At 47.1% G+C, this 144,179-nt stretch overlaps 1 pseudogene; it reads left to right on the top strand.

The window, feature by feature from the left end:
* Positions 1 to 36,274: 36,274 nt before the first annotated feature.
* LOC119043325 (6-phosphogluconate dehydrogenase, decarboxylating-like) lies at positions 36,275 to 69,793 on the top strand (annotated as a pseudogene).
* Positions 69,794 to 144,179: the final 74,386 nt, after the last annotated feature.

Genomic DNA, 144,179 nt, shown 5'->3' with positions numbered 1-144,179 from the left:
AAAGCCAGAGCTGGGATTTAAACTGGGGTCTGTCAGAGTCCAGAGCCCAAGCTCCTAAGTCCAGTCTCTTTGTTATTTGACAGAAACAGTTCTGTTTCTGGGAGTTACAGACCAAGATGGCCACTCTGAAACAGGCTTCTGAGAAAAGGGAAGAGCTTAAAAATGAAGGTCTTGACCCATCGCCATGAAATGTCTTATGCTCAGTCACTACCAAGTCAATTTGTAGCAGTCTGGTCAGTGCTGGGCAGAGGTTGCCGGGAGCCCTCTCAAGATGGCAAGAAGCTACTGAATTAATAAAACACATTAGGATGATTGCAGGGGGAACAGTGTACTAAGGACAAGACACTGTCTACAGGCATTTTCAATGCACCTTTTTCTACACCAGTAACTGATAGCCTAACCTCAACTTGTCCTTCTTTGTTCATTAATGTAAGTCCCCTGAGGGCTCACTGTGCAACACTTTGTTAGCCCGGTCTGAGTAATACATATTTAAAGTGATAAGACAGCATTATTTTTGAATTACATTTTAATGTGGACTTCCCAGCCACTGACTGCCCTCTTTGATAGGTCTGAGTCAGTGAGTTTTAATTGCGTGTAAAGAAGCAATAAAATAATCATTACCGAGGTGATGGGTGCTTCGTTTATGGCAGACACTGGGCTGGGCACACGCGTGGTCCCGCTCAGCCTCACACAAATCCCGAGCCGAGGGCACTGCAAGCCCCTACTTCATAAATCCGAAATGCTCTAAGGTTCCCAGGTGCATGAGTGGTGGAGCCGGGAGTCAAGGCCAGGCTTGTCAGTTCTTTCTGCAGTACCCCCCTGAACGTGGTCCAGGCACCAGCTTTGGTGGTGCTGATGCGGCCGAGTCTTCAGGCCCAGGAGCCTGTGTTAATACAAATGGCAAGGGGAGAAATAGAAAAGAAGAGAGAAATCAAAGCGTGGAATACGTGGGGCTCCGAGTCGTTTATCTGCTCAGGACTGACCACCCCTGAGTTCCAAGCAGACACAGCAGGGTGAGAGCCAGGAGGTGTGACCGTAATCTATGCGTCAACCTGATTAGGCTGTGGTGACCAGTTGCTCAGTCAAACACCAGTCTAGATGTTGCTGTGGAGGTATTTATTAGGTGTCATTAACAGTTAAATTGGCAGCTTTCAAATAAAGCAGATTACCATTCATAATGTGGGTAGGGTCTCACCCAACAGCTGAAGACTTAAAAGCAAAGACTGAGTTTCCCAAAGAAGGGGAAATTCTCCTTGAGACTGCAACACAGCCTGATTTTTCAGCTCCTGCTCTGTGGAATTTGGACTCAAGATCGCGACATTAACTCTTACCTGAAATTTCAGCCTCCGACCTGCCTTGGAGGTTTTGGACTTGCCAGCTCCACCATTGCGTGAACTAATTCCTTACAATCAATCCCTCTCTCCGTCCCTCCCATTCACTCTCTGTCTCTCTGTCTCTGCATGTACACACAGACACACATACATATACACACGCATATATGTATGTATATGTACAGACATATATACACATCTGTATGTATGTGTACATGTATCTATAAATACATACAGATGTATATATATATATGTCTATACATGTAAATGGGTGTATATATGTGTACATATGTATTGTCTGCCTATCCATCTCATCACACCAACTAGTTTTGTTTCTCTAAAGAACTCCATGCATGTGGAGACTCGACCCCTTTTTTCAGGAAGCTCACAGCCTGACACGGTGCGGAAGGACGGCCAGCACGGAAGCAGACAACTGTAGGACGGGGCCCAGCCTTCTCAAGTGGCAGGTCATTTTCTCATAAGCAGTGGCAACATCGGGCTGTACATCAGGGACTTCCAGAGGGAAGTCAGGAGTGAGAGAAATAGGGGGCGGGCGGTGCAGCCGGGCCCACTAGCTACCCTGCCAAACATGGAGTCTCTTTCCCCTTGAGTCTTGAAGGGTCTGATGTTTGTTTTATTATCCCAAGCAAGTCTTAGCTCTCCAGGGACCTCATGACAATGAAGAGCAACTCTTTCATTTTGCAGATGAGGAGACCATGTCTCCGAGAGCTTTTTGTCAAAGTGGCAAAGGGGCCAGCTCACAATGACCAGGAATGTTTATCCACGGAGAGTAGCAGTCACTCATACACATTCGATTGCAGTGCACCTTTCTATGGCTGTGACAAGATGAACTGCAGCCCCCACATAACTGGGACTTTTATAGATTTGACTCCCCTTGAGGATGAACGAAAGAAACTAAAAAAATAAATAAACGACTCTCAGGGATTTATCAGAAATGTCACCCTGAGCCCCCCTGGGGTCCAGGTCCACCTACCGTCACCTCCTGCAGTTGCCCGCCCAGCCCCAGGCAGTGCAGCTCGTGGGGGGCCCTGAGGCGCCAGCGGCCTGGCAGACACACGCCCGCAACATCGTCTCAGGCATGGTCCCTGCAGGAGGAGCAGAAGGGGCTGTAGCTACGAGAGTGGAAATCAAAGGGGCCTCTCATTTCCTAGAAAATTCCGTTCTCCAGGCCGTGCCAGAGAATTAGTTTCTTCCCTGCTGTCCTTCACCAGGTAGCACCGAGGCCACTCCTGCTTTTAGCTTTCATTCAGATATCACCTCTGTAAAGAGACCAAAGTCCTGTAAGAAACACCAGCCTATGCCTCCTCTTTTCCCCCACTGCTCTGACAGGAGAGAGACGATAGGAAAATGCAGGTCATTTCCATTTCACAGAGAGAGAAACGGAGGTGAGGAGAAGAGTGCCACCGACATCCGATCCCGGTGGCACCTGTGGCGAACCAGGACAGGAGGAGGGTGCTGCGGGCGTCGGCCCCAGGGAGTCCGGTCTGTCACTGTGGGAGAGCAGAGCACTGATTAGCAGGCCTTGCAGGTCAGACCTGGCCCAGCTGCTCTGAAGAGATGCAGGCCAGTGGTAGGCGAGCGTGTGGGTAGCTTGAAGATCATTATTTTTTTCTTCCTTTCCTGCAGATCGCTAGGATCCCACTTTGTGCTGAGGCTCCGTGGGCCTCTGTGCCCTTTCCCAGGGCAGTGAGGGATGGCTGTACCCTGTGTCTAGCCTTGCGGACTCTGGCGTGTGCCGGGTGCCCTCCCTGGGGCAGAAGGCTTTCAGCCATCAGCCAGAGCGTACAGCAGAGACATCAGCTGATAAGGTAGAAGATGCACTAGGTCTGGCTACCTGGATTTTAATTCCATTTTTTCCCACTAGCTGTATGATCTTAGACATACAGCTCAACCTCTCTGAGCCCCTGTAAAATAATTACCCCAGGAGTTATCGGCAGTTTTATGTGAAATAATAAACATGACCATGTTGTATAGACTGTAAAGCACTATGTCAACACCACCTATCATTGTTTTCTTTCTTTTAAAAAATTGTGTCTTAGTGTTTAGAGAGAGAGCAAAGAAGAGAGAGAGGGAGAGAAACATCAATTTGTTGCTCCACTTATTGAGGCATTCATTGGTTGCTTCTTGTATGTGCCCTGACCAGGGATTGAACCTGCAACCTTGGTGTATTGGGATGATGTTCTAACCATCTGAGCTACCCGGCCAGGGCCTCATTGTTTTCAATACATCTTATAGAGGATGACAGGAAGGAGGGACCTAGAATTGGGGAATTTTGCCTTCTCTAGTCTTCCCATATTACAGTGAGGTCACAGTCCAGAGACTGGAAGCAATCTGCCTCACATCACAGAGGGAGACTATCTTCTTAGGGCCCAGGGACTGGACCATGAGGAGGTTCGCGAGGATGGTGCTCCGGGCGGTGGCAGCTGGGGTGGGGGAGGCAGGGTGGGGAGCGGCCCAGTGCCCCGCTGAGGAGTCAGTGCTGTCACTTGGGGGAAATGCCAGCTCTGCTTTCCACACCCTGTGTAGGGCCCTCTGAGTGCAAGGACACAGGGCTGGGTGCAAGTCTCACCTGAGAAGTGACTTCTGTTCCAGAAACAGGGGGAAGTGAACACACAAGCCAGGTCTGCTGACCACCATAGAGCAGGGCCTAAACAGGTGGGACCGGGGTGGCAGAGGCTGAGTTCCGAGGGGGAAAAACCCAGCACTCATTCCCTGAGGTGGAGATGCCTGGCCCATGATGGTTTTGCCATCCTCAAAAGTGTGCCTGAGTCACTTTGGGGTAGAATTTAGAAAATATGGGGCGGGGAGCCGAGGTGCACCCCTGCACAGGTGCTGAACCCACATGGCTCTCAGAAGCCAGTTTGCCACAAAAACCACCGGAGGATTCATTCGAGGTTGGCCCTGACTCTTTTCTCCCATAAAGGAGGAACCGAAGTCAGCCATTGAGGGAAGGATCCATATGTAGGTGGATCTTGATCTGTCTCTCCTGCCTCCTAGCTATCAAAATATCTCCCCTTTTGGCCTCTCTTACTGCCTTACCTTTCACTGTTAGAGATTTATTCCTTTGGTCTCCAAGAGTTCTCTACACAAATATACAAGTTCCTGGGGTAGGCAGTGGGTAAGCTTGGAGGGTGAACTGCCTCAGACAGTCAGGCCCCAGGACTGGTTTCGCAGGGGTGCTGAGGGGTTCAGGGGGTGAGTGAAGGAGAGTGGTAAGGACAGAGATCACCGTCTCGGTTTTACAGAGGAGGAGACCGAAAGTTAGACGCGTATTGAAAGCAATCAGCAGTCTGAAGTGGGGGAAGGCCAGCCCTTACTTTCTCACCCCAAATTGTATGTCTTCTTCAGAGTTATGCCAAGGCAACCCCAGTTTGTTTCAGAGAAAGCAGTCGTTCGTGGCCTCCCCACTCTCACCTCCAGTGGGATGCAGGCCATGGAGGCAGGACGTAGTCCCTCCTCGAGTGGCCCATTCGTAAGCTGGATGGTAACTCGGACCTGTGTGCCTGGTCTTAAGTATTAGTACGGCACTAGTCAGGTGAGTCTCTCTTTCCCTCTGGAATTTGAACTGAGACATTGCAATGGGTGTCCAGTAGGCTCAGGGTTGGGTGGCCATTATAGGGCTTCAAACTCCCTCAGGTTCGGAGTACGGGAGACTCAGAGTCAGCTGCGGGGAAGAGAGCAGAGGCACACACCACCAGGACAGCGGGTGGGACTGCACAGCCAGGCCCCTTGTGTTAGGCTGGCGCCAGGAGGCCTAATCTGGCCAATGACTTATGAGTGGAAGTGTCAGTGGTCTCCCTACGGCCCTTTGGTCTCTTGCCCTCTCCCAGTAGCTGACAATGTTCAAGATGGTGGCTGCTCCCTTCTCCTGGGTCCTGAAGACAAGAACCATGGAGTGTTGCCTTTGTGTTAGAAGCCATTTTGCTTTGGCGTTGCTATTTGCCGCGACCCCTACCCCCACGCTGGCGTCGCTAGTTGCCAGTGTGCTCTGACTGCTCTCCTTAGGGCTTACGCACAGCAGGGCTGCTCCTGGGTGCTCCTGGAGAGTAGGCGGAGGGGCAGCCCCGGGCACTGGTGACATTCCTTGGTTCTCCCCGGCCAGCTTCAGCACCATCCCTCAGACTGTGGGACAGCAGTGCTGGACAGCAGAGGGCACCAGAGGCCTGTCTCCACTTTCCCCTTTGTGGTACCATCATGACGTTGGTAGAGCTGGCACTGCAGGAGGGTGGCGCTCATGTATTAAAGCAGGAGACATCTCAAGGCCTGCTCCCCCACGTGTTGCTGTGGTCATGGGCAAGTGTTTGAAACATGCAGGCTCCCCCACCCCCAGTAAGCTTCAGAGAAGATTGGGGTCCGGAGCTGATAGCCCCACTGTGGCCTCTAAAGAGCAGGCCCTACTCTCACTTCCTCTTATGGCCTGGCTCTGCCTTCACGGTCATCGTCAAACCCAGAATGAGGCTGGTGGGGAAGCCAGGACAGAGCGTCACCAGCACTGCCTACGTACAGCTGCCCACTCTGGCCCAGGGCCGTGTGACCTCAGGCCTGGCCCAGCTTCTGCTCAGGATGCCTGGAATTCCACCACCATACTTGTGTCCGTTTAGCACACAGCTTTCATCTGTGCTGAAATGCATCCCAGCCCCATTTTTCTTTTGGGGGTGGAGGGTGGGGATGTGGGGAGTGGAAGTTGGAGGGGCAGGCCTACTAGCAGCTGTTTTGTGGATTGACACTGCAGTGTGCCTGGAGTATCGGGGAGCTGGGTCAGCACGGTAGGCTTTGTCCTGGGAGTCAGGCAGCCGTGTGCCTGCCTCTTAGGGTCTCTCCCCTCCTGGGCCTCAGTGTCCCCTTCTGTAAAAAGGGTTGGGGGCCCGCCAAGCTCTGGGCCCCTTCCAGCTTTAGCAACCTATGCTTCTGGGGGCATGGGTGGGAGGAAGGAGGGAGGAGACTACTGGGAGGGAATAGGGTGCAAGGTAGGGGAAACTTGGGCCACTGAGAGTCACTAGCTGGGTGTGACATTTTTTTTTCAGGAATGGCTGGATTACCTGCATCTGCTTGCTTCTCTTTAGAGTTGGCATATGTCTCAGTATTTACACTCTCCCAGATCATATAAAGACCAGGGTCAGATCAAAACCACTACACTTAACCCTGGTTGGCCCAAAGTCAAACAGAAGAGGTTGCCAAAAGCACTTGAGTCTCCTGCGCTCCCTCCCTGCCTTCTCTGGGTGCTGTTCCAGCCTGTTGGCACTGGTCCCCTCCCACTCAGACAGGGGTCTGGCCTGGTGTCTGGAGCCCTGGTCAGGGCTGTTTTCCAGAAAGTCAGGCAGACGGACACTCCAGCTCATCACCCTAGGGGGTGGGGTGGGAAACATCTGCTTTCTCCTTAGAATGCCTTTGCTGCCCACTCCACCCTCACCAGCTAGCTAGGTTTCCTGGTGAAAAGGAGGAACCAGGGTTTCCCCAGTGAGAGCCCAGGAGCCCTGGAGGGCATCTTCTGGGTGGGATCTTGCTGGAGAAGCAGCGTGTCCTTCAGTCCTCCAACCCTGTTCTGCTCAGGGCCTGGGAGGCTGGGGCTGTAGCACCGAGGCAGGCTACTCCCTGACACTTCTCAGCTCTCTCTCCAGTGTCCCATCCCTCGGAGCTCTAGAGGGGATCTGGGTGCTGCACAGCTCACTGTGAGCCATTCCCATTTGCTAGGTATTTTGTGAGTCTTGTCTTTCTCAAGCTGGTTGCAAATTTCTCACGGCCTGGCAGATGGGTTTCTGGTGTTTTTCCTCCTCCTGACCAGTGGGTACTGCCATGTTTCGTCCCTGGTGAGTATCTCTTTATTCCGTCATGTCCACCCACCTGCACTGTTTTTTCATTCAGTCATTCATTGAGGCCCGTGATGGCAGAATGTCCTATGGGCTGGGCATACAAGATAAAGGAGCAGAACATGGCCCTCAAAGGGGCTGAGTTTAGTGACGTGAGAGACTTGTAAATAAGGTCTTGAAATTCAGCATGGTGAGTGCTGTGATAATGGCCTTTGCACAGCCTCATGGGTACCTTGTGGGACAACCTGGCACTGCCTGGGGAGATGAGGGGAATGTGGCTCTCAGAGAAGGTGAGATCTGAGTTAGGTGTAGAAAAAAAAGCTGTAAGAGTTTCCTAGGTGGGGGTGGAGGGGTGAGAGAGAATTTTCCAGGAGAGGGGAAACACCTACGCAAAAGGTCTCATGGGGAGAGAGCAGGTTCCCCTCCGGGGATGCAAGTGTTTAGTGTTTTTGAAGCAAATGCACGTGAACTGAGATGAGGCTGAGAAGAAGGTGGGACTTGGGATCCTGCAGGCCCGAGCAGTCTAGCTGCAGCTTGGAGGCCGTGTGGAGACCAACGAGGAGGTTATTGTCCTAGTTCGGGGAAAGAGGAAGAGGAGGTCCGCTAAGGAGGGCAGGGAGGAAGGAGGAGAGGAGTAGCTCTGAGAGATCCTGGGTGTGTAGAAGCCATCCCACTCGATGACCATTTGGATGTGGTGATGAGGCAGAGGGAGGGGCCAGGCTGACACACAGGTTCCTGGCTCAGGTGGCTCAGAGCTTGGGCGTGAGTGAAGGGGAGCAGGTTGGATGTGGGCAGGAGGGTGGATTCAGGGGTGGATGCGCTGGCTTTTGGATGCCCACAGACACCTCAGGAGAGGACATCCAATAAGCATTTGGAGTAGAGTTTGAAGAATTGACTTGGTCATCAGCATTTGGACAGTATTTGAATCCCCATCGTGCCGATGAGATGGTTAAGTGAACAGAGGGAGACCAAGAGGAAAAAAAGGTCCAAGAGCGAGCTCTGGGGAATACTTATATTAAATAAGTAGGTGTAGGATGCAGAGAAAGAAGAGGGCAATGGAGTAGGAGAATGGTGTGGTGGAGGTCAAGGAAAGTCTGCGAAGAGCGAGTGGTTAGCATTTCTAATGGCAGCACAGACTAAGGCAGACAAGCCTGGGATTGACCATGGGCAGCAAGGTCATTGGCACGCCTGGCCTGAGCGATGACAGTGGAACATCAGGAGAGGATGTTGCTTGTGGCGCTGACCCATGAGTGGCGGGCTGCCCTCACCGGCTCCAGCCTCCCAGCTCTGAGCGTACCACTTGGTGCTCAGCAGAGTGCATGGTCAGGAAACATTTAATGGCTGAGTGACAGTGGGGTTGAATAAGACACTTTTGCTTTGGGGAGTGATATTTGAGACTCTCATCTCTCCCACCTCCCTGCCCCCAGGGTGAGTCACAATCAGAAAGGTAATGACAGGGGATTCCCTGTCTGTATTCTGGTCTGGAAATTATAAGCTAACCTGAGAGAAATGTGGAGGCCTGTTTGGAAAGTTATGAGTGCTCCTGAATGAGGTGTGAGAGCTCCTTTTCTCTGGGGGCTTTCCCACAGCTCCAGACCCATCGGTTTCCTCATTGGTGATCTGGGTGGTCAGGGGTCTCTAACTTGCTGGGCTCGTTGGAGGACTGGCCGTCTGGAGCCCCAAACCTGGGTCAGCAGCCCTCACAGGGAAGGGGCACCGAAGCAGGAGCCCTGGCTTGGATTCTAGTCCAGGCTCTGCCATCATCTCTGGTGAGACAGTCATCTTGCTGGGCCTCAGTTCCCCACCTGTAAAGCAGTTATTCCAATCCTGCATTCACAGGGGGATCCTAAGGTCAAGATAGAATAATGGGCGCCAAGGTGATGTGAAATGTAGAAAGAGCTGAACACATGTTTGATTTTTCCTCATTCAATCACTCACTCGTGCATTACTTCAACGAAAATGATACAAGGTGCTATGATTATAAAATACAAAGTGTTAGGGGCAGAACACGTGGGCAGACTTTGTGCTAAGAGCCTGCCTTTGACTACATTTGTCTCTGCCCCCTACTGTCTGCAGAGGAAAGAGACGGTGGAGCTGGTGGGTGAGTGGACATCAGTGTCCAGGCTGTGGGGTGCTCACCGGACCTGACATTGCACTAGAGTCTGTGGGCTCTGCTGCTTGGCATTCCGTGATGCTGGGAGTCCCTGTCTCCGTCCTGGTGGGGCAGAGTTTACACTGAGTAGAAACAAAGGTTGTTTTCTGCTTTATCATCTTGACCCCAGAGCTGCCTCCCCTGTTATTTGGGAGTAATGGCACATCAGCCACTGATGTAGGCAAAGCCACTGAGGGGTACATGTGAGGGGGTCATTGAGGGGTGCACGTGAGGGGTGCATGTGAGGGGGTCCCTGGGTTCTCTCACAGCAGGCGATCGTCAGAGACCAATGGCCACAGCTGGCTCCTGGATATGAAAGACCCGGGTTCAAACCGAATGGGTGAACTTGCGTGAGATACTTAACCCTGCTGAGATTCAACTTTCCCTCCACAATTCAGGACTCTTTATGCCTGTCCTATGTGCCTTGTGAAGATAAAGTGAGAGAATTTTGAGCTATTGTAAAGATGCCTCCTCCTCTTCCACTGACACCAACTCACCTTCATTGACATTGCGGCCCACCCACCTCCGGGGCTCCATCCTCCTCTCCCCCTCTCCTGATGGGCTCCTCTGTGACCAGTCTCCTCAGTAGCACAGCCATCAAAGTGTGTCCCTGACTTACCCTTTTGTGGATCTAAATGACCCCTGAGTGTCTGGCCTGCTGGTCAGGATTTACTGATTTCTTGTCATGATTATTCTATTACCGCTTATGAAGGTTGTAACCCAGCAGTCCCTAAGCCTTTTGGCACCAGGGACCAGTTTTGTGGAAGAAAATTTTTCCAAAGACCGGGGAGGAGGAGGATGGCTTCGGGATTACGTTCAAGCTCCTGCTCTGCATCCGGGTTCCTAACAGGCCCGACCCGGTACTGGTCCATAGCCTGGGGCTGGGGGTCCCTGCTGTACCACGAAGGGCTCTGGGCCTCAGAACCACAGGACAGGAGAGTAAGAAGAAGCCTGAGAGGGCACGTGCTCTGGCTGAAAAGAACAGGTGGATAAAAAAATTGGTTGAATAGTGCACCTTAAGTATAAGTGGCTTTTTAAAAAAAGATTTTATTTATTTTTAGAGAGAGGGGAAGAGGGACAGAGAAAGAGAGGGAGAGAAACATCAATGTGAAGTTGCCTCTTATACATCCCCAACTGGGGATCTGGCCCACAACCCAGGCATGTGCCCCGACTGGGAATCAAACTGGAAACCCTTTGGTTTGCAGGCCGGAGCTCGATCCACTGAGCCACACCAGCCAGGGTATACCTTAAGTACAAGTGGCTTTTTTATGATCCTGCCAGCCACCTGCCCTGCAGTGAATCTGGAGGGACAAGGTGAGTATGGTTCAAGTTCAGGGCCCCACGCGGTGCTCCCCGTTCATCACCGGGCATCCACGCAGATGTTTGGATTTGGGCAGCCTGGGTAAGGGTGTGCAGGGATCGTTGAGTTCCACAGATTAAGCTTTGAGGTTTAACTATCCATAAATGACTTCAAGGCCCATTACATGCCCCCATTTGTAAATTAGCTGAGGCAGAGTGTGAACTGTTGGCACTCAAGGCTCATGGGAGAGAAAGAGATTTGGCCTGGGGACGGTTCTGTTCATTGTCCAGCATCTCATCTCGGCGTGGACTGGCTGTGCTCTACCTGTCGTCAAACTCTCAGACTTAGGAGGTGATAACAAAGAGGGCCACCTGCTGTGCTGAGGGCGGCTGCGGGAGGCGGCCGTGGGGCACGCGTAAGTGAAGCTTTTCAGCCAGAAAACAGAAATGTAAAGTAACTTAAAACTTTAAGTTATATTTTATCATAGGGGAAAAGTTATGTGTTGTCCTCATGCTAACAAATTGAGGGATTCACAAAGCCCTGGGTATATTCTTTGGAAATGTTATACAGAGCCGAAGGCAATAGCAAGATCTAGAAACAAGTGTGACGCCCCTCCGTAGGAGACCAGGGCTCTTTTCCTACAGGATGTAGTGCCAAAGGAAAAAAATGGGACTGACGTTTTAATAAGCGAAAAAAGGAAGGTGTAAAGAAGAATGTGTAAGTATGCGTCCATTTATTTCAGTTTTTAGAAAGCTCATACATATACGAGTAGATCTCAAGAGAGACCTTGTTTTTTAAAAGTTTTTTCCTTTGGAAGGATACATAGGCATTTGTTACTGAGGGTTACCTTATAGAATCCTCACGTTTGCTCTCCGAGCCTCAGTTTCCTCCTCTTGACAGGAGCCTTGGAATCCCATATCCTAGGATGTGTGAAGCCGCAGCGAGCACCCCTGAGAGGCTAGCCCTTTGTCTGCTAGAGGGTCTTAAAGAAACAGGAGTATTGATGTTTGCTGGAGGCAGCCTGATGTGGGGGAAGTAAGGAGACCTCTGGAGTCAGGCAGGTCTTGGCTGCTACTCTCTACTTGTGGGATCGGAGGTGAGTTGTCCCTCTCTTCTGAGCCTGTTTTCCCCATCAGTTCTTCAATGTAAAGACCCCACCACAGCCCTGGGAACAGAGCCTGTGTTTTTCCCCCTCTCCAGAGTGGCTGAAGTCCCCCTCTCCAGAGTGGCTGAAGTCCCCCTCTCCAGAGTGGCTGAAGTCCCCCTCTCCAGAGTGGCTGAAGACCCTGCAGGTCTTCATGTGGGCAGGACGGGGGCTTCCCATGGACTCAGGCAAAAGGCTGCCTTTAGGAATGCATCCCTGACCTTGTGTCTCCTGCTGGGCCATTGCTTTGCCCGAGGTTTCTCCCCTGGAGGGGGAAGGGGAGGCCTGCTCCTGGGGAGGGAGCTGTGTTCTCATCCACCAGGCTCCTTATACTCTACTGGCTGGTGGACAGCCTTCCCGGAGCAGGGAGCAGGCTGGACTTCTCCAGATCCATTTGCTAAAAGCCAGTTTGCCAAATGATCAATTGGCTAAATGACTAATTTGCCATAGGACTGAGGATTTGTTCTTAAATTTCAGTTTCCCTGTGGTTTTGAGCAGCAGCTCTGGCAGCGGGGTTTTTGCACGAGTGGCAAGTTTTGGATGCCGAGCATGACTCCAGCACTCAATATTTTACACAGGAGGGCCAGGCTTGCTCTCAGCCAGCCCCCGAACCTGCCTCCGTCCTGCTTTCCCGATGGGCTTTCTCTTCAACTGCATTTCTGTCTTCTCTCTCTTTGCAAGTTTACCCTGTGTCTGCCCTTGAACGTGAGCAGTGAGAGTGGGTCCCCGCTGAAAGGGAGGCTCAGACCCTTCCCCTGAAGGGGCTTGAGACCTTGCACTGGGGTAACTAAAGGAATGGATTTGCATACCTGAGTGTGATATAACATTCACGCCCTTGTTATTAGTCAGCATTTTAATTGAAGTTGCAATTGACATTGATATAGTGACTATTTCAAAGTGAAGAGATCTAACATTCAATTAATTAATTAATTAGTTTATTAAATTTTAAAACCTGAAATTGAGTTTAGAGTCATCTCGTTGCCAGCGCATAGGACCGTAAGATTTGCTAATTACCCCAAATAAGCAATTTAAGATCTCAAGTTGTGGGGAAAAAATTAGTTATTCCAACTCTTGATTTTCTATCTCTATTATCTCTCTGTAATTATATCTGTATCTGTATCTATGTTTGTATTCACATTAGTGCCTGTACCTACCAGTAGGCAATTAACAAAAGTAGACTGATTCCAAATCTCATATGCGTTGGAATGCGTGATACTTTTTATTGTTAGGTTTTCATTCTAAGCAGACTTCGCTTATATTTGCATCTATCTGCATACATGTACCAAACGAATGCGACTTTTTCTTCTTTTTACCTTTTCATCTGGGGAGGTGACCTCTGGGAAAGCTAACTAATTTCTCTGAGTCCCAGTATCTTCATGTGCAGAGTGGAGCCGCAGTGGTCACCTGACGGGCTTTCTGGGAGTATGGAAAGAGGCAGGCGGTGTGCTGTGATCTCGCACGGAGTTATGCAGATGCAGGAAGTTAACATGCTTGCATTCTGCATGGGAAGAGCAAGTCCTCATGTTTGTTGTCCTTCAGAAGAAAAAAATTGCTAAGGCCAAGTTGAAAGCAGAGAGCTCTGTCTTGGTTGAAATTCTTCATGGGCTTCCATCTGCCCATGCTGGGTTCTTTGCTGGCCTGAAAAGTCCTGCGGCTCCAGCCTCATCGGAGCACCTTCTACCCCTGAATGGCTCTGAGCTCCAACCACACTGACTGTGGATTTCTGGGATGTTCCGTGCTCCTTATTGCCTCAGGACCTGTGTACTGGCTGTCCCCACTTTCTCACCTCCCCTCTAAAGGTCCTCTTTTGGTCCTATGTAAATGATCATTTCTGTGAAATTCCTGTGACCTGCCAACAGGCGACCTCCCCCTGACACGTGTTCTCTCCTAAACTTGCACTTACTTCTTCATAGCATCGGTTATAACAGTAGTTATTGAATTCATTGTGTAATTATTTGTTTAACGGCCTGGTCTATAAACATTATGAAGGCAGAGACCACGTCTTGTTCACTGCGGCATCACGGTGGTATTTCATGCTGTGCCTGGTGTGTAGTGGGTGCCGGGTAAACACTTTCTGAGGGAATGAATGAAGCTGGGGCAGCAGGCAAGGGGAGAGTGAGTGTCTGCTGGACACTGTCTGTGACATTCTGGCACTCCCCAGCAGAGCCTCGTTCGCTCTCCCTCTGCGGCCCGTCCCAGGCTCAGGTCTTTGCCTCTGCTCTGGGGGCTGGAGTCTGTCAGCCAGCAAACATTCCATGGGTGGAACGGCAGTCAGCCTGGGTGACACAGGATACAAGGTCTGTTGGGGCAACACCAGGAGAACTCAGCCAGCAGCACCATCAGCTGTCAGGGCTATGGCTTGTTCGGACAGGCAGCCTGGGTGAGCCAGCCCCTAGTCCTGCAGAGTCCAGAGAGCCCTCAGGCAGAAGGGTTGCTTGAACCTGGTTGAGCGCCTATCAGTACCTTCTTTTACCTGCTCACCTACGTGTGGATTCGGGTAGACTGGGCCCATGTGGGTCTCCAGCTCCAGGGCCTCATGCAGGCTGGGGATGAACAAGCCCTGGACCCTCTGGTTTCTCTCTGGGGCCCCACCCCTTCTGTCCATTTCTTAGAGGACAGCAAACTGGTTCTGCACTGGCCCCCTACCCTCTGCCCCAATGTCACTGGATATAACAATATTAAAAAAATAATAAATGGACAACATGTGGAATTAGTTGCATTCTCCTCCCCTTTCCCTTATTGAACATATTTTATGGAATGTTGGAGCTAAAGGAAGCTGGTTTAACCTGCATCTTTCAGAAGGAGGCCAAGACGCCAGGAGGTAAACTGAGGCTCCCTGACCTCTTATCATGCATTTGTGGCACGTGTCTTTGCTTTGAAATGCTGGACACTAATGCCTTATGCTATTGTTAGGTGTCATATTGCGGGGGTGGAGTTGCTGGTGGGCAAACACCTGAGAGCAGGCCCCTGGGAGTGGGGCATGGGACACAGCACCCAAAGCTGGGAGACGGCTGATGCAGGACCGAGAGGAAGAGCTCCTGCTCTTCCTCTCCTGCTACACCCCGGCCCACCCCGGCCCACCCTGGCCGGAGCCTCTGAGGAGCTGCCAACCATTTCAGAGTCTCAGATTCCACCTCTGTTGAATGGGATACTAATCTTGTCTGCTACTCGTCACGGAGGTTGTTAGGGTTTCATGCTGAGATAAAGGTTGGATTTCTTGATTCCTGAAGTCACCCCATAATTTTAGGAGTGTCTGTTTTGGAGCCTGGGCCTGAAATAGTGGGAGAGGCTCTTAAAGAGTTAAAGTTGAAAAGCGAATTGTGTGGGAGGGGTTGCTTTCCAAGCAAAGGGGAAAGACTTCGGTTTCTCGTGTCCCTCTCTGATGGGCCGCATGCGCCCAGCCTCCCTGGGCCAGGCTGACTGTGGACCCATCTCACACGGAACGACAGGGCCTCCAGCCCCTGCATGCCCAACTTCGTCATGTGACTCCTGTTAAAACAGCCGATTGGGTGGAAATACACTGAGTTGTGCTTTCTTAAGAAAAAACTTAACCTTTCCTCTAGCATTTGGCAAGGTTCCTACTGAATGTTTCTCAGCACCTTGGGGCCTTCTTGTCTCTGCCTCTGATCTCCTAGAAGTCCTGGCTTTGCAGAACCGGTCGAGGGTCTTCTATGCGAAAGCTCTTAGGTCGGCATCACTGAGAGAGAACAGGGCACATCTCCACCCTCTTCTCCCCAGTCCTCAGGAGGAGAGTGTTACTCCTGCAGAGACCCTTTCCATACCTGGCAGGAAGGATTTGGTCACGTGGCTCCATCACCCTTTCCCTCCCCCTTATCCTGGCTCCTTTTTCCCTAAAGCAGAAAAATGTGGTACCAAGGCCTGTGTTGTGGCCTGTCTTTCTCCCTTCTGTTCCACAGTTTACTTTTCCTTCCTTTTCTCTTCCCAGCCTGCCTACTGAGAGATTTGTGAGCCAGTCGCTGGGAGAAGCAATGGGAGTTGGAGAGGTGACAGAGACTGATGGTGCTGCAGTACTCAGGGTGGCCTTCCTGGAAGAGGTGACCCCAAACTGGGCTTTAAAGGATGACTAGTGAGTGGAGAAGCAAGAGGAGGAAGGATGGCTATAGAAGAGCTCAGGAACGGGTATGGGGAGGTCAGTTCAAGACAGCAGTGTGGCACGGGGGCAGTGGGTGGGGTAGGGTGGATGGGAGGGAGACCAGCTATGAGAAGGTTGGGAAGCCAAAGCTGGGACATTTCCTTTGATGGAGAATCCAGTGGTCCCTGGCTGTGGTTGCTTTAGCTAAATAAAGCAGCCACTGTGATTTTGAAACCACAGTGGGCTTGTTCCACTGTGATGGCAACTAAAATTATGGATTATAATTGTTTAAACACAGGGAGGTGTTTTGACTTGAATAGTAATAAGGTGACAGGCCTCTTTTGGTGTTTTCCCGAAGCCGTACCACGAGGCACCGCCCGTCTACATGTGCTGCCCCTCAGAGAGGGCAGAGGTAATGTCTGGGGCAGCGTCCACCTGGGCCAAGGTCATGGCATTCTCTGGGTCTTTGTGAGGCAGGCGTCGGCGGTGGGGAGGACTGAAAGGGATTTGGGCAAAGTCCTTGTGTGTAGCCTGGGGCGAGTGCACAGTACCTGGCAGGGCTTTGGGGAGGAGGGGACAGGCGCCACAGGGAGGGCAGACGCTGGATGCCTGAGAGCCCTCGCTGCTCTGGGTAGCAAAGCTAAGTGACCTCACTTTATGGATGAGGAACCTGAGCCCCCAGGGGAGGCTTGACTTGGGGTTTTTAAAGGGTCATCAGCATCATCTCACCAGTGTTTACAATCAATCTGAATCATCATGTGGACAAATGACCTCTCCGAACCTCAGCCTTCTCATTTGTGAAAGTGGGGTAACATAGATCAGTCTGGTGCAGCAATTACGAGGATCACAAGAGACGATAAAGGCAAAGCTGTGCAGTGACTGGCATGCAGAACGTGCTCTGTAAGTGGTGGTTCTCCCGGTCCCACCCCCACTGACCAGCCTCATTCTGTGGCTTCATCAAGAATCACGTCCAGGTAGAGGCGTCAGTGATGCTCGCACCCCCGCCCACCCCTGGAGGGAGAAGCACTGGCTCTGCGGGTACCTCCAGGGTCCATGCGAGGCTGTCAGTGCACAGATGTGAACTCCTCTGAACCCTCCTGGGGTGGGGAGCCTGGTTCCTTTGCCTGATCCTGGTCTCCCCTTACAGCTTTCAAACGGGATGAGTTTCCTCTGTCCGTCTTGTCTGAAAGCCCTGAGAGAAGGGCAATGGCATAAAGTGCTGTGTCCTCTCCCTGCCCAGCATAACCTTGCAGAGGCCCTAATAAATATTTCATCCGGTCTGAGCATGGAGTGCTCACTTTACAGCTGGGGCGGCTCGGAAGGGGCCGCAGCGTTCCCGCAGAGCCAGTCGGCGTCAGCCAGGCCTCCTGACCCCATGTCCGTGCTCTCCCTGCAGCCTGGCTGCGTTGGCAGCAGAGCTGGCCTCCTGCTTGAGCTTTTGGTTTCCTCTGCCTGGAGTTCTTCCCCTGCCTCTTTGCTTATCCGACTCCTACGTACCCTTTGGGCCTCATCTTAGATGTTATGGCTTTGAATCCCCACCTTGACCTAGTTGAATCCTCACCTTGATCTTGTTGAAACCCCCTGTGTTTTGCTCTCACAGTATCCTCTGGGACAGAGACTGCTGGTTTCTTCCTGATGTACATGATTACCTTCTTCTTTTTTCAAATCCCAGTTTAATTTGATAGGGAAAGCAACACATACAGTTAAAAGACTACTTCTCACAGCTTTCCTGACAGCTAGGAAGTCACAGGCTAATGTTTCTGAGACATGGAGAAAAAGCTGACTACCCTTTCGCTTTACATTTTGCTCTTTGACCCTTTTCTTCATTTTGCCTGAGACACAAATATGATGGCTGGAGCTCTAGCCACTGTATTGGGTCTTTATGTTCAGGATATTAAGGATGCTTTTGAAGCGTACCAAGAATTTGAATGCTTGAGGGCTTTGTGGGAGTCATCACTCCAGCCATGGGCTGTCCACTTCCAGACTTGTTTTCCGTCAGAGATAAAACCCTCCTTTGTTCGTATCCTTGTTTGTTGGATTTCTATTCCTGGCAGCCACACTCAATCTCAGTTGATAGAACCTTCTTTGTAGCTCTTATCACAGTTTATGCTAGTTCTGTGCAGTTACCTTTAATGCTCAGTTAGGGCAGGGACTCCGTCTGCCTCGTTTACTCACGTGGCCTCAGCCACGGGCACAGTGCCGGGCACTCTTAGTGCCAGCGGGTATACATTTCATGAATGAATGAGTTAAAAACTAAAAGAATAAATGGATCCCAATGAGTACCTGGTGTCTACCAGGAGTCCTTCAGGATCATTTGAGAAAAGGGTGACTCTGACGGTGGCCTTCGTAATAATTTTGAGAAACAACTTCAGCTGATCTGGCCGCTAGGAATTACTTTTCTTTTTCCAGTAAATTGCCCCCCCCATTTAAATTTTGTCTCTAATCTTAAAGTCTCTTTGAGGGGAACCTCCTACAATCCCACTACCTATAATAGTTATTGAAAAATATACAAGAAACAAAACAAACCACACAAGGAAACCAAGTTTTCCTTTTCTGTCTTGGTTTTATGCGGTTGCTTTTCTCACATAGGTTAGGCTCATATAAAAGTGTGTATCTTTTCCCTCCCCCCAAATGGTAGCAGAATCTTCCCATTTATGAAATTCTTAACTGCACTATAATTTTCAGTGGATATATAGCAACCCGTGTTCCACCAAGGGGAATGGCTTCGCCTGCCCCCTCTCCTGGCACCTTCAGCTGGAACAATGCAGAGACGAACTCCTCTGTGCCTGCAGCTTTTCCTGAGTTAAGGATTATTTCCTTAGAGGAGATTCTCAGAAATGGAGTTATTTGATCAAGGGAGATAAATAGGTCCCAATGTCATTCGAAAAACAGGAGTCAATGCAAAATTAAAGGGAAAGAGAGATGTGGTCCCTCCACATTTCTCTGGGCTGGGTTTCTCCAGCTGTAAATGGAGCAGGTGGGATTAGAGGGCTCCAGGTTCCCTTACAGACAGGGAGTTCTGTTGCTGGTTGGGGAGTAAGGCCTCTTATATCCTTCAGGGCAAGATGTCATGAGGCGAGGGAAGGAGGCAGAGAGTGAGCTGGGTATGTCAACCAGTGCCTCGGTTTCCCTGTCCCCCTCTATTTCCCTACCTCAGCCCCAAGCTGGTGGTACCTGTGGAAATGGGTCACTGGAGCCCCCAGGTCTCCTTTCTATGTCTTCCTCACCTTAACACTTCTTCCCCTACTCCAGCAACCTTGTACCTTATTGCAATCCTAACCTCTCTGGAGAGAGGAGAGGTGGGGGCCTAAAGCTTTAGGTCCCCACTGAGGTGGGGAGTCACCTTGGAAGGCAGATGTAGGAAGAGAGCAACACTTAGCCTGAAGGGACACTTCTGGACCAGAACATCAGACCCCAGTGCAGGCCCCTGAGGGACTTGAGGAAGTGCCACTTAGGCTCTGTAATGAGAGTCCCCGGCCTTCTGCTCTAGGAGGTTGGTATCATTGTATTTATTTTTGTTCTGTGCCCCGCCCCCCATGAGCTCATCAAGGGCAGGGATTCTCCTCAGTTTATCTCTGCATATGGAACAGCAGGTGCTCATTCCCATTTGAAGTCGATGAGGGAAGGAGAACACCCAAATGTAAGGAGAAAGAGAACTGGGATAGGAATGAGTGAGAGGCAACTGACAAGGGTGGGAAAAGCCTTGGGTGACTCCTTTCTGCCATGGCTCCATGAATGAACCAGCCCCAAATCCCTGCAGCCCGGCTCTTCTTGAATGCTCAGATTGCAGATCCCTGGTGTGGGTATCGAGGGAATGAGCCCCCCAAACACATACATTGACAAGGACGGCAGAGAGCACAGTGGGTGGAGGGGAAGCAGATGCAGAGAGAGGAAGCCAGGGCTCTGATAGCTCACTTGTTCACCACAAAACATTAGTTCATTGATTCACTCATTCTTTCACCAGTGTTTTCGGACATCTGCTAGGGGTTATATTTATGTTAGGGGCTGGGTGTTGAAGGATGGACAACAGAGATAGGGCCCCTGCAAAGGCCTAGAGCGCTCTGGGGGAAAATGCTGGTACCTAGGAAGGCAGTGGATGGTGCCTGGCAGAGTGGGCAATGGGCACGCAGGCAGGAGTGGTGCCGTGAAGCCGGGGTTGTCGTGCAGGTGAAAGGGTGTCCCTGGCAGGTCGCTGGGCCCTGTGAGCAGCAGCGAGACTCCACCCTGCAGCTCTGCAAGCTGCAGAGGTACCAGCAAGAGGCTGGAGAGATGGAGGTGGAGAAATGGGGACTCCATGTGGTAATAATTGAGTAGAGCTTGGAGCGGGGTTGGAGGTTATACGTGGGTTGACATGAGCCTGGGAAACACGGCTTACCCATTGAAAAGCAGCAAATAAGATCAAACGGCACATTAGAATACTAGCTGTGGAAGGTTATATGAAAAAACAAACAAACAAAAAGAGTTGATTTTATTAAGGGCAAGGCTGAATGATCTGTTCCATGGTTTTTGAAGGTTTAATCTTGCTCTATTAGCAGCTAAAATCTCCTTGTTATAATAGTAATAATATAATTGAGAAGTAGAATGATATTGAAGCTTGTGGGCATGGGCGATGTTTCTTCAAGGTTCCTTGTCACATGGTAGAATCGTACCTGATACAAAACAGGCTGGGATGATGCCCTCCAGGGCTTCTCCTATGGTGGGTCAGCTTTGGGCCCCTGGGGGAGGACCTGGCACTACAGGTGGTCCAGCTATGTAGCCACTTCTCTTGGGGAGTGATTGGGGCTGATGGGTTTCTCTCCATGAGCAACAACTAGCAAATACTCCTCCACAATTGGCAAAGCAAAACCTGTGGCTGGGTTGATACTTCTCTTTCAGAATTGGTGTCACTGGTGACATCTAGCCACATTAGGGCTGGTAGCACATCAAAATTATTCCTCTATTGTGACAGGAAAATGGTAAAATGTGTCCCCTGCGGTCTTCAAAGTTTTTTAAAAGGTTTTTGTTTGTTTCTTTCAAAATATCTTTGCTGGGGTTGGGACGTAGCATGATGGATGTTTGTTGAATGACTAATTATTGACTGGTAGGCTAATGGTCTCCATTGAAGTAGACTGAGCGCAGAAAGCCCTGCGGGGTTTCTAGGTTATGCACGTTACTCATCTCCTGATCAGCAGGCCACACTGCTGAAACACTAAATGGAAGCACCAAATACGGAAGACGTGAAAATACCAGGAGGAGGAGGAGTCAAGTTAGTCAAGTTACAGGTGGGGAAGAAGGGGTGAGATCCTCAGTGTTGGACAAATGCGGTCCAGAAAACAGATGATTTCTTAGCTGGTGTCTTGGTCAGTAATTGCTTGGTGCAAGAAACAGAATTATTATAAACTTAACTTTTCATAATAACCATAATTATAATACATTTTCTAGGAGGCTATGAGGAATGTCTTTAAGCCCAAGGGCAGGGATGGAAACCAGTCCCTGTGAGAGGCTCAAGGCAGAACTACTAGGAAGTTATCGGAGGCCCAGACAGCTGCTTGCCCGTGCTCTGGGGCCCTCCCTCTCTGGGTCACTGTGGTCTTTAATCTCAGCCACTCTCAGTAGGTCTGTTTCATTCTTTTCTCTGCAGACTGGCCTTCTCTAGGTCCAAAAATGTTCACACTAATCAGGACATGATCTCTCAGATCATGGACTCAACATGAAGAGTCTAAATCCAAATTCCCAGAAGAAGGAGTCTGATTGGCCAATGGCCAGCCTCCTCTCAGTCCTGCGTCCACCTCTGTTCCCACAGGGTTTGTTCAGGTGTAGGAATAGGGCCGCGGGGACCATTCCTGTGGGTGGGAGGGTGTTCTTCAGAGAGGGGCACACAGAACAGCGGGTACGTTGGCTAACATGTCTGCTGTTGGGGAAAACTTGAATGACTCGGCTGTCGAATAAAAATATTCAACAAAGACTAGAAAATGCCCACCATGTACTTTTAAAAATGAATAGCTTCTGAGTCCAGGCCGTCATAAGGGCCTACATAATAGCTGATTTCTGAGGAGTTTCCCTCTCGTTTTCCAAGTCTTTGGAGAGAGCAGTTAGTAGAAAATGTTAATGGCCAATTTTAGCAAATGACCGTTTTGGTGCTCCGAGGCCACTAGGACCGTCCAGAGCTAATTTTTTAGAACGTCCCCTTGATGATTCTCTAGCAACTTGTTTAATGTTGGCCTAGAGACACAGCATGGGCTCTGATCCAAGTGCACAGCTCAGCCTAGATTTGCTTTACTGCGGGCAAGGAAAAGCCACCCCAATTACTGCACGAGGCTCTCTCATCTCCGGACAGTCTCTGGCTTGTCTAGGCTCCCTGCGCAGCTGCTAGCCGTGGCTGGGCAGGGAGTGCACGACCTTCTGAGGTGGCTACGCTCCTGAATCTCATTAGAATCACTGAGGAGCCTTAATTCCCCCCTGGTTTCACAGTTGTGTTTCTGTGCCTCTGGGCTCCCTCTCTGGAAGGCAGGAGGTAGGCCTCCCTCTGATACCACCCATGCAGCCTGGGCAGGTGGGGTCTCCCCACTCCCTCTGCTCCTCCGGGGTGGCTCTCAGGAAGAACCTGAAGTCTATCCCTGCACCCAGATGCGAATAGAAGTCACTGCAGTCCCTCTCCTGGACTGCACTCTGAGGCCTTGCACTGTGACATATTCAGTGTTGGCTCCTGAGAATGGGCTGTGAGCCCAGCGGGCAGGAGAGTGCTTTTCTGAGGTGGAGGCTGTCTTAGTTCTGAACTCGCACCCAGTGGCTGTTTGCCCCCTTATAGCAAAAACCAGCCCCAAGAGAGAAGCTGTTTTTCTAGGTCTTCATCATTAAAACATAGTAGCTTCATTAGCTGATCCATAAGGATGCTCCACTCCAAGCTTCTGGTCCTAATTGGCAGGGTTGGCACCTAGTAGGCCCTCACCTAGTAGGTGCTTGGTGAATGGATGGGTTTGCTGTCTCACCGCTTAGTTCCTGTGGGCCTCTCCCTGCAGATCCCAGCCACAGGGCTGGGCTTACAGCCTGGGGCTGCCGCACAACCATTTCACTGCCTCCTTCCCCTCAAAGGACAGCTTCCCCATGTAACCTTTTTTGGTCACTCTGGCTTCCCTGGAGTGTTGACTTAGCCAGAGAGCACGCTCCCCCCTAACCTGCGTGTGTTTGCTCACTGGAGGAGCGGGCAGTAGGTCCGCTTGACTCTGGGAGCACACAGGTTCCTCTGTCTTTACAGGAGCGTCCCACGGAGGGGTGCGCCGGGGGTGAGGGTTTGCTCAGGGGGGAGGCACCGCTTCCTGCTTCGCTGCCGGTTATCACAGGCTGTTCTAATGCTGCTCAAACAATATTGAGAATAACCCTGGCTCAATAGCACCAGTGTTAGGCTGCAGAGTCAATATTGGCTGAGCAAACATGGCAAATAAGGAGTTGCTATTTGCGTAGCTATGAGTACTTGTGTGCTCCGGCTGCCTGCCGACAGGGCCCTGGAAAGGAACCGGCAGGGAGGCGGTGTCTGGAGGTGGAGGGGCCCTGGAGGGGGGCTGGGCCAGGATTTCTCACCTCACCGCTTTGACAACGGGGCTGGATAATGCTTTGTTGGGCCTCCACCCACTAGATGCCAGTAGCACCCCCTCCCCAGGCTGACAAACTGAAATGTCTCCAGGGGCCCACCTCTCCTGGCTGAGGCCCAATGACTCTGCCCTGGGCCAGGCCAAGGAGCAGGAGAGTATGGGAGTGAGAAGAGCCTCCTTGACCCTCTTGCTCACCAGTTTGGCTGGCCCGTCTTCTGTGAGTGCTGAGAAAAGGCAGGCTCTTCAAGAAAGAAATGCAGTGTAAAAGTGCCTCTCCAGTGGAAGGGCCTGTTCAGAGGCTGGCTGGGTGTCTCTGGCCACCTCTTCACCCTCGTCCTGTCTTGGAATCCACTCTCATTCCCCACCCTGAGAGAGAGCTTACGAGACACTCTGATCATTTACATTTGTCTCTTGTAGAATTCCTGGCATGGTTTGCTCTGGCCCGTGACATCTCAGTCACACATGCCTATTTGTAACAATCTGTCCCCTGGCTTTGCATCCTTTTCTTTGCTACCTGGGGTTGGCCTGTGAGCTCTTGAATCCTGCAAGTAGCCGTGGCTGGGCCTGTGGGAAGGCACGTGGAAGGGAGCACAGCAGGACACATCGCCAGCCACAAGGACCTTCCTGGGGACAAGCTGCACACCCCAAGCTCTGCAGGGTCACATCCAGGCTCCCCTTTGGCCCTCCCTCAGGAGGGGGTGAGAGAGTGTGTTTACAGCCTGGGCAGGAAGGTGACCGAGAGCCCCGCTGAACAGTTCTGGCCTAGTTCTGATGTCAGAGCCTCCCTCTCAAGGCTGGGCTCGCAAGAAGCCCCCAGCTGGGGTAGATTGGTGATGAAAATAAGGACGTGGTAGCAAATGAGCATTCAGTACAGCTACATTCCTGCATGTTGATCCCTTTTCCCATGACGGGAACAGGAGGGCCCGTCTCTGAGGAGCCACGACAGTTGGCTTGGGCTGCAGGAGTAGCAGGAGGAGGAAAGGCTTTTGTGCGCTCGGACGTTAGTAAGGAAATGTGTTTATTTTCAGAAAGGAAGGCCATGCCCAGTTGGAGCAGAGCGGGGCAGCATTAGTGTGCTCAGGCAGCTGCAGAAAGTTTTTTTCCCAAACAACACGTATTTCTCTATGCACCACCCCACTTGGCCTCTCTCCCACCCCTTTCTCTCCTCCTCACACCTCTGTCCCCTAGACAGGCTTAGGAGAAGGTACGCAGGGAACCTGCTACAGGTGCCCGGAGGTGCCTGCCACGGGTTGCCCACAGGTGGCTCCCAGGCAGCAGATGGGCTTCAGCACTTTTCAGCTCACTGCCTGGTTTCTTTAGAGACTTGGCTGGGGGCTGCTTAGCAGGCCTGGACCCACAGCTCAAAGGCCAAAAGCAGGAAAGAAACACTTCTTACAATGCCATTGTTTGTGGAGCCACGTGGGGAAATGCGACCTGTATCTGGAGCACCTGGGTAGAGAGCCCTGGGGCATAGCCCACCCCAGCAGAGCCCCCTGCTGTGGCCTTTTCCTGGCTCCCCTGCCCCCAGCCTCCTGCTCCCCACTCGCTGATGGTGTGTTTCTCTTCCTGCCGGAAGGTGGTGTGGAGAGGGGCCGTGGCTGTCCGAGAAGCCTCAGTGGAAGCAATGGGGGTGCTGCGTCCTTCGTGTGGGTTGCAGCCATAGGTCACTGCTCTCTCTTGCATCCTGAGATTCTGTGTCGGCTTTCATTTGAATAGAGGCCTGTGCTGTTTAAAAAAGGAAACTCACAGTCATAGTAGAAAATGATTTGACCCTCAAGCCGGAGTAACTGAATTACATCCGTGTCTGCCACTTACTGGCCACATTCCTTTGAAGGTGATTTAATTGTTCTGAGTTTGAGCTGTCCCACCTGCCATGTGGGAATAGTAACATTTAGCTGGCAGGCAATTACAAGGATTAACCGAGACAACATGTGGGTGTGGTAACAGTGCTGGGCACAATGTCACAGACACTCAGGGAATATTCATTCTCGGTGTCCTTCACCTTTCACCTACCTGATGCCGCCCAAGTGCATGGCCCAGCCTAAGTTCTGCCCCCACCAGATAGTCTCTGATGACCTCACTTCTCCATCCCTCTTTGAGAGATGGAGAGCAATAGGACATCGGCAGTAGGATCAAGACCTGGCTTTGGATTCCTGCTCAGCAGCTTAGTGACTGAAGACTCCAGGCCAGTGGCTTAACCTCTCTGTGCTTTTCTTTCCTTATCTGTGTAATGGTACCGATAATACTTTTCTCCGAGGTAACAGGAGGTCAGGGTAAGGCACTGTATCAGAAATGTTGGTACATTATGCAGTTTCCTTAGAAATTTGTTTAAAATGCAGATTTTTTTTTGCCTTACTGCCCAGACTTCTGATATAGTTGGTCCAGGCTGGGGCCCAGGAATCTGCATTTTAGATAAGTAGGCAGGTGATTGTGATGTAGACAACCCACTGAGAAGGGGTCCAGTGCGTGTGTGCGCCTGGTGTCCGGGGCCCCGGCAGACCGTGTGCAGCTGAGGCCACCACAGCGCACAGACACACACTTCTCTCCAGCTGCTCATGCGGGGATCCCTGTGAAGTCATCTCAGGTACTTCTGAGACTCCCCCCAAAGTGCCACATCACATTGCAGTCACCACCCAGTTCTTTCTGTCCTGCCTGGTCTCCCACCTGTCCTTTGCCCTGAGGCTGCTGAGTGGCCCTCCCTGCTGCAGCTGTTGTCTGTGACGAGGGCACTGAGTCCCATGTGTCCAAAAGCGCCAGGATGCAGCCTCAGTTGGGGGCAAGGCCCAAGGCAGAATACGGGACTTCAGCTCTGTGCAACTCGGAATCACAGTTGCCACTGGACCCTAAAACTTTACAGAATGGTACAAAGTGTCTCGTGCTAAAAGCTCTGCAAGGCCCCTGGCCAACACTCTTAACCTTATTGGAGCTGAAAACAGTCCAGGGCTGGGCATGGGCCAGACGCCATCCCTTCCCCACAGGATGTTGAACTCCGGATGCGGCAGACACGTTTCTCCCTTCCTCCAAGTCCTTTGGCAACTCACGAAAAGCTGGGAGCAGAGTACAAACCTGGTAAGTGCTTTTGGAACTGGCTGGTCACTGAGAGAATGGCAGGGGGTGGCGGCAGCTCTGTAGGATGGTCTTTGCCCATTTCCCTCTCACACGCGTGCTGCTGCCCTATGACAGCCGGAGGCTCAGGCCTCCACTGCGCTTCTCATTGCCTTCATCCCTGTGAGAATTCACCCCTACATTCATTTAAGGCCTTCACACCTAATCACAGTCTTCCTCCTCCCAAAGGACTGCCATCATCCCAGGGGTCTTCATCGGCCTTGTGAATGACACCTCTGTCATCCACACCTCATGTGCCTCCTAAACCTTTGCAGATCTGATGGCCATCACCACCACTCCACGGCACCTCCCCTGCTCTCAGTTCTACCCCACGGGCTAGGGATTCCCAAAGCTGGGTGATGATCAGTGCCATGTGGGGAGCAGTAAAAATATAGACCCCCAGGTCCCGGAAGTTCCAGAAATGGGACCCAGAAACAGGACGTGACGTGCCCCTGACCAGCCGGTGGAGGGCCGTCTGCATCTTGTCCTCTCCTGTTGTGGTTCTCTCTGGAGCACAGCCTGACAGTGGCCTACGTCCCGCCACAACCAGTCACCTCCGGGCCCTTCACTCGCTGTCCCTGGGTCTCCTCATCAAGGTACCTACGCTTCTGACCCTTCTCTTTCCTTCCTGTCCATCAGCTTCCTCCTGTCTTAGTTTGTGTCCTTCTTGTCAGCCCAGACTGCAGGAGCCACACTTCACACTGGTGACACACCCTTGTCCCTTGTCCCTGCCTGCTTCCCACTAAACCTGTCTGATAAAACAGAGGTCACTGTTCTCCACTCCTGCCACCAGGTTGTCCCTGATAGCCCTGGGATCACTGCCACATGCCAATGCAAGGAGTCTACACTCCCTTGAGTTCACCGGGACACCCGGGTCCTCTCATGAGTCATCAGCCCCATCTCCCAGTCCCCTCCACAGTCGTTTCAATCTTCCACTGCTTTCTCCTCAACTCCCCGCCCTAGCACCCCACCTTGTGCACCTGCTCTCTTCTCAGCAAGTTGGACAGGGCCCCTCACCTTCTGGCTCTCACAGCCTCAAGTGGGAAACAGACAAGGAATCATCATCAATGTTCTTTTTTTAAATATATTTTATTGACTATGCCATTACAGTTGTTCTATTCCCCCCTTCATTCCCCTCCACCCTGCACACCCCTCCCCCACCATTCCCCCCTTCTGACCACGTGTCTCAAGTTCTTTAGATTCTATATTTCCCATTCTATTCTTGCCCTCCCCCCATCTATTTTCTACCTACCATCTATGCTACTTATTCTCTGTACCTTTTCCCCCCTTCTCCTTCTCCCACTCCCCTGTTGCTAACCCTCCATGTGATCTTCATTTCTATGGTTCTGCTCCTGATCTAGCTGTCCTCTTAGTTTGCTTTTGTTTTAGGTGTGGTTGTTAATAACTGTGAGTTTGCTGCCCTTTCACTGTTCATCTTTTTATTTTCTTTTTCTTAGGTAAGTCCCTTTAACATTTCATATAATAAGGGCTTGGTGATGATGAACTCCTTAAATTTGATCTTATCTGAGAAGTACTTTATCAGTCCTTCCATTCTAAATGAAAGCTTTGCTGGATAGATCAATCTTGGTTGTAGGTCTTTGGACTTGGAATAGTTCTTTCCAATCCCTTCTTGCCTGTAAGGTCTCTTTTGAGAAATCCACTGACAGTCTGATGGGAACTCCTTTGTAGGTGACTGTCCCCTTAGCTCTTGCTGCTTCTAGGATTCTCTCCTTCATTTTAATTTTGGCTAATGTAATTATGATGTGCCTTGGTGTGTTCTTCCTTGGGTCCAACTTCTTTGGGACTCTCTGAGCTTCCTGGATTTCCTGGAAGTCTATTTCCTTTGCCAGATTGGGGAAGTTCTCCTTTATTATTTGTTCAAATAAGTTTTCCACTTGTGGCTGTTCCTCTTCCCCTCTGGTACCCCTATAAATCGGATGTTGGAACATTTGAAGATGTCCTGAAGGTTCCTAAGTCTCTCCTCATTTTTTTGAATTCTTGTTTCTTCATCTTTTTCTGTTTGGTCATTTTTTTCTTTCTTCTGGTCCACTCCTTTTATTTGAGTCCCAGTTTCCTTCCCATTACTATTGGTTTCCTGTGCATTTCCCTTCATTTCAATTAGTTTAGCCTTCATATGCTCCTCTAATTTGTGACTATAATCAACCAGTTCTGTGAGCATCCTGATCACCAGTGTTTTGAACTGTGCATCTGAAAGTTTGGGTATTTCTTCATTGCTTAGATTTATCGGCTCTGGGGCTCTGAATTGTTCTTGAGCCATGTTTTGATCTGTTCGTGCCTGTTACATATGAGGAGTGGAGCCTTAGTTGTTCACCAGAGCGGGTCCACCTAAGTCGCTGGTTTGTAATGCTGTATGTGGGGGCGTGGTCAGAGAGAGGCCACCCACGTCGCTGGTTTGTGACGCTGTAGGTGGGGGTGGGATCAGAGAGAGACAATGGCGGTCCCCTCTGCTGCTTCCCGCCACTGGGGCCTGTGCGGTCCGTCTCACTGCTAGCTCCTTCACTGGTTTATCTGCGCACGAATGTGTGACCATGGTCAGCGCTCAGTGAGTCCACCACCTTGCCCCCTGTGGGTCCGCCCATTACTACTCCACACCTGGGATCCAGCCAATGGCTGCCAGAGTGCCTGGATCGAGCACCCGGGTTGGTCCAGTGGATCTTTCCTGCCTGACCCCAGTCTGCTGCTGGCTCTGCCCCTCTTACCGGTTTGGCTGAAGGGTTCGTCATTGTCAGACTTACAAGTAGTTCAATTTTCTGTGGTTTGGCTGTGTTTTTGTTGCTAAAACTTTGTTGTTTTTAAACTTGGTTGTGCGAGAAGGTGAAGTGCTTCCACCTATGCCTCCATCTTGGCGGAAGTCATTATCAATGTTCTTGATTGTGAAAAAGGACAGATGCCATGCCGGGCCACCTGCCTCTCAGGGAAGATGAAGCCATTAGGTGGAAACTGCCTTCAACAAGGAGTCCTGCAGTGTCCTCACACCTCTGACACCCACAGCCCAGGTCTCCTCCCCTCATCCCCTGGAAGAGGTGTCCTTTCTGCTTCACACACCCCTCCTCCTCTGTGCTCTGGCTCCCCCTGCCCAGGGACATGAGGGATGGGCTCCCCTCTTAAATATTTTGATTTCTTCTTCTCTAGCACTTTGTAGCTCAGTCCCTTCTATTTTATTTTATTATTTTTAGTTTATTTTTTTATTGATTATGCCATTACTGTTGTTCTATTCCCCCCTTCATTCCCTTCCACCCTACCCACCCCGTCCCCAACATTCCCCCCCCCCCTTTAGTTTATGACCATGTGTCTCAAGTTCTTTAGATTCTATATTTCCCATACTATTCTGGCCCTCCCCCTATCTATTTTATACCTCCCGTCTATGCTACTTATTTTCTGTACCTTTTCCCCCCTTCTCCTTCTCCCACTCCCCTGTTGCTAACCCTGCATGTGATCTTCATTTCTATGGTTCACTCCTGATCTAGCTGTCCTCTTAGTTTGCTTTTGTTTTAGATGTGGTTGTTGATAACTGTGACTTTGCTGTTCTTTCACTGTTCATCTTTTCTATGTTCTTTTTCTTAGGTAAGTACCTTTAACATTTCATATAATAAGGGCTTGGTGATGATGAACTCCTTGAATTTGATCTTATCTGAGAAGCACTTTATCTGTCCTTCCATTCTAAATGAAAGTTTTGCTGGATAAAGCAATCTTGGTTGTAGGCCTTTGGATTTCATGGCTTGGAATACCTCTTTCCAGCCCCTTCTTGCCTGTAAGTTCTCTTTTGAGAAATCAGCTGACAGTCTGATGGGAACTCCTTTGTAGGTGACTGTCCCCTTATCTCTTGCTGCTTCTAGGATTCTCTCTTTCATTTTAATAGTGGCTCATGTAATTATGATGTGCCTTGGTGTTTATTCTTAGATCCATCTTCTTTGGGACTCTCTGAGCTTCCTGGATTTCCTGGAAGTCTATTTCCTTTGCCAGATTGGGGAAGTTCTCCTTTATTATTTGTTCAAATAAGTTTTCCACTTGTTGCTCTTCCTCTTTCCCTTCTGGTACCCTTATAATTCGGATGTTGGAGCGTTTAAAGATGTCCTGAAGGTTCCTAAGTCTCTCCTCATTTTTTTGAATTCTTGCTTCTTGACTCTTTTCTGTTTGGCCATTATTTGCTTTCTTCTGGTCCACTCCATTGATTTGAGTCCCAGTTTCCTTTTCATTGCTATTGGTGTCCTGTGCAATTCCATTCATTTCAATTAGTTTCGCCTTCATATGTTTCTCTAATTTGTGACTAAAATCAACCAGTTCTGTGAGGATCCTGATCACCTGTGTTTTATACTGTGCATCTGAGAGTTTTGCTATTTCTTCATTGCTTAGATTTATAGGCTCTGGGGCTTTGAGATCTTCTTGAGCCATATTTGGTCTATTTGCGCCCGTTAAGTATGAGGAGCGGAGCCTTGGACTCCCAGGTCGCTGGGTTGTGATGCTGTATGTGGGGGTGTGGTCAGAGCGAGGAAATGGCAGTGCCCTGCGCTGCCGCTCACCGCTGGGGCTGCTGGCTCTCGTCCAATCGCCCACTCCCTCGCTTGTCTATCCACACACGAATGTGCAACCACAGTCAACCTGCAGCCCTGCTCCCTCGCTATTTCCCCACGGTCGCTTGCTGAGTTGCCCACCAGGTCCAGCCCTGTGCCTGGATTCCGCGCACCTGAGTCTGTCTGATCGAGTTTTCCTGTGCAACCCTGCTCCGCCAGCTGCTGGTTTCGCCCCTCTTACCAGTGAGACTGAAGAATTTGTTGTTATCAGACTTCCGAAAAGTTCAATTTTCTGTTTTCTGGCTGTGTTTTGGGTTGCTAATATTTAGTTGTCTCTAAACTTGGTTGTGTGAGGAAGCATGGCATCTCCACCTATGCCTCCATCTTGGCAGAAACCCTTCTATTTTATTATTGATAATAACATTAACTGTTTGCTGAACTATGTGCAGGAAAGTTTCATTGATAAGATTCCTCACAAAGAACCATCCATGAAATATTGGGTTGGCCAAAAATTCTCCTTATTTTTTTTCTGTAAAATAAAGGACATCTTTTTCTTTCTTTCAAAAAACTATATGTTGACTTTTTTTTTGAGGGAGAAGAAAGGAGAAAAAGAGAGAGAAGTATTGATTTGTTGACCACTTTTTTATGCATTAATTGGTTGTTTCTTGTATGTGCCCTGGCTGGGGATCAAACCCACAGCCCTGGTACATCAGGACAGTGCTCTAGGCAGCTGAGCTACCCAACCAGGGCAAAGATACATTTTTCATTTTTACCAATAATTTTATTGATTTGTATATTTTGAGAATGTCATCTGTCTCCCATGTGGTATAACGTTGATTGTTCTCACTTAGTGTCTGGATTTGATCACTCTCAACTTCAACTGGTCTACCCAACTGTGAAGCAACAACCAAGGAGAAATCTGCAGCACGAAACTTCACAAACCACTTTTGACACATTCAATCAGTCACAGCACCTTCTCTACTGCACAAATATTTTTTGATGTTTCAGTTGTGTTTTTACCTTTTTTGAAATAATAAAGCATAGTATATCCAAAATGTTGCTTATTTTCTTCCATATTTGATATTTAAATGGCTACACAAAAATTTATCAATTTTGATAATTTTTTTAAAATGCTCACTGATATGACAGCTGTCACAATACAGTCTAACAAAATTGTTTTGAATAAAGTTAAAGGCAACTGAGCACTATTAGAGCCATCTTGTGGAAAAAAACCAAATGAACTTTTTGGCCAACCCAATAAAACAGCCATTTAGGGTGGGGTGAGCATGTAGAAAAGCAGAGAAACTTGAGGCCTAGTAGGGGCGAAGGGGTTGGGCTGGCACTCCCCCCGAGTTCTTTATTTATCACAACTGCTCCACACGACGCGCATTACCCCATTTTGCCTTTGAGAAGTAAGGTGACTTGGGTAAGGTTGCTGAGCTGCTGTGTCCTTCAGTCAGTAGGAAAACTGAACCCATTCTGGGTATTCCCACACAGAGAATGTATATTCAAGGAATTAGAGACCGAGTCAGATGTACAGCGTGGGTGGTATGAAGGTCAGGAAGCCATTGCTGAAGGTCAGCCTGCAGCTTCCGCAGCGATGGTTCTCCAGAGCTCATCGGGAAGCTGTGTGCCACCTCCAGGAATCTCAGGCCCACAGCCTGCAGCTGTGAGCAGGTGAAGCAGGTGCTGGCCTGCACTGCCGCAAACCCTGCATCTGCCTGTGGGTCTGCCTCCAACCATCTCTGGAGAAGAATGGCCTTTCCTTTCCTTTGCCTTTCGAATTGCAATGGAATGTCTCATTGGCAGAATCTAGGCTGGGACCCTGTGCAGAAGGGAAACCTGGGAACCCCAATTCTCAGATTTGACCATGGAAGAGGGTGGCAAGGATTCAGAGTTGACAACAGACAGCCCAGCACAGCTGCTGCCAGGCAAAGCTAGGGACAGAACTCAGGTCTGCGAGCCTGTCACCCTTTGCTACCTTTCCCAAACCATGCTGACCCCTGTCAAACTTACTTATAAGGAACTCTTGTCTTCCCTCCTCCCGCTGCTCTCTAGAATGGTCTGAAATCTTCTCAGCCATCAAGTGGGCATGGAAGGTGTGAGCTGAACCATCATGCACATTCCTTCTTCTGAAATAGCTCTTCTTGCTTTAGAATCAAACCCAAACACTCAAGGAATCAGTTTCCAGTCTGTGGTTCTGAAGTTCTTTTAGAAGCAGAATCCTTCATTGAGATGGCATGCAGAACTCCACTCTCCACAGTGGACACTGTGGGACTGCTGGGTGCCATACTGACCATCTCCTTTGACTTTCCCTGGAGCAGAACTGGTAACAACTAGGTTCTGGAGAACATCAACCAGAAGGAGGCCAAGGAGCTTCCTCTTAGCCCAGAAAATCTTGGCCAGTGGTAGAGGATTCTGGGAGTGGAGTGCTAACATAAAGACCTTTATCTCTTCCCTCCCACTCTTGCAGGGGGCTTTTATAGGTCGACAACCAGACTTCTTTGGAAAGGAATGGGGCCTCAAGGTTTAATATCTAGGAACAGAGCAATAGAGAAAGTTGTGTCCCTTCAACTACAGTTTTCCATGGGCTTTACTGTCTTTTCCTGGAATAGCTTTGGTCGGGAGGACTAGGGACTTCTTATTAACAAGCAGAGTTCTGGTCTGGGTGGGGCATTCTTTAAGGATCCTTAGAGTCCTTAGTTTGGCTCTGTCTTTCTTTCCGAGTTCCCGTGGACTCCCAGCCAGCATGTGCATCTGTGTGTATGTTCCTTTAAGTGAGAGAGACACTGGATCCTAAATTCTTCTTGGTAAATTGCAAATATTATGAAATGTATCAACACGCTGGGCCAAGACAAATATAATTTTGGATTATTAGGTCCACATGACAAGAGTACTTATTAATTTTTATTTATCTTGAGTGAATTAACAGGAACTAGCAGTGGGAAAAAATAATTGTCTTTCTTCTCTTTTGTAAGAAACAGATGATTTGGAGAAAACCCTAAGAAACAGTAGCATAAAATCACAGAATGTTGGTTCCCTAGCTTGTGTGGCTTAGTTGTTTGGGTGTTGTCCCACAGACTGAAAAGTCACCAGTTCGATTCTTGGTCAGGGCATGTGCCTTGGGTTGTGGGTTTGGTCCCCCGTTGGGGAGTATGGAGGCAACCAATCAATATTTCTCTCTCACACTGATATTTCTCTCTCTCCCCTTCTCCTTTCTTTTCCTTCTCTCTAGAACTAATAAAGAAAACAAATGAAAAAATCATAGAATGTTGGAACTGAGAGAAACCTTTATTTGTTCTAATTCAACAAACATGTATGGGGTATCTTCTAGGTCCCAGGGATTCAAAAGCAGACAAGAAATGGTTCCAGTTCTCAAGGAGCTCGGAGTCTAGTAGGGGAGATATCTAGTGAGGAAATGACAACAATAGAAATATAGTCGACGAATAAGGGTTGCATGAAGTTAGGGTGGGCTCTCACTAACTCTTTGGTGGGGTAAAAGAGAGTCAGCGAAGGCCTCCTTGAGGAAGTTATATCTGAGTTGGGTTTTGTTGTATGAATAGGAGTTCAGCACAAAAAAAGTTGGGGAAAGACATTCTTGTCAGAAAGAATTAGAACAAGGGCTTATTAAACCATAAGCTGAGTTCAGAAATCCATCAGCCTGAAGACATAAAGTGGAGGGAGATGAGGAGAGAGACATGGAAGAGCCCGACCCTGAGAGCTGAGCTGAGGGCTGGTCTGGACTTTCCTCAGTGCTGAGGGGTAGGGACTGTCTGAGGGCACACAGCAGGGGAAAGGGGAAGAGCACTGTGGTGGTGCTACAGAGGCTGCACAGCTGGAAGCAGGAGGTACCCCTGAGGAGATGGCCGTGATGGGAGACGGAGGCCAGGTTGGGCGATGCGAATGGAGAAAAGTAATTGGACTGTGTTAGTTTCCATTTGCCAAATGGAATGGGTTAACAGAATGCAACTTAATTTAGTGGGTTAACAGAATGCAACTTAAGTTCCTTACAAATTTAGTGGGTTAACAGAATGCAACTTAAGTTCCTTACAGTTCTGGAGATGAGGAGTCCAAAATCAGCATCACTGGGCTAAAGTCAAGGTTGGCTCTTCCTGGAGATTCCAGGGGAAATCAATTCCCAGGTTGCCATTTCCAGCATCTAGACTCTGCCTGCACTCCTTGGCTCATGGTCCTTCCCTTCATCTTAAATACATACTGCTTCAGTCTCTGCTTCCAACATCACATCACCTTTGTCTGACTGAGTCTCTTGCAACCCTCAGCCATGAATATCCAGGGCCCACCTGGGTGACCCAGGATAACCTCCCCATCTCAAGGTCCTTAACCTAATCACACTTGCAAATTCCCCATTATATTAACATGCACAGGTTCCAGGGAAGGCTATTACTATTCAGCCTACCACCTGGATGCACGGGACTTAGGGAGATGTAGGCAGTACAATTCAGTTATGGATTAGGGGGGCAGTGGAGGTGAGAAAGGGGTGTCTGAAATATCTTCTCTGGTCACTGGGTTGGGCCATAAGGGGATGGCGGGGCCACCAACTGAGGTAGAGAAAGAGATCTGAGCAGATTTGGGGAGTAGTTTTGGGGGAAGATAGAGAAAAATGAGCTCTATTTATCAAATTTCAGATGTCCAGTGAACCATCGGATCTATAGAATTGAAGGGAGAAGTCTGGGTGAGAAAAAAAATCTGAGGTCACTAACATGTAGTGTGTAGTTGAAATAGGGGGTGTGGATAAGGATACTCAGGGAGATACACAGGAAAATTCTTAAATGTTATGGTACAACAAGATCACCTTGGGATTAGGTTGGCAGATTTAGCGAATGAAAACATAGGATGTGCAGTTAAATTTCAGTTTCGTAAAATCAAGTAACTTTTTACTGTAAGTACATTGCAAATATAGCCTGCACCTCTGGGTATCCTGAATTTTATCTGGCAGTCCTCCTTAGGGAGCTTGTTGAAAATGCACATTTGTGGGCTCCCTTTCCAGAGATGTCAACTCAGTAGGTCTGCAGAGCAAGGCCTGGATACCTGCATTCCCACCTGTTCCCCAGGAGGGTCTCATGCAGTTAGACCTGTGGTACACACTGAAGGGGAATGATGTCAGGAGAGGCCTCAGGAGTGGCCCTGGGGACCTCAGCACTTAGGGGAGAGAAGAAAGAAGCCAGTACATGAGCCCAGGGAAGAGCAGCTGGAGCGGAGGATGAGGACTGGCCTGGGTGCCATCCCTGGGTACCGGTCACGGGCAGTGAGCAAGCAGCTGCAGTGCAGTGAGAAGCTGTAAGGGGTGCACTGAGAGGAGGCCACTGACTGCCAGCATGGGGTCAGTGATGAGTGCAGCAAGTTTATGGACTCCCTACAGCATCCCTCCTGGGTTCACCGGAGCTGTCCCACAGCCATGACTGTTCCTGGAACACAGTGATAGTACCTGCATGTCTCAGCTCCTCTGTCCAGGGCTTTCCCTGTGCAGCTTGGTGGCAGGCAGGTACCACTCAGACAACCCTCACCAGCTGGGAATGCTGGCTGGGGGGTCAGTAACCTAGCTTCCCAGCCTCTGGGAGCTCAGTCCTCTCCATTCCTCAGAGGGGCCCAGAGGGATGGATCTCCATTGCCCACAGCGGTGACCTGCTTATTAATTGTACTTGGTCAGCTTTTCTCCCTTCCCTATCTTACTCCGTACTCCCACCCACTTACGCTATATGTACCAATGTCTTTCTTCAAGTCTGCCCCTGGAAGGGCCCAAACCAAGACCTTGGAGATGGCTGTTTCCATGGAGTCATGGGGAGCAGCTGAAGGCAATGAGGGGAGGCTTGTCTTCAGTAAACTCCAGAGGACCCCTGGTGCGCCCCCTCCTCATTTTCAGCATCCAGCCCTCAGTACTTACATCATGACCCCGAGCTCCCCGCATCCCTCTGCAGAACACCCTTCTGGGGCCCTCGAATCCTGGGGGGCCATTTTGCTGAGCTAATGAGGCTCATGCCTACCCTCTTCCCTGCTCCCACAGGTAATGCTCTTACATTTCCAAGAGACCTCCAATGTCTTAGAGAAGGAAGGAACATCGGCTTTACTGTTACATGTTCAGCTCTGCTGTCTTATTTCATTTTCACAACAACTCCATTATTCCCATCTTTCAAATGAGAAGACTGAGGCTGAGGATAATTAGATAACCCAAGGTCCTCCACTCAGCAAGTGGTGGAGCTGGCAGGGGGGACGTGGGTCTGTTGCCTCTCTAGACTGACTCAGACACGTGGCAGGCATTTGGAGACGAAGCCCACACTCAACCATGCCTCTGGTTTCCCTGCTTAGGCCTGAAATGGAATTTTCTTCAGACAGTTCTGCAAGGGGCAGAGCTCTCTGATCTCTCACCTCTTGGGTGACAATCTTACCTGCACTCCCAGTGAAATGTGACACCCAGGGCTTGTACCTTTCGAAACTAAGTCTGAGCCCTGTGCCCTTACCCCGGTTGGCCTGAACTTGACATCTCTGTCTCTGGGCACAGGATCACATTTGCTTTGGAAGCAGCCCCAGCTCTATGTGGGCTCACATGAAGCTTTGGGGCCACCTAAGTCCCTGGGTCTTTTGCATGGACTGTTGCCAAGTCCGGGAGCTCCTGGGGCAGTTCATCATTTCAAACCCAGATGCAGGCCTTGGTGTTTGTGTTAAGATTGCGGTTTTCATGTCACCAACCAAATGAAATGCAATAGGTGTTGATATTGCTTCAGGGGTAAGCAAAAGTAGGCTTACAGTCTACTTTTGATTATTCAAATGTCGTAATAGAAATGAATATTACAATAATTAATACATAATAATGCAAGAATAAACTCTGTATCGTGTACTCACAACTGTAAATCTGCTTCTGTCCAGCCCAGTATATGGCCATTTGTTAGCAATAAATAGATGCACATTTTGCGTTTCTCATATTCCCAAGTAGACTGAGAGTTTTCTGAAAGCAGGGGACATGCTTTCATGCCCACAGGTCGTGGCACAAAGATATGCAAAGAGCGGGTGCTCCACACGCGTTCCTCTGGCCTGGCCGAGGGTCAGAGACTTCCCTCTCAGGCCCCACTCCTGCTCCTCCCAGCGCGGCCCCTCCCGGAGCGCTGGCCGCCGACTCTGGCACCTTGTGAACCGCGCCTGCAGACTGGCTTCTGAGTAGCACTGCAGGCAGTAGGGTGGATGAAAGAAAGTCCCGGCCGAACCAAGAGATCTGTGTCTGAATCCAGCCCCAGAGCTTGATCAGGTGCTATTCCCTCACCTGTAAATGGGACAATAAAAATAGGTAGTATGTACTAAACCAGCACTGAAACCATGATCAGTGCTTTATGTGCATCAGAGATCATTAATATCACCATTTTTAGTTGGAAACATTTGAGATTTAGAGTAGCTAAGTAATTTGCTTGGGATAATAAAGGTGGAGAGTGGCAGAACTGGCATTAGAACACATACAGCCTGCTCCTGCTTTAGCCTTGACCATAATAAATCTATTACCTCATAGAATATTGTAAGAGTAAATAAAAACACATAGTGCCTCTTACCATGCCTGGCACATAGTAAGTGCTCAATAAATGCTGATTCTCTACCTGGGTTGCCTCTCACTCTTCTGGCAGAGCCAGGACCAATGAATGAAAGTAGCAGGAGATTTACTTTCAACCTAGTGAAAGGAGAAATTTCTGACAATTGAGTCCTCTGGGCAGAGATAGTTGATCTTGCAAGAGGAAGACAAAACCTGAATGCGTGGTTGTTGGGGGTTGAACTCTTGTTTCTGTTTGGGGAGGTAGGATGGGAGGGTTGGCTGGGAACCTTGGGACCCTTGAGCAAAGAATTCACTCATTCAGGGGGTCATTCAGGGGGTCTCTCTCTCTTATGCCCCTACCCCACCACTCAATGTATCACCAAATTGTTTTGACTCCACTTCCAAATACCTGAGCATCCATCTGCTTCTCTCTACCCTCATTGCCACCACCTGCTCCTGCCCCTTCCCCATGGACCTTGGCATTGACCATCTGTGAGTGTGACAGCTCTTGACCCTCTTGTGCACCCATGAAGCACCCCACAGGGTCTTTCTACAACATAGTATGATCATACCTTATCTCCACTGAGGACCCCCAGGGCCTTTCCGTCTGTGTAGGGGAAGGCTCATAACCTCTCAGAGGCTATCAAAGCCTCCTCTGGGCCTTTGCACATGCTTCTCTGCCTGCCTGGGACCTCTTCCCATCATGTCTCTTGGCTAATGCTTGTCCTCCTTCCTCTCCCACCTGTCCACAACACCTTCTTTCCTCCATCCTCCCCCAGTTGATGAGGTGAGTCCACTTGTCTTATGTTGTCAGAGTCTCAGCTTAGGGCCTAGCCCTGAGTCATGCACCACAAGCCTTTCTTCAGTCCTCCAAGTGCCAAGTCCTTGGCCAGACCCCAAAGACCCAGAGAAAAATGCACCATGTTCCTGGTCTGGAGGAACTCACAATGAGAGTGGGAGGTCCAGGCCAGGCGGGACGATGATGTGTTGGCCAAGTTAGCCTCAGGTACTCTGGGAAGGAGCACAGGGAAAGCGCCCCCTGAGAGAATGAGGGAGGGATTTCTGGAGGAAGAAGTGCTTAACTGGAGTTTTAAGGCCTTGGTAAAATAAATGAGATTAACAAGGTCAGGAGGACTAGAGTCCAGAGTGAGCAAGGTGAGCAGGGAACTGTAAGAGGCTTAGTGAAGGCTGGTGAGCAGGAAGGGGATCTGTGGAGAACTCCCAGAATCGGAGTTCTACTGGGAGGGTCCTACTGGGATGGAAGGACCTTCACAGAAATGCACAGAAGGACCAGGTTTGGGGGGGACAGTGGGGAGTAAAGTTGGTGAAGACACTGTTTGATTGGGGTCCTTGTGGGACCCCTGAGTGGAAATTGCTTGTGGGAAGGAACCTGGAGGTGGAGAGAACAGCACAGAGTAAGGCCAAGCAACCAGAGTGGATGGGGCTTGGGTAGGTGGAACTGCAAGGACACCTGGACAGGGGAGGGGGCCTGGGGAGAGAGCAGGGAAGAACTGGATGAAGCCACAAGGTCAGCCACAGGAGGCTCTTGAAGTCACCATACTGATATGTCAGTCATGAGCCAGATCCTGTGCTAAAGTGCCTTTTGAACACGACTTTGTATTCCAACAATCTTGCACCAGTTTGCTTTGTAGGAGAGAACATGGAGGATCTGTGGGGATAGAGGACTTGTTCACAATTACAAAGTACTGGCCAGAGCCTGGTGCACAGTAGGTGACCAGTATATCTGTGGGAAAAAGGATGACTGAGGGACCACATGAATGAATGGATGGATGGATGAATAGATAGATGAATTGATAAATGATAGCATTCAAGCCAAAGCATGTTGGCTCTCAGCGCAAGCTCTGGCTAGTCCTGGACCATGTGGCCAGACTTCCCTCCACCTCAGTAAAAATAATGATGACCCTAATGGTGGAGGAGGATGAATAACACTGATCCCCCTGCTCCTGATGTGCTGGGGGATTGGAGAAAAGCTCCCATGTCCCTCAGCCCATCCCTCCAAGCCAGAAGCTCAGAGGCCACTGGCTTCCCTCTCCCTTTCCAGGATCTTTCTAACTGCTCAAGGGACAGCTCCATGCTGTCTCCACGGCTGCCCTTCTGGAAATGCTGTTTGCTTTTCCTGCTTCAAGTTTTATCATTTTCTTCAGGAAAATATTTGTCTTCCCATTACTTTAATCATGCCTCTCGGGCCCTGGTGGGGAGGCCTTGGAGGGGAATTAGTTCTGGGTTTTGTTTGCTGTGCCAGGAGAACAAACAGGCTTGTTTGACTTACCTGTGTTTTCCCAGTAGGTGGACCCCTTGGAGCAAACACTGAGCAGACCTGCCTTCTGCCCCTTGGACCTTCAGAGTATTTAATCCGAGAGGGCTTCCCTTCAGCACTGCCGGGATGGGCCAGGTTGTTCTCTCTGGTTTACCACAAAGCACGTGCTCCCTTTGTAAGAGGAGGTACCTGCACTGGCCCCAAGGGTCTCCAGAGTCCAGGAAACATTCAGCCTTCCTCAAATAGCAGCCTGGCCCTGTAATAGTCTAATGCACCAATTTTCAACCTTTATCATCTCATAGCATACAGGAACTATTTCATCTCTGCGGCACACCAAAAATACATTATATTTTTGCCAATCTGACAAAATAGGTATAATTTTGATTAATTAATAAAAAATAATGATAGCAATTACCTACCCATTTTGCCCCAAAGTGACTTTTAGAAAAAATCAGGTGCCTATACTTGTATGTAAGGGTTTCTGGTACCAAGAATGAACCAATTAGATGCAACCTTCTTAGGTGATGTGACCAATAAGATGCAACTTTATTAGATGACCTATATATTTATGGCTCAAGACAGGGCATCACACTAGATAGCTATCGTTGTGTTGGCCATTGTCATTTTTTCTTTATTGACAATCTAAGGGAAAAGAGGTCAGTGCCTTGACTAAATAGTCAGGTATTCCGTATTTTAAAATTCTTGCAGTGCTCTGGTCAAAAATTGCTGCTTTAATAAATTCATCTAAGAGGGAGACTTCGAAATGAAAGGGTTCTAGAGCTGATGGGTGGGATTGGGTGAGGGGCTGTGACTGGGAAGAAACCTGAATTTGTTTGTAGGAAAAGGGACCTGCTTCTTTGGAGCCAGACAGATCTGGTTGACCTTCAGTTACTGGTAAGCTGCCTGCTATGTGAGTGTGGCTAAGCGTTCACCCGGAATTCCAGTCACTCTACAAATGTTCGGTGAGCAGTGCCCAGGTGCCAGCACTGTTTCAGGGGTTGGGATGGGTCAGTGGACAGCACAGAGAATGACCTCTGTCCTTTGGAACCACATTCCAGTAGAAGAAGACAGACAAACATAATACATAAGAAAACCATGTAGCATGGTAGAAAGAGAATGTAAAGAATAGGGCAGGATAAGGGTGATAGGGAAGGTCTTATGGGGGGATTCAGTATATATGAGGTGGTCAGGGTGGGCCTCATGAAGAAGATGCTACTTGAGTAAAGACTCAAAGAAGGAGCCACAGAATTACAGGCACATCTGATTCTAAAGCTCAGACCCATAAGCCTGTGCTCCCTTTCTTCCAGATCAATGAGACAAGAAAGCTGGACACAAACTAGTGTCTGTAAGGGTTCAGTTCCTTCCCATTCCTCTCCCTTTTAGATATTCTAAGGCAGGGGTGTCAAACTCATTTTTACCAGGGGCCACATCAGTCTCTCAGTTACCTTCAAAGGGCTGAATGTCATGTTAGGACAGTATGAATGTAGCTACTCTTTAACTGTTCATTGAGAGCTTGGCGCTGCCACTGGGTAGAAACAAGGTGCCAGGTGGGATAAAACAAGGTGGAGGGCCTTGTGTTTGCCACCTGTGCTTTAATGCATTCACCCACCCGGGGGATGGACAGGAGGACAGTACTGGCAAAGCACAGTGTGGGCATAAAGTGGCAAGTGGAGGCAGCCATCGAAATGACCAAGATTGATCTTCAAGTTAAAGTTAGCTCTGGCTGGGGGTAGGGTTAGACCGGCGAGACAGCTAGCAAAACTAAGGCTCATTCAGTGATGTCCATTGCATTCCCTAAATTGGCCATAGAGACTAATAAATTAAAACATATATTCAGGGCCCTACCAGCAGCCAGGTTTTTCAAGGTGCTCCCAGGTATTTTCCCACCATGTCATTCTCACAATAGTCCTTTGAGGCAGGGAATATTATCTCATCTCCGAGGACATCTTTTAGCTGAGGACACCAAGGCTCAAAGGTTGAACAACTTATGTGTTGCTGACTGGCTGGAATATAGATACGGATCATCTGATTCCACAGATCTGTCAATTTTTACATCACCATCATTATCAACTTGTTCATCTGAACAACCATGGATATCTGTCACCATCACCACCGCCATTGACATTACCAATAGTGTCAACGTCAACATCGACGCTGACATCACTGTCAACGTCAGAGTCACCATCAGTCTCATCGGCAATGGTCCCCTGATCACCACAGCATGGTAAGAGTCTAACAGGTAACTAGGTAACAGGCAACCTTAGGATTTGGGTAAGTCCGACTATGTCTTTCAGTTTCAGCTTCCTTATCTACAAAATGAGGATAAACATATTTAACTCCGAAGATTGGTGACATGCTGAAGTCAGTCTACTGTTTCCTTCACCCCACCGAAACGGCTCTTATCAAGATAATCTATGACCTCCCTATATGTCGTCACGAAGCTTGCTCCCTCAGGAGTATTTGAGGTGTCTGACCACTTCCTCCTTCTTGGCTCCTCCTGGGTTTTGTGATGCTCACATTCTGGCTTTTCTTCTAACTCACTGGTCCCTCCTCCGTTGCAGGCTTGGTCTTTTCTACTGGACCCCTAAACAGTTGAATGTTCTGGAGCTTGGATTCAGTCCCCTCTAGTCTTCATTTAAGCTCTTTAACTTCTTCCCTAGTCCACGCAACCATCCGTCTACCCACCCCTGAACTCTACAATAACTCTCACGTCACAGAGGATGGTCAGGGATGTAGACCTTAGAGTGGGCTCAGGGGACCCCATAAGGAAGGACAGCCACTAAAAACAATCTTTTGAGGAGAAGGTGTAGGGCCATCTGGAGCAGAAGTTCTGCCAGGTAATTTGAGGAATCTCTGTCTAGAATCTGCATCCCTTTAGCCTTTCACTGTGTCATCATTGTCTCAAGTGATCAGAGCCCTTGGCCTCCTTCCACCTAAACAAGTCCATACTGAAATGTCAGTGACAGAGAACCTCTTGGAGGGTGGCCCCCACAACCTGGGGGGTTTCTATTTAGCAAAGAACTAAGCAGAGGGATCTCCAGTTAGTGGCTGGGATAGTCACGGGGTGCTTTCCTGGAAACTCTGAAATAGCTCTCCGGGGGCTACTGTTTTTGTCTCCACCCTGGGCCTACCCTGAGACAGATGGTCCGCCATTGGACTGTTCTCAGGCACTTGAGCAGAGGTATTCTTTTAGGTCTTCTTGGCCTTGGGAGCATTTTGAATCAGATGCCAGGAAGAACAGATGGCTTACTCTTATTCTGGGGGCTGTGGGTGGACGGCTTTGGGAGGCAATCTCTTCTAAGACTGTACTTTCTCTTACAGCCTCAGGATGTGACACACTTCACTCTCCACTCTTTTGAGCTTGGTTTAAACTGTGAGATTGCTTTGGGGGTGACACCTGGACCACCTCTGCGCCTACTGCTAGGAGAACAGGGGGTGGGTGAGCCACTTTGGGGATCATCCTTTGTGCCCTTTCTGGGTTATCCCATTAGTCACACTACAGTTTGCTCCCCACTGCTAGATTAATATTTCTAAAGTAGTGCAGTTATATAGCAATTAATATTTCTAAAATTGGGCCATTGTTTCCCTGCTCAAGAACGATCGAAATCTCCTGCTTTTCCTGGAATACAGTCCTAGGCTTCAGTATCATCTTCAAGGTCGCTACGATATTTATTGGCTTTTCCAACTCTGACCCCCATCCCTTCTCTTATGAGCTCTTTTTTTCTAGCATGACTGCCTCCAGACCAGTCTCTTGGTTAAAATGACCTCTTCCACCCCCTTTTTGCCTATATAAACTTCTTGTTCTCCTAGAAGGGCTTGAGTCCAACCCCTTTGCAGAGGCCTGCCTCTTCCCTCGGTGGTCTGTCTGGGTCCCTGTGTTCATTTACCCCCTCCCCCAACCCCACAGGACCACTCATCTGGTCATTTTCCCATGAACGACCACCTATGGCTCCCCCTTTTAAGGAAGGTTCATTTACAAATGATCATTTACTACGGTGTTGTCCGGGAGTGGGGGAATCACAAGGGTTAATACAGTCGCTTGGGCCAGTCATACGAGTGCTATTACCACCTCCGGGCTTGGACTAACAAGGGGAAGAAACCTGGTGGGAGAGAGTCCTGCAGAGGGGACTCATCTCCGAACCTGCCTTACTGTGTGGTTTCAACGTAAGTGTGAGTCCCACAGTTCATTAGCAGATTGGGTCTTTGCAATAGGCTACCTAATAAACTACGTAATAGGAATGGGAATGTAAGTCTTACTGGCCATGGTGGCATGCCTGGTAACTGGTGAGATACCCTAACAGGGGCCAATTTATAAAGGGTGGTGGGCCCTCCTCCAGGAAAGGGATTCAAACAAAAGTGAGAGGCCACTAGCACACATTCTGCCCCATCGTAAGTGAACTGGAGTCAGGAACACAGCAGTAATGTTTTCTCAAGCCTGTTCCTCACCTGGAGCCCTGGACACGTATTTGAATCTCACGAAGAGCAGTATACGTGTGTGTGTGTGTGTGTGTGTGTGTGTGTGTGTGTGTGCTGTGTATTTCTTTTGGGGTCACTCTGTAGTGGCATCTGAAAGAGCTTTTTACTGAACCCTGAAACACATCAGATGCCAGGCAGCACTCCTGCGGGACCCCTAGTAATAGACCATCGCACACAAAACAGAGAGAACTGCCCCTCACCCTCACTGACCTCACTGTTTATGCTCTCACTCAGTTCCCTCTGCTCTTTTTTAAACAATTAAGGCAATTGTATAGAGTTCTACAATTTTAAGGCATTCATATTTCTTACTCTTTATGTCTCACATTGAGCCTGTGATGGAGCCATGGTAGGGACTACTGTACCCAATTGTCTGATGAGGGAGTGAATTCAGGGAGGTAAAAAAAAGTGGGTCCAGTTCCCACAGGTGGAAGGCGATGAAACCAAACAGTGAGCTTGACTCTGAAGAGCAGGCCTTTCTGATTGGATCCTGTTTGGTCCCCTCCCCCACCGAACTTCCCCTATTCTCTGACTCTTCCCCTATCCTTTGTCTCTCTTTTTCCTTCAGCTTGTCCTTTTCCTCATTTCCATCTTCCATATTTTCTCTGCTCTGTCTCTCCCTCTCTCCTTTTCCCCCTCCCCTCTTTTTTCCTGAAAAGCCAAAGATGCTCTCATCTGATACCCCCAAAGCACAGTTTCGGGAACTCGCTTGCTGGCTTCTTCATATCCACGGCGGCCGCACACAGATGCATCTGTTGGGAGAGGCTCCACCTCCACGGGGAGAGACGCTGACTGGGGGACTTTCTGATTCTTGTGTGAACCCAAGTGTTGTTTGCAGACAGGACATTAAAATCACAAGCACCATAAGTCATTGGGCAATCTTTCCTTGAACCAGTTAGGTTCTGACATCTGCTTACTGTTTATCTTCTGACTGAGGAAATGGAAAAGTTGACAAATAGTTTAACCGAACAAGAGTCAGGTTCTTTATTTTCCCCCCCTTTGTGAGCATGTTTATAGAACACCAGTCTGCCAACACCTCCTAGTCTCTCTGGGGTACTGGCAAAAAAATATAGACAAATATTTATATTCCATGAACTCAAGATGGTTTTCATGTTTAACTGATTTCAAATGAATGACAGTGGCCCTTAATGTGGTTACAAGAATTTGCCATTAATTTTCACTTAAAATTGGATCCAGCCTGTGTGTATGCCTACACTGTATTCTAGTTCTTAATGATTTGCCTTCTAAAAACATGCGCTGCTTCCCACTGGTTGACTGGCACAGCAGCTTTGTGGGGGCATCAGTCTCCTATTACATGTGAACAAAAATTAAGTTCAGAAAATCACTCCTCCTTTGGGGCTCTTTGCATATGGCATTCAAGGCAGGCATCTGGGGTGAAGCCCAGAGGAGGGGGCTGGCTCCGCACGACATCCTCTCTTGGTGGCCGAGATGCTGGCTCCAGCTCTAGCAGGCGACAGGGGTGGGTGGCCCGGGCACACAGGAGTGTGGTTTAAGGTCTCGGAATATTTACAAAACCTTCTGGTGTCTGTGCATGGTGCCTTTGGAGTGCATTGGGGTAATGTCCTAAGTTCTCTGTGAAGTTTCAAGTCTTCCATCCCTTGGTCTAAAACGTTGATGTGGATGGTGGAACACAGAGGGACTGTGACACAAAAAAAAGCAGAGTGAGCCAGAGGAACAGGATTCTCCACTTTGGGGACAGTCACTCTTGATATCAAGAAGCATTTAACCTTAGTTTCTGTTTAGTTAATGTAACCATATAATTTATTGAATACTTTTGTAGGGGATAAATGTGAAATTGGATGGAGAGTTGGGAAAACAGGCTTAAAATGGAGATAAGGCCCAGCTATGAATAAAGCCTGCCAGGGGCAGAAAGGTTTCATCCCCCATATGAACCTCACAAGAAAGACTGTGTTCCTGGAGGGCATTGTGAAGGATGCAGCTGCTTCCGAGCTCCCTGAAGAAGAATCTCCTGATCGATTAGCAATGTCTGCCCTGGTCACTGGGAAGAGAATGGTGTGCTGATGTCATGTATTCACTGCTCTTGTACTGGATGATCTTCCAAGGTCTTTTTGTTTCTATTTTTGTGATAAGAAATAATTGAGAAGTGAATCATGAAGGAGGTTGAAACCTAGACAGCCGGACCTGGAGGCCTATGGCAGTGCACCTCAAACTTGAATGTGCACACTTGAATCTTGTTAAAAATGCAGATTCTGAATCAGTGGGTCTGGGATACAGCTCAATATTCTGCATTTCTAACAACCTCCCAGGGGATGCCAGCATTGCTGGTCTATGGGCCACACTTTGAAGAACAAGGATCAAAGGCAGCACTCTGAACCTGGGGCAGCGCCCCTTCCCTTCAGGTTTTATATTAATAGCTTTTCCATACAACTGACATTTGCTAAGCACCTTGTGTGTATGCTCCTTTCCAGGGAGTTTTCACAGATCATTTAATTTATTCCCCTAGACAGCCTTTTGATGTTGAATAGATTATTTCCCACCCCTGCCACCCATTGAAACCATTAAAAAAAAAACCTTGATGCAGGTGCAGTAGGTTTTAGTGCCATGGCCAAAGTCTATATGTGGCAGAACTGGGATTAATACCCTAGTCTTTCCCCTGCTCTGGGCTGGCCCTGTTGCAAGTGCTCTCAACTCCAACGGGGCAGCTCTTGGAGCTGCGCCAAGGTATTGGATGGATGCCAAATGTGCCCTCGGATCATATCAGAAGGCCAAGTTCTGCCTGGGTGACCCCAGGCCCCACCATTTGAGAGGGTCATTAGGCAGGGAGAAAACATCCCGTGATCCTGGGTTCATGGGAAAGAGCCCTCTCCAACTGCATGAGGGTTTTGGAGCCAGACAGAGCCAGGTTGACATCTAGCCACATTATTATACCTTGAGCAAGTCACTTAACTTCCCAGAGTGGAGGTCCTTTCACTTGTAGAAAGAAGATGATAAACATTCTTGCTTTTCAGAGTTGTTGGAAGATGAGAATTCATAATGTAGTAGAATGCATGGTACGCTGCATAGCACAGAGGGATCACTCGGTTTCCCCCTTTTGCCCTTCTGAAGAGCTGTGATGGCTTAGTGTTTGCTATTCACTGTGAGAATATTACCATTTTAGATTCTCCTTCAGTGCAGTGGCATAAACGTAAAAACTGGTTCAAAGTTTAACATGGCCCCTCCTCTCTGTGCAATAAAAATAAGGAACTATTAATTACTAAATATTGTCAACCTTAAAAATGAAACAGCTGGTTACTTTTACCAGCAAAACTAGGTTTATTTGGGAATGGCAGAAAATTGCAATTGAAGATTGGCAAGCTGTAGCAAAAACTATAGGCAAATCCAGCAAACAAGGGGAGGAGTGTCACTTTATAGAATAAAAGGGGGAAGTGGGAGGAGGAGCTTTAAATGAAGGTCCATCAGAGGAAAAGGAAAGCAGAGTGGTGACGACTGCTCACTGGCTGACTTGCAAAGGTTCCCATTGGTTGGGCTTGGTGTCGGGCAGGGAGAAAATCATCCCTCCTCTTCCTCGGGTAGTAAGGTAGACGCTGGTTGTGGGAAATGCAAGGTACTCTGTATCTGTAGAGGCCTGTGTTTCCTTTATTCATTTTCACACTATCATTCTTTCCTGATATTACAAAAAAATAAAAATAACCAAGCAAACTTACAAACCTGAGCTGTAAAGTAAAACATGTCAGCACCAAGAGATACTCGGTCCACACGGACACATTCGAAAACTAGAGGCAAACTTCAGCAAACCTCAATGCCCGTGTTGTTAGTTGGCATTGGCAAAATTAACTCATCGGTAAGTGTTGCAACTTCTGTTGCCTTGTTTCAGCGATGAATGGTGTTAATGTTGCTAAATGTTGTTGTCACAGAGTGTTCCTTAAATAGTTTTTAATTGGTTTGAATTAGAATAAAGAATGTTCTGCTTAAGATACAGAGGCAGGAATTGTCAAAAAGAAAATGAACATACGGCATTCTACTGATAAACACGGAGGTGTGCTGCGTCATTCTATCTTCCCTTGGCAAATTTACAGACACTTTAAGTTTTGTCAGTTTTGCTCGTTGATGAGTTCCATAAGGCAGTAGTTTTAATGGGCAATGCTCCTATTGGGCTACTGGGACATTTCTGTTTCATCTGCTGTGTGTTCTTCACTGAGGACTTTTCATCTGCATGAATTATCTAAGATGGTGAGAAAAAAATGCAAACAAGTTAGCAATGGCACATAACCCTACATTTTTAGGTCTATTCAGGTAATCGATATGATCGATTACCTGTGGAAAAGAATAAGCAATATAAATTTTTTTCTTTAAAAAATACTGTTGAAGATCAAATTACTGTCATCCTGGCACTTGGCAAATTAAAAAAAAAAACTTTTTGTTACCATGGTATCTTGGCAAAATTCTAGCCAAAGCAATCTTTCCTTCTTCCTTCTTTTCCTCCTTCTTTTCTTCCTTTCTCCTCCCTTCCTTCCTTCCTTCCTTCCTTCCTTCCTTCCTTCCTTCCTTCCTTCCTTCCTTCCTTCCTTCCTTTCGTCCTTCCTTCTTTTCTTTTCTTCTTTTTTAAAAGCTGTATAATATAGCCAGAACTTTCTCACCTGTCCTTTAAGGCATCACATAGTTCTGTGTGTATGCATGTGGGGTTTCATTAAAGAATTTCTGTGCCTTCAGCAAGGGAGCAGCAGTTGCTCTGACAGCTTTGCCTGCAAATAGCAGCCAAGGCCCCACAATCTCGTGGCTCTAAAGACAGAAGTGGTCTATATATTATACAGCATTTAGGCATATCCTACTCTGTTCAAGTGGCATCTGGAATAAAATAGGTATTAGATACACCACCTGCCCCCCACCCACCGACTAAAGCAGATTTGAATCACCAGAGGAAACTGACAAGTACAGTGATTACTATGATATATGTACACTTCTGTACTGTGTAATGTGACCTTGGATTTGTTTAGCCAATAAGATACCATAAGGAAGGATTTGAGTGTTTGTGTCTAACAAACAGAAGTATGTATTTATGACTCCATGAGTCATTGGACATAGGTTACATAAACTTGAAAACGAATGGAAATTCACTCACTTGATCGTCAGGGAAGCCAGTGCAGCTTTCACCAGTGGCCACCTGGCTAGCTCACGAGACTCTTAAAAGCCAATTGCCTATGTGGTAGCCGTAGCTGGTGCCATAGGAACTTTTGATGCATGAGGGCCCCTGCCACCTTGCATCATCCTAGCGTGACACGGACCCTTAGTTGCCTACTCTCACAGCCCCAACTCCTGGTGGTGAAGGCCTCCAAAACCTGGCCCCAGCTTCAGGTCCAGCTCCCCTCCCCAGAGGGCCCTCTCCAGCCTGCAGGCCTCACCCTCCTGAGCAGGACCCTGGCTCTTCTGCTTGTCCTCTTCTGCTCTGTGTTCTTCTGCTTTGCTGAGTTTTTCATCTTCTCTGTCTGCCTCATTTCTACTCATGTTTTGAGACCCAGCAAAGACTCTGTATTAGTCAAGGTCCTGGCAAAAAAAAGATGATAATGCATCAAAAAGAGTGATTGAATAGTGAGTGTTAAGGAAGAGACTGCTTGAGGGAGTGGCGTGGGCACAGGGAAGCGACAAGAGATGTCGCAGCCTACATCTCTGTCCCTGCCACTGTCCCTGCCTGGAGGAGCGAGAGAACCATGCCTACAAGTGGGGATGGCCTGGTATGGTAGGAGCTGTGGCCTTCACTAGAAGAGCCGGTCACTGCCGACCCTCTGCCTGGTAGAGAGGGATCCAGAGGAGCATGGGATCCAGCTCTTTCCTTCCACCATCACCCCCCCACCCCACACTTGGAGGACAGGATATTGCTCATGCAGGTGGAAGAGGCTGAAGCCTGCATAGGGGGCAGCCCTCCTGCTGCTCCTGGGAGCTCCCTGGGGAATCCAGCAGTGGGAGGCCTGCCTCTTCTCTGAGCCCCGGGAGCACGTTTGGCCTCAGGGAGCTGTAACCCTTCTCCGTGTTGTGCCTGCTGCGAGGGTGTCATTCCCCCTCCTGTCTCTTCAGCGTATGGTCTCCCCACTTACTAAGTGCTCAGAAGCAGAAATGTAAACTTATTTTCTTTGTGTTTCTCATATGGAAACAACTAAATATCCTAGGATTTCTTGGTTGGGTCAGTTTTGAATGTTCTGTTCCCCAGAGCATCTGGATCTGGGGCGTTGGTAGATTCTGGGGTGGTGGATGTAAAATAAGGGTGAAGATTCTGAGGGTCCTGGGCCTGGTTTGGAGCATTTTTGCCAGATGCAATAGGACACGAGAGCACTGGAGTTAGCAGAGGAAAGCTGAAGGCCACAGCTGGAGAAGGAGGGGGGTGAGGGGGACAGAAATTGTCACCAACACTAAGGGGCCAGAGACAGGGACTGATAGGGGATGTGAGTTGGGAGTGCAGGGCCCAGAGGCCTGAGCAAGTGAGTCACCATCAGGGAGACATTGGAACAGGTGGGGGGTGTCTAGGGTGCAAGGTAAAATAGGGTGACAGAGCTATAGTCTAGACCTTTGTCATCTGATATGGCAGCCGCAGGCCGTGTGTGCCTATTTAAATTTCAATGAACTAAAAGAAATACAAAATTCAGTCCCTTGGCCACACTAGCTACGGTCCAAGTGACATGCTGTCGTGCGCTGGCCGGCACAAATGAGAACACTTCCACATGCACGAGGTGTTCTGTTGTACAGCCGGTCCAGGACATCCTAGAGATTTTTAGGGTCCCGACAATGCTTAAAAAATATTTGTTTGATTTGATCTGCACCTATCTGCCCTAATATTAAACATATTTGGCTCCACTTTGCTAGTGAATAATTGTGTGGTGAGCCCCCAAACCTCAGTTTTCTCATCTAGAAAATGAAAATGATAATAGAGAATCAACTAGTTTGAGGATTGGAATGGTCTTGAATGGTCATGGATGCATAGGAGCTGTATAATAACCATCAGTTCCCACGGTTGCTTGCAACCGCAAGGATGTTAACTAGCATTTTGGAGTTTGTTCTGCCGCCACCGAGCTGCACAGGTGACTGTGGTTGCCTCGGTAATCCTCGCAATGTCTCAGTTAAAAGAGAGCATCATTGTTCCCATTTTGCAGATGAGGAGACGAAGCCTCACAGAGATGAAGGTACTTGCCTGATGTCAGGCCTGGTGGAGCCAAACTTCTGTACAATTGATTAAAGACAACCACACATTGTTCTTTGTTGTGTCCTATGTCTTGTCTAACTCCCCCGACTGAGAAGAACATCCTCCTGGACTTTCTTGTACTCCTGTAGCATGACCGGCATGGGTCCTGAATAATGGTTGGTTGCTCACTGGCACATCAATTTTGATAAACGTTAATAAAAAACACAGAAAATTTCTTCAGCTTGGATTATTGACTTTAACATTTGCTTCTCTACAGGGATCTTGAAAACAAATCCAGCAGTGTCCCAGACTTGTCTCTAATTAAGTGCATTGCTGGCCAAGGACTTTAGATCCAGGAGATTTCAGGAGCACCATGAACTTGGGCAGGGAGGGGAGAGATTGGTTCTTGTTTAGGGAGGCTTTACAGACCCGGACAGAAAGTAGTGGGACCAGGGCTTTAAATTTAAGCAGCCTTAAGTGGGAGCCTCGTGTGTCCTTGGGTAAGTCATTTGTACTCTTGGAGTTTCAGGTTTTTTGCCTGGAAGAGAGAGTCCCGCCTCTCCTGTGGGTGGTCTTGAGGATTAAATGCACCTGAGGACCCAGGCCTGGGACATGCTGCTCTCAGCCAGCATACTCTCATCCCTCACCCCAGGAAGCTTCCAGGTCACTCTGGCCTCTTCGTTTATTGAAGGAAAAGAAGCCCATATTGTCTGGACCACACATTTTATTTCAGTGTCTTTGTTTTTATTTTGCTTGCTTGCTTTTTTGTTGTTGTTGTTTAGCTTCCTGTTAAAGGTGAGATCATATGGTATTTGTCTTTCAACACCTGACTTATTTCACTCAGCATAATACTTTCCAGTTCCATCCATGCTGTTGCAAAGTGTAGAAGCTCATTTCTTTCTGCTGCATAGAATTCCATTATGTATATGGACCACACATTTTAAAAGAAACTAAAGTTGCTGTGTCCTGAGAATTGTACAAACTATGTTAATTTTGACCTTGATTGGAAAGTACCTCATTTCCTTGTGCATATATTAAGATAAACTAGCACTGCAGAGGGATGGACTCCAAAATATGACCATATTCCCAGCCTCCCCAAGAGCTGGACACTGGGGTCCCTGACTCGCTGCCTAACACAGGTGGCCGCGCAGGTGGCCTTGAGTGACCATAGGGCCTGCTAATCAGCTCCCAGCTGATGATGTGAAGGAAGCTGGAGAAATGTCTGCACTGGCACTGAGGCGGCTTAAAGGAAAAAAACAAAACAAAACATGTGAGAACCCATACAGTGCTGGGGGTGTGGGGCGGCAGTGAAGACTGGGAGGCTCCCCAGTAGTGAGTCAAAATAGCTCTGCAGCCTGAGGTTTTTATACGGCATCAGCCTGACGAGAAACCTGGGGCTCACTGGTTCCTCGGCACCTCCTCCGTCAATCTCTCAAGAGGTTATTTCCTCTGGTGAGTTTCCGCATGAGCTGGTCTTTCCCTGGGATATGATTTGGGGTCTGTGGGGAATTCTGAGCACCTCTGGGTGGAAGTCACTGCGTTGTCTGAAAAGGCCATGTGACTAAGTGTTAGACTAAGTGAAAAGAGGGTTGGGGTGCAGCAGTTTGGTGCGGAAAGTACTGATTTTAGAGTCCGACTTCCCTGGGCTCCAATTTTGACTGTCTATTGTGAGCGTGAGCTGGGCTGTTCCTTCACCTCTTCGATGTGTTGGAGGACGAGCTTTGTATTGAGGTTTCCGAGGAAACTATGCCTTCTGATAATCACGGCAGACCCAGTGAAGCTGGCAGTGTTCCCATTTCACAGACGATACGACGGAGCCTTCAGGAAGGGCAGACTCCCTTTCCTGAGGCTGCTCCCTTTCTTGATCACTCTCACTCTTTTCCAAATGTGCTTTGGTGCCTGTTAGTTTCACCTACATTATTAGCTTTAAAAGTACCTTTGAGTTCAAAGATACCTACCCGGGCTACTTTCCAGTGGACACCTGGGACGCGCTCCCTTGGGCTGCAGGTCAGTGATGTTCTCCCAGGGAGGGTAAAGGGGTAGGAGTTTCCTCCGTCCTCCCCAGAATCTGGCGTTCTATCCTCACTGTTGACTTGCCTCCCACCCAACTTGGACCCCCCAGGGTAGAGACCCGGGGATAAGTCTCTTGCAGAGGAGTGGCCCCCTGGCTTGACAGTTGGTCAACACCAGGCTTGGCCATCACCCAGACCCCCTTGGACCGGAGATCAAGGCTTTGGGTTCTGGCAAGGACATAAAACAAGGCAATGGAGGGAAACAATGGGGAAAGTTTTCAAAAGCAAGCATTCTTGACCTTTGTCCAGCCTCTGGGGATGTTTTGTTTTGAGAAAAATCTAATTCATGGAGTGGGTTTGGGGCTGAGGCCTGAGGAGGCAGGTCAAGGGGCTCGTAAAGTGTCAGTGAGCCTTGAATGCGGGGCAAGGGCAGGCCGCCCTGTGGGGAAGCCTCTGTTCCAGGGGCTCTGAGAGGGCCGTGGGAACCCCCACAGGGGTCGTTTTTTTAAAAAAACTATTTACTAGCAAAGGGGTGAAGGCCAAATCCTGGGATCTCTCTTCCCTCTCCCTGAATTAGGGAAAAGCTGGACATGCTGGTCCTGCTCTGATTTTCATTCCTGCAGTGTCTCCCAGGGCATGTGGGAGGTTCTCCAAGTGAGGCTGGCAACTACAGAGGACTGTACTTCAGCCCTGGGCTGTGTTGGTGGGAGCTAGAAACCCAAGCCCTACACCAAACCCAGTGAAATGCTCACCCCAGCCCACACAGTTTGTTTCTGGAGGAACCACTCTTGGAGCTCGCTCCTGCCACGGCCCCATTTCTTGATAGCCCCCAGCATGTTGTCCAACCATCATGCTCCAAGCTTCCTGCTTCCGGAAGCTCCTGCTTTGCCTGCAGCCCTGGCTCTTGCTCATCTCCCTGGACCTCTACTTCTTTAGAAGTAACCATCTCTTATTCTTATAGTGATGGACCTTGCCTCAGCATGGAGAGGAAGGTGGCCAACTGAGGAGTGGGCCCAGAGAGGGGCACGGGCTTGCCCAGGGTCACACAGCTTGTTGGAGCAGAGCTGGGGCCACAGTTCCTCTGGCTCCACAGTTCCTTACCCCTCCAGTAAGTGGTTCGTCTTCTCTGGCTGGTGACTACAGGCTGCCTTCTTGGCTTAAACATCACCCCTTAGAACCACCTTGACTTTTCAGACCTCACCGGGAGCAAAAACAGCAAAACAAAAAAACAAAACAGAAAGTAGTGAAACCTGCACAGTTCCCCAGCCTGATCTGAGAAGCCTTCACTGCACAAGTCTGAGAAAAGTGTTTCCCCTTGGCCTGCTGTGACGGGGGTCGTTCTGCATGGGAAAGCAATGTGTTTGGGGTTACACCCCACCCTGCTCTGTGGGTGCTTTATGCTGGTACATTTAGGTTAGAATGACTTCAAGAGCACCAGGCTTGCTATTTGTTTTCCTTGAGCTGTTTTCATTAAGACTCTTGCCTCCCCCAAGCAGCCAGGGACTTAACTGCAGTATAGGGAGCTTATCTGCCCAAAATAAATTTCTTGTCAGGCAGCTGGAGCCCTTTCTGCCAGCAGCTATCTGTGGTTCTGCAGTAGCAGACCCGTCCTCTTGCTGGGAGGTGAGGCTGCTGAACCTGCTGTGTATCTCACGCTGAATGTCCGCACTACTTTGTGAGAGGAGGTGTCTGCCACCCGTGTGACTCCCTTGCTCTTTCTAGAATGATAATATCGGCTTTAGTGATTGAGGGTAGAGATCGCCTTATTCACATTTATGCCCCAGTATTTAGCCCAGGCCCACCTCACAGTACAGAAAAGCTCTGCTGAGTTGAAATGTATTTCCATGTACTTGTATGTCATTCAGGTTGGTCAACCCATTAGCTCTTAAGCCTGTCATTTCCTTCCACACTTTTGCTCAAGCTGCTGCCCTGTCCTGAATGCCCTTCCACCAACTTTCAGCTTCTCAGAATCTCGTCAACCTTCAAGGACCAATTCCACCACCTACTAGATGATGCACTCCTTAAAAAAAAAGGCTGAGCTCACTTAGGCTTGTATTCCTGTGCAGAAGGGTCTCAGCATGTGTCTGTCCCATGAATGAATGAATGAATGAAACTCAGATTTTTTCTCCCCCCCCCATTGTGATTCCTTTTTAAGTCCCTCTTAGAAACCCTCTAGTCCATAGAGCTCTCTCCCTCCCATCGGATTGACTTCCTGGGTGTACTTCTTGGTAGTTTCTTCTGGTCTGGCTCTAGAACCACAGGCTGTGCTTGGCTCTGTTGGAGAAATCTTTCTCTCTGTTTTACAACACTCAGTTAAACTGTGTCCAAGGAAGTGCTAGGAGAAGGATAAGGCAAGTTGGCCCAGGTTATTCCAGACTGGCCAGCTGAGGCAGAGAAGGACAAGTGGAATCATCAGTCTAGGCAGAGAGGAATCAGGTCCTGGAGACAGGCTTAGACCTTGGAGATGCGAGAATAAGTATGTACCATGGGCATTAGAGGTCAAGTCAAGGAGTTTTTCCATTTAGAGGGCACAGCATTCTAATTGCCAACTGAGGTGCCATGCCAATGACACTAGTGTTGAATGTGTGGAGCTCAGATCCCAAGGCTCTTTGCTGATATTGGTTACTCAGAGCTGGCCCTGGGGGCTCTTGACAATTAGGAAGTGGCAGTGGCCAGAGGAGGCCAGGAGCCTGCAGATGAACCCTATTACTAAAGTAGTGTGTGGCATTATAAGCTGCTTGAGGGCTGGGATCATGTCACTATCTCATCTCAGTGTTTGTCAAAGTCCCATTTCTTCAGAATCTATGGAGCAGGGTCTAGGTACCTTTACTTTAACAATCTCCAAAGTTGTCCCTGTGTAATGATCACTGCCTCATACTTTTCTGAGTTCCCATAGACCAGAGGTCATGGTTAGACACATAGTAGGTACAACATAAACACTTGATATGATTGAAATCAGCTTACATGTTACATGGGATCTTCTCTGCCTCTTGAGATACAGATAAAAGTGGCTTAGACCCCCTAAATTTCTCTCCTGTAGAGATCTAGGGACCCCAAGATTTCTGAGACTCTGTAGGAGATACACATTTTGTTGACTCTTATTGCTTCAGGCTCTTTTTTTCACACCTACTATCTGCATCTCACAGCTCATGGACCCAGACGGGAAGCTCAGCCTTTTCTCATTTTCTACAGAATGACATGCTGGCACAAAGCATTTGTGGGTGAAAAAGATGTATTTGAAGATACGGGTTGGGGAGGCGGTAAAAATGAAGGACGAATTTGCATCATAGCAATGCAAACACCTTCAAGTTTAATCTTAGGTGTTTCCATTCTTAAAATGCCCTTCTGCTCCCCCCCCCCCCCCCAGATGCTTCTCTCTTGCCTTCTATTTCAGGTAGCTACAGCATTGCACCATTTTCTGCTCTCCAATTTTCCCCTTTTCTGATTCTCCCTATCCCTTCTCCATTTCCCCATTTTAAGCAATCCTCAGTTCCTTTCCTCTTTTCCTGTAGAGCAGGTTGGCTTTTGCCCCCATGGCCTTGGGTCTGGCATATACCTAGGCCTTTAGACCTCATGTTCTGCTCCTTGGGGTACCCCCCAAATAGTGACCTTTGGCTACTTAGAGGGAATTTGATACCAGCTGTAGTTAATAAAGCTTCACCTCATTACTTGTATGTGGAGTCCTAAAGCTGGATGGGATCCCAGAGATCATGATTTCAGCTCAAGTCAGACAGTCACTGGCTCAAGGTTTCTGGCAGGAAAGAGAGCAGAAGCTTGAAACTTGGCCCCTGGCTGTCATGCTCCCATTGGTTAATTGATGCCATGATTAACCCAGGATTCCAACACACTCTTTTTTTTCCACTTTACTTTTTTACATATGTTTTATTGACTATGCCATTACAGTTGTCCCATTTCCCCCCTTCAGTCCCCTCCACCCTGCACACCCACTCCCCTCATTTCCCCCCTTTAGTTCATGTCCATGTGTCACAAGTTCTTTAGATTCTATATTTCCCATACTATTCTTGCCCTCCCCCTGTTTATTTTCTCCCCACTGTCTATGCTACTTAGTCTCTGTACCTTCTTTCCCCTTCTCCTCCTCCCACTCCCCTGTTGCTAACCCTCAATGTGATCTCCATTTCCATGGTTCTGCTCCTGATCTAGCTGTCCTCTTAGTTTTCTTTTGTTTTAGGTATAGTTGTTAATAACTGTGAGTTTGCTGTCTTCTCACTGTTCATATTCTTTACCTTCTTTTTCTTAGGTAAGTCCCTTTAACATTTCATATAATAAGGGCTTGGTGATGATGAACTCCTTGAACTTGTCATTATCTGAGAAGTACTTTATCTGCCCTTCCATTCTAAATGAAAGCTTTGCTGGATAGAGCAATCTTGGATGTAGGTCTTTGGATATCATGACTTGGAATACCTCTTTCCAGCCCCTTCTTGCCTATAAGGTCTCTTTTGAGAAATCAGTTGAGTCTGATGGGAGCTCCTTTGTAGGTAACTGTCCCCTTATGTTTTGCTGCTTCTAGGATTCTCTCCTTCATTTTAATCTTGGCTAATGTAATTATGATGTGCCTTGGTGTGTTCCTCCTTGGGTCCAACTTCTTTGGGACTCTTGGGGCTTCCTGGACTTCCTGGAAGTCTATTTCCTTTGCCAGGTTGGGGAAGTTCTCTTTTATTATTTGTTCAGATAAGTTTTCCACTTGTTGCTCTTCCTCTCCCCCTTCTGGTACCCCTATAATTCAGATGTTGGAATGTTTAAAGATATCCTGGAGGTTCCTAAGTCTCTCCTCATTTTTTAAAATTCTTGTTTCTCCATTCCTTTCTGTTTGGTTGTTTCTTTCTTCCTTCTGGACCACTCCATTGATTTGAGTCCCAGTTTCCTTCCTATCACTATTGTTTCTCTGTGCATTTTGCTTCATTTCACCTAGTGAAGCCTTAATTTTTTCATCTAATTTGTGACTAAAATCAACCAGTTCTGTGAGCATCCTGATCACCAGTGTTTTGAACTGGGCATCTGATAGGTTGGCTATCTCTTGGATGCTTAGAAGTGTTGGCATCCTAGCTCTGGGATAGCTCTGGGGCTTTGAGCTATTCTTCTTCTTGAGCCATAATGTTTTGGTCTGTTTGTGCTTGTTACATATGAGGTGCAGAGCCTTAGGTGTTCACTAGGGTAGGGCAACCTGGGTCACTGGGTTGTGATGCAGTCTGGATGAATGGTTCATTGTTGTCGGACTTTGGTACAGTTTAATTTTCTCTTTGTTTTGGTTGCTTTCTGGTTTTTAAATATTTGTTGTTCATTAACTTGGTTGTCCGAGGAGGTGCAGTGTTTCCACCTATGCCTCCATCTTGGCTTGAGGTCCAACACACTTTTATAAGAGTTGAATATCTCTGGATAAACATAGATGCTGAGATCCTCAACAAAATATTGGCAGTCATGTGATAATGTATTGATCCAGCAATACATTAGAAAGATCATACACCATGATCAAGTGGCATTCATCCCAGGGATGCAAGAATGGTAAAATATTCATAAATCAATAAATGTGATACATCACATAAACAAAATGTAAGATAAAAATCACATGATCATATCAATAGATGTTATAAAACAATTTGATAAAATTCAGCACCCATTTATTACAAAAGTAGGAATAGAAGGAATATTCCTTAACAGAATAAAGGCCATATATGACAAACCTACAGCCAACATCATATGCAATAGGCAAAAACTAAAAGATTTCCCCTTAAGATCAGGAGTAAGACAAAGGTGTCTGCTTTCACCATTCTTATTCAACATAGTACTAGAAGTTCTACCCACAATGATCAGACAAGAACAAGAAATAGAAGATATACAAACTGGAAAGGAGGAAGCAAAACTGTCATTACTTGCAGAAGACATGATAGTGTACATAGAAAACTCTATAGTCTCTATGAAAAAACTATTTGATCTAATAAGTCAACTTGACAACATAGCAGGATACTAAGTCAATATTCAGAAATCCAGCCCTGGCAGGTGTAGCTCAGTGGATTGAGTGCAGGCCTGCGCACCAGAGGATCATGGTTTGATTCCCAGTCAGGGCACATGCCTGGGTTGTAGGCCAGTTCCCAGCAGCGGCCAGTTCCTAGCAGGGGATGTACTAGAGGCAACCATACATTGATATTTCTCTCCCTCTCTCCTTCCCTTCCCCTCTAAAGATAAATAAATAAAATCTTTAAAAAAAAGAAATCCAGGGCATTTTCGTACACCAACAATGAAATATCAGAAAGAGAAACTAGAAAAAGTCCTTTTTACTATAGCAACAAGAAAAATAAAGTACTTAGGAATAAGTTTAAACAAGGAGGTAAAAGATCTATACTTGGGGAACTATAGAACACTGAAGAAAGAAATTAAGAAAGATATAAATAAATGGAATTATATACTATGGTCATGGATTAAAGGAATTAACATCATTAAAATGTCCATACCCAAATGTCCTACCCAAAGCAATCTATAGATTCAATGCAATTCCTATTAAAATAGCAATGGCATATTTTACAGATCTTGAACAAATATTCTAGCAATTTATATGGAAATCAAAAGGACTCTGAATAGCATCATCAATCTTGAGAAAGATGAAGAAAGTAGGAGGGGGTCACAATACTTGATATCAAACTACACTACAAGGTCATTGTAATCAAAACAGTCTGGTATTGGCATAAGAATGGATACACAGATTGATGGGACACAATAGAGAGCCCAGAAATAAACCCATGACTCTGTGGTCAAATGGGGCAGGAGTATACAATGGAGTAAAAATAACCTCTTCAATGAATGGTGTTGATAGAATTGGACTGGTACATGCACAAAAATGAAACTAGTTGGCCAACTTACATCATACACCAGAATAAACTCAACATGGATAAAAGACTTAAAGTCATGACACAACATAAAAGTCATAGAGGAAAATACAGACAGTAAAATTTCAGATATCCACATAGCAATATTTTTGCTTATATATCTCCCAGGGCAAGAGAAATAAAGGAAAAATAAACAAATGGAACTACATCAAATTAAAAAGCTTCTGCATGGCTAAAGAAACCATCAACAAAATGAAAAGGGAATAAACTATATGGGGAAACATATTTGCCAATGATACAAATGATCGGACAAGGGGTTGATCTCCAAAATATACAAAGAACTTTTCAGCACTAGGAAGACAAACGATCTAATTAAAAAACGAGTAAAGGACCTGAATAGACATGTCTCCAAGGAGGACATACAGAGGAACCATAGATATATGAAAAGATGCTCAACATCTCTAGCCATCAGGGAGATGCAAATTACAACCACAATAAGATATCATCTTACAGCAGTCAAAATGGCCATTTCTAATAAACCAACAAACAACAAGTGCTGGTGAGGATGTAGAGAAAAGGGAACCTTAGTACAATGTTGGGGGAAATACAGACTGGTGCAGCCACTTTGGAAAACAGTATGGAATTTCCTCAGAAAACTAAAAATCAAACTGCCTTTTGACCCAGTGATTCCACTGCTGGGATTATATACCCTAAGAATCCTGAAATACCAATTCAAGAGAAGCTGTGCATCCTAATGTTCATAGCAACACAAATTACAACAGCCAAGTGCTAGAAACAGCCTAAGTTTCCATCAATAAATGAGTGGATCAAAAAACTATGGTACATTTACACAATGAAATACTACGTAGCAGAAAGAGAGAAGGAACTCCTACCTTTTGTGACAGCATGGATGGAACTGGAGAGTATTATGCTAAGTGAAATGAGCCAGTCAGTAAAAGACATATACCATATGATCTCACCTATAAAAGGAATGTAATGATCAAAATAAACTAACAAGCAAAATAGAACCAGAGGCATGGAAACATGGAATAGATTGACAGTGACCAGAGGGGATAATAGAAAGAAGGGGAAGGGACTAGTCAAAGAACGTGATGAATGATCCATGGACATGAACAACAGTGTGGGAATTGACTGTGGGACCAGGGTGGTGCGCTGGACAGAGCAGGGCAAAAGGGAAAAGTTGGAACAACTCTAACAGAATAACAATAAAGCAATTTTTTAAAAAGTTGAGATTAGGAGCAAGCTATGGGTTAAGAGCACATTTTGAAGCAGACTGCATGACAATGCCTGTTGGTGCTTCTTTACCACCCTTCACTGACTCAGAAGGTAGTTCTTATGGGCACAGCCCTTCTGCATCTGCACAGGTCTTGGGTTGGCAGACTGAGCTAGGATTTTGGCTCTACTTTTACCATTATGTTGCTTGATCTTGGCCCAGATATTTCTTCCCTTTGGGTTCCAGCGTTTCCCTTTGGGTCACAGTGTACCCAACCTTAAGAAGAAGTCAGTGTTTGGCACTGTCCTAACAATTTGTAGAAATGTCTCAGGTGCCTTCAAGTGGTGGCACACTGGAATCCAAGTATGTGGTGGGTGGGGTGTGGAGGCAGGTGGGATTCAGGGATTTTTACCCTTAATCTCTGGGAGGCAGCTCTGCTTATATCCAGTCTAATGACTGAGGCTTCACAAGGGCTTTTAATCAAAGAAAGATTTTTGGTGTGGCTCAGTGGTTGGAGCATCAGCTCTGTAACTGAAAGGTTGAGAATTCAACTCCCAGTCAGGTCAGGGCACATACCTAGGCTGCAGTTTCATCCCCGGTCCAGGTGGGGGCGTATGCAACCCCTGGTCTGGATAGGTGCAATCCCTGGTCTCAGCGTGGATTCTCTCTCTCTCTCTCTCTGTAAATAAAAATGTCCTCAGGTGAGGATTTTTAAAAAGTCCTTGAAAATCTCAGGTGTAACTGACATCCGGGATCCAAGACATCTGGGGTTCAAGGCTCTGGTTAAATACCAGCCTTCATGGCTACAGTGATGGGGGCTGTTCCCCATGGCTCCAGTGGCTGTGCCTTCCACATGGCCACCATTAGCAAATCGAGACATCTGTCACAAGGTACCTGTGGCAGCTGGATGGGTGGGTGAGGCCCCAGTGTGAAGGTTGTTTTGGGGAATTTCTGAATATTGGTAAGTGTGAATCAAGCCCCAAGTTTTCCATTTCCTCTGCCTAGTGCCCTCCTTCAGACGTGTGTTTCAGCAAAATGCAGATGCTGAAAGTTCCACAGTCCAAAGGGAAGGCTGGGCCCAGGTGTGTACCCACCATTTCCACTGTGGGCAGTATGTGGGGGCGAAAAGCCCTTCCCACCTGCGGCCCTTCCCAGGAGCAAGTCTCTGGTCAGCCTATGTGCTCCACGGCTCCTGAATGTCTCTGCTTGTCCCGAGTGTCTGCAGTTTGGAGAGCAGCCAAACTGTGACACAGGCAGCACCAGTGTGAACTTGGGCTTCCCCGGTCACACTGTGGCCCTGGCCCCTGCTCAGACTGACAACCTGGACCTCCATCGATTTCCTTTGACCTCATATTATGATTAAAAGATAATGAGTTATATATGCCATACATGAGAGTTTGCCAAACACTGTCCTATCCCTGATCTCATTTGATCTCATGCAACGCTGAGAGCAGGTCAGGTAGGGACCACCATAATGTCATGTGGGAGGCATGCATGGCACCTAACTCAGGTGTTTGGGTTCTCAATCCAGTGTTTTTGCTGTTCACTCCAACACTGCCCAACCTCAGGCTGTCCTCAGCCTTGCTTTTGATTTCTCCATCATTATAGGAGGACTCATTACTAAAGACATTTCCTTGGCACTTCTTACCCTGCCTGAGTTATTAAAACAACAGCTTAATGATTTGTTACGACCACCATTCATTTATTCCTTCAGTCTCTGAGTCACTCTTTGTTTACACGCTTGTCCCATTTATTCAGTTGCTCACCCCATTCATTTAGCCATCATTCATTCATTTATTTATTCATTCAAGTCCTTGTTGAGTGTTTACTATGTGTTCAGCTGATGTTGGCCACTTTAGGGAATAAAAAAATGCTTAGTTGTAATTCCTGACTTTGAGAAGCTTATACTTTAACTGAGAAATGATGGGAAAGGGTGTAATACATGATTTCCCAATCACAAAGGATATGTTTTTATTTGTTTTTACCACTAAACATTAACAGATATTACTTGCTTATGTAAGTCATTTATCTTCCTAAAGTCACAAGAAAGTTCTGGTTGGGTAGATGCAGGGCTAGTGAGTTTCCTATAGTGCTGAAATTCTGTTTTTATAGTTTAGAGATAGAAACTTTCTGATAGCTGGGGTGGTCAAGGAAGTCTTCTTGAAAGCAGTGGGGTTTGGACTCAGCTTGGGTGGTTTGGGGAGTATTCGTGAAGGTAAAGATGAGATCATAGGCCAAGGATGGGAGGAGAAGGACAAGTGAAGGCTTCTGCATTTACATGGGGATCTGAAAAGGTAGCCAGGTTATGTCGGTGGAGGGGCAGGGAGGGTATGGGGGAGAGGGGGAGAGGCAAGGACTTGGGCAGGGCATGGGGGAGGGACTGGGAAGGGTGTCGAGGGAGAGCTTCCTGTGCAGGACACTGTGTCTGAGCCTGCCTGTGGTCCTTTTGCCCTTGACTGTCTGGCTTTGTGTCGGGTAAACCTGAAGTGTGAGGGGCATCAACTCTTAGCAACTTTCCCTTCAGCTTTGATGAGAAATGTGGGCTCTTTTTCGGGTGGGTATAAAATGACCTTTGCCTCTTTCAGCTTTGGGCAATCTAAACATTATCCAATAATTTTTTTCTCTCTGCCCTTTTAATTGGTTTTTTGAGAGAGAGAGAGCATTAATGTGAGTAGAAAAAAGAGAGGGATAGAGAAAAGGGAGAGTAAGGAGCAGGGAGGAAAGAAGAGAGAATGTTAAGAAAGATGAGAAATTGAAAAAGCAGGAAGACAAGAAACTGGGTAGAGAAGTAATGAAGTTAAAGGGAGCCTGGAAGAGGGAGAACATGAGAGGAAGGGGCAGGGGAAGGAGAGAGGAGATAGGGGAGCAAACAAAGGTGGGGGAGAGGGGAGGACAAGGAAGACAGAGGAGGAAAAAAAGGGCAGAAAAAGGAGCAGAAGCAGAGGAATAAGGAGAATGAAAACGCCAATGACACCTGCTTAATCTTCCCTAGAGCTTTGGTGATTTCTTGCCAGAAATACTTGGGATAACTATCTGGATTCCTCAGAACCAAAATGCTGTGGGAGGGCCAACTGCCCTTCTGGATGGCTGTTTCTGCTTCTGCAGAGACAAAGGAGCCGCAGCTGGGGGCCTCTTGTTCTTTGGCTCCCAGGCCACTGTGTGGCCATGAGCATGGTCTCCAGTTAAATGACCATGAAGATATCATTCTTGAGGGAAAAATACCCAGCACACACACAGAACTCAAAAAACTAGGGGGAGAAGATATTTTCCTAACCTGGTAATGAAAACCTATCATAAAATAGAAGTAAGACAAAGATGTCCTCTATCAACAATATCCTTTAAAACATTTTTCTGGAGCTTCTAGCCAGGGAAAATTTTATAAACTAGTGGGGAAAGGCACCTTAACTACTGAAAATAAGGGGAAAATTATTATTGATTTTTGTCATGCAATCAATGGAGAAATTCTGAGGATGTATAATAGAGCTTGCTGTAGTGGCTGAAAGGGATGGTTGCCCTGATAATCTCAGAGTCCCGGGTGGCTCAGTCTCAGCACAGAGTTGTACTGAATGGAAATTTAACTTTGACTCTAGAAACCTTGAAGTATCATGTGGATTTGTACGATAGGCATTCTTAAGAGGGCTTATCATACCCAGAGGTTTTACACTTGAAAGTGGTTTATCTGTAGACATTCGTCCCTTTCCCCAAAGCTACACACTCATGGTAGCAGACACAACTTCATTCAGATGGTTCTTCCATCACCACCATATCCTCTTCCCCCTACACTCAGTCCTTCACCTGCGGACCCCACTGCCTGGGTCTGACACCTGAGGATGGCTGGAAGACCAGGCATCCTCGTACCTTCTGTTGGTCCCCTGCAGCCTGGATCATAGCCTTTCCTCTGTGCTCGATTATTTTCTTGTGAATAACTAAGGACATCAGTAGTGAGTATATGCTCCTTCCTAGTACACAGATAAGTATACAAAAATCAATCAAAATCTTTTATACACAAATAACCAGTTTGAAGATAAAAGCAAAAAAGGTCATGAACTACCTCTGAATGATTCTCAGTGAGAATTGTGTAGGAATTTCATGAAAAAAGCCACAAATTTTTATTAGTTCTGTGTGAAGGAAGATTTGAATAAGTGGAGAAATAGAATATGTTTTTGGGAAAAAGGAACGATGAAAAAAACATTAGTTTTTCCTCATTTAATATGTAGAGCAAGCAAAAATATAATAAAATTCTCAATGGAAAATTTTAGTAGTTTGACAAAACAATTCTAAAATGAAACTGAAAAAGTAACAAGATAATAATAGCTAGGAAATATGTGAAAAAATCCAGAAGATATGATTTGTTTTAATTGTATTAAAATGTCTTCTAAAGCTACAGCGCTGGTCAGCATAGTACTGGCTCAAAGACCCACCAGTAAAAATAGCACATAGCTGATCATGGTGAAACCGACCTTACTGTGGGGCAAGAGTCAAGGTGATAAAAAAAAAGCATCTCAAATCAATTGAAAATGAGTTGGATTAACGATGTTGAAAAAATTGACTACTTGGCAGAATCATTTTAGGTTTTTGCATTTTTCTTAAGTAAGTTTCATATAAACCATAGCATTAAACATAAGAAACCTCATAGCAATACAAGAAAGCATAAGTGAATATTTAAGTTACATTAGAGTGGGTGACACCTATTTAAGCTGTAAAGCAACTGAAGAAATCATGAAGGAAACTGCTTACATCAAACTTTCAAATCTATGTTTAAGAAGAACTATAAAAATAAAAACAGCAAATGACAAACTGAGAAAAACATTTTCGATAGACATGGCGAAATGTTAGTAACTTCTGCCTCTCTTCACTCCTGCTGGGTACACCACGACCTCCGCTGCCACTGCTGCTGTGGCCCAACCTCATATTGCGCTGATCGGGCTGGCTGTCAGGCCAGAGCTTCATTTTGAACATGAATGAACATGGCTCTTGGGTCTGTGCTTTTCAAAGGACGGTTTCCAAATTTGATTATTTCCTGGCCAGTGAGGCAAAGGGAACCAAAGTGGCTGGTGCTCACTCCTTGGAGGATATGGTCTCCAAGCTGAAGAAACCTCAGCGGATATTAATGCTTGTGTAGGCTGGTCCAGCTATTGATAATTTCATTGAAAAATTGGTACCATTGTTGGACACTGGTGATGTCCTCATTGATGGAGGAAGTTGTGAATACAGGGATATAATATCAAGACCTCAAAGCCAAGGGAATTTTGTTTGCGGGGAGTGCCATTGGAGGTGGAAAGGAAGGGGCCAGTACAGCCTTCACTTATGCCTGGAGGGAAAAAAGAAGCCTGGCCCCATATCAGCATGATCTTCCATGGCATTGCTGCAGAAGTAGAAACCAGAGAGCCCTGCTGTGACTGGGTGGGACAGGAGGGAGCAGGACGTTTTGTGAAGATGGTGCAGAGTGGGATTGAGTATGGGGACATGCAGCTGGTCTGTAAGGCTTACCACCCGATGAAGGGCTCTCTGGGCATGGAGCACGAGATGGTACAGGCTTTTGATGACTGGACTAAGAGCCAGGCTCATTCCTGATTGAAATCACAGCCAATATCCTCAAGTTCCAAGACAGCGATGGCACTCCTTTGCTGCCATGAATCAGGGACAGTGTGGGGCAGAAGGGCACAGGGAAGTGGACTGACATCTCAGCCCTGAAGTACCGCATGCCTGTCACCCTCATTGGAGGAGCTTGTCATCTCTGAAGGATGCTTGTCATCTCTGAAGGATGCTTGTCATCTCTGAAGGATGAGAGGGTTCGAGCTAGCAAAAAGCTGAGGGGGCCTCAAAAGATCCAGTTTAAAGGCAATAAGAAACCATTCCTGGAGGACATTCGAAAGGCCCTCTATGCATCCAAGATCATCTCTTATGCTCAAGATTTTATGCTCCTAACACGGACTGCCACTGAATTTGGCTGGCCCACCACTACGGTGGCATTGCCTTGATGTGAAAGGGCTGGGCTGCATCATCAGAAGTGTATTCCTAGGAAAGATAAAAGATGCACTTGATGGAAACCCAGAGCTTCAGAACCTACTGCTAGATGACTTTTTAAAATCAGTTGTCTATTTCCTTTGCCAGACTGGGGAAATTCTCCTTTATTATTTGTTCAAATAAGTTTTCCACTGGTGGCTGTGCCTTTTCCCCTTCTGGTACCCCTATAATTCGGATGTTGGAGCGTTTAAAGATGTCCTGAGAAGGAACACACCAAGGCACATCATAATTACATTAGCCAAAATTAAAATGAAGGAGAGAATCCTAGAAGCAGCAAGAGCTAAGGGGACAGTCACCTACAAAGGAGTCCCCATCAGACTGTCAGCAGATTTCTCAAAAGAGACCTTACAAGCAAGAAGGGGCTGGAAAGAGGTATTCCAAGTCATGATATCCAAAGACCTATATCCAAGATTGCTCTATCCAGCAAAGCTTTCATTTAGAATGGAAGGACAGATAAAGTGCTTCTCAGATAAGATCAAATTCAAGGAGTTCATCATCACCAAGCCCTTATTATATGAAATGTTAAAGGGACTTACCTAAGAAAAAGAAGTTAAAGAAACATGAACAGTGAAAGGACAACAAACTCACAGTTATTAACAACCACACCTAAAACAAAAGCAAACTAAGAGGACAGCTAGATCAGGAGTGGAAACATAGAAATGAAGATCTCAAGGAGGGTTAGCAACAGGGGAGTGGGAGGAGGAGAAGGGGGGAGAAGGTACAGAGAAATAAGTAGCATAGACAGTAGATAGAAAATAGAAGGGGGGGGCAAGAATAGCATGGGAAATATAGAATCTAAAGAACTTGAGACACATGGACATAAACTAAAGGGGGGTAATGGTGGGGACGGGGGGGTAGGGTGGAGGGGAATGAAGGGGGGGAATAGAACAACTGTAACAGCATAAGCAATAAAAAAAATTTAAAAAAAAAGAAAAAAATCAGTTGTCAAAGACTGCCAGGACTCCTGGCAGTGGGCAGTCAGCATGGGGGTCCAGATGGGCATTACCATGCTTTTCTTTACCACCGCTCTTTCCTTCTATGATGGCTACAGACACAACATGCTGCCAGCCAACCAGGATCAGCGAGATTACTTTGGGGCTCACACCTGTGAACTCTTAGCCAAACCAAGAAAGGTTATCCACACCAACTGGACAGGCCAAGGAGTTAGTGTGTCATCATCTTCATACAATGCCTAATTAGGCTTGGGTGGCCCACTGTGATTGCATAGACAGGGACACTGCATTCGCCACACAGCACTGCTGACATGTCTTTTTGCCCCACTTTCTGCTCAGATCTTTTAAAATAGTGTCATAGAGACTTCTGAAAAGTCACCGCAAGCTCACTTGGGGAGCAGTTCTGTGAGACAGTTGTACCCCCTGCCCTTTGCCTCCTGGGGCTGATGAGGGACTGTCACATGCTCCATATGAAAAACAGCTCCTTGAAGCAGTCACTGTCCACATGTCCCGTGGATCAGGGAGATCCCTTGAGTTTGCCTTGATAGATCACAGAGAAGGGAAGGAATCTTGTGGAATCTGCTCAGGCTGAGTCCTTTGTATCATGCAGCTGGATTTCCTTTCTTCCACTTAATAAAAGCTACATTATATATATTTAAAAGTCTAAAAAAATAACACCACAGTAGAAAAATTGGCAAAGAACATTCACAAAATAAGGCATACAAATGACTAACACATGACAAAAATGTTTAATTTTTAAAATATATTTTATTGATTATGCCATTACAATTGTTCTATTTCTCCCCTTCATTCCCCTACACCCTGCACACCCTCCCTCACCATTTCCCCCTTTAGTTTATGACCACATGTCTGAGGAATCCAGATACTTATCCCAAGTATCTTGCCCTTCCCCCTATCTATTTTCTACCTCCCGTCTATGCTACTTATTTTCTGTACCTTCTCCCCCCTTCTCCTTCTCCCACTCCCCTGTGGCTAACCCTCCATGTGATCTTCATTTCTATGGTTCCGCTCCTGATCTAGCTGTCCTCTTAGTTTGTTTTTGTTTTAGGTGTGGTTCTTAATAACTGTGAGTTTGCTGTCCTTTCACTGTTCATCTTTTTTATCTTCTTTTTCTTAGGTAAGTCCCTTTAACATTTCATATAATAAGGGCTTGGTGATGATGAACTCCTTGAATTTGATCTTATCTGAGAAGCACTTTATCTGTCCTTCCATTCTAAATGAAAGTTTTGCTGGATAGAGCAATCTTGGATGTAGGTCTTTGGATTTCATGACTTGGAATACCTCTTTCCAGCCCCTTCTTGCTTGTAAGGTCTCTTTTGAGAAATCTGCTGACAGTCTGATGGGGACTCCTTTGTAGGTGACTGTCCCCTTAGCTCTTGCTGTTTCTAGGATTCTCTCTTTCATTTTAATCTTGGCTAATGTAATTATGATGTGCCTTGGTGTGTTCCTTCTTGGGTCCAAATTTTTTGGGACTCTCTGAGCTTCCTGGATTTCCTGGAAGTCTATTTCCTTTGCCAGATTGGGGAAGTTCTCCTTTATTATTTGTTCAAATAAGTTTTCCACTCGTGGCTGTTCTTCTTCCCCTTCTGGTACCCCTATAATTTGGATGTTGGAATGTTTTAAAGATGTCCTGAAGGTTCTTAAGCCTCTCCTCATTTTTTTGAATTCTTGTTTCTTCATCCTTTTCTGTTTGGTTATTTTTTTCCCTCTTTCTGGTCCACTCCATTGATTTGAGTCCCAGTTTTCTTTCCAGTAGTATTGGTTTCCTGTGTATTTCCTTTCATTTCAATTAGTTTAGCCTTCATATGTTCCTCTAATTTGTGACTAAAATCAGCCAGTTCTGTGAGCATCCTGATCACCAGTGTTTTGAACTGTGCATGTGAAAGTTTTGGTATTTCTTTATCGCTTAGATTTATTGGCTCTGGGGCTCTGAGTTGTTCTTGAGCCATGTTTTGATCTGATCGTGTGTGTTATGTATGAGGAGCGGAGCCTTAGATGTTTACCAGGGTGGGGCCACCCAGGTCTCTGGTTTGTGATGCTGTATGTGGGGGCGAGGTCACAGAGGGACAATGGAGGTCCCCTCTGCCGCTTTCCACCACTGGGGCCTGCACAGTCTGTCTCACCACTCGCTTTTTCACCGGTTTATCTGCACGCAAATGTGTGACCGTGGTCAGCCCTCAGTGAGTCCACTGCCTTGCACCCTCAGTGGGTCCGCCCGCTATTCCACACCTGGGATCCTCCTATGGCTGCCGGCGTGCCTGGGTCGTGTGCCTGGGTTGGTCTGGTGGATCTTTCCTGCCCGACCCTGGTCTGCTGCGGGCTCTGCCCTTCTTACTGGTTTGGCTGAAGGGTTCATTGTTGTCAGACTTCCATATAGTTCAATTTTCTGTGGTTTGGCTGTGTTTTTGTTGCTAAAACTTTGTTGTTTTTAAACTTGGTTGTGCAAGGAGGCACAGTGCTTCCACCTACGCCTCCATCTTGGTGGAAGTCTAAAATGTTTAATTTTACTGTTAGCCAAAGTAATGCAAAATGGAACAAGAGCCCGTTTTTACCTGTTTGATTGTTAAGGTCAATGATGATGATGATGATGATGATGATGATGATGATGTGAAATTCACGTTAGTGACCAGGGGATGACATTGGGACATGTATTGGCACAATATGTCTAGAAGAATTTCAATTTTTAATATTTTTTGACTCAAAAGTTCTAGGAACAGAATGTTCACCTCAGCATTATTTATCAGGCCTAAATATTGAAAATAATTGAGATATGAAATAACAAAGTATTGATAAAAAAGAGTATATTTATAGAATGTATTGGAGAATACATTTTAAAAAGCATACATCAAAGAATAGTAACATGGGAATATGCTTATAATGAAATGTTAAACATTAAAAAATAATCAAAGCCCTGTGTGTGTGTATAATGAATCTCAATTATCTAATCTTCGGTAGATATTATGAAGAGGCAGAATTTACACAGTCCATTACTTAACTTCATGCCCTCCATCCTCCCACCTATAAAAGGGGATCATAATGCTTGACTCTTGGCGCTGTGTGAGGATGAATGAGATATCCTATGTGAACATGATGTAAGTTGTCATTTTTAATCCACCTGTACTTTCTCTCTCCCAGGAGGCAGGGTTTTCCAAGGATAGGAAACAAGTGGCTCCTTTAACTGTCATAGGAGGAATTGACTGTTGTTCATTAAGATCTAAAGGCATGCTGTTTATTTCCAGCCCTGACTTAACCTCACACTCCTGCAGGCCCTTAGACAAGTCACCCTCCACCCCTGGGTTTCATCCTCTCAGGATAAGATAGGATAAGCTGTGGTACCTTTGAGAACTGTCATGATGAGACTCCCTTTGAAATGTACAGTTCAGTCATCTCATGGTCCATCTGGGTCATACCTGGGCTCACAGGGGCCTCGGGCAGGGCTACTGGCTAGACAGATGGACTGAGTGATCGAAAGACTCAATAATTATGTTCGTATATGATGGCAGGGTTTTTTTTTTATCTGTTTCATTCACTTCTACCTCCTCAGTGCCTAGAACAGAGACTGGCACCTGCTGGGTACTCAACACCTATTGATGGAATAAAGAATGGGTAGTGGGATGGATTGATGGGAATCCCGAAAGACAGGCTGGTGTCTGACTTAGATGAGTGTCTTCAGGACCATCCCCATGGGCATTGGAGCCACCAGAGAGGGAAGAGGAGAGGTGAAGGTAAAGGTGGTACAGGAAGCTGTAGTCTCCTGGGCCTCTGCCGAGAACCTGGTGGAGGCTGGGGCTTGCAGCTCCTGCTGTGTGCACACTGAACAGGTTAGGTTTTGGTCTTAGGACCTAGAGCCTGGCACTGTTTACTTGTATATATTATTTGAGCCTCACTTTAATCCTGGGAAGCTAGTAGTAATATTCTCACTTTACACACAAGACTAATGGTCTCAAGGAGAGAAAAATTTGTCCCAAGGTCATATAACTTTTAAGTGGAGGAATCAGGATTTGAGCCCACATGTGTGTGATTCCCAAGCCCTTGACCTTGAAGCTATCCCCTACAAGTGTTTCTCTCCCTAAACTTCTCCTTTTTCAGTAGCAAGGAAAGAGGCCACATTTGCTGTGTGTGCATCTTGGGAGGGGTCCTGGCTCTGGCCCTAAATCATCTCCTAGATATGAGTTTTGTGCTGGGAATGGGCCATCAGCTGGTGATGGATCTCCTCTGTCCATCACGTCTTATGGCACTCTGACATGCGTTGCTGGAGTGTAATCAGAATGATGGCATCCTGATCTATGGGACATTCATCTTCCAGGGCTGGTACCTTGACATAGTACCTTAGCTTGCTGTCAGTAGGACGGCCCCTTAATGTATTTCTGTAATATATCACCCCCTGAAGGTGGCCAAAAAGGCCCACTGATGCCAGTTAGCTAGAGCCTTTCCAATGAGTCCCCCTGAGTTTTTAGTCTCATAAATTCATATGTGCTGGGTGGGAGTTTGTGTGAGTACAGAGACAGAGAGCATAACAGAGGGAGGTAGAACAGAGAGACAAAGAAATGGAGAGAGGGTGAGAAAAGAAAAGTGGGAAGAGAGACAAAAGGGAAATGAAAGAGATGGGAAGAGAGAAAGAGAGGAAAGGAACTAATGAGATAAGAGGAGGGAAAAGAAATGAGGATAAGGGGAGAAGATAAAGGCAGCAGAGAGGAGAGAGTGGAACAGAGGAGAGAGTTCGGGGGAGGTGGAAAGAGGCAGGGTAGTGGCTGAGGTAGGGATAGAAAGGCACAGAGAAGCAGGAGCGAGTCAGGAAGCAATGTAGGCATATCAGCTTTGGAACTGAGCACAGATGTGTGAGGAACCTTTTTATTTGGCTTCAGTGGGGATTTTGTTCTCCTGGAGGCTGGAGGGGTTGTGGGAGGAGGTATGCTTGCTAGAAGAACCTAGGTTCCAGAATGGAAACTTCCCTTTCTCCCTCCACAGGCAGCAAGGGTGGCTTCCAGGTCTGCCAGGACCTTTCTTATTCTTCCCATTGCCCCAGAAGTCACCTTGGCAGGAAGGATCCCCAAAGCTGCCTCTTAGCCCCCAGCACGCCAGGTCCACCTACTTTCTGGACAGCTTTACTCAGGTAGTCCAACAGCACCACATGCTCAGAGAAACCCAAACTGTGGTTATCTGTGTACCCCTGGTTCTTCTTCTGGCTCTCTTGTTGCAACAAAAGGTATTGCCAGTCTCTAGTGCCTCAGATTTCATGGTCATCTTATATTATCATTGTCTCCAAGGACCCCACATGCAGTTATGTCCATTTTTCTCTTCTTTCTGTTGCCTTGATTCTAGCCCATATGTTGGACTCTTGCGACAGCCATCAATTAAATAGTTCCTGAGAATATACTCTGTTCCAGACACTGTGCTAAGGTGACAACTTCTACCAGATGCCAGGTCTCTCCCCTCATCAATCTAGACTGAACACAGCTATCCAAATGACTTTTCTACAGCATATTTTTGTCATGCTACTTTTCAATCCCCCAAATTTTAAGGACAGGCTCCTCACTGCTCATTGGATGTCTATGTGCCACCCTTAGGAACTGTGAAGAGCTGAATGGGAGCATGATCCAAGTCCAGCCTGGGGGTGTGTGGCCCGTGTTGTCCAGAGCTCCTTGGCTTAGCGATAGTGCAGAGCTGTAGGGAGCAGGAAGCATGAAGAGTGAAATTCTAATATAAGGTGGGGCCCCACATAGTCCAGTCTCCCCATGACATTGCATGCAAGGAAATAGTCCAGAAAACAAAAATAAAAGCAACTCCAATTTATATTACATCTTTTACAAGGCATTAAAGGAGCTCTAATTTATTACCCTTCTTAAAAATCCCATAGCCTCTCCCCATCTAAAAGTACGATTCTCCATGTCCCACCAACACTTTTTCCAACACCAAGATTTTCTGTGTCTCTCTCTTTCCAGTCTCTTTAATTTTGTAGAGCAATTTATACATTTGGGCTTCTCTTCATGCTCTGTTTGCTTCACACATTATCTAGAGTCTCTAAAAACACAGGAGAGCATGGAAGCTGACTCAGCACATCTATGGATGTCCAGTTGCTTCAGCACCATTTGTTGAAGAGGATATCTTTATTGCATTGAATTGCTTTTACACCTTTGTCAAAATCAGTTGGGCAAACTTGTGTGGGTTTCTATTTCTGTATCTGCTTTCTGGATTCTCTGTTCTGTTCTATTGATCTATGCGTTTATCCCTCTGCCATTACATGATCTTGATTACAGTGGCTATATAAGTCTTCAATCTGGTAGACTTGTTCTTCCCATTTTATTCTCCTTTTTAAAAATTGTTTTAGCTATTTTAGTTCTGTGTCTTTCCTTACAAATTTTAGAATAATCTTGTCTACAAAATATCTTTCTGGGATTTGGATAGAAATTGTGTTAAAACTATATATCAGTTTGGAAGAATTGACACTTTTACTATGTTGAGTCTTGCTATTCACAAATAAAGTTAAGTTTTGCCATTTATATAGGTCTTTGATTTCTTTCATCAGCATTGTGTAGCTTTAATTGTATAACTACTGTTTAGGTTTTATTAGATTTATATCCTAAGTATCCTTTTTTTTTTGAGCAATTGTATTGTATTTTTAATTTTGTTGTGCATGTGTTCATTGCTAGGATATAGATTTTTGTATGTTTATCTCATATCCTGTGATACAAAGTCACCAATTAGTTCTAGTTCTATTGTTTGTTGGTTTTGTAGACTTCTTGAGATTTTCTATGTAGAGAATCATGTTACAGAGGGGGTTTGTAAATACACAAAGGGGATTTTTAAAATTTGGTCTTTTTATTTTCTTTTTCTTATCTTATTGCCCTAGTTAGAACTTCCAAAACTATGTTGAATAAGTGTGGTGAGTACAGATAACCTTCTTGTCTGTTCCCAGTCTTAGAGGAAAAAAATTTGAGCTTTCATCATTAAGTATAATGTTAGCTAAATGTATGTTTTAAAATTATTTTGAATTATATTTCATTGATTGTGCTATTAGAGTTGTCCTGATTTTTACCTCTTTGCCCTGCTTCACCCAGCACCAACTACTCCCCCAAGCAATCCCCCACCATTGTTCATGTCAATAGGTAATACATATAAGTTCTTTGGGTACTCCATTTCCTATACTGTATTGTACATCCCCATGGCTATTCTGTAACTACCTATTTGTACTTCTTACTCCCCTCACCACTTCACCCATTTCCCCCATACTCCTCCCCGTCTGCCAATAATCAGATTATCTCTGTATCCATGATTCTGTGTCTGTTCTTCTTGTTTGCTTAGTTTGTTTTTTAGATTCAATTGTTGATATGTACTTTTCGACCTTTTATTGTTTATAGTTTTGATCTTCTTCTTTTTGTTAAATAAGTCCCTTTAACAGTTAACATAATAATGGTTTGGTGATGATAAACTCCTTTAGTTTTTCCTTGTCTGGGAAGCACTTTATCTGCTTTTTGATTCTAAGTGTTAGCTTTGCTGAGTAGAGCAATCTTGGATGTAGGTGTCTACTTTTCATATGCCTTACCAATCCCTTCGGGCCTGCAAAGTTCCCTTTGAGAAATCAGATAACAGACTTATGGGAGCTCCCCTGAGGATCTCCAAGAACTGTTCTCTGCTTTTTTTCCCCTGCTTTTCTGTGGGTTACTTGAACACTTTTATAATGCCATTTTAATTTATCTCGTTTTGAGAATATCTCTTCACATGTCTTTGCACAACATTTCAGTGGCTATTTTAGGTATTACATTATATGTACATAACTTATCACCAACTAGTGGTCTCGTCATTTTGCTATTCCAAGTAAAGTACAGGAAATTTGCCTCCCTTTATATCTCTTTACTCTCCCCCATTTTAAATTCTTTTAACTGTTTCCCCTACAGACATTTAAAACCACATCAGACAGTGTTATAGTTGTTTCTTCAACCATAAAACACAATTTAGAGAATTCAATAACAGAAGGAAAACCTTTTTTTTACCCATGTTTATGCTTACCATGGTCTTTATTCCTTCCTGATGTTCCAAAATTCCTTCATTTTGTGTTGTAAACACATTCTCTAATTTTTCCTGAATCTGTGAATATCATCATTTTCCTTTCATTTCTGGAGGATATTTCTGCTGAGTTCTGGCTTGACACTTCTTTTCCTTCAGGACTTGAAAATATTGGGCCACTTCTGGCCTCCATGGTTTCTGATGAAAAAAATTGTTGTTATTGAAACTGTTTTTCCTATATAGATAAGGTGTCATTTTTCTCTGGGGGCTTTCAAGATTTTTCCGTTGTCTTTAGTTTCTAGAAGTCTTGGCATAGATTTCTTTGGCTTTATCTTGTTTGGGATTCATTAAAATTTGGGAAAATTTCAGCCATTATTTATTATAGTACTTTTTAAATCTTGTTATATTTTTCTCTTCTTTTTGGGACTTCAGTGACATAAAGTTATATCTTTTTTTATACTCCCACAGATCTCTGAGACTGTGTTTATTCATTTTTTTTTTACTTTATTTTCAGGTTAGATAATTTCTATTATTCTATTATTCTATATTTCTATCTTTCAGTTCACTAATTTTACTCTCTGTCCCTTCCATTCTGCTGTTGCACCCATTCACTGAGTTTTAAATTTTTTATTATTGTATTTTTTTAGTTCTAAAATTTCCACTCATGTCTTTTTTATATCTTCTGTTTCTTTGCTGAGTTTTTTCTTTTTTCAAGCATGTTTATAATTTCTCATTGAAGCATTTTATCATGGTTGCTTTAAAATCTTTGTCAGATAATCCTCCCATCTTTGTCATCTCAATGTTGTCCTCTATGATTTTTTTTAAAAACTTAGTTTGAGATCTTCCTTCTCGGTATGATGAGTGATTTTTTAAAAATTAAAACCTGGATATGTTTATATTATCTTATAAGACTCTGGATCTTATTTTAAACCCTTTTGATTTACCTAGCTTTTTTTTGGGGACGGGGGGACACCCTTCCAGCCAGGAATGGGTGTGCAGACACTCCCTTGTTTCTGCAAAGTGGAGGTAGAAGAAGTCGGGGCTCTCCACTTAGCCTTCGTTGGCACGAGAGAGGGGCTCCACATTACCACTGGGTGGGGTGGGGAGTTCTGGCAGCCTCCACTGAGACTGAAGTACAGGGACCTTGTTACTGCTGAGCTATAATAAAAGTCCTGGTTCTCTTCTAGGCCTCCTCTAACAACACGCCACAGTCTTTTTACTGCCCAGCAGGGTGGAAGTCTTGACTCCCTACTTGACCTTGTCTGGCACAGTTTTTTTTCTATGGCTGGAGTTGAGTGGTTTTATTTAAATGTTTTCTGTCTTGCTAGGTTATTCCATCACTTGCTCTTGGGCTAGAGAGAGCAGGCTTTTAAAATCTTTGTTGGGAATTTTATGTCCGTCCTGATGGAGTTTCTGGGTGGTTGGCTTCTTTAGCTCCAAGTCTCAGATGTATGAAACATGAAAAAAATCCAAGGAACATATCAATAAGTGTGCAGTTCCTTGAGTACTGAGATCCCTAGCAACTCTTCTTTCTCTCCACCTTTCAGAGACTTTATGTAGTTTCATACATACTGTCCAGGGATGTATTTGTACTTAGCAGAAAAACAGGGAAAAGTGTATCTATTCCATCTTTTTAGAAGCAGGAGATCTAACCTTATTTTTAAACTGCTGAACCTTTCCAAAAATATTGTAAGTGGAAGCCCAATATTTTCAGTAGCAAAAATAGAGTTGTTCTAGTTGAAGTGGAGGTATCTCCCAGAGTCCTGGAATTCCATGGGAACATAGCTTGAAAACCAGAATTCTAAGTGCCCTTTCCTTTCCTACAGTCTGGGACACATCCATAGAGAGAGGCTCCGAGTGAAGGGGAGAGTCAAGGACTTTGGGGTATGGGTAGATTTTGGATAGGTCGAAACTGTCTGACTACTTCCCAAATGAGCTGTGGTCATTCACAGCCATCATCTGCCCATTCACCCGACCTGCACTGGCCACTTTCTCTTCCCTATCTCACTCTCTTTTCCTGTGACTACTTCTCAAATGAACTACTTTCCCTCAAATCCTTGCCTCCAGGTCTTCTTCTGGAAAGATCCAAACTCAGATAGGACACATACGAATTTAATCAGTGTAAACAGTGTTGCGCATGTGGATAATGGTGATGAACTGATCCAGAAATAACACAAAAAAGTGATCTCTCCCGACCCTCTGAATGCATTTCTCATCATCATTTGAGACTTGATTGAGGTGCTGCCCCATCTTCAGTGCCCTGAGGCCTGCATCCTGGGGGGCAGGGCGGTCTCCCCACCCCACTGCTTGCCTCTGAGATCAGGATGGTTTTGAACAGCCAAAGCCACTGGGCTCTCATGATTTTGTTGCCACTGCTGTTCTTGTTTTCATTTACTTTGAAAATGCCTGTTCTCAAAGCTGTGAATGTAGGAAGCTTTTCTAGTCCTGTGCACTGCTCCCCTGCCTGGGCCTCCTCCCCTGCATTAAATCTGGGCCTGACTCCTTGCTTGGGGTTTTTCTTTGCTATCTGAGGGCTTTGCAGGCTTATAGAACCCCCTGCACCACTGTTCTGGTCCTTCTCTGAGGCTAGAGTAGGAATGAGCCTGCCCTGGGGCTGAGGGCCCACACCCGCTCCTTGCCCAGCCCCAGGCATAGTATTTGTCAAACCAAGCCCTGCAGATTTCTCTTACTAGCTTGTGGGTTGCCATTTGCTTCTCTGTCCCCTAGGTGGGTAGCAGACAGACTCCTGAATCTTCTGAGGTGTCATTTCAGCTCTTAATCCCAGAGTGATTCCTGTGGTGAAATCTCAGGCACTGGAACCAGTGGGACTTCAGGAGGTGATTCATAATCACTTCAAGTCCTGTCAATACAAAGTGAATGCAGATTTCTTAAGGAGGAACTTTAGTTAAAGGGGGCAGTAAGTAGATGGAGAATGGTTTACCTTGAGGCCAGCCTGTTCCTCAGAGGGGCCTGTACGGAGGAATTGTATATCGGCTCAGGCAAAGGCCTGGGCAAAGAAGAAAAACATAACCCACATGGTGAACCAGCATTGTGTCCCATTCAGTTCTCGGAAACCAGTGAATTGGGGTCATCATTTGTAAGACAAAGAATGGGGATTTGGAGGGTGCGTGTCTGCTCTGTCACAGGTACACTCGGGGCATGGTGAGTCCTGTCTCGGTCACACGAGGAAGGATGGTAATGGCCTGCAGTGGCAGTAAGCCTTTTCTGAAACATACCATATTTTTCAGACTATAAGATGCATTACCCCCTCCCCCAATTTGGGAGGAATAATGGTTGTTAATGCTGCTGTTGAGTTCCGTTTACATTTACATTGGTGAAATATTATGTTGTTTATTTTACCACATTTTTTGCTTCAAAATTGTTTTTCCTATTTTCTTCCTCTAAAACTTAGGTGTGTCTTATGGTCCAAAAAATATGGGTAAGTGGGTGTGTGGGTGGGTGGGGGGAGATTTCTTTGGCCCTCGCTATTTTCCAGGACCACAGGGTAAAATTCAACATTGTCAGTCCTGTCCTGGAAATCAAGTTGAGCCCTGCAGGAGACACAGACCAGACACAGCGTTTCTCTGTGAGCACACTTGGGGCTCTCAGCAGAGTGGGCTGCCCCTGTGAGCTGTTCTCAGCCAGCAGAAGCTGTCTCTGAGTTCTGGTGGGCGTAGGCTGGGGTGAGGGGCTTCCCAGGCTGCAACAGAGTTCCAGGGCCCTCCTAGCAGAGCTTAGCTTCCCTCCTCCCACTCCGCCATCCTGCCAACTCCTGGCCACCCCCTTCCCCGCCTGCCACACAGCTGTTTTGCCAACATCTCTGCCTGATTATCTTTCAAGTGGCTTCTCGGAGCAGATGTTCTCAGTTCCTTCCTGCATTAAAAACAAACAGGCACTGTGTGTCGTTTGCTCTCCTGGGGAAAATCCCTCTGCCACCCTGGATTCTTCTCGAGAGGTTCAGGGAGGGCTGTGAAGTCTCTCCAGGCTGCCTCTTGCCAGGAATTTGCCTCCAGTTGGATGGCAGAGGCTCCACTGTCTTCTGAGGTGTGTGTGGCCCCTGCAGGCAAGTGGGGAGGAAGCACATGAGACAGAGTCAGAATTCTGCCTTGGGGCAGCAAGGATGGGCCTCGCTGCTGTCCCTGCCTCCCAGATTATTTAACCTTTTGAAAATGTAAACATCTCACCAACTTTGGTTCTGAAAGATCCTCCAGGGCTTTGTCTCTCGTTAAAAATCTCTTTTTGTTTCCAGTAGCCTCACCAACAAGAAAATGTTGGCTTGCTTTTTGAGGTTAGTGTTATGAAAGCAATAGGTTTTTGGTTTCCGTTTATGACTATGAAAGTCAAATATGAATTTGAATGTGTCTTTTTAAATGTGCCTATTTCATCGCCTTACCCCACTGAGGACCAGGGCTCTGGACCTGGCAGAGCCAAGCAGCTGTCTGGGGAGTGGTCAGGATGATCTATGGGATTCCAGGAAGGCCCTTTTGCCAAAAAATAACTGTCCCTCTAATCTGCTGTGTGCATGAAACTGCAGCCTCAGTGGTTCACTCCTTGGAAGTAGGACCTGAGTACACAGGTGGCAGTGGATCCTTAGCACCTATATCCGCAGTTGGCTGCAGCCCGCAAAGTGCTCTGGGAGAAGAGGGGAGAGACACAGCGGGGGAGCATGCTTGCGGAGGGAGACAGGCCATCAGGGAAGACCTCAGCAGCATCAGAGAGGGACAGCTGAGAATGCTGACCCCGGTGGTTGGAAGGTGGAAAGGACAGCGGGCCTGGTCTCTGCAGAGAAACTCCTGACTGCCAGCCTGATTTTCTTGGCCAGAGGACTGTGGGAACAGGGACCACAGAGGACAAAATATGTTTGAGGACCTGTCCCCAACTGTTCTATTGCATAAACAGGTCTTGCTTGCCATCCATTCTTCTCTTCTACTTTCTTGTCCTCTGATCCACTCAGTCTTGCCCACTTCACTCTGGTGGGGCCCAGCATCCCCTGCCCCAACTCCTCGGAGGTGTGCACATTGCCACAATTCATGGCACACTCCTGCGCTTGTGCACACAGCGTCAGGGTCACTTGGTCCTGACACTCCTCCTCTCTTGGCTTCTGAGACACCATCCTCTCCTGATTTTCCTCCTGTTTCTCAGCCTACACCTCCATCTTCTTTGCTGGTTCTCCTTCCTGAGGTGCGAACACACACATTTCTCCATGACAGGGACCTTGCCCTCCTCCATTCTCTCCCTAGACCAATGTTCCATGCATGTTAAAAGGCATCCAGACACTCTGGGGTGATTGCCAAACATGCAGACTCCTGAACCTTATGCCCAGAGATCCATTTTAGTGGCCTGGAGGCCCAGAAATCTGCATGTTCAACGAGCACCCTGGGGATTCCTATGCTCGGAGACCAGGGAACCTGCACTGGTAAAGTTCTGCACTGACTCCTGCATGTACGGTTTCATGCAGTCCTAGGGCACCACGAGGTATTTATACACTGACACCTCCTCATTTTATGCCTCTAGCTCAGATCCTCCTTGGAGCTCCAAGATTATATAGCTTCAAATCTACTTGACATCTCTATTTGACCTAAATATCCAAACCTTAGGAAACTTAGTTTTACTTCCCAAACCATCTCTCCTTAGCTTTATCTCAGGAAATAAAACCAGCAGCTCCCAGAGGTTCCTTTAGAACTTCTTTTCTGCCAGCCCATGTCCAATATACTGGCAGATCCTTGGTTATGTTTACAAATATTTCTCCAGGCGGCTGCATCTCTCCCCTCTGATGCCTTTGCCACTCTGCTCCAAGCCACCATTGTCACTACTTGGACAACAGCAGTAGATACCTACATGGTCTCCTTGCCCTAATTTATTCCTTTATACCAGCCAAAAAGGCAGTACGAAACACCCTGCAGTTATTGTTGCTTCCTTAGTGGCTTCTCATTGCACTTAGAGTGAAATTCAAACTGCCCCCAGGCCCTGATCTCCTGTCACCTAGGCCTTGATCCTTGAACTCTGCTCACATTGAACTTCCTTGGTTTCTTGAATGGACCAAACTCCTCCCTGCCTCAGGGCCTGTGGACCTACTTTTCTTTCTGCCTAGCATGTCCTCCCCTGGTTCTTCATGTGTCTCCAACTCCTCCTCATTTTTTAGGTCTCAGCTTTCCTGACTTCCTTATTATTACTATTATGCCTCCATCTTTAATCATGGCCACCTGTTCATTCTTTCATGGTATTTCATGGACATGCATAGTTTGTAATTATATATTTATTAATGCTTATTAGTATCCTTTTTGTCCCTCTTACTAGTCACTGTTCTGTGAGGGCAGGGACTATGTCTATTTTTTTCCTTACCTCGGACAGATTAGCACTTGATAAATACTTGTTGAATGAATGAACTGAATTTTATTTCATCTTGTTATACAACATTTGGTGAGAGCCCTATTATTTTGTTGTACTTTATTCTGCTCAGATCTGTTCAAGTTTGTTCCACCCTGTGTCACTCTGTTGAATTCTCTTCTAACCTATCCTATCCTCTCCTGTTCTAATCTTTTCTACCATGTACAATTATGTTCTGATCTGGTCTATTCTGTTTATTTCTGTTCCATTTTTTTCCATCCTGGTCAGACCTATTCTAGTCTAGTTCAACCTGTTTAGTCCATTGCACCCTCTTTTATTCAGTTCCAGTCTATCCTATTGTATTCTGATTGTTTTCCTTCCTACATTTTTTCTAGCACTGTCATACTATTTTTATTGGTTCTATTCCATTACATTGTGTTTTGTTTCTTCTATCCTGGGAGACTTAATCTCATTTTGCTCTATTACATTTCATTTTACCCCAGTGTTTTCCTCAAAATTTTTGGAGTGCTAGCTTTTTGCCCACTCTTTTGAGGAGTCCATGAGCTTATAAGAGAAGGAATTGTCATCTTGTGCATGCAGTAGCCCCTCTGAAGGGTAAAGGAATGGTAGAGAGATTGTCATGGGGTGTAGGATGATCCATGATGGGAAGGGCGTGGTTAGGAGGAGGGAATAACATCATGAGAGAAAGGGGCCTGGGCTTGAGCGTTGGTGATACACTGAGAATACAAGCCTGGGAAACTTCAGAGGGATCCTAGTGCTAGGGCAGGCCAAGGCTGCTGAGGAATGGGAAGCCAAGGGACAAGCAGGCTATTCTCCTTCCACTTGTTGACCTGGTTCTTTGCTGTTTACAAACAAGGGAATTCCCATGGTTTGGAGATGACTGCTGGGACCATCCAGGCTGCTGACCTTAGGAGAAGCAGTGTGGTCTAATGGAATGAGACCACAATGGGTACAATTGCCTTTCTGAGCCTCAGTTCTCCCATCTGTGAAATGGGGATAATAGCATCAACCTTGAGTTTTTGTGAACAAAAATAGCTTAGTTTTTTCCAGACTGTGCATAGCACTCTTGTGCAGAGGGCTGGACAAGCATTTGGCCCATTATCTGACCATTTGTAGGTGCTCATTCTCTTTTACCTTGCTCCATCTAGTTTTACTAGGTTAGCTCTGAGTCTCATTTTCTCTAACAATAAAATTGGGATGTGTGAAACAAGCATGAGGTTCTAGCCACCGTAGAGTTGTTGTTGCTTTGAATTTCAAGGGACTAGATACATGATTGATGTTTCATGATGAAATGCATGATTGTAGTGTCTTTATACCCACTATAACACGTGGTGCAAGGCTGGGAACACAGAAGCTACTTAATAAATACCCATTGATTAGAAGCAAATGCAACAAGAATCTGAAAGAGTAGAAGGTGGATAACATACTTTCCAGTGCGGACCAGGGGCTGAGCTGATAAAATTTACACCAGACTTCCAAATATATTCAGAATCAGGGAATTAGGAGACAACGAAGGAGGCTGCCAAAAAGAATTTATCTCGGAAGTGGAGCTTGGGGAATAGCACTAATATTTTCGGAAATTGAAACTCCAACCATGAAATTGCCTATCATTTATCATACATGGTCTCTCAAAGGGGAAACGGAAAAGCATTTAGTCTTATTGCTTTTTAAACACATGATTACTGAGCATAGCCATCCGGACTGTGGTTTTGAGAGGTGATGTGTCTGATAGAGGCTGGCCAGCAAGCCCCTCCAACCTAATGCAAGGCTGCTTTCTGCAGACTTTCTCAGGTCAGGAGCCAAGCACAGTAAGGGGCCATCCCAGGTGGGCTTGGGTGTGGTGCACATGTCAGCATGCATAGATACTTTCAGATTGTCTCAGATCTTTTCCAGCCCCTTCTTAATGCCCAGCAGTCAGTCATCTCACTGTTAAAGTCTTTAATACTTTTAGTTTCAAGCTTCTCTTTGAAAGGGTCCCACTGTTGGCTTCCAGTTCTACCTATATGCTGGTGATGATCAAATTTCTTTCTCCCAGATCTACTGGTGGTTTTGGACTTCTATGGGCAACAGACTCCTGGAGCTCCACCTGCAATGTCCTCAGGCTCATCAGATGCTAGAATTGTGGACACCATGTTTCCTTCCCCATGCCCTGTCCCAAGCTCCCAGCTTGGTGAAGGATATCACTGTTACCTCGATAGCTGGAATGGACCCTGGGCCAGTCACAAGCACCCATGTGTGTCGGTAGTTTGTAGATAGTATTCTGCTGTCACATGGCTCATCATAGTCAATATTTCAATTAGAGGCAAGTCCTAACTATTCATGTATGTGGACCATGGGAGCAGCAAATCAAAAAGGAGTCTTTCTATGAGCGTTGGAAAGATTTCTACAAGTAGAGAAAAGGGAACCCTAGTGCACTATTGGTGGGATTGCAAACTGATGCAACCACTATGGGAAACAGTATGAAATTTCCTCAAAAAACTAAAAATGAAACTGCCTTTTGACCTGGCAATTCCACTGCTAGGATTATATCCTAAGAACCCTGAATCACCAATCCAAAAGAACCTATGCACCCCAGTGCTCGTAGCAGCACAATTTACAATAGCCAAGAGCTGGAGGCAACCTAGGTACCCATCAGTAAATGAATGGATCAAAAAACTATGGTGCATTTACACAGTGGAATACTATGCAGCACAAAGAAAGAAGGAGCTCCTGCCCTTTGCGACAGCATGGGTGGAGCTGGAGAACATTATGCTAAATGAAATAAGCCAGCTGGTGAAAGACAAATACCATAAGATCTCACCTTTAACAGGAACCTAATAAACAAAATGAAAAAGCAGGCAAAATATAACCAAAGACACTGAAACTGAGAATAGGCTTACAGTGACCAGAAGGGAGCGGGGAAGGGGTTATAGGGGAAATTAATGAAGGGTTTGCAGGAACATGTATAAAGGACACATGGACAATAATAAGGGGGGGAATGGGATGGATGTGGGGAGAGCTGGGGTGGTGGGGAGGGCTGGGGGGAAAAGGCAGAAAACTGTACTTGAACAACAATAAAAATGTTTTAAAAAGGAGGCTTTCTGGAGCAACCTTTGCACAGGGGCCCCATTGTTTCCATTTGGGCAGGTATCTATTTGCGATGTTGAGGAGGAAGAGAGGGGATGAGGTGGACATGGGCTAAAGCTTTCTCAAGCCACCCTCCTGCTGCCAATAACCTCATGAGGAAAACAAAGAAGGGACTGTTAAATTTTTGTCATCATTTATAGATGCGGATCTTGAGGTTGCTAGAGCCTATGTAAGTTGTCCAAGGCCACAGTGCTAGAAGTTAGACCATGAGATTCTTGCTCAGGTCTTCCGATGTCTGGCATTTGTTCTTTCTCCTGGACAGAGAAGTGCCCTGGCACCATGGCATATACTGATAGAGGCAGAAGATATGAGTTCTTACTCCTGCAGTGGCAGCTGTTGCCCGTTGCCACAGTATTTGGGTCCTGGGCTAATGAGGGGGTCTATGAGCCATCATTTTCTGGAACTCCACACTCCCCCTGGCCTTCACACTCTTGCTTATAGATTTGGGTCCCATCTCTGTGCAGACGATGCCCAGATCCCCACCTCTAACCTTTTCCATGAGTTTGGAAGCAAGTTGCCAGCTGTCTCCTGGATGCCTCCCCCGGAATTCCTACAGGCACCATTAAGTAGACTTTATTTATTTATTTTGGAATTGTAAATCGCGTCCTGGAAATCTTCGCATCTAGACCTTATTTACTTCACTTTCATCAGAAAGGTTCTTTGAGTTAGGTTTTATAGATTTCCCCCTCACCTTTTCCCAAGTACCACTGGCAGACATGGTTATATAATGAATATGTCTTTATATATTTTTGGAATACTGTATTATCCTTTATGCAGTTAATGCCCCTTATAAGAATCTCTAAGGCAAGTGCCCTGGACAGGGGTGGGAGTAGATGGACTTGAGATTTTTTGATAGTAATATTTTTTCCATTTATTAAACATCAAGACTCAAATGTTTCCCTTTATATCTTGGTTACTGGGAAGTTCAGAACATAATAAAATGCTCAATCCCAGTAATTATATTAGTCCACATTATAATATATATTTTTCTTTTCTTTTAATCATTTTTAAGTGTACAGTTCAATGGCATTAAGTATGTTCACATTACTGTGCATCCATTACCACCATCCATCTGCAGAATTCTTTTCATCTCCCCAAACTGAAACCCCACACCCATTAAATAATAATGCCCTGTTTTCCAATCCCCCCAGGCCCTGGCCAACCCCCATTCTACTTTCCGTGTCTATGAATGTGACTATTTTAAGGACCTCATATAATTAGAATCATACAGTGTTCGCTCTTTTGTGACTGGTTTATTTCACTTAGCATAATGTCTTCAAGGTTCATCTATATTGTAACATGTTTTAGATTTTTCTTCCTTTTTAAGGTTGACTAATATTTCACTGTATAGACTACATTTTGTTTATCCATTCATTTGTCAGTGCACACTTGGTTTGCTTCCATCTTTTGGCTTTCAACTGTAATATTTATTTTACAGTGGAGGAATTGCTTCTTTTTGGAATAAGGTGCAGTAGCAATGATAACAAAGCCATTAACTAACTAATCAAGTGGCATGTACTTTCTTACCGTTGACTCATTCCTCAGCCTGGAATACCCAACTCCATGGAAACTGCTTTGACAAACGAAGGCCACCAGTGAGCTCTATATTGCCTGATCTGGTAGGGAACTTTAACCTTTCTCTTATTTGCCACTGATATTGACCCCACTGATGACCAATCCTTCTGGAACTTTCTTCCCTGGTGTCTGGGATAACGTTCTGTCCTGGTTGTCCCTGTTTCCTTTTTCCCTCTGTCTCCTTGTTGTGTCCTTCCCCCATGCTGACCCTCAATGGTGGGCACTCTCCATGGTTCTGTCCTGGAGCTGCTTCTCTTCTCACTCAACATGACCTTTCCAGGTGATTTCATGCCACCTGACTTCATGCCTGATCTTCATGCCACTGTGGTCACCACTTCTCCTTGCTGGTGGCTCCTGAACCTCCATCTCTAGTCCTGGGCTCCACCCTGAGCATCACCTTCACATTTCCAACTGCCAATCTAGTCCACATGTTCCCAAATCCTCCACAGTTACCTTAGATTCAACACATCCAAAGTACAGTTTATTACAGCACCCTTTACCCACTGCCCCATCTTTGCAAGTGACACCATCCATCCAGCTGCCTAGGCCACCAACCAATTCACTATTCCAGTATATCATCCTACCTTGTCAATCTTATCTCCTTGGTATTTCTAACGCTAATCCTTCTCCATTCCTTTTCCTCTTTCCAAGATCAAGGGTTGAGTTGCTTTGCCTGGAGTATCAGAACTGACTCTGGACTGATCCCTCTTCCTCTAGTCTTACCCTATTCAAATTCCTCTTCCATGGCTGTGAGATGGATTTATCTCACACACAGAGCTGGCCATGTCACTTCTGTAGGTAGAGCCTCTAGTGTCTCCCTGGTAACTGTAGGATAAAACTCAAGTTCTGAGGTTGGCGTTATACCCCCACAGCCTGGCCTCTTTGCTCCTCTCCGGCCCATCCTCACCACTGCATCATCCCCCCTTTCCTTGAATGTGTGCTGAGAGCCCACCATGCCAGCTTTGGGTGGAGTGGTGAATGGAGAGTGCAGTGCTGACAAGTCTCTGGCAGAGCAGCGATCACAGCTCGTTGGGGAAAGAGATAGTCAAATCAATTCAGAAACACCCAGTCTGGTCAGTTTTGTGGTGGGAAAGCACCTGTTGATAAAAAAGCACAGAAAGTGTATGGAGAGTGTTCCAGGCAGAGGGAAAGGTCAGTGCCTGCTCCTTCCTCACTCTGAAAATGCTGATTAATCCATTGTCAGTCCTGATGGCGATTCTACACTCCCTCACTCTGTCCTCAGAATCTATCCCTTCTCGGTCTCCACTGTCTGGCCTTCCTGATTTATCACTGGATCACTTCTGTGTCCTTCTAATGACTCTCCTCTTTTGACCTCCCCTCCCTCCACTCCACCCAGTGCTTCTGGAATATCCTTCTAAAACACAGATTTGCAGATGGCTCCTGGAAAAGACCATCTTCTCTGTATGACCTCTGAGGGTCATTTCTTCTTCCCCTGAGCTGTCCTCTCTCCTCCTCTTGGATTCTGTCCATGCTCCACTGCCCACCGGTTCCCTAGCCAGGGGTGCATATGCATGTCTGTAGCCCTTGGGACAGAATGTCCAAGAAGAAAGTGGAGATAGCAGCTACAGTGAAGGGGAGCAGGAAAATAAGACAACAGTGGGGAGAGTGTGGAGATGATTGGGTTTTGCTTATTGTAAGAGAACCCAGAGCATGCATGCCTCCTGCCATGGATCAGTGACTGGTGGAGAGGGAGAAGGTAGTGATGCAGAAAGAGAGAGACCCAAGTCCCAGCGCAGGTAAGAGAGTTGGCATCCATGCTCCACATAGAGGGAGTGTCTTAGGCAGAGCAGTGAACTTCATCCATCTGTTGGGCAAGAGGGAGGCAGAGAGTGGGTACAGATATGGGAGGGATTCCTGATGGGAAGATAGGAGGGTTCTTTCTGATTTGTATTCTTTTCTGAACAAAGCATGAGGCCCATGAGGGTGAGGGCAGTGAGGGGTGTATGGAGAGCAGAAAAGATGAAATGCTTGTTTAGGAGAATGGGAAAGTGCACACCAGGGCTGCTAACCATTGTAGCACTGAGCAGCCAAAGAGCATGAAAAATGGATGTGAGGGCAGCAGAGGGAACTGATTCTGAGATGGTGCTGGCTAGGGGCTGGAGGGCCTCATGAGGCACAGGGAGTGTACTCTGGAAGGATGACAGGTGAGAGGTGGTCACCCACAGGATGCTGGAGGTAGATGTTGTGTAGATGACTGAGTGCCTATTATGTGCAGACACTCCAGGGTGCAGTTTTCGTGGAGGCAAAATCAAGTATGATGCCCAGGGCAGCAGGTGCGGAACAGTGGTTGGGGCTGGCCAGGTGGAGGAACAGAGAAGTCCCAATGCTAAATGGATCCTCCAAGTGGATGTCGAAGCCACCCAAAATGATGACAGCCTAGGGGTTGAGAGCAAGCCAGAGGGTGAGGGTGTTGGTTAAGTCTGCAATGAATGAAGGATGCAACCCAGGGCAGCAGTGGGTACCCTGCAACAAGGACAGTGGTGACAGGGAGTTCAGAGGAGCTGGTGGTGGTGATTTTGAAGAGGAGGATGGATAAGTGTTTTGGGAGGGCAATGAGAGGTTAGGAGGTCACCCACTTCACCTAGAAGCACCAGGGGGTATGCGATGTGGAAGAGAATTTAGTCTCCCATTGAGAGGGAGCAGGGAAGTTGTGTGTTAGGGGACAGCCAGGTATCAATCGGAGCAAGAAGTTCCAAAAAGAATAGGGGAAACTGGGTGTTTGGGATGACAGGTCCTAAGTTCCCAGCATTGAGGGGGATACCCACATAGGCATGACACCTCCATTTCTGTGGGAGGCTTACATCTCACTCTGTGAAAGAATGCACTAGCCCCATGACCCTCTAGCTTTTGGTATCTCAGCAGCAAAACAGCTTCACAGTCACTTGCAAGTAGATGGTAAGGATGTTGTGGGATGAGGGAGTGGGCTCAGCCCCAGGCCTGGTCAGACTGGAGCTCTCTGGTCATACTTGGGGCTAATGGGTATGGAGTGTCCAGCCTGGTGAACTCACCAGTTGGTGGTGGGAGGTTGATGGCCCCACTTGTCATGGGAGGCTCCGCCCTCCACACTGTCCAAGTTTTGTGATAAGAAATGAAATGCATTTCGAGGGCTATTGAGCACTGGAAGTGCTATGGCTTGGCAGGTTGCACAGCACAGGTGTGTGGGTAATCGTGATACATAGGGAGATGTGTGGAGATGCAAGCTCAGGGCTGGTCTAGGTGAGGAGGAGGGGGCTGGCAAGAGGTGGACAGGCACAGGCCTTCCAGCGGTGATTAGAAACCTCAAGGCACAAGCCCTGGTGGGCAAGAACATTTACATTTCTTTACATTAAATTAACTCAGACTCTGAGTTTCTATCCTATGGAGACGGGGGAATTCAACATAATGGCACTGGTTTCCATGGTGATGTTCATTGGACTGGCCCTCATAGTCCCATCACAGTCAGTATTTTATTGGAAGTTTTGCCTAAGAACGTGATGCCTGGGGTCACCAAGAGTAGCCTACCTTTGCCTGTCCATTTTGCAGATGAGTCAGTGGAAGTCCAGGGAGGCCAAGGTAGCTTAGCTCTTAAATAATGGCTCATCTACCTAGCGCTTTCCACCTGGGGCCAATCACTAGTGGACAGACAGTGTACTGCACTTGCAGTCAGGAAGGGTCACGTGAGGTGTGGAGAGGGGAAGGCATTCCTGACACTAAGGAGGAAGAAGGGGCTCTGGGGAGAAAGTGGGATTGACTAGGAGCTGAGAGGATGAGCTGGAGGGCTGGAGAGAGTGAGGAGGGAAGGGCATTCCTGGGAGAGGGAACAGCCAGAACGAAGGTATGGTACTGAGATGAGCTAGCATGTTTTCACTTTTTAATTTGGCTGCTTGTGTATAGCTGGATTTAGGTCACCCCTTAAGCTGGTGTCTTTTTACTCTAAGCTTGTTGATTGGAGGGAAAAGGACTCTTCATCTGGCCAGCCCACCTGCCTCCTATTTCATGCAGTTGGGCTCATCTAATCTCATCATCAGCCCCGAAGGGCAGACACTAAGGGCTCCTGTGTGCAAATAAGGAAACTGAGGGTCTGCCAAAGGCTTTAGGGCTCAGCCTGTGCTTCCTGTCACTCACATATCTGTGGACAAATCTGTTGTGCAATCCTAACTAAGCACTGTGAAGGGGGACTAGGTGCCCAATGATTCCAAGGGCAGCCCGCTCCCCCTGGGAGTTTGATGATTATCTGTCTCTATTTTGGTCTGTCCTGCGGAGCAGTGGAAGGAGCTATGAAGGCTGAAGACTGGCTGGGACCCCAACTCTGTCCTTCATGGGCTAGGCAATCTTGACCAGTTAGTTTTCTTTCTGCCTTCTGTTCCCCCATCTCTGCAGTGAAGGGTTAGACAGAACAATCTCCAGGGCCCTTCATCTCTACAATCTGGGGCCACTGAGCTTCATCTGTTACCTCTAGCATGTTCAAGGCTGAGAGCTTGGTCCATCTCTGCCTCTTTGGCCCTCTCCAGCCCTGGAGTAGGTGCTTTTTGAGTTTTCTTCAGCTTAGATATTTCAAGATCTGAGACCCATCTCAAAAGAGCTCCATGCAAGTAGAATTTATCTCAAAGTAGGCTGACCCCTGGTGCCAGATCCACCCTTTAGGAGCCTTCTGTGCCTGAATTCTCCTTTGAAAACAGACATTCATCCAACGACACATATGATGGACCCACTAGGGCTGTGATCATGGGAGCCGCCCTTGACCAAGTGCCTACTATGTGCAGACATGCTGGGAACTCTATTCATGTATTTTTTTTGCATTCTTACACTCTCTCTGCCAGGAATGGAGTTGTTTTCCCATTGTATGGATGAATAAGCTGCAGCCCAGAGAAGCTGAGTGACTTGATGAAGCTCTCACAGCTTGCGAGAGGCAGAGCTGGGATTAGAACCCAGAACTCTGTGATTTCAATGCCTGGGCCCTGCTGCCAGACATGTCTCTGAGATGCCTGATCTTAGCTGGACCCCAGGAAGCAGACATCATGACTGCCCCTGCCTGTGGGGTGCTGCTAACAGCGTCTCCTCCAAGATGCCAGGGGTCTACAATCCTGAGCCCTGCACCACCAGAAGGGACAGTCAGACCGATCGGATGGTCTCTCCATGGCGTTCTGGGTGGGAGCCTCCCTTTCTGGCTCAAGCAGGCACAGCGCTGTCTCCAGGCAGCAATCGGATGAATAACTGATGGTGATTAGCTAAATCATAACACTGCTCATGCCATGCATAAGTGATGAACCAACTGGTGCCAGGCTGAGATGAGCGGCGGCGGCAGCCCTGCCCCCCCAGCCTGGAGAAGCCAGCACAGCGCTGCCTCCCTGTGCTCTCTGGCACATCAAGTGCTGCGACAATGAATATAGATTGACCTTATTATAGCAGCCGGCTGCTGGTGCCAGGCGCAGCCAGGCATACTTTGCACAAATTAAAGGTGTCAGCATGTAATTTACGGTTCATGGAGGAAAGGGGTGGTGGGGGAAGGCAGCCAGGCAGGTAGAAAGGAAGGTGGGCTGTCTTGGCTTCAGGGCTTGCACCAGGAGCCCGCACACTGATGACAGGAGGTGTAGCCATGGTGTCATTTTCTTCCTGGTTTGCACATTTTTAGCTCGTCCTTGTTCAAAGGGAGCAGCCCCCTCTCCTGAGCTCCCCCACCCCACACTCTGTGTGCGTGTGTATGTATTTTTCAGCTAAATTACTGGTTTTACCTGAAGAGCGTAAAGTAGGTGTGCTAATTTACGGCTCGGCAGATAAAGCTGCAGTGCGGGGTGCTGTCTGGGAAGCCTGTAAAACAACATCATTTTACTAACACACGGAGAGCAGCTTGACATCTCAGGCTGGGCCTGTGATTAAACTTGTAGTCTTCCCCCCTCCTTCTCTCTTCTCCAACACGGAGAACAGATTAAACTCTAAGTAATAGATCTCGGGTTTTTGCCATCCCACTGCTATTCACAGTACACAATTTGACACAAAGAGTAAGTTATACATCACAAACAACAGCCTCTGCTCTTTACTGCCCAGAATTAATTTTCCATTTGCTAAGCTTCCTTTTCCTGTCAAGTGGGGCTCTCTCCCCTCTAGAAAAGCCAGGGGAGGAAGATCTCAGGTCAGGACTGAACAAGGTAGCCCAGGATGGATGGGTTAGCCCCCATGGTTTATAGATGAGAAGAGCGTGGCTGGAGAAGAAAGGTGACTTTCTAATGTCACTCTGTGTTTGTGGCAGAGATGGGGCTGAAACCTCGGACTTCTGAAGGATGCAGCAGGTGCACTTGCTCCCCGCCCCCGCCCCCACCCCCACCCCCACCCGCCTGCAGAGTCCAGGACGTGAGGACTGTGGCGGAGCAGAGGGATAGCCAGGCTGCTTGTGAAGCCGGCTATTCCCTGTTTTCCCCCGAGCCACCTGGCCCACCAACCTGAGAAGCAAAACTCTCTCTGCTTTCTCTGCCTTGATCTGTATCCCAGGCGGGGACCTCTAAGGGGCTACTCATGCCTCTGGCTGCTGCCTGGGCTTGGCCAGTGGGAAGTATCAGAATGAGATGGGAGGATGGGAGGAGACAGAGGTTGGCTCTGGGACTGGCTACCTCCCTCTGCGGCTGCTGCTCCGCAGGGTGGCCCCTCTGCCACGGCTCCAGCTCCTTCAGGGCCCTGACCGTGTCACCCGTCCTGCCCTCTTTAGGTTTGGGTGCTGTCAGCCAGCTGCCGTCACTACTCTTCAGGAGCCTCTCCCCTCTTTCGGGTTCCCTTACCCCTGTCTGCCTGCGTCTGTCAACAGCCTCTCTACTAGTCTCTTCAGTTGAACCATCTTGGGGGACCCTAAGTGACTTTAATTCCTGTCAGTTGAAATTCTCTTTCCCATGGAGACCCTAAGTGGCACCCGGGAAGCCTATTCTGTGCTGAGGACCCATGATTGCCCAGGCGTCTGTCTACCGGCGCACACAGTGTGGCAGGCATCCGAACTTCCCAGAGCAACCCAGGGAGTCGGGGGCCGGCTGGGCACATTCTGCCGTTACCAGGGGTCCCGTAAGGCCCTCTCCCCTCCTACTCCCCACTGGGCAGTGCACTTGGATGGGGGAGCTCAGGGCAGCCCAGTGAGGTAATGTCTGTTTACGCTCATCTAGGAGATGTGCAAATGGAAGCCTGGAGAGGTTAGTCACTTCCCCAGAGTCACAAAACTTAGGCAGCAGTGTGCAGCTTTGAACTTGGGGCTAGCTGGCTTTAGTGCTGAGCACCTTCCTTTATGTTGTGTGGGAGATTCATCTTGCTGGATTCCCATAGGACACACACTCACACACACACACACACACACACACACACACACACACATGTGCATGTGCACTGACGCACACACACAACCCAAAGTGAGCATGGGCAGGGAGGCGGGGCCAGGAGTGGGAAGGGCTACAAGTTGCAGACGGGTGGAAGATCAAGGAGGGCCTCTCGGAGGAGGTAAATGGTTACTGAAGACAAATTACAATCTGAGTGGCAACCTGTAGTCCTAAGGTTTCCAACCCTCAGCAGACCCCATGCACTAGAATCACAAGCTCGATGGGGGTAGGAGAATGCTTTAAACATGCAGATTCCCAGGCATCCCTCTGCTTACTGAATCATAATCTCTGAATCTGCTTTATGTTTTTTAAATCTTCACCCATTTACTGATTTTTAGAGAGAGAAGAGGGGGAGAGAGAGAAATGTCTATCAGCTGCCTCCCGTAAGTGGCCTGACCGGGGATCCAACCCGAAACCTAGGTGTGTGCTTTGGCTGAGGATTGAACCCATAGTATTTTGGTGCAGGGGATGGCACGCCAACCAACTGAGCCACCTGGCAAGGACTGTGTTTGGTTTTGCTTTGAGGCAATACTGACATGTAGCCAGTTGGGGCATTACTGCCCCTCCCCCAGCCCCATTTTACACAGGGAAGTAAAGAAAGGACCTACAGACAAGTTCAGTGTCTCACAGCAACCTGTTCCAGAGTCAGGGCTAGCAACCAAGTCTCCTGGCTCTGGACACAGTGCTCACTCAGGGGACAGGGAAGAAATGCAGCCCCTCAGACCATGGCCTTGCAGTCCCCCTCTCCCACCCCCCAACTCCACACCACCTTGCAGCCAGTCCTCAAGATGGCAAGCAGGGGGCGGATGAAGGTGGTGGCAAAGTGAGAACTCGCCTGGAATAACATGACATTTAGAAATATGAATCAGCTGGCACTTTCTGTTTTCTCCTCCTCCCCTCTGTACCACAGCCCCCCTCCATTCCCCACCAGGCTGTCTCTCAGAGCTGCAGGGACACTAGGCCTCGGCAGCCAGTCAGGGAGTGGAACGAGCAGGGATCCACCCATTTGGAAAAATAATTGGAGTCTGAGATGATCACAGAGACCTAGGCCCCAGGTTTAACCCTGCCTCTTCTTGCTGTGTGACTTTGAGTAGGGTGCTGCACCTCTCTGGGCCTCAGTACTGAGGTGTTCATCATTGGTCCCATTGATGCCCTTGGGTTGCCATTTGAAGGATGATCCTTTAAGACTCTATCTTAACTTCTCTCTTCTGCCTTCTTTTTGTGGAATTCTAGTTAGTGTCCATTCCTTTGTTAAATGAAAAATTGGAGTCCAGGAGGGTGGGAAGTGGTTCTAAAGGGTTGGGGGAGAAGGCTAGAGCTGGGAGGGAGCCAGAGAGTGGACAAGTGAAATCCCAGCAGCTCAGACAAGTGTCTGGGGTCCCCCAGCCTCATTTTTCACACCCTCAACTCAGGAGCTGATCTTTCAGATGCAGAAGCCAGTCCCCAGCCGTCCACCCTGGCTCCCTCCCAAGGTGCAGGTGCGGGAGGAGGTAAGGGAATGGTTCCCTGGGCCTTTGTGGCTTGTGCCCTCCCTTGGGCTCTCCTCCAGACTGGCTGGGCAGCCCCTCAGGCAGGGGTGTCTGGGCTTCTCTCTCCTCGCCCTTCCCAGCCCCCCGTAGCAGCCGGTGAGTGAGTCAGCTCTGTGTTTTCATCCCCTGCCCCCAGATCAGGCCTGACTCACCACGTACCCTCGCGGTGTACCACAGTGCTGGATGCGCAGCAGATGCCCCGGGGACAGCCCCTGAATGGAGTCCATGTGCTCAACCCTGGCAGGCAGAGCGACCTACTTGAGAGTGAGGAGCCTTCTTTGCTTCTACCCACCATAGGTCCCTCTGCTTCAGCAAGAGAGCAGACTGGCACTGCCTGCCTTGTTTACCACTGTGTGTGCTGTGACCCAGATGGGGTGGGCAGGTAGTAGGTGCTCAGTTAATATCTATGGTGGGGGTGGGGAGCAGAGAAAGGAGGGAAGAAAGAGGTGGGGGGCATGGGTGGGGTCAGGATGGGGTGTGCGAACTCATCAGGTGCCTCTGGCCCCCGGCCTACTCCTCCTGACTCAGGTGGCTGCCACCAATCCCCCTTTGCTTTCCTTCTGAAGCCTTTCTCTTCCTCCTGATGAAGATATTCCTATAAGAGATGGCCATGAGGAAGGAAGGAAGCTCCCTGTAAACAGAGTGCCAGTCTAAGGGCTAAGGCAACTCTGCCACATTTTTCAGATCGCCTCCTCTGAGAAGCCCGTAGGGCATCAGGAGCTAAACAAAGCTGGGTATCCCAAGCTCTGGCAAACCACCCCATCCCACAGCCCCACTGAAGGTGAAGGTGTATGATTGTCAATCCCTGTCTGTCTAGGAAGGACAAGGTCTTGCTGGCCACTGAGTGAGGGTGCTGTGTGGGTGGGCTGTTGAGGGTAATGTACCCTGAAAGTGGGAAACCCAAGGGTAAGAGAGTTTCCATGCCCAGGTACCCAGGGCCCATCGGTAGTTCCTCATCTGGTTTTGTCACCTGGCGCCATCTCCTAACCATTGGTCAGAAATAGATCTCTGCTCACCCAGTGTACAACCAGGCGCGTGGTCAGAGCACCCTACCATGGCTGAGGCTGGTCTCCACCAACACCCTGGCCAGCCCTGCCCCCAGGCCGAAGTGTTCATGCCTCCGTAGGTGACAGGGCTGTCTTGCCATCAGCGAGCTGGGAGAGTTTGACTTATGTCTGGTGATTTTGCAAGGCAGATTTCTTCCTCCCAGCTCTTTGTCCCTCTTCTTGCTTCTGTCACAGGCCATCTGGGAAGAGGATATGGCCCAGAAGCATTTCCTTTCCCACCCTGGACACCAACACTGTTCCCCACAGGCTGGCATGTTGGGTAGGCAGGACATGGAGACAGGGTGGGCCCTATCTTAAAGTGCAAGCTTTAGGGGCTTTAATTCCTGAGGAGGCAGGGATCCCAGAGATGCCACGTGACTCACCCAGTGGCTTAGTATTCCCATTTTACAGATGAGGAAACAAGTTCACAACAGTGATGCACTTGGCAAATAATTGCACCTTCCTTCTCGCTGAGATCAGATAACACAGTCCCATCCCTTCCAGAAAGTCCACACTGAGTGCTTCCTTCTTCAAAGCCTGAGTGCCCTTATTAGGAGGGATGGAAAAGAAGAGAAGGGTAAGCAGACAACAAGGAAACATCACGAAACAGCCACTCCTTGCTGACTACTGTGCCAGTGCTCCCAGGATGCTTGTGGAGCGCCTTGTGAAGGGCTCATTGTATAAATGAGGAATCAATGTTCAAAGGACTCGGGTCCAAACTCAGTTCTGTCTGGCTCCCAAGTTCAATGCACTTAACTCCCTTTTTAACCTCATGCTCCTTTCTTCTGGAATTGTTTTCTGGATGCTGTCCTTTCTCTGTGATTCAGCTCTAAGTCCATTGGCTATAGGGAACCTGTCTGTGTGCACCTGGCAGCTGGCCCAGGGTGTGGCCCAGGTGGACCATCAGCAGACTCAGGCCTTGGGAGGGCAGGGTAGGGCAGAGGTAGTGTGGGCCCTTGAGTCCCCGAACTGCCACTTTCTAGTGTGGTGACCTTAGGCTGTTCATTGATCTTTCAGAGACTCAGCATCCTCACCTATACCACGGAGGTGGGACCAATCCTGAGTCTGAGGCCACTCTGTGAAGTTTGGCAACGAATTATGAGTGTGAAGCACCTGGCTTGGAAGTTGGCACACAGCAGTGTGGACAATACAGAACAGGGGTTGCTCTCAGCAGCTCACTCATTTCACCAGGCATCTCCACCAGGACTTGGCCCTCCGGTCCTGGAGGAAGCCTGCCTCTCCTGGGACCCATGTATGCAGGCGCCTGGGTTAGGTGGTGGGCACCTAGGGGACTGTTTGCCTGTGTGTCACTAGGTATGTCACTAGGTATGGCTGAGTGTGTCCCTGCCCCACCTCCAGCTGAACCGTGAGAGAGGAGACTGGGCTCCTTGATGCTTCCAGACACCCAGAGGGAGGTGGGGACCTCTGTGAAGGTGCTGGCCTTTTCTGGGCCTGTACCGAGCTGGGGAGGTGTACTGTGAGGTGAGCTCCTGGCTTCACAGCTGAGGGGGTGGTCCCCGAGTAGAGCACCACTGCGGAGACCTGCTGCCAGCCCCAGCTCAATCACAGAGTGTCAGCTGCCAAGACCGCAGTTATGATGGAGCAGGAAGCTCAGGGAGGGAGACAAGGGTCCACCCAAGTCAGCCATCGGGAAGTGAAACCGGGAGGGCCTGTTGCGCAACCTGAACTTCCATCGAGTTCTCCCAGTCCTTGGTCGTAAGGGGCAAGGCTTCCCTGGGCTGCTCAAACAAAGACCTCTCAACGGGGAATTTGGGCCTGTGTGGGGTGGGAGTGCTGGTAGCTGTGGGTTTTCTTCTTGGCACTGAGTTACCACCAGTGGAGAGGTGAGGAGGAGGGTTGGAGGTGCTTCCCCGTAATGGACTGTATGCTGCTGAACAATCCAGACGTCTGTCTGCTCCTGCCCACTTCCCTGGCCTCTCCTGACACCCTGCTATGCTGTTCCCTCTCCTCCAACCACTCTGGGCTTTTTTCCGTCCCACTGAGTAAACTAAGGGCATTCTCCTCTCTGGGCCTCTGCTGGACAGGGGACTCTTTCTTATCATGACCACCCAGCTCCTGTGGGTCCCCTTTCCCTGGAGCAGGTGTCCCTGGGGTCATCCTTATTAGATCTTTTATTGATTTTTTTGTTATCACTCCCACTATAGTGGTAACTCCTCATGACTGTGGGTGTTGAACTTGTGCGGGGACCCCACTGCTCAGCGCCAAAGGTGCTCAGTAAAGATCTCCTAAATGAATGGAAGCCCTGACTTCCTGCTGAGCTGGGTAAATGGTGACAGGAGTGGAGGGTTAGAAGGTTCATTTAGAGAGTTCTTCTGACTTTCAGGAGCATTTATGGCAACTAGTGCATTAGACTCCCTATCATCCACAGCAGGACCAAGGTCATCCCCTCCACAGATGAAGTTTCTGAGACGGGGAGAGTGGAAGTGTCACGGTCAAAGCCATAGGGCTGGCTGGAGGGGCAGCAGCAGCAGGAATGTGTCCTGTAGTTGGAACAGACTTATGAAAGAGGGCACAATAAGGACATGTTGCCCCTGGGGATGCAGCCTCAGGCTCCCAACTCAGGAACACACCTTGTGCTAGTGATAAAACCCTTCGTGCTAAAAGATGAGATGTCACACTGCAAACTAGAAATGATCTTTGGATTCCATCCATGTCTTTATTTGCCAGGCCAGGTGGGCAGGCCAGAGAAGTTAAGCTTGCAGATGTCAGTTTGGTGCTGATGGGGCCTCCAAGGAACATGTCAGAGAGGGCCCGGGGGAGCCTGGGTGGGCGTGGCTGCTGGAGCCCCTTTCTGAAGCCCCTTGGGTGGGGGTCAGCACAAGGAGGAGCCTTAAACTTTTCAACTTCTGTCTCTCTATCAAGAAAAAAAAGTAGATGACATAGTCATTAACATATGTATATATATTTATTGATTCATTTTGCACATTCAGTTGTAGTTATATGTTATGCATACAATGAAAATGTACACACATACATAGGTGGTTTGAAATGAGATTTCATTTTTCAAAAATTATATTTTATTGATTATGCTATTACAGTTTTCCCAATTTTCCCCCTTATCCCCCCTCCACTCTGAACCCCCAACCCTCCAGCATTCTCCCCTCCTTAGTTCATGTCCACAGGTTGTACATTTAAGGGGTTTTATTTTGAGTTTTCTGTTTTGTATATCATTTCTTATCTCTCCCTGTCTATTTTATGCCTACCAATTATGCTTCTTTCTCCCTGTACCTTCCCCCCATTTCTTCCTTCCCCCTCCACACTGAAATCCCTCCATGTGATGTCCATTTCTCTGATTCTGTTCCTGTTCTACTTCTTTGCTTAGTTTTTTGTTTTCATTGTTTTTCTTTTCTTTTAGGTTCATTTGTTGATAGTTGTGAGTTTGTGTTATTTTACTGTTCATATTTTTGATCTTCCTTTTCTTAGATAAGTCCCTTTAACATTTCATATCATAATGGCTTGGAGATGATGAACTCCTTTAACTTGACCTTATCTGAGAAGTGTTTTATTTGCCCTTCCATTCTAAATGAAAGCTTTGCTGGATAGAGCAATCTTGGATGGAGATGCTTGCCTTTCATGACTTTAAATACTTTTTTCCAGCCCCATCTTACCTGCAAGGTTTGTTTTGAGAAATCAGCTGATAGCTTTATGGGCACATCTTTGTAGGTGACTGTCTCATTTTCTCTTGCTGCTTTTAGGATTTTCTCTTTATCTTTCATCTTGGGTAACTTCATGATGATGTGTTTTGGTGTGTTCCTCTTTGGGTCCAATTTCTTTGGGACTCTCTGGGCTTCCTGGACTTCCTGGAAGTCTATTTCCTTCGCCAGATTGGGGAAGTTTTCCTTCATTATTTGTTCAAATAAGTTTTCAGTTTCTTGTTGTTGTTCTTCTCCTTCCGACACCCCTATAATTCAGATATTGGGATATTTCAGGCTGTCCCTGAGGTTTGTAAGACTCTCTTCACTTTTTTGAATTCTTGTTTCTTTATTCTGTTCTGCTTGGATGTTTATTTCTTCCTTTTGTTCCAAATTGTTGCTTTGAGCCCTGGTTTCCTTCCTGTCACTGTTGGTTCCCTGAATATTTTGCTTTATTTCATTTTGGGTATCCTTCATTTGTTTTTTGTTTTTTTAAATTTTTTGACCAAGCTCAATCAGTTCTGTGAGCATTTTGTTTACCAAGGCTTTAAATTCTCCATCAGATAGGTTGGCTATCTCCTCATCACTTAGTTCTCTTTCTGAAGCTTTGCTCTGTTCTTTCATTTGGACCATATTTCTTTGTCTTGGCAAACCTGCTAAATTGTAGTGGAGGAGGCCTTGGGTATTCCCCAGGGCTGGGCAACCCTCCTTCCTGTGCTGTGGGGGAGGGGCCTCAGAGGGAACAATGCAGCTGGCCTGCTTGTCTGTAGCGCACTTTCCAAGATGTTCATGTGAGACTAGGAGTTTCTCCCATCACCGCAACCACCACCATAGTCCACAGTCAGCTCTCATTCAGCACAGTCTCAGTTTCTTATTCAGCCAGCCCTGTCTGCACGGTCCACCACCTTGCCACAGCCAGCCCCACCCACAGTCTGCTGCCTCACTGCGATGTTTCTCAGCCCACCCTGCCTGTGCCATGGAGTTTTACCAGTCTGGTTCTTCTGGCTGACTTTTTCTTTAATTTCTTGGTTGTCAGAGTTCCATGCAGTTTGATTTTCTGGCAGTTCTGGTCATTGACTGACTTTAGATTTGTTGTTATCCTTCTTTTGGTTGTGTGAGGAAGCAAAGGGTTTCTACCTATGCTTCCATCTTCTACATCAGAAGACTTTGAATCTGAAATGAGATTTTTAAAATGTGAATAACATTCCAGCTATTTCCCATGCTTCAATCACCATGTCCAGCCCTGGGGGTGAAGCACACCTTGTGGGGATCACTAAGAACGTGAGCTTTGGAGTCCCATAAACCCGTGTTTGAGCCCAGACTGTTCTTGTCATGACCTGTGTGGTTTTAGGCCAGCCTCTGGACCACAGTTCATCATTCTGTACAATGGGTTAATAAATGCCTACTTTTCTCTGTGGCTTGAATAAGGGGCTCAGTCCAGGGCCTGGCAGGCTGGAAGAGTTCACACACTGTAACTATGGTGATGATTATCATGCCTGGGCTCACTCTTTTTTGATGCAGTTAGCGAAACTCAATGCCAAGTACCATGGGCCCACAGGATTATTTTCTGCAACACCCATCATCGCGGTGGGTCACAGCCCAGTGTAGGACAGAATCAATTCCCCCATCACTGGACCCGACAGCCTGGGTGTCTATTCAGATGGATGGGCCTGAGACCGGGCTGAAGGAAGGCCAGCTGGGTGTCCCTGCAGGATGGAGCTTAGAGGTGGGTCAGGTTTCAGCTCTCTCTGTGTTGCTTTTAAAATAATGGAAGTGTCAGGTTGGGTTCACGGGCTGGTCACGGTTTCGATCCCTCCCTAACTTCATAAGGCAAGTGCATGAATAATACAGTGCCGGAGCAGACGGCATGAAGTACGGATGCATCAGGCCCAGGCTTAATAAGGACACTCCAGCTATTCCGGGAAGGCATTTGCAAGTCAAAAAGATAGCGCATGGGGATCTGATGTAGACTTTAAATTCTGAAGATTTCAGCTGGGTCAGCAGTATTTTGTTAAATCCCCTCAACAAAAAATAAAGAAATGACGAAGGAGCATCACACTTTGTTTTGTTTTTAATTTTAAGTTTTTGGTAATAACACATATGGTCAAAAGGGCCTGCCTTCTCCCTGAAACTTCCCCCCCACCACCAGGTAATGTTGGCACACTGCAGTCCCCATGGACTCATGGTAGCTCCAGTAAGATTTCCTTACTGAGGAGTTAGACAGGGTTGCAATCAGTATAGTTTTGTGTTAAATAGTGAAACAATGAAAGTTCTTCTATTTTTTTCTTATTCTCACCAAGATTTCGTATGACTACTACTTGCTATTCCCCGCAATACACATGTACCAGTCGTTAGAAACTCAGTCAAGAAAGAGAAAAGGGGAACCATTATTTTATCATTTATTTAAAAATGGGAACTGATGTCTATTAAAAAAGTAAATTGCACTGGAGGGGAAGAACCACAGTAAAAGTGAGGCAGCACTTCTCTGATGGGGGGCAATGTTTCATAAAAAATGCCAGTGTGGGATCCTGGCAATGCACCGCTCCTACCCTGACGTCCCTTTGTGTGTTCACATGTGAGCTTGTTCGCAAACACAGTATTTAGGGGAAAGGCAACAAGTATCATGTGAAATGGGAGAAATAGGGGCAGGAACATCCCAGAGGCCCTGGCGAACTTCCTTCTCTGGCTACTGCCTACAACAAAGGCCCGTGGCTTCCCTAACTTGTTTCCTTGGAAACTGGAGAACCAGTAGCATCTTCATGTACAAAAGGGCCAGGTATATTTTAGGAACCCTCAAGTGTGAACCCATTTGGTAAAGTGCAGGAATAGCCTGTGAGCTGGAAATTTCCAAGGCCAGAAAAAGCCCTGGTGCTCAAAAGCTCAAAAGATGTGTAGACCAGCACTTTTCAAACTTACACACATGTGAACTCTCAGGTGTGTGTACACACACAAATCCCCTGGGATCTTGTTAAAATAAAGGCACTGATTCTGGAAAAAGCCTGAGGTATTACATTTGTCACAGTGTCTAGGCGAGGCTGGTTGCTGCTGCTGACCAACAGAGCACACTTTGGGTAGCAAGGGCATCCATTCTTCCAAGAAGACATAAATTCAGACTCCTGTTCATGAGCCCTAAGCTCAGGAGCTGAGATGTGGCCCCAGAAATACCAACAGCTGCCCTAGGGCATCATGTATACTTCCAGACCAGTACTGTAAATGGTTGGTCTGCTCAGGATGCAGGATCAGGGACAGAGGGCAGAGCTCTGGACTGTGAGTCTGGAGAAGCACTGGGTTCTTCTCGGACCACCTGGCTCCACTGTGCAGCTGTGTGACATTGGGTAGCCTGACCCATTCTCTTTTCCTCATCTGTGTGTGCCTGCTGTGGGGTGAAGGGATGTTCCTACAGTGTTCCATACAATAGAGTAATATTGAGATTCTGGGGGTGGATGATGTATAGCAGACATATAACTAAGTTCCAACCCTGGTTCTGGTACCAGTGTGTTTCCTTGGACAACTTTCCTCATCTCCCTTCCCCTCAGTGATTAGGACATTGGCTAGGTAACTGATGGGCATGAACCCAGCAATCTCTAGAGAGACATGTTGGCTCTGCCTTTCTTTTCTTTTGGGATCACAGAGCTGGCTTCCCAAAGCTCAGACTGTGGCAGCTCCAGCACTGACCCAAGCCAGGCCTCTGGTCCAACTCTCCCAACCAAATCCTTCCTGTTCGAGGGCCTGGCAGGTTGGCATTAGAGCCCACATTTACGTGGGGTGAGTTGGCCCTTAGCTGGCTCATCGTAAAAGGGAAGCCAGCCTAGGGAGGACTGTAACATCTTATCTGGACCACTCTGTGACGTAAAGGCAGTGGTTCCAGGTTCTTGAAGACAATCAGTGCAACCCCAGTTAGTCAGACTTCATGTGTGAAAATGTTTGAAAATTGTTTCTTGAAGAGCTTAGATGAAAGGAAGGCAGTGAATATTTGTTGGCATCTAAACCATGAAAATCCCCCAAATCATTTTCTACCTGGGGCTGGGAGAGAAGAGAGAGTGTGTGAAACACCAAGCTGAAGAGGAGGAAGAGGTTGGCATGGAGCAGGGCAGGGAGAGGGCAGAGCTGGGGGAAGCCAGTGTTGGAGCCTCTCAGTGGGAGTTCAGTGTGTGTGCTGAACTGTCATTACTATTTGTCAATTCCCTGTCCTTTCTGTGAGGTTTCTTTCCCACCTGTTGAACTCAGGCAGGGCACGTGACTTGATTTGGCCAATGAAATCTGAACAGAGGTGACATCCACTTGCAGGCAGACACTTTTAGAGCTAGTGTGTGTTTCTTTATGCTCCCCATTGTAGTTTCTCAGTTAGCCTGGACCCAAAAATGAGATTAAAGTAACAGAGAGTATGACCTACAATTGCCATGAAGCACAAGAGAGAAGCCAACTTTAGATGTCTTTAAGCATTGCAATTTGAGGGATTATTTATTATTGCATGGTAACTTATCCTATCCTGACTAATGCACTGTATTTGGGATGATTTAGAAAGTAACCCTTTGAAACTGGGTGTTTACTGTACCTCAGTGTGTCTTCTTTGCCCTTTTGAGTTGGTCAGGACAGGGATCTCTGGGATGTTATAACTGGAGAGTAACAGATGTAGAGTGTACTGGACACCCAATTTGTCCATCTGGTTTCTTAGAGCTTAAGGAGTCAAGAGTCATGGTGAGAAGGACCATGGGGAATAAATTAAGGATTCATCACTGGTTAAGGTAAATGCCAACTTTACAGAATGATATGATTATATTTATTTTATTACCATAATTGTCACTATTATCACAGACGACATTACTTTTAAAGAGAAAAGGAAGAAAATATGTCCCATTTCTGTTTTGTGCATATGCTGATTGACTAAAAATTTTATACCAGATGCCAACTTAAAATAAAGACATATAAATATTTATTTGTATATATAGATACATTCTGTATACATGATATGTGTCTATGTCGATACACAGCACTAGTTCTCAAGTGGGGGCCAATTTGACTTCTGAAGGGACATTCGGCAATATCTCAAGATATTTTTGGTTTTCCCAATTGGGAGATGGAGGGTACTACTTATGTCCAGTGGGTAGAGGCCAGAGATGCTGGTAAATATCCTACAATATGCCAGATAGCTCAGATTCTTTGGTCCAAATGTCAATAGTGCTGAGGTTGGGAAATCCTGGAATAGGTGTATGTCTGAGGCCAGGAGTTTAGGGTATGTGTGAGGACATGGAGTACAGGTACCTTTTCTCAGACCATCATTGATACACATCTGCTTAATCCATTTAACATCATCTTGACTGACTCACCTAGAAGAAACCCGAAGTCACAAGCCAGGGAAAGGCTGGCCCCCATGGCCTTTATCAGACAGTCTCTGCATTCCTGAGAACACAGGTGGAGTCAGAGGCAGCTATCCTGCTCATTTTTCATGGTGACAACTAAGGTGTTGTGTGGCACAGCTGAGCTGAAAGTTGTACCTGAGGAAAGGTAAAGGGGAGGAGGAGAAGGGGAACTGGAGAGGACAGAGCAAGTCATTTTATAGTCTTATGAAGATCTGAGCATTAGCTCATCATTTAAATCTTGCCCTCAAAAGAACTGCCTAGGCACATTTTGTCTATATATGAAGACATCAAAATATGTGATTTTATAGATATGTGTGAAATATTTATATATGTATATAAATTTGTACACACACATAACAAGATGAAACATTTACAATCCTAATAGCTGTCACCAAAACTCCATATGGGCTAGGCACTGTCTTTGAGAGAGTCCTGATGAGCTGCTGGACTGGGCAGACAGAAAGCAAAGTTTCTAGCTGGTACCCAAATAACTAGCTGGCCTGCTGGTGAAATAGAAAGACTTTAACTTTTGACCCTGAGAAGAGGGAGTATGAAAGAAATACAAGGAAGACAAAAAATAGAGAAAAAAGAAGGGGGGACAGGGTCACCACAAGATGGTGAGATGCTCGATGCTGTGTGGGGAGGAAGAGCCCGCTAGAAACACATGCTGGGCACAGAGTTGAAAGGACTTTGAGGAATCAGAGTGTGGCTCTGTACTATGCCACTTTCCAAGTTAAAAAAAAAAAAGTGTCTCTGTATGTTTGTCATGTAGTGTGCTCAGAACCATATTAGGACATCTCTCCAGTCACAGAGGCGTCCACAGCAGCCTGGAGCAGACAGGCTGTGGGGAAGGAGGGCTGCAGGCAGAGGCAGTGCTGGGACTTAAGCCCCGACCTGGGAACCCAGTGAAATCTTGGTGGATGCCTTGGATACCCGTAAGTCAAGGATTAGTGGTTGGAACCACACAGATCTAGATTTTAAAGGGGTTGGGGAGCCCCAGTTGACAACTGGGATACCAGATACACTGATTGGATCAGATGCCATCTTATTTCCAAATCTTGGTGCCAGAGATACTGGAAAAGCACTTAGATGAAATGAAGTAAAGAATCTGAGACAGACAGAATTTCACTAAGTGGAGATTCCAAATGCAGTTGTAGCAATGAGACTAAAAATTTGATGGAGACAAGTTCCTGAGTTTTATCATATATTTACAGTTTCTTTTTAAAGTATGTTTTATTGATTATGCTCTTACGGTTGTCCCATTTTTTCTCTCCTTTATCTCCCTCTGCCCTGCACAGCCCTCCCTCCAGCATTCTTCTCCCCTTAGTTCATGTCCATGAGTCATACATATAAGTTCTTTAGCTTCTCCATTTCCCATTCTATTCCTAACCTCCCCCTGTCTATTTTGTACCTACCATTTATGCTTCTTATTCCCTGTATATTTTCCCTCATTCTCCCCCCTGCCCCTTCCAACTAACAACCTTCCATGTGATCTCCATTTCTGTGATTCTGTTCCTGTTCTAATTGTTTGCTTAGTTTGTTTTTGTTTTTTAGTTTCAGTTGTTGATTGTTGTGAGTTTGTTGTCATTTTACTGTTCATAGTTTTGATCATATTACTTTATTTACATAAGTCCCTTTAACAGGTCATATAATTAGGGCTTGGTGATGATGAACTTCTTTAACTTGACCTTATCTGGGAATCACTTTATCTGCCTTTCCATTCTAAATGATAGCTTTGCTGGATAAAGTAATCTTGGACGTAGGTCCTTGCCTTTCATGACTTCAAGTACTTCTTTTAAGTCCCTTCTTGCCTGTAAGGTTTCTTCTGAGAAATCAGCTATAGTCTTATGTATGATATAGTCTTATGTATACATATAGTCATATGTATAGTCTTATGCACTCCTTTGTATGTAACTGTCTCCTTTTCTCTTGCTGCTTTTAAGATTCCCTTCTTATTTTTGATTGGGGGATAATTTAATTATGATATGTCTTGGTGTGTTTCTCCTTGTATCCAACTTCTTTGGGACTCTCTGAGCATCCTGGACTTGCATGTTTATTTCCTTTGCCAGATTGGGGAAGTTCTCCTTCATTATGTTTTCAATTTCTTGCTCTTCCTCTTCTCCTTCTGGCACATATGATTCAGATGTTGGAACATTTAAAGTTGTCCCAGAGGTTCCTAAGCCTCTCCTCATTTTTTTCGATTCTTGTTTCTTCATTCTGTTGTGGTTAGATGTTTATTTCTTCTTTTTGTTCTAAATTGTTGTTTTGAGTCCAGATTTCCTTCTTGTCACTGTTGATTTCCTGTATATTTTTTTATTTCACTTTGTATAGCCTTCCTTTACATTTCTTCCTTTATTTTAAGACCATACTCTATCATTCTGTGAGCATCTTGATTACCAGTATTTTGAACTCTGCATCTGATAGGTTGGCTATCACCTTATCACTTAGTTCTTTTTCTGGAGTTTTGATCTATTCTTTCATTTGGGCCATACTTTTTTGTCTCAGTGCTGCTGTTATGATATGAGGGACAGAGCCTTAGGTAGGGCAGGGATAACCACGTTTCTGTGTTTGACACTGTATGTGGGGAAGGGGTCTAAGAGGGAACAATGCTGCTTGCTTGGCTCTTGCTCTTTTTTCCATCACTTCTCTCTTTTTCACAAGACAATTGTGCCTTTTTGGGTGCTGATTACCAGGTGTGTGTGTGTGTGTGTGTGTGTGTGTGTGTGTGTGTGTGTGTACATTTTAGAAACCCGTGGGCCTCTCCAACAGTCTCTCTAGTGAGGTTGGGAGTTTCTCCTGCTGCCACAACCCCTACAGATTTTTACAGCCAGAGGTTTTGAGGCTTTATTTCCCCATGCTAGAACCCTGGGTTGGACACTTTGTCTTGCTCCCCACTTGTTTCCCCATGCTTACCTTCATCTGAATGTGTGACTGCCCAGTCCACCAGCCAGCACTTTTCCCACCTCAGTTCACCAGCTGCCACCTTATCGTGTGTCCTTTCTGCCCTGGCTTCCTGTCTCCACCAGTCTGGATGAACATTTCTTCCATAACTCCTTGGTTGTTGAACTTCCATACAGTTTGTTTTTCTGGCAGTTCTGGTCGTTTTTTGTTTTTAAATTTGTCATTACCCTTTTTTGTTGTTGTATGAGGAAATAAAGCATATCTACCTATGCCTGCATCTTGGCCAGAACTACTCCACATATTTACAGTTTCTGTCTCTTACATTTTGAGAGTCTAAGATGGTCACAGGGAGGTGTGAATTAGTCACAACTGCTCTGGGATGCCTAATTCTCCTGTGGGTTCCCAAGCGATTGTCATTGAGAGTCACCTGGGCCTGCAGCAGTATGAGCAGCCAGGCAAAGGCAGAGCTCTATACAGTAGGTACCTGCCTGAGGTGGTCCGTGGTGAGCACTGGATCCTTCATTCTGGTAATTAGGTCAAGTTCTCCTAGTTTCTCTTCACTTGTCAGCACCCATTTTTGCCCTCTTGGGGTGCCCTCCTGAGATACTGTACAAAGGTTGAAAATATAAAAATTATATTTCTCAGACTCCCTTGCAGCTAGAGTCCTGATAATAGAGTTTATTTTTGCCAATTACAGGGTCTGATACAAATAATGACCCTTTTTTATTATAAAATCATAAGTATGTAATTCTATACCATAACAATAGCATACTCAAGCATACCATACAACATTGTAGGTAAAATGTTCAAATTAAAACTATTAATTATTACACTAATTTTATTACCCTATCAGCCACACACAACCAGGTGTTACCTCTGCCTTATCCTGTTAGAAGCCATCAAGCTGATACTTGGAAGCAGAATTGAGGCAAAGGCCTCACCTCCCTGTTGCTTTTAGCTGGTTTCTGTAGGCAGACAAGGTTGGGGGATTTTGGGCTCTTAGACTGCAGTGTTTCAGCGTCTAAGCTCCTATCTTGTTGAAGCTGAGGAAAGCAGTAGTGATGGTTTTGTGACCCTGGCTCCTGATCCTGGACTTAAGGGATGGGGCTGTGTTCTTGAAAAATGAGTCCCTGATTCTTCACCTTGCTCGCTGGTCAGAGGCAGCCGCTCCCCTGGTAGTCACTTGTGGTACTGGGGAGACATCCCTGGAGGCATGGCAAGAGCCTATTGCTTCTCCAGTACTCCTTATTTAATTTTTAACTTCAGTATTAATCCCTTTCTATTTAAAATAGTTGCACTGGTTTCTGTTTCCTACTGACAGCCACAGGACTTTACAAAGACACCGAAGGGCTCATTGAGCATGACTGAGCCACATGCTAGATTTAGAGTCAAAAAGGAGTGAGAATGGGCTCTAGTCTCAGTAAGCACTTCTTTGTCTTTCAGATTCTTGTGGACAAGGGAACAGTCCCTTTAGCTTTGGGCCCCAACCTGTCCCTCTCCCAGGCAGGCAAGGTGAAAAAAATTACCTAGGTGTAAAATTTAAGGAGGCATTCTCTCTCAAGTTTGTAAATGTGCAGGTGGTCCCTGAGTGGGAGTGCCTCCTTTACCTTCTCACCCTAGGTGCCTCACTGGCTTCAGCTTTGTCCTGGCCCTGCTCACAGGTCTTACCTTGGAACCTGATTGACCTCAATACTGAGTTCAGTGAACATGTATAAAGGACCCATGGACAAAGAGAATGGGGGGGAGGGGGATTGAATGTGGGAGGTCAGAGTGGATAGGGTTGGGGAGAATAACAGTGGGAAAATGGGAGCAACTGTATTTGAACAACAATAAACAAACAAACAAACAAAAAAAGGAAAAATACTGAGTTCAAAGAATTCTTAACCTCTGCACATGCTCTGGCTTGAAGAACAGTCTCTCTGCTTTGTTATCTTTATCCTGACCAGCTATGCGATGTGTTTGGCCCCCAAACTGAAAATGGGTCTCTTTAGCCATGTCACGATGACATTACTACATACTATTATGAGACACCCCAGGGGAATAGCAGCTTGGGCTGTTTCTCTGTATGCACTTCATGCATAGTGTGCAAAGCAGTGGAGGGGAGAGCTCTGCTCTACTTCAGTTGGTTACACACATCTGGAGAGGCTATATGTCTATAGCGGCTGGGGTCACAGAAGGCAGAGACACTGGCAGTTGATGATTAATAAAGATATGTGGAAAAGATGCTCAGCTTGAGTAAGAAACAGGGACAGGTCAATTAAAGCAGCAGAGTGGAAGTTGCTTTACCACCTATTGGACTGTCAGAAATTAAAACGATATAATCCTAGTAGTTGGTACTAGAGCTGAGTGCTCTCTCCTCCAGCATCACCGATGCCATTGGCTACAAAAAAGCAGGGAGGGCAATGCCCAGAGCATTGTCAGCGCTTTTTAGGAGGGAAATGAAAATAGGTCCTTCTTTCTCTGGTTCATAACAGCCACAGATGCAGATAGTATAGCCAGGGGCTTCCCCTTCCATCTTGTTTACAGCCACCTCTCTGTCTCTAAGGTTCAGTGGGAGGTCGAGGGAGCATTTGCTGAGCCAGATCCATCAGTGGGGTACAGCCAGGCTGTCTTTGCTCAGAGACATTGGCCTAGAACCTGTTCAAATGAGCACACAGTTCCCACTGCATGGGCTCTGATGAGATCCCAAACTTGGCTTTCGGGAAGCCCTGAGAACTAGAAACACATCTGGAATGGAAACAGGGGAAGCCAGTCTGAAATAGGCACTGTCACTGGTAATGCATTTACCTTACCTGTTATTGCCTACTGGAAGAGTTTTCCCTGGGCACTAGCTGGGGATTTATGTCACTCAGTTGTGTGACAGCCTGATGCAGTATGTGCTGTTTCAGGTCCTTGGTCCCCTATCCCCAATTCCCAAAATCTAACACTCTGACAGCCAAAAGGTTTTTATAACTCACTTGGTGGCAAGTCCTGGACTAAAGTGATATGAGGTTATTTATGGTCTTAATTATCCCATTTACTGTAAATATGTTTCTCTTCAGAAATATTAAAATGATTGATTACAGGGTGTTCCTCAGACCCACTGGGTGTTACATAATATGCTGTCATGTGCCATACAATTCTTGTAAATCCAAGGTTTCAGAATGTTGAAACATCTAGCCCTAATACAAACTGTAGTGGGCCTATATTATTTTCATTTTACATAAGGAAAACGGTGGTTCTGAGATGAATTTGTTACCTTGCCAGGCACCACAAAGCCCCTGAGTGAGGGCCAGACTTGAACTCAGGATGCTGTGACTTTCAACCTGCACTCTCAATCCCCCGGAACAGTCCCTTCACTTCCTCGAAGTGTGGAAACTCGGAGGCAAGTTGGGCTACATTTTACAATGGCCCTATGACAGCCTTTCAAATCCTCCTCTTTTGACGAGAATTAAGGCACAGTACCAAAACTCTGGAACTCTTTTCCTCAACCACACAATGCTGCCTGAACTTGGCACTCTAAAATCTTTGTAGAGCCCTATTAGTTATTTTGATTTTATTTTTAATTATATTTTATAATTATGCTATTAGATTTGTATCAATTTTCCCCCCTTTACCTCCTACCACCCAGCATCCCACACTCCCTCTGGCAATCCTCACACCATTGTTCATGTCCATGGATCATGTGTATAAGTTCTTTGACTACTCCATGCCTATACTGTACTTTATACTTACATGTCTATTCTGTAACTACCTATTTGTATTTCTCAATCCCCATGCCTCTTCACTCATTCCCTCACACCCCCATCCCATTTGGCAACCAGCAAAATGCTCTCCATATCCATGATTCTTTCTCTGTTCTTCTGCTTGCTTAGCTTGTTTTTTAGATTCAATAGTTAACAGGTATTTACTGACATTTTGTTGTTCATAGTTTTGATATTTTTCTTAAGGAAGTCCCGTCAACATTTCATATAATAATGGTTGAGTGAAGATGAACTCCTTTAGTTTCTTCTTGTCTGGGAAGCTCTTTGTCTGCCCTTTGATTATAAATGATAGCTTTGCTTGGTAGAGCAGTCTTGGTTCGAGGTCCCTGCTTTTCAGGACTTTGCATATTTTTTGCTAATCCCTTCTAGCCTGCAAAGTTTCTTGTGAGAAATCAGCTGACAGTCTTATGGGCACTGCCTTGTAGGTAACTAACTGCTTTTGTCTCGATGCTTTTAAGATTCTCTCTTTATTTTTAAGCTTTGGCATTTTAAGTATGATGTGTCTTGGAGTGGGCCTCTTTGCATTCATCTTGTTTGGAACTCTCTGTACTTCCTGGACTTGCATGTCTATTTCCTTCACTAAATTAGAGAAGTTTTCTTTCATTTTTTTCAAATAGATTCTCAATTTCTTGCTCTTTCTTTTTTCCTTTTGATACCCCATTTGATGCAAATGTTGGACCTCTTGAAGTTTTCCTAGAGGCTGCTTACACTATCCATGTTCTTTTGGATTCTTTTTTCTTCTTTTGTTCTGCATGGTTGTTTTTTGCTTCCTTATGTTCCAAATCATTGATCTGATTCTTGGTTTCATCAATTCTATTGTTGTTTCCCTGTTAATTGTTCTTTATTTCAATTAGTTTCTGACTGGATCTTTTTTACACTGTTGAGGTCTTCACTAAGTTCCTTGAGCATCTTTATAACTAGTGTTTTAAATTCTGCGTATGATAGATTGCTTGTCCAATTTTGTTTGTTTTCAGGAGTTTTGATCTGTTCTTTCACTTAGGCCATGTTTCTTTGTCACCTTGTTTTGGCAGCCTCCCTGTGTTTGTTTCTGTGTATTAGGTAGAGCTGTTATTACTCCCTGTCTTGGTAGCATGAGCTAATCAGAAGGTGTCCTATAGGGTACAATGGCACAGCCTCCCCTATCACCCAAACTGGGTACTTGAGGTGCACCCTTTGTGTGGGCTGAGTACACCCTCCTCTAGTAGTTGAGTCTAGATTGCTGTTGGCCAGTCAATGGGAGGGATTTACCCTGACTAGTCAGCTGCAAGGACTGACTGTGGCCACTGACCACCAACCTCTGCCCTTTGCAGAGGGAGAATTAGCTGTGCAGAGACAAGGTGGTGGTGTTCCAACGTGGTCTGTAGCTGTCCACTGGGTGCATAGGCCCTGGGGTTTCCCAGGTGGTGCAGGCAAAGGTCAGACCCCATCTGTGTTTTGCCAGGGGGTCACGCTGCCTGAGCTATAAAGCAGTCTGAGGTGGCTGCTAGTTGTACTGGGCTTGGAGGTTCCCAGTCAAAGTCAAGCTGTGAATCTAGGCTGGCTGCTGCTGGTGCCAGGCCTGGTGTCACTTAGCAAGAGGTGTGGGGGTTGGGGGCTCACTGAGGCCAGCTGTTGCCTGTTTGAGAGGGTTTAGGAAGTTGTGAAGCATGAGCTAAGACCAGCCATCCACATGGAAAAGTCACAGTTAACAGTTTGGTTTAAGGTCAGTTCTGCTCACAGCGCTGCGTGAGGAGTGGACATGATGAGGTTCTGTGGTTGCATGCAGGGGTGCAACCAGAAGTTGGATCTACCAGCTGTAAGGTCTCTCTCTGTCAAACTTCCTTTGCTTCGAGGTTTCTGTCCCATGCATGTGATTTTGCAAGGATACCCCACTTCTTAATGTTGCCTTGCATTACTCCTTTAGGTTATTCAAGCCACACTTTCTGAGAGTCTGAGGGCTACTGCCATTTCCTGGGGATTCTAGAATCAATTTCTAATCTTTGAAGAATATGCCACTGAATCTGTAGCTCAGGAGAAGGGGAAGCCCAGGTATGGGCACTGCTGGCTTAGGGTGCTGGCCCACACTGAGCAGGAAGAGGGTTTCTGGGGGCCAAATCTCTGCATATCTGCAGGGTTTCTCCACTGCCTGGCACCCAGAAGACACCGAATATGGGAACACTGAATCCACTTTGTGAAATATAAGGGCTTGTTTTAAAAATATCAAAAGGGTATATGAAAAATATTCTTTTCCATCTAATTCTCCAATTCCTAATTCCTAGAGTGAATCTCAGCCATCCACTTGTAGTTCTGTTCTATGCATATCCCAAAATATATAAATAATATTTATATGTGTATGTGTGTGTATATCTATAAGAAAGTCTTTTATAATACACAGGGTGGGCAAAAGTAGGTTTACACTCATTTGTGTGGAAAATAATATAATAGTTAATAAATAATAAGACAAGAATAAACTGTATTCTACATACTCACTACTGCAAACTTACTTTCTTCCCACCACGTGTATTGCATAGGAATTATAGTTTAAACAAAGGTTTCTTAAATGAATGAATGAATACCTAAAGCCACATGGGGTGCTCAGACTATGAGAGGCTCAAAAGGAATGGAAGTTACCTTTACCTATGCTATCTACTACAGTCCATCAGAAAACAGAGCCTGCATTAAGTTATTTTAACAGAGAGATTTTAATACAGTGAACTGATTCAAAAGGTTGAAAGACTGGTAGGGCAAAAAGTGGTCATTGAGGACGCACAGAGATAGTATCTGCAAAAAAGCAGCTACCCCCTCAGGGTGGTGGAGTGGTGGAGGGACAAAGAATGAGATCCGGGTTGTTAGAACTCAGAGGCCTGGGGAAGAAACTGCAGAGCTGAGACCTGAGACTGAGCGGAGCAGGCATGGTTGCCTGGCACTGTTATCTCAGAGATGGGAACGTGCTGTGGCTGGTTCTGAGAGTGTGACAAAGGGGGATGAACTGGAAGCGGCTATGGCTGCTGGGCGAAACGTATGGCTGGAATGGTGCTGCCAGGAGTAGAAAGCAAATGGAGTAGATCAAGTCCCTCCTCTGCCTTCCATTGTCCTCCCAGTGATAAGGGGAGGAGGGAGCCCGGTGAAGGAAGGGACCATGTGGTGATGCGTTTGCCGAGTTCCTTTCCCAGCACCATCATGTGAGGAACAGAAGGGTGGGCTTGGTGCTGAGAGACATGTGTGTAATCACCAGGACATCTTATTTCTGTTTATTTGCATTTTTTTTGGTGCAGATTAGAAGGAAGCACGCTCTCCAGGCAGAAGTGGCTCTGTGTCATGGTGCATCATCTGGTGAGCAAAATTCAGAAATGGTGCCCCGAGGATGACACACTCCATATCAGGATGGACAGCAGGGCAGAAAAATATGGGCTGGGTTTTAGTTCCTATTTGTTTTCCTATTTCTCTCCCTCCATGGAAGTCAGGGGTTCAGGGTGGTTTATTAAGAGGCCTCTATGATCCCTGAGGTTTATAGCTTACTGGATACCTGCTTCTCTTCAACACCAGAGCCGGGGCCTGAACTAGCATGCGTACTTCTGAAAAAGGCATAGGAAACATAACATTTTCTCAGCAAACCTGGGAGAGGGAACTCTTTATGAGGGACTTGGGAATCTTCAGATCCTAGGGATTAGAGAAGTTTGAGAGGCTATTTTAGAAGTCTTCACAGTAAAGTTTTCAAACTGGATGGGACCCTAAACATTATCTAGTAATAATTACAATGATGATATTAATAGTTGTCTTAGATTAGGTTTCCTGGAACTAGTCTCTGAGGCAGATTGTGTGAGAAGCTGGGGAGTAAGTAATCACAGGAGACACATACAAAGAGGTGTGGAGGCCAGCTGGGCAGAGAGACAAGCTGACCCACAATGCAGTTGTGACTGAGGCCTTGGCCATCCTATAGGGGCTCTGGAGCTGGGATGGTCCTTCTGAATGGTCTCCAACTGAGGTAAGGTAGCTGGGCCTTGGCCATAGCCCCCTTGGGAGGGCTTTGCTGTGGTCTAAGGTAGGCTCTGATGAGGATGAGCTCTGAGCCTCTTGTCAGCCGGCGGATTGGTGCATTAACTGAAGAAAGCAGAGCACCACGGCACACACTGCAATAGTGATGAGGTGACTGGAGGCTAGCACCTGTTGATCTTCAACACTGAGCTGAAAGCTTTGCCTATAAATCTCCAGAGTCTTCCTCAATCCAGTAAGTAACACTGACATCCAACCCCATTGCTCAAGACCAAATTATACGTGTCATCCTTGCTCCTTTACTTTTCTCTCCCACGCACATAGCAATATATTAGGATTTATTGGCTGCACTCCCAACATATATCCCGAATCTGTCCACTTCCCTCTATTCCCATCACTCTGGCCCAAACCATCAGGTCTTCCCTGGGCAACAGCTTCTTAGCTGGTCTTTCTGGTTCCCACCCTGGTTGCCCTGCCATCCATTCTCCATAGAGTACTCAGAATGACCTCAAAATAATACTCTCCTAAGTAAAGCCCTTTAATTGCTACTTGTTGAACTTAAAGTCTGCACTCCTAACTGTGGGATGCAAGACCCCACTCAACTAGTCTCTGTCTCCTCTTCAACCTCTGTTTTCCCATGGTCTAGCATATTCTAGCCACACTACATTTCTCTCAATTCCTTGAACATGTCAAACTCATTCTTGCCCCAGACTCTTTTTAGTAGCTGCTTCCTCTGCCCAGAATGACTGTCCCCAGAATGTGCTATGGCACAGTCTTGTCATCTAAGCCTCAGCTCAAGTGTTACATCCTTAGTTCAGCCTCCCATGACCACCCTGATTAAATTCTTACTGGAGACATCAGTCTAGCCTTGCTTAAAGGGCCAGATCCCCCTCTTGTAGCCTGGGGGCTGTCTGCAACTGATCAAAACTCCCTCTGCACATCACAACCTGGTGGTAGGATGTGTCCTTTGGAGGATGGTTCTCATGTGGTCTATTTTCAGAAACCCAGAGCTGTTTGGCCTGCCTGCAGCACAGCCAAAGTGAGTGTTGAGTAGGCAGGACTCAGGAGGGGACAACCTGGCCTAGCTCCTCAAGTGTGTCAGCTAGCAAGTGGAAAAGAGAAGCCCCTTCACCACTGAATTTTTAATTGCACTGGAAACCACCCAGCCCTTTCATCCAATGCTGAAGGGAAATTTATTACTTGGTCTATAGGCTTGGGGCAAGTAGGAACAGAGATGAGGTTGGAAACATTCTTAACATGTGTGCTCTCTTGGTCATTAAAGGAGAATAACAAGCCCTTGCAACGTTTGCAGGAAACCATGATCCAATTTTCAAGTATTGGGTTGGTCAAAAAGTTTGTTTGTTTCTGTAAGATGGCTCTAGTAGCGCTTAGTTGTCTTTAACTTCATTTGGAACAATTTTGTTAGATTGTATGTGATAGCTGTCATATCAGTGTGCATTAAAATAATTTATCAGTTGTGGAGAAAGGGGAACCCTTTTGCACTGTTAGTGGGGATGCAGACTGGTGCAACCATTGTGAAAAGCAGTATGGAGACACCTCAAAAAATTAAAAACAGCCTGCCTTTTGACCCCGTTATCCCACTTCTGGGAATATACCTAAAGGAACTCAAAACACTAATTTGAAAGAACATAAGCACCCCTGTTCATTGCTGTGTTATTTACAATCTCCAAGTTAAGGAAGCAGCCCAAGTGTCCCTCAGTAGATGAGTGGATAAAACAACTGTGGGACATTTATGGAATGGAATACTACTCAGCCATAATAAAGAACATTTTACCCTTTGCAACACGATGGATGGACCTGGAGAATATTATGCTACATAAAATGATCCAGTCAGAGAAAGACAGTTACCATATGATCTCACTCATCTGTGAAATCTAATGAACAAACTGTACTAACAAAGAAAATGTTGACGGGCTTATAGACGGAGAGCAGGGTGACAGCTGGGGAGTGGTTAGGGGTGGAGGGATGGAGCAAAAAGGAGAAAGGACCCGTAGTGATTGCGGGGAGCAGGGGTGTAAGAGGGTTAAATAGTAATGGAAAAAACACAAAAAGATTAAACTACACAAGAAGGAAGTGAAAAATCAAAAACTTCTCTTCAAAAAATAAATTTAAAAAATTTCAGGCATTCTCCTCAGAAGCACTCATTTCTGCACCCTAGAGAGGTGGGTCCCTAGTGCAGCTGGTCTCCAAGCTGGTGCTTGTGACGGCGCCTGACACAAGGCACACAAGTGTTGAGTGCCTGCTATGTGCCTCATGTGGCAACATTTATACTTGGAGGTAGAAACTGCTGCCATAGTGTGAAACAAGTCCTGCTCTCAGGAAGCTAAAAGACAGCTGGCTCAGAACGTCTCCAGGGTTGGCACAGGTCCTGGAGCTCTGAAGTCTCTCCTCAGCTTAACCACAATGGCAACCAATGACCAGCCCTGATATGTAAACACATGGCAGGGTCAATACAGCTAATAAATGGAAGAGCCAGGATTACAACTCAGGTTTCTTTCTTTTTTTTTTTTTTAAAAATATTTTATTTATTTATCTTTAGAGGGGAAGGGAAGGAGAGAGGGAGAACAATATCAATGTATGGTTGCCTCTCGTGAGTCCCCTGCTGGGAACTGGCCTGCAACCCAGGCATGTGCCCTGACTGGGAATTGAACCACGATCATGTGGTTCGCAGGCCCACGCTCAATTCACTGAGCTACGCCAGCCAGGGACAACTCAAGTTTCTTACTCACAGGTAGGGCTTTTTCTTCTACACTATTGAAGGCTCAGAGGCACAGTGTAATGAAGAATAAAAAGGACTGAAAATGGATAATTTTTGCAGGTAGCATGGTAGGGAAGGGACATTGGAGGGGAAGGAGTTATAGAGGAGCGAAAGCAGTGAGAGAGAAGGGGAGGAGTTATGGACTGTATTAGGGTTTTCAGAAACAGAACATATATGTGTGTGTGTATACATACAAGGTCTGTCCAGAGAAAGTCTAGCCATTGTCAATGTAACAAAAATGGTTTGCATGACATCAATGTAAACTGGCAGCCAAGGGGAGTAGACTGGAATGCACATGTGTGAACAATGACGACTTCACTGTACTAGTCAGTGGGGGCGGTAGCTGCCACTGAGTGAGCATGAGTACTGTGTGGCTGTTGGATTCAGAATGACTGAGAGAGTAAAGCAATGAATCTGCACCAAATATGTGTTAAGCTTCAACATTCTTCCACATAACTATTTGGATGATTCAGAAGGCCTCAGTTATGGGCAACTGGTGATTGGCAGCTTTATCACAACAGCGCACCTGTTCATGCATCAAGTCTCATGCAGTTTTTTTTGTGTGAAATATCAAATCATTCAGGTGACTCAGCACCCCCTATAGCCCAGATTAGGTGCCCTGTGACTTCTGGCTTTTCCCAAAATGAAAATCACCTTTGAAAGGGAAGAGATTTCAGACTATTGAAGAGATTCAGGAAAATGTGATGGGGTAGCTGATGATGATTGGGAGAACTGTGTGATATCCCAAGGTGCCTACTTTGAAGGGGACTGAGGTATCATTGTCCTACGTACAATGTTTCTTGTATGTTTTTTATAAATGTCTCTATTTTTCATACAAAAAGCGAACCAAATTGGTAAATTTTTGTGTAGCCATTTTAATACCAAAGATGGAAGAAAATATGCAACATTTTTGGCATATTATGCTTCATTATGTTAAGAAAGGTAAAAATGCAACTGAAGTGCAAAAAAAGATTTGTGTGGTATGTGAAGAAGGTGCTATGACTAACTGAACATATCACAAGTAGTTTGAGAAGTCTTGCGCTGGAGATTTCTCACTGAACGATGCTCCATGGTCAGGTAGACCAGTTGAAGTTGATAGCAAGCAAAACTAGACATTAATTGAGAACAACCAACATTATACCATGTGAGAGATAGCCCACATACTCAAACTATCTAACCAATAAAGTTATTGGCTAAAATGAAAAGTGTGTCTTGTATTTTATAGAAAAAACCTAAACAAACATTTTGGCCAAACCAATAGTTACTGGTTCCGACTCTGATTTAACCTTGAAGGACTTGTGCTAGGCACTGAGGCCAGAGGAGTGTGGTGCCTTCCCTTTTTACTGCCAGGAGTTGGGACAGGGCAGCAGAAGTGGGGGTCCACTCACTCACTGAGACTCCATGCTGTGCCAGGCTGTGTTTGGGGCTCTCATACACGCAGAGCTGCTGATAAATAGACAGTCGGCTGGAACCAAGGGACTGGGCAGGTAGCAAGGCTGAATTCCCAGGAAGGCGAGGTAATGAGCTTGTGCTGTGGGGCAGAGCCACCGAGAGAAGTCTTCCTATAGGAAGTGGCCTGGGAACTGGCTCTGGAAGAACTGTGGGCTTTAAACCAGCATCACTGAGATAATAGGCCATCAAGTTCATCTGTCCAGCACAATTCTGCCTTTTGCTCTCCTCTTCTGTACCCCTCATTTGCTTCCCTGGCTGGGGAGCACTCAGAAATGATGTGCTGTGCCCCGGCAGACCCCCGGAGGCCACCCTACCTGCGTGCATGTGTCTCCAGCCACCAAACACCAGAGGTGGTCTCTAGTCTGGGAAGCCTGTTGGCACCTTGGAAACTCTTCTTGGGAAAAGCAAATGGTTGATGTATTGAGCCTCCTCATTGATTCCTTTGGGGAAGTGGGGCACAGAAACTGCCCAGGGGGATGAAGGGGTGACCAGGGAAAACGTGGGCTGGCTTCAGAGCAGAGCACAGGGAAGCTGGGAAGAGTCCCGCTTTGTGAACAAAGTCAGGCTAAAGGCAAAGAGAGAGAGAGAGAGAAGGAATGAGAACGAGGCAGGAAGGAGTCAGCTCTTGGTAATTTGGAGTTAATTTTGAGTTTCCTTGAAAATCACCATGTAAGCATCTAACTGCCTTTGATGGTTGAAAGAAACCAGCTGCTTTTATTCCTCTTCAGGACTTGTTTTCCCCTAGCAATGAAGCAAATTAGGCAAAGCAGTGCTGGAAGCTGCAGTTGGTATAATTTCTAAGGAAAAGATCAGGCTGATCGTTGGTTCTGGTGAACGGAGAGGAGGCCCATTTCTCCTGCCTGTGCTGTCCTGTCCCCACTCATGTCTCAGTGGCATCTTCAGAGACTGGTTCCGCATGGGTCTTCATTACTAACTGAGGCCCCTCATTCTGACCACCAGGTGCCTACACCATGCTAGGCATTTGGGGGCCACAAGGCAGGGGAAATGCCTTTGCCCAAATGCCTTTTCCCAAACCTAGACGCTACCACTGAGCTGCCCTAGAAGACTGCTCTTCATTTGCAACATCGACAGTGCAGGAATTGCCAAGGAATGTAGTTGCTTTTCCTTTTTTCTGTTGCCTCATTCCTATCACCCACTCAGCTGTAAAAATTAGTATCAAGGAAGCTTCCTTGCAGGGTAGTCAGTGCACACTTGTCTCTGGAAAATCTAAAATGTTCCTTTGCATCACACTGAAGCAGCCATCGGGAAAGCTCACCTGTGCTGGTTGGGTCCCCCGAAGAGGTGTTTCAAATGAGGGGCACATTGGTGGGATGCCAGCCACCTGTGGGGAGGACAAGGGAGGGGATTGACCCGTGATCGGCAGAAGATGGAAAAACTGTCATATCAAAACCGCAAGTGGTTGCTCTCTCGGTAGAGGTGGAGACTTTCATCTTTAGGGCAGGCTTATCCTTTCTCTGCTAAAATGATCAAAATGGACCTCCAGGGCCATAAAGTGAGTTTCTACCCGCTGTTTCAAAAAAACTGGGAAGTAACCTGAATGTAGATGTTGTAGATGGGAATGCGGGAGATAAATTTGCTGCACATGACTGTGCCGGAGCCAGGTCTCTCCTTCGTCCCCCTCCCTCTCTCCTCCCTGCTTCCCTTGCTGGTGGTGCCTCCCTCACCTCCTGCTGGCCCACACATCTTGGCCAGGCAATTTGTCATTGGACGCTGTGCCCATGAAAGCAGTCGTCTCCCCTTGGCTGCTTCCTGAGTAATGGGCAGAAGGGCTGGGGTGGGGGTATTACTCAGATCTAGTTTGGAAACTGAGGAGGCCATCCTGATTCTTCCTGGGCATTATATGCCTTTCTTTCTCAACAGCCAAAGGCTACCTAGGGAATCAAACTTAACTCTGGTTCAGCCTCCTAGACTCCCTTGATGGATTGCCATGGTGGTAGAGCATTAGCATAGTGACATCTTGGAGGAGGACATAGCTCAGCAACTCCTCCCACGGTGGCCCACATGGGCCGAAGTGGGGGACATAATGGGTCTCTCAGTATGTTGTATGAAAATGCTCTTGTCACCTTCGCACCTGAACCTTCTGGACTAATGGTCTGAGTATGAGTAGGAGACTGTTGAGAAAGCAGAGATGTCTATCTACCGGAATATCAGTGGAGCTGGCCCCTGGGGAGGGAGCCTTCGATTTGTACACAGAAGTAGCAGAGAGAGAGGGATGTTAATGAGCTTTATCATTCAGAGCCACCCCTGGAGACTAAAGAAAATGCCCTGTGCAGTTTTCCCAAACTGGTGAGTGCCTTCAGTTTAATGGACTGCTGGGTCTGCCATCCCCTGTTGACCAGCTTTAAGCATGATTTGGTCTCCAATGCCCTTAATTTTACTGAGAAGTCTACAGGAACAGCAGGGGTGGTCCCAGCTCCCCACCCTCCCCACAAAACACCTGTCAGCCACTCTGGATATCTTCCCTACCCCCGTTATCACAGCTGTGACTCAGTCATTCCACAGGGCAGGTGAATGTCACCCAGATAGGGCTGTGGACACACACAGAACAAGGTGGAGGGGCTACTGTCAGGCAGTCTTTCCAAAACCATGGACTGGACTAGGCTCAACTATCCTGACTGAACTGGGAGCCTCACACCACTGAGGAGCTGCTGGAAGCACTGTCAACCTATGCGCCCTGACTATTGCAGGCCCTTCCCGGGGGCCCCCAACAATGACAAAGAACATTTTCTTTCTAGGAGCTCCATGTGCACCCTTTGGAGTACACCTCTTATGTGGAAGCCAGATAGTAACTTGTTTCCCTTCTGCAAACGTGCTGACCTGTGCCTTAGGAGTCATCATAAGACACCTTTACATGTTTAAGAAAGCACCACAAGTAGATCACTGAGTCCCCAGAAGACAGCAGCTACTGAGGGGAGCTTCCCAAAGGGATAACTGACTGATTACTTGTGCACACTATGACCAGTTGTCCCCATAATAAGGGTCTTCCACTTAGAAAAGGTGGAACAAGAAAATTTGTCCCCGACTTTACTTGAGCCCTGGAAGGTACTCATGTTGGCCTCAGCTCATTGACCAGGGCTCTTAGAGATCATGAAATTGCCCTACACTATTTCCTGGCAGACCCAGATGGAGCCTGTGCTGTCCCTAATACATCCTCTACCTGGATCACTGCCTTAGGCCATGTGCAAAGACCAGTACAGAAATGGAAGGCAGACTCCCCTGGCTTTCCCAGGTAGACCCCTCTACTCAAGGCCGCTGTTGAGATGGCTGGGTCAGGGCTTTGGGGGGAGCATGGCTGAGGTCGGTACCGCAGGTTGGTCTCATTCTACTGCTTAGAGAGTCCTACTGGTAGTTGCCTTAATTAAATGTCACATGAGAATAACAGAACAGATTTGGTTCTATTTTTTGGCAGCCGAATTAGTCAGAGTATCTGGTAGAGTGGTATATATACTCAAGGGAAAATTTGCCAGAAGCCGTGACTGAAAACGAGGGGTGTGCATTGTCAGGAGACCACTGCCTTCATTCCTGATGATCTTTGCAAGAACACAGTACAGCAAACAGCCTCAGAGGGGAGTGTCCCCCTCCGGAGCAGAGGGCAGGCGGTCTCACCGTTCCTTATGAAAGATTCATCTTCCCTGCGCTGGGAGTTCCTCCTCTGTCATGCAACCCACCGTGTGTGCTGGTGTCATCTGGCTCTTTCTGCATTGCCCTGTGGGATTCGGAGCTTGGGAAACCAAGGCAAGAAAATGCTACTATTCCGGGTCTTGCCATTTCTATGAGTAATGAAATCCTTTTTTTCTGACCCGGTTGCCTGCGTCTTCTGCCGCTGCCATGAGAGTATGGCCAGCCTACTTGTTAGCTTGCAAGTAGAGTAAGGCTCGGACACCCCACAGTCTTGACAGCTTGTCTGGTCTGGACCACACTTGGGTGTGGTGAGCATGTGACCATCATCTGTCATGTGCCTCACAGGAGGATGAAAGTCTGAGGGTACCCTTTGCTGGCTGGTGTGCGTGATGGTCACCACCCAACACTCCTGTCTTCAGTCCCTGGAGTCAACTCTACATACAGGTCAGGGAGGCTGGCTGGAGAGGGTTAGGAGGGGTCTCCGGGGTCGAACCATGAGTGTTTCTGCCATGATCCTCCACATAGAACAGCTTCGTTTGCCCACCTGTCAAGGAGGGAGAGCAGTACCTACTTGGGAGGGGCTTTGTGGGGATTTGACTAGGCAGGCGCCACACAGGGAAACCCTGATGAATGCAGCACTTGCCATCGTTGTCACTGTTATTCTCACTGATAACATTATTGCGTCGACCTCGATCATTCTTTGTAAGGCTGGCCTCCCCCTTCTAACAGCCTGTCTGTAATCTAAGTTTATCTTTTTTACACTGAAATTGGCCAATTTACATGGCACCCGTCACCACAGTCACTGGTGTGCTTCTAATCTAATTAGACTAATTTCAATTCCCTGGATTTAATTACTTTTAATTTAATTAATTTAGAATGCAGTACACAGGATGATTAATTAGCAAACATTACTGAGGGATTCGGAAGGTGAATTGCAGTATGTAAGTTTTAAATATTATTGTGGCCACGTCTACCCACTGTCACTTCACACAGGAGGCGGAGGAGACGCTCTGGGGTGGGGGACAGAGCCTAGCACTGCGTGGAGCTGGGGTTCAAATGCAAGTCCCCTGGCACCAAGTGGTGCTCTCTTCTGTCACTGCTTTGAGGAACAGTGGGAAACTCTCATTTGGGAAAGCAAAGAAGAGGCCGTTGATTCCAGTGGCCATCAAGTCGGAGCTAAGGCATGAATGGCATGAGGTGAGGACACGCTGTTTTTCCATAGAGCCATATTTCACTGTCTTTCACAGACGTGGTAAAAAAAGTAAATCATAGGGAGCGCTCTGCTATATCACACAGTGTAAAGTTTTTCTACATTCATTTATGATAGTAGTAATAATAATAACAATAGTGATAATGATGATGTAACAAACAGATGTTGCATGCCAAGCACTCTTCTAAGTGCTTTTATATTGATCAACTCCTCTAATTGCCATAGGAGTTAAGCACTATGAGTGAGGTGTTTCTATGGTCTGAGGGAGAAATCTGATGCTCTGAGTTGGCTCTGCGGGTTACATTTGTCATTTGTGTTGTACAAGGAGACAGCTCACAGTGAGGTTCCGTCTGTGGCAGGAAGGTAGGGGAGACAGTTTAGAGCAGGCCATTGTTTTGAGTACCCTTAAGTCACACAGGTTTGCCTCCTCCACACCTGAGAGTTAATAATGGGGATAGCGAACACTTGTGAGCCCTTCCTGTGGGGCAGTATGCCTCTAAGTCAGGGCTGTCAAACTCATTTTCACCGGGGGCCACATCAGCCTTGCTGTTGCCTTCACAGGGCCAAATGTAACTTTAGGACTGTATAAATGTAACTACTCCTTCACAGTTAAGCGAGAGCTCGGTGCTGCAGCCAGGTAGAAACAAGGTGCCAGGCAGGATAAAACAAGGTGGAGGGCCGGATTCGGCCTGCGGGCCTTGTGTTTGCCACCTGTGCTCTAAATGCTTGCTGTGTGTTTACTCCAAAACAGGTGGCCCACCCTTGCTCATTAAGGCGAGATGCCCTGGGGATTCCCAATAGTTCGGCTGGAACCTGCACCTGAACGTTCTGGGTGAGGCGCTCTCCCTCACTGCCTCTCTTCTTCTTGGCAATCAACTTGAAGAGGCGTGGACTCTGTTTGCTGACTGGGGGCTTTGGACTTCAGTGTTGTTGGGCCCTTGCAGGAAGCGCTGAGTCAGACCCTCCACCCTGAGCGAGGCTCTCAACCCTAAAGTTCAACTCCAATCCCAAGGTCACCTATCTGTTCCAGATAGGTTCACTGAGCTTCTCTGGGGCTCTGGCCCCCACTATCCTGGAATGTTGGGCCATGATCAAGGTAAGGAAAGGAGATAACATGGTTCAGACTCCACTCCCCGATGCACAATCACTGTCTGATACAAAAGCTGCCTCCAGTCTGTGTCCTGTGTGGAGAATAGGGCCAACTGGAGAAAGCCACAAGGAGACTCCCTATGGAAAAGGACTTTATGGTGGCCTGAGCTGTCTTAGTGAAAATGGGCTCTTCAATGGGCTGTGTGAGTCACTGAAGGGGTTCAGATAGAACACCTAGCAAACATCCATCACCAGCGGAGTTCAATCAGAAGCTGATTGGCAATAAGTTGCTCACTTGGTCTTCCCTTTTTGCAATGACCTTCCCTATACTTTCCTGCTGGTTAATTCCTATTCAATTTTTAATACTCAATTCAGACATCACTTCTTCCAGGAAGTCACTGCAGACTGGGCCAGGAAACCTCTGTGTTCCTATAATGCCCTGGACATACCCAATGATTGCACTCACTGTACATAGCAATAATCTGCTTCTGAGTTTTGTTCTTCCACAGCCTGTCTGCGCTAAAGGTCCTTCCATGAAGCTGAGACATGGCAGAAATGGTTGGGTCTGGTTCCCAAGCTCAAAGTCTACAATCTTTCTACCAGAGGACATGCTTGCTCTCCTAGCAGGGGCCCCCAATTCTGTGATTCATAAGGTCATGGGCTTGTATGCAAGCTGTGTAACTGAGACAGCAGGACCAAATGCCACCAAGGGGAGACACACAGGCCATCTTTGGAGTGATGTCAGTTGCTGATCCTTGTGCATAGCCAAACAAGCACACACCCCACCTCATCAGCACACACGCTCACTCTCTGGGAACTTCTGAGGTCATGCAGAGGTCAGGAAGAAAAGAGAACCAGGCAGCCAAAGCCTGCGTCTCTTTTGGACCTGTGGGGCTTCTCTGAGCCCAAGCCAGAGCCCCTCTTAGCACCCCCACTCTTTTATTTAACAAAGGTGAGGAGAGTCCGCCCTATGCTTTTAAGACTGGATTCCATTTCTATTAAGACTGCTGCTGGCCCCATACGATAAATTCACAGTCACCCCCGTGAAAGCTGATCCTTTTCCCTCACACCTCAGCAGATTAAGGGAAGCCCTGATGCTGAGTTATGGGGATTTATGGGAATGTGCAGTTGCTGGCTGCTAAACGCTTACTCTTTGGGATGTTGGCAGCCGTACTTCCTATAAATCGTTGCTGGTATTTCTTAGTATTTCCTTGCCAGCAATGCGGAGGCCCGCAACACCTTTTCCGTGCAGTAGCCTGTGAAAATATTGAAGTCGGGCCCAGAAAAACACCAGCATAGAAAGGGGGAAACTTTGATGTTTGCGAGTTATTTTCAGACAACTCTTGCCAAATCTTAATTTTTCTAGTTTACAAGTAAGGGATTCTGACCATCTGTCTGCTGTCAACTGATGTTTGTTTGGAAGAAGATTTTTTTCCCCCAATCTAGCACTCCTATTCTTACAAGTAGTTTATTGGACTTCACAAATGTCAGCTTTTTGCAGGCATTTTGTAAGCAGCTTATGATTTAGTATTTAATCAAAATTGAGCAGTCGGTGTCTGTAATCAATCTGAAGCAGACGTAACAATGAGATGGAAGTTTAACATCCACCAGGACCACAGCTGATGTCTCCCAGCGATCTCTAAGTTTGCATCTGAAGGTATGGGGGTGGGTAGAGTGATGGAGTGAATAAACGTGTATTGGGTACCTAGTCTGTGCTGTTTTGTGATCCTGTCAGTCATTGATTGCCAAAATCATAGTGCACAGCAAACCACCCCAAAGTCAGTGGCTTAAACCAATCAGCATCTTTTAGCTTCTTGATGTAATGAATCAGCTGGGAGCTCCTTCTGGCCTTGGCTGAGCCCTTTAATGGTCTGGGGATAGGCTAGCTGTTGGTAGATCTTGGCTGACCTCATCTGAAACAACTGGGGCAATTTGCTTCATTCCGCAGGCTTCTCATCCTTCACCAGGTTAACCCAGGCAAATTCTCATGGTAAAGACAGAGTGTAAAAGTAAGTGAACCCAGCCTTTCAAGTGCTTTCCCAAGCTTCTGCATGCCTTGCATTTCCTAACAACCCATTAGCCAAATCAAGTGACATGGCCTAACTCTGAATCAAAGAGGAGGTTAGACTCTACAGGAATTACAAAGTCACAGGCAAAGGCCATGGGCAGGAAAGCCCACAGAGGACGTAATTGTTATAACCCTAATCTTCAGATGGTGAAATTCAGAGATTAAGTTATTTTCCCAAGATATTTCAGCCATTGTCAGTGAAGCTGAGATTCTTCATTAGCTTAACTTCTAATATGCTTTTGACTCCCTGAATCTGCTTTTCCCTAAGACTAGGTAAAGCATGCATAGTGGGAAGTTCTTAGAAGTCATTGTTCTACCCCGTCATTTGCATTATGTGGAATGGAAGCCCACAGAGGGGAGTGGTCTCAGGGCTTCACAGCAGACCAGCAGACAAGGGACAAAGGTCAGGGCTCTCGGGCAGCCCAGGGCAGTCCTCCCTAATTCCTCACAGGCTCTTCTGCAGGAAGCCTGCTGCCAACTCCAGGTTCCCACCACCAGCCACAAACAGTACTAACCTAATAGGCTCTGCAGAGGCCTGGCTTAGTTATGGCAGCTGTAAGAAAGCAAAACTATTTCTTAAAGGGTTTTCAGGTAGAGCAAGAAAAGTGATGCCTTTGCTAGGTTTGCTAAATGGGAAAGCTAAATGCTGAAGGCCTTTTATGATGTCCTTATTAAATTATTTTCTTGGTTGGTACTATGGATTGAATTATATTCCTCAACAATTGTGTTATATGTCCTTCAACAATTGTATGCGGAAGCCCTAAGCCTCAAGGGACTGCATCTAGGGATACTCTTTTTAGGAGGTAATTAAGGTTAAGTGAGGTCAAAAGGTGGGGCCCTAATCCAATAGGTCTGTGGCCTCATAAAAAGAGAACTAGAGAGAGGTGTCTCTCTCCATGCACATACCACAACGAGGAAAGGCCATCTGTAAGCCAGGAGGTGCACTCTCTCCAGAACCTGATTATACTGACACCCTGACCTTGGACTTCCAGCCTCTAGAGCTGTGAGAAAATAAATTCCTGTGGTTTGAGCCACTTAGTCTATGGTATTTTGTTAGAGCAGCCCAAGCTAACTAAGGTAATTGGGGAATCAGGTTATTCATTTGCTCAGACATTCAACCAATATTTATTGAGCATATATTGCGGGCAAGCTCTGCATGCTACCCTGGGTAGGAGCTGGTGATTTCCCCTGGAGGAGTGTTCAGAGGGCAGGGGGACAGCCTTCCCTGTCCCCCAGATTTGTTCCCTGTTCTTCATCTTGGCAGCTGGCAAAGCCTTCAACGCGTGGGGTTTTCCCTCCTGGATTACAAGACTAGGAGCCCCCGAGGAGGACACCCAGCTGCCTGGCTGATTGTACCCACAGCTCTCCCCCTGGAGCCCAGAGCAGCCAGGGGCCTGCGGGAGGGACTGTGGTGCTAGCTGTCACTCCCCAGTGGAGTGCCTCAAAGGGTCATGTGGACAGCAGACTTTTCTTGGTAAATTAAATCTGATACTTCCTAAAGACTTGAGAATCATGGATTCCAATGTCTGGTTAAGAGACCTCGACACCTTAGCTCTACTCTTCCTTGTTCTTCTATTCCCACATGAGCATCTTGAAAGCATTTGCAGCATCTGCATGGGCATTTCCAGCCAAGAGCAGTGAGCACTGACTGTCTAGGACAGCTGCGAAGGGCAGTAGCTAGAATGGATAACTGGAAGAGAGTTTGCTCAGTTTCTCTTTCACTATCAGCCTCCCTGCCTCCAGAGGTCAACTTCATGTTAAAAAGGGTGATAAAGTTTGTGAGCAGGAAAGTGACACTTCTGAGAGTAGCTGGGGCACTCACCAGTTCCCTCTAGCTGACCTGCCTTAGCTTTCCCTGCCTTGGCTTCCGTCACCTCAGCTCCTCTCAGTCCATTTCCTCCACCCCACCTTCTCTGGGGGCAGCATGGTGCCAAGGAAAGAGCCAGCCTGATGCAAGTTAGACTTCACTCAATGGCTGTTTATCCCTGGCAGTCAACCAACCTCTCTGAGCTTGTTTCCTCCTCTGTAAAATAGGGGGATATGGGTTATTGTGAGGTCGCTATAAAAATCATATAGTACACCCAAGAGAATGCCTTGCTCGTGGACATTCAATTAATATTCTTTTATTGCTCATCCCCTCCCTACTCTTGTCGACCTGACTCTTCACAGCACTTTCTTATCCCTTCAATAATTTAACATTGATGGTTTATTAAACAGAGGCTTCCTAATGGGCTGTTATGGACCTGGAGAAGGGCAGCTCTTCCCCTGTGGGGTTGCACAGGCCCCTGAAGGAAGGGTACCAGATGGGGGAAGCTGCTGGAGATGGTGTTCTCTTGCCAGGAGGGAGTGGCTGGGGGGCAGTTGTCGATTCTGTCACCTTCATGCCTTTGGAAATGTCTTGCCCTCCTGAAACCTCAGTTTCTGCCAAATGGGGTTCATCTTATCTTTCCCATGAGGTTTCTATGGAAATTGAAACAAAGTAGGTGAAACTCTCAGTTCCTCACCACTAAGTAGACCTTGCTCTGTGCTCAGGGCTCAGGCAGTTTCAGATTTAGGTGGAGGTTATTTACCCACTGGCCTGTCTGTGGAACTGCAATGTCCATGTTTTTCCCCAGACCTGCTCACATCACTTGAAGCATAAACATCATCAATTTATTGCTTTGGGTGCTGCAGAGCAATTGAAACTTCAAGTAATCTCAGTGGTAAAAGACACGCCTTTGGGTTGGAGAATTCCTTGAACTCCTGATAGTTGATGTGTAAGAGGCAGAGAGCTTGAGATCCCTGGTGCTAGTTCTGGCTCTGACACTAGAGAGTGTCACAATATGACCTTGAATAAGTTGCTTCCCATCTCTGAGCTTCTGTTTTCTCAAATGTAAAGTTAAGTGCTTAGGTTATGTAGAATCTAGGATTTTGATCAGCTCAGAAGATTAACTTTGGGGTTTCTAATGGGGTTCCAAAGAGGTGGGACTCCAGACGGGTGGGTTTTATGGAGGGTGTGATGGAAGGTCACAAGGAGGGGATGTGGGTGGAAAAAGGCAGGAGCAGCCTCCTCGGTATAAACCCTATGCTCACTCAAACCTGTTACACTTGGTGGTTCAACTCAAGGCCTACTCATAGACTGAATGATTCATTCTTTTTTATAAGGCTTTTTCCAACTCTATCAGCCCAAAGTTCTCTCCCTTTTCTGACCTTCCGTGGCCCTTACCTACTGTTTTCTCTTGGGACCTCTGTCCTGCTGTCCCTTGCTGCCCCTGGCTGTTGCCCAGATAGTTTTATGCCTGCTCTTTCATGCCCTGGCTTACCTTCGCCCTTTCACTAGAAGGCCTTTCCTTTCTGTCTTCACCTCCCAAAGTCCTGGCTGTGGCTTAAGGGCTTGATCTCCTCCAGGAAATCTTCCCAAGTATCTAATTCAAGACTCTCTCTGCTTCCTTTCTACCCATTTAGTGTCCTTCAGTGTCTTCCCAATGATATAAGATCAGGTCAAAGGCTTTTGCTTAGTTTAATCCCAGCCTAATTGCTTGTCATTGTCCTCCCCACCACCCAGCTCCAGGTAGCAAAGATGTCAGGGACTTCAGTTGCTTCTCCTGCCTGGGAAAGCTATTCTCTGCCCTTAAGAGTCTTGGTAAAAATTCTTAAAAACTCTATGACTCAGCTCATGTCTCTGTACTGGTAAGATATCAAACTTGTCTGTACGTTATACTTCATCATGAGCCAATCTTATGTCTAAGTCTGGTGACCCTGGGTCACAGAGGGCCTGGCATGTAGCAGCAGGTTCTCAATAAATGTGGCGCTGAAGAGAATTCTCCTGTGTGCAACAGCACCCAGAAGAGGCTGAGGCCCAGGCAAGTGTGTCGATGGGATCTTGGTTCAAAGTTCTGTTTGTAGTAGCCCTGGGCTCTGGGATGGAACCTTGGGGCTGATGGAGCTGGGGAAACACTTTCTGTAGTGAGGAGATGTGTGTGTGTTGTGTGTGGGGGGGCGTTCTCCATGGGCACGCCTGTTTGGGTCTCCGTATCTGCTATGCACAGGGGAAGCTTCAGTTCCCCAGGATCTCATACCTCTCCCTTCACGTCCTCTCTTCCTGGGCACCAGTCCAACTCCAGAGGTTCCTGAAGGCCCCCCCAGAGTCCCATAGAAAGACAATGTTCTGTAGGAATCAGTGCCAAACCCTGGGTGCCAGGCCTGTGTGGAGGTTCTGATTTAATCTTCATAACCATCCTAGTTTGGAGAAAGGAAACTGAGGCATGGAGAGGTTCAGTTACTTGTCTTAAATCAAAAAGCAGCTGAATGGAGAGCAGGGACATGAGGGGAGCAGCTTTGGCTCACAGCCCATACTCTGGAGTTACCCTGCTCCCGCTCATAAAGCAAAGCCTCTTGGGGGGTGTGGCAAATACGTGACATGTGTGATGTGACTGGCACATAGCAGGCACGCAATCAGTGGAGGCTGAGATTACCAATATCTAATTCAGCCCTCTCATTTTAAAGAAACGCAGGTATGGTTTATGTGACTGGATAGCCTTGTTGAGAGTTGGCTGGACTCAAAGTCAATTCTCCTGATGGCCAACTATTTTCATTTTTCATTTGCTGTGCCCTGCGGGATAAAAATTAGAAGAAAAGAGAATCTAACATTTTGGAGGAATTGAGGCAGAGAGGAAAGTGAGGTGAGAGGGAAGTCAAGGTTACGGGGAGCCAGACCCTTCCCCATAACTTCCTCAACCACCTATGAGGCAGCTTCTATCATCCCAATTTTCAGTTTTGCAGATCTCATCTTAGAGGGTATGTGACTTGCCTGAGGCTGTTAGCTTTCGAAAGAGAAAGAGTAGGAATTGAACTCAGGCCTGTCTTATTCCAAGTCTAGTGCTTTTTTTCTGCATTGCCAGCCCAGACGTGGGGCTCAAGATCAAGGTCAGGGTGGCCTGTCAATTATGTGACTGTCGATTATGACTGGGTGGGCAGGCTGCTGATGCTATTCCCTCAGCAGATCTGAAGAGCTCCTGGAGCTGGGGAGAAGCTAGTGTGGGGAGCACTGCGCCTCAGGGAAAGAGCAGCTTTCTACACTGCAGGTGGCTGGGTTTTTCTCGGCAGCGTTGGCAGGGCCAAAAGGAGTCATTTGGTCTCTGTGCATCCAAAAAGGCTCTTGGGCCACTTTGGTCTAGTCAGGCCGCTTTTGAAGGACTGAGAGTAACCCACAGATTGAGGGTCCTGTGCTAGCAATAGATGGGAAATGTCTTGGAAATCTTAGGTGTTAGTTTTGAAATTCATAAAGAAGTTACCTTCTTTGCCGCAGTATATCCACATGTTCAATGGGAATGGATGAATGGAGCCTCATCAGCCTACTCGACCAGCCTGGATGGGGGTATGTGGAGGGACCCTGTCTTTTACCACATCGTTTTCAGCAGTTTTGTCAATGACTAGAAGGGGAGTATAGGAGCAGGAAGAGAGTCCATATTTACTGAGAGTTTCTTGTGTCAGCAACCACGGCAAGTATTTTACACAGATTGTTTATAGATCATTTCATTTACCCCCACAGCATATCTGTAAGATAGGTTGTATCATTCCTTTGTGGACCAGGAGAGGGAGAGTGACCTTGCCCAAGGTCCCACAGTCATTGCTGCAATAAGATTTGAAACCCAGGTAGATCTGACTCCAGAGTCTGGGCACGGATCCCCCCACGGCACTGAGCTGCCTGGTCACTGAGGGCCGTGTGGGAAAGTGGGAAGGGTGGATGACGCAGGGAGGGAAGGATCCCAAATGCCTCACAAGGACTGAAATTCACATTGGGCCCAAAATGAACGCGAACCAAGATGAAAGGCGGTCGAGACCTTTGCTTGCCCTGGCATTCAGAATACCTACCAGACACATACAGGATGTGGGATACCTGGTCAACAGCACGAGTGAAAGATTTGGGGTTTTAGAAGACAGGAAGTCTCATATGAGTCAATAGTGGGAGGTAGCAGCCAGCAAAGCTACCCACCTTAGCCTCCATGGAGGAGGTACCATGAGCAGAGGAGGGAGAAGATACTTCTAAGCCAGCTGCACTCAAGACATAGAATTCAGGCCTGGACACCCCAGAGGGCAAGGGGCACTGCCAGCCTGCAGGCCTTCAGACACGGCTGCTGGAGTGGCAGGGGGCTCCTCATGCTGCGGGGGCTGCATCAGTATTCTCACCCTTTGTCATTACCCAAGTGCATTGACATATTTCTGAGCAATTGTAGCCCCTTCTGGACTCTTGTGTGTTTGCCTTACCTGCTTTGGGAATATGCTACTCACTGAGTTCTGATTTTTTTATTAATGTCACTTCAGTAAATGTGGAGATACCTTGTGACTCAGGCTCTGCATTGTCACATTCAAAGAAGCACAATCCAACGAGCAGAAGAAAGTAAGAGATCTTTCTGTACATCTTTCAAAGAGAGGAAAAAAGATGACGTTCCCTTTCACTTTTCTACCCCATTATCTTGTTCTTCAAATCCTCCCTAGAACCTTTCACTCTATGACCCCTCCGCCCCCATCCAAGCCCTCCCAACCTCCTGTCCACCTGGAATGCCATCTTGCTTTTGTCCTTCCACACCTCCATTAGACAGACAGACTCCATATCTGCATCATGGTTTTTTTGTCCCTCCTTGTTCTCCCCCTCTTCATTTTTCTCCAAGTTTCTTTCCACTTTACTGCTGACCCAAATTCCTCCCTACAAAGGGGGACCCTGGAACTGATTCAGCAAGCCAGGGTCCCCCTACTTTTCCTCCTGTCCCTGCAGTGCTGCCTGCCCCTCTATACTCTCCCAAGAACTGGAATGGCCAAGACGGAACTCTCCTTCTGGAGCTGGGTGAGGAGAAGCGGGGTGGACAAGGACCATATTTTGGGGACGGTGGCATGGGTGGAAGACATGGTGACGGGAGGAGGGTGAGAGGGAGGCTGAGAGCACTGTTTACAAGCTTGTCCTCACCGTGGTAGCACATGGTCACTGTGGGTGGAGAAGCCTGGCCGCACAGGCATGCCAGCCCCACCACAGACGGCCATGTGACAGGTAGTTGCCGTGAACAGCAGCAGGCAGGGACCCTTCTTCACCTGCAAGGCCCCCACCACCGTGCACAGTACATTTCCATTACCTTGGGCTCCTCCTCTTTATGGAGCTGACTTTTGATTCTTCAATGAATCCCCCGAAAGGCCTGGGAGAAGGCAGACTGTGGGAGAGACAGCGCTCACCACATTTCTCATGTGTTCCACCCCACTTCCTGCCTCCCGTGGGGCTGGTGGGGGCCCCAGGCTTGTTCTGACAATAGGCTGAGCCTGAGGCAGTTAAGAGCTGATAAGCCTCCTCCTTCCCTCTTTGCTGTAGTGACTTTGAAGGTCCTGTGTTTCAGGTCGCATGCAAAATGGGCAACGGTCTCCCAACTCACATCGTGCCTTATATGAGCAGGAAGTGAACTTCTATTATACTAGTCCCTTGAGATTTCCATGTTGTTACTTCGGTATAGCCTGGCCCATTCCAGTGAATACCCAGCGTGCCATAATCGCTATAACTGAACAGCATAAGTGAATAATTGCTATTCTTGACTCCTTTAATACCATGAAGGAGAACGCTGTCTCTGGAGCCACCGGGGCAGCAGATTGATGCTTTCTTTTGCTGTCATTATCTCCTAGTACAGATGGCATTTCCTGTTCAGTAATATCTCACATGGGGTCCTTCGGCCCCTAGACTCTGCCAGCCACCATCCTACACAGTCAAGTGTTCGCAGTGTTAGAGGTTTGCCAGGAATACATCCTTATGTCTGCCAAGGAGTGTCTGTTGGAGGAAGAACGTTCTAACAGAATGTGCAGAGGTGCACTGGACTCCCTTGGAAAGCCATAAACTCTTTGTCTCTAAGGTGAGCAAAAGGAGATTAGATGTCCCCTGACGATGTAGAGGAGTAGCGACCGAGGTGATGGGATGGCGGCCCTGGGTGGGGAAGGGCTGGGCTGGGAGGGGCAGAAAGGGCCAGATGATTTTTAAGTCCTATTTAGCCCTGAGAGTAGCCAAGATAGAGTCTAGACTTTTTTTTTCAAAGTGGATGAAAAGATACATTTTGGCCACTGAGAAAGTAAAGAACTTATGGAATAAGACAGCCTGGGTTAATGAACGAGAAAGTATCGTAACACTGACATTATTCTTTCTTAAAGGTATAGTGTCGTGGGGTCAAAGTTCTCAGCTCTCCCGAGGTTGACAGATGATGACAAATGGTCACAAAGACAGGCAAAGCCACAGGGAGGCTGAGCTGAGGGAGGAGTCACGTCTCTGAGACAGGCGACGTCCTGATAACAGCCCCACAGTAAGAGCCTCGGTGCTTTAACATGCACACAGTGTGCCCGCGGATGCCCCGAGCACTCAGAGGTGCCAGGCTCAAGCCTGGTGTTGTCCATCGGACATTGCCACCCACCTCTGGATTGATTTTGCAGCCTCAGGGGAGAAGAACTGCCATTCCTATTTTATAGATGGGCAGGGCAATTGTCAGAGATTGTTTTTTTCCACCACGATCACATACCAAGTAAAGGGGAGGTCCAGAACTAGAACCCAGACCCTTTGACTCATAGTGACAGCTTTTAAAATAAATGAGCATGCATACACCTGGCGCTAGAAGCTGGAACTGAAGTCAGTTCACACACAACTTGGCTCCTGAGTAGCTTTCGCTCTCTGCGTGTGACATCGTGTGAGGGGAACTGCAAGGAGGGGACAGGCAAACAGGGTTTCTCGGGAAAAGCAGTGGAGCGGGGCAGTGTCCTGGAGCTCAGGACCTGACTCTGACCCACTTCACGTCTGTGGAACCTCAGTCTTCTCATCCGAAAATGGGAGGGAAGACGTTGATTTACTTTGAGGACTTTTGGTGAGGACCCAGTAAGAAATGTTCTGAAAACCTTAAAAAGGCAAGTTTTTTTGTTTCAAGTAGAAAGGCCTTTGGCCGCAAATGGCAGAGGAATAGCTACAGTGGGTTGGTTACCAGATGAAGCTCCATTTTTTCTCAGGACAGAGGGAGTCCAAGGTGGGCCGGAGGTGGTACAGTCATACCACAGAGGGCCTGGCCTATCTGTTTTTCTGCTCTAATTTTTAAAAAGATTTTATTTATTTATCTTTAGAGGGGGAGGGAAGGAGAGAGGGAGCGAAATATCAATGTATGGTTGCCTCTCATGTGCCCCCCTGCTGGAAACTGGCCTGCAACCCAGGCATGTGCCCTGACTGGGAATCGAACCATGAGAGTCTGGTTCACAGGCCCGTGCTCAATCCACTGAGCTACACCAGCCAAGGCTTCTGCTCTAATTTTATCTTCATGAAGCAACCTTAGGAACACAGGTGGCTGCTGCACGTCCAGGTTTTGTGTTCAAGTTCCAGGGAGGAAAAAGAAAGGAGAAGGCGGAAGAGTTGGCACCAAGATGAGGAATGTGAAAGGTTTATTGAATAGCTCATTGGCCCGAACTATAAATAATCAAATGGCCCCCCTTTGGCAACACGGGGGCAGTGGTGGGGGGCACTGCACATGTGAGCCTCTCGCTACCACCCTGCACACAGCTGGAGTTTGGATGGAAAAGAAGGAGAAGCTGGGACCCACAGAGGTGGCGGCCGGCGGGGCCTGCCCAGCTCCGTTCCCCAGACAGGCACTGAATCACAGGGCTCTTTTGCATTCATTTCTGGGTTTGAGTGAAGTGGCTTGGGTTGCCTCACCCTTTGAAGACAAGAAGAAGCCACAGTGTCCTGCTGTCAGAATGGGAAACAGAGGCAAGCCGAGGACAAGGGGGAAGGTGAGTGCCACTGCAGCCATGAAGACCAAGCAGATAGAAGTTCAGTGGTCTCGCTCTCTCCCCCTCCCCCCCTTTCCTCCCTCCCTCCCTTCCCATTCCCCTCCCACCCCCTCGGCCTTTCCCCTTTGTTCAGTTTCATTAGCCTATTCACTGGGGCCGGGAGAGCTGAATCTGAGAAGCCCATTTCTAGACGCTGTGTTTGTGTAGTCTCCACCCCAAGTGTCTAACCACAGACTTCCTCCTGACTCCTGGCAACAGAGAGAAAACAAAACCACAGCAGCTTTCATTGCTGAAAAACACAAAACGGACTCGTTTGCCTAATAAGCCTCGATGGAGCAGCGGGGAGGGAATGCCCAAGACTCCAGTGGGAGGCTGGATAGTGAAATGTGATATCCTGAGAGGGAAGCCACCCGCCCTGGGGTCAGGTGACCAACGGAAGGGCAGGAGCCCTGTCACTGAGGGGAGGCCTCACACACGACCTCCTGGAACCTGAGGCCTCTGCCGGGGGCGGCAGCACCACAAGCCTTGGGAGCCAATTCTGGTTTCAAAGAATCTGTGTACTTTTCCCCTTTCTCTTATTTTCTGTTATTAATTGCAGCTACTGATTATTTCCCATTTCATACTTTCTTTTCTGGGTTTTCTGATTTCTTGTGATGTACATTCAGCTCTTTTATTTTTCGGCTTTCTTCTTTAATGATGAAAGCATTTTCCCCCCGTGTTGAGCTTTTCTCGGGATCCCATAGGTTTTGAAATAAAACGTTCCCCCTTTCATCTGTTTCTAGATGATTTTTAATTTCAGTTTTAATATTTCTTTTGATCCAGGGGTTATCTAGAAGTATTTATTCATTTCCAAGTGGTTAAGAATACTTTCAGTCACATTTTTTTTAAATTTAAAATTGCAGGATTACAGTAATAGATTGTGGCCTGTAAAATCTCTAATTTTAAATTAAAAACTTTTTTTTCTTTATGCCCAAGTATGTGATCAAACTTTATAAATGTTCTCTGGGGAAGGGAAAGCTGAGCTGGTCAGGCTGATGCAGAGAAGAACGGAGTTCTCAAGTGTCCTTGTTCCACAGACAAACTGCCCAGTTTCAAATCTTGCTTCTGTCTCTTTCTAGCTTGGTGTATCTGAGCTTCACTTTCCATCTCGAAAATGGGGACAATGATGACATCTACCTCTTAGCACTGCGATGAAGGTTACGTGCCTCAGATGGTGCCTGGCACAGATCAAACACTCATGAAATAGAAATATTGCTGTTATTGTCGTTCTTTTGTTATTTTTGCCACAAGGGAGGAGCTTTAATGTCCATGTCCTAAGCTTACTCCTACGCCACCACTGTGCTTTCTGGGTATTGTGGGGACTACAAGAAAAGAGGACAGTATAGGTCAAGGCAGCTGTCACCCTCCCTGGGAGGGGGGTACCTGAAGCCCAGACGGATGGGGCCACCTGCCCAAGGAAGCACAGTAATCTGGTGGCAAAGCCAGGGGTTAAGCCCAGGTCGAAACTGGCAAGCCCCCCAGCCCCTCTGCTGGTATCCACTCTACTCTCTCTCTCTTGAAAGAAGAGGAGGTTGACTGAAGGTTTCGTCTCTGTGGGGCCGAGAAAGCTGGAAGTTCTGGTGGGGTGTCCACCTCTGAGTTTTGTCATGTTGCACCTTTGCTATGTTGGAAGGGTGACTGGGGTGGGTGAGTTCCGAGCAAAACTACAGGAAGAGGGCTGGATGCTTTGAGCATTGTCATTTCTTTACTAAGGGGAGCAAGGAGACAAACTGGACTCGATCCCGGGGAGGGCCCCTCCCAGGCACCCTGGGGGTGTCTGCACCCCTCTGGGCCTCCGCCCTTCATTTTAGTCTGCCTTGCTTCCCCGGCCCTGAGACTGGCCCTGGCAGAGGCGGGTGCTCCCCGGGACCCCATCTTTTCTCTGGCAGGTTTCCTCTGCGGCAGACTTCATGTTACGAATGGGGTGGCTCAGCAGCATAGATAGGCTCGTGGAAACCGGAGGGACTGGGGTGACAGCCTGAGCCGTACTGTGGAGGCCTAATTAAGAAGAAAGGCAGAACGGGATGTGGGGCTGGCTGTGCCTCTCTGCCCACATCTGAGAGGGGCTGGCACTGTGCCCTGGGGCACAAAGAGCTCAGAAGGCATGAACACTTCTCTGTGGCCAGAGGCTGGGGAGGGAGGGAATTGCTGGACAGAATTACAAGGGGAAGGGTGGCTATCTGAACTATCTGATTGGGGCCAATGATCCTGGGAGCCAGGGACCACGTCCTGGGCAAGGACTCCCGGCCCCCTTATGCATCACGTAACCATGCTGTGTGTGAACCGTGAGTGGGCAAGGGTGCCTGTAACGGATACGGCAACACACGGTCAGAGCATATGCAGAGGTGTGTCGGGGCAGCAGGGCTCTGGGCGCACAGGTCCGTCCTGTGGGGTGGGCTGCCACCAGGTAAGGCTTGGGATTAGGTGCTGATTCTAGTGGCTCCTCCATGCAAAAATCTTACAAAAACTTGATTACCGTGAAAATTCAGTAAGTCAATGAATGCAAAAGTGCTTTACAAACATAAGCACAAATACAGAGGAAAGTTATGGTATGTAGAATTTGGTTAGAAACTGCCAACTGATTCTTTACCATGGCCCCAGCTCTTTGATAGAAGCTGCAGAATTAAGTGGGGTTAGGTCTTATTTCCCCCTCATGGGGCTTGTGTGCTTTCTCAAAGTGAAATGCTTTACAAACACCGCCCTTCCCTCCCTTTCCCTTCTAAAACACTTTAATTAAGTACCTATCATAAGCCAGGTTCTGGGTTAGATGCTGAATAAGACAGTGATCTCTGTCTTCTTCAAGACATGAGCAAAAAGGTAGGCATGAAGTCAGCATGGTAGCTAGAGACAGCCCCAGAGAAACATGGTTTTGATGGGCATAAAGCAAGGAAGCAATGAGCAGCAAGCCCAAGGGAGCTCCTGGAAAGTTCGGGTAGAGGGGACACTTGAGGTGGATCTTGATGAAGGAGCCGGAACAAGGAACAGAATCCTCACGGGAGCCCAAGCAGAAGGAACAGCAGGCACACGGGCGCGGAGGTGGGAGACCTGCCCACACGAGGGCATCAGTGAACCGTGGCAGCCCGAATTCCAAATTCTGATCCCAGGGTGCGGGTTTGAAGTCTTAATGAAGCCCAGGAAAGCCAACGGCCCTACATGAGACACGCACATTTAAGTGAACTCATAGCAGTGTTGACACAGAGCAGGGCCAAGGTGGTTTGCCTGCTTAGTAGTGGGTGTAGTGGGGAAAACACGGGGTTTGAAGCAGACAGGCTTGGCTTCTAACTCAGGCCCTGGCCCTTTCTCGCTCTGTAACCTTGGGTCACTATGAGCCTCTCTGAGCTTCAGTCTCCTCCATTCTAAAATAAGAACAATTTATCTGAGCATTTTCTTGGAAATCTGTGTCCTTGGTTGGGACGACTAGCCAGAAAATTGGGCAGGTAGGTAGAGAAAGGCCAATTTATATTGAACATGGCTCTGGGGAGATCCAGAGAGTTAAGTTGTGATCTCAGCCCTTGGAAAGGCCACAGTGCAGTGGAAAGTCAAGAAAGCAGCCAAATGCAATGCAGTCCAGTCTGAGTTATGATAGGCTAAATAAGGCCAGGACACATGGGAGCCCAGAGAAGCCCTTTGCCCAGGCTCAGAAGTTAGAGTTTTCCTGGAAGCACTGTGTGCAGTATTAGGAACCTTCCTGACAGTTAGCAAGAAAAAGAAGGAAGCAAAGGGAATGGCATGCAGAGGGGACAGAGTGGGCAAATGCATGGAGGTAAAAGCAAAGAGCAGTTCTATCCAACTGAGGCACAAAATCTGAAATGGGAAGCAGTGTCCACAGAAGGTAGACAGTGAGCTTGAATGCTGTGTTGGGGGACTTGGACTTTAATCCTGTATGCATGGGGGGCCATTTACAATTCAGAAGCACAAGAGATAGACATAATCGGTCTCTGACATCAGTAGGCTG

The sequence above is a fragment of the Artibeus jamaicensis genome, unplaced genomic scaffold, assembly GCF_021234435.1.
Source record: "Artibeus jamaicensis isolate MK-2021 breed Jamaican fruit bat unplaced genomic scaffold, CSHL_Jam_final scaffold_286, whole genome shotgun sequence".
Classification (NCBI taxonomy): domain Eukaryota; kingdom Metazoa; phylum Chordata; class Mammalia; order Chiroptera; family Phyllostomidae; genus Artibeus; species Artibeus jamaicensis.
The sequence above is the reverse complement of the archived record's forward strand: the minus strand, read 5'-3'. Positions and strand labels throughout refer to the sequence as shown.